This window comes from Onychomys torridus, chromosome 9 (genome assembly GCF_903995425.1).
Source record: "Onychomys torridus chromosome 9, mOncTor1.1, whole genome shotgun sequence".
NCBI lineage: Eukaryota > Metazoa > Chordata > Mammalia > Rodentia > Cricetidae > Onychomys > Onychomys torridus.
In genome coordinates, this window is record NC_050451.1 from 49,772,060 (window position 1) to 49,916,238 (window position 144,179).

At 42.6% G+C, this 144,179-nt stretch overlaps 2 protein-coding genes and 1 non-coding gene across 4 annotated transcripts; all 3 read right to left on the reverse strand.

Annotated features, from left to right (window-relative positions):
• Nucleotides 1–11,145: 11,145 nt before the first annotated feature.
• On the reverse strand, nt 11,146–36,393 carry Ebpl (EBP like). The gene is made up of 4 exons (XM_036199427.1): nt 36,175–36,393; nt 19,687–19,756; nt 12,484–12,622; nt 11,146–11,773 (listed from the first exon to the last, which is right to left on the reverse strand). The coding sequence occupies exons 1-4, from the start codon at nt 36,343–36,345 to the stop codon at nt 11,533–11,535; spliced, it is 621 nt and encodes a 206-aa protein (XP_036055320.1). The 5' UTR covers nt 36,346–36,393; the 3' UTR covers nt 11,146–11,532.
• On the reverse strand, nt 15,603–15,709 carry LOC118591651. Its single transcript, XR_004945957.1, has one exon. It is a non-coding gene; the product is annotated as a U6 spliceosomal RNA (small nuclear RNA).
• Nucleotides 36,394–43,255: 6,862 nt separating the features above from the next.
• Nucleotides 43,256–117,086, reverse strand: Kpna3 (karyopherin subunit alpha 3). 2 transcript variants are annotated; one of them, XM_036199433.1, is made up of 17 exons: nt 116,848–117,086; nt 80,463–80,507; nt 68,876–68,965; nt 68,690–68,719; nt 68,551–68,603; nt 68,330–68,425; nt 64,452–64,537; nt 62,282–62,368; nt 61,764–61,933; nt 60,779–60,823; nt 51,199–51,330; nt 49,906–50,034; nt 47,728–47,832; nt 47,560–47,631; nt 47,243–47,405; nt 44,608–44,702; nt 43,256–44,204 (listed from the first exon to the last, which is right to left on the reverse strand). In XM_036199433.1, the coding sequence occupies exons 1-17, from the start codon at nt 116,914–116,916 to the stop codon at nt 44,106–44,108; spliced, it is 1,566 nt and encodes a 521-aa protein (XP_036055326.1). In that variant the 5' UTR covers nt 116,917–117,086; the 3' UTR covers nt 43,256–44,105. The 2 variants fall into 2 exon arrangements, with proteins under 2 accessions (XP_036055326.1, XP_036055327.1); XM_036199434.1 differs by lacking the exon at nt 116,848–117,086 and adding an exon at nt 116,455–116,696.
• Between the last annotated feature and the right edge of the window lie 27,093 nt (nt 117,087–144,179).

Genomic DNA, 144,179 nt, shown 5'->3' on the forward strand with positions numbered 1-144,179 from the left:
AACTTGCCAACCTCTCCATATCACTGAAGTTTTAATCAGTCAATTGACCTTTGTAGATACAACTTCTATCCAGAAATCCTCACTCATTCCAGTAACAAGTCTGATGGGCTTCATACTCCCTAATTTGATGCACGGAAAAAGGCATGCTGCCTTGGCAGTGTCCTTACTCCAAGTCCAAAACTCACTGTAATCATGAGAAAAGCCTCAGCCAAATCCAAACTCAATGACATTCCAAAGTATGTCAAAGTTGTGAGAAACAAAGACTGAGGACCTGGCCCAGACTAGAGGACTCAGCAGATACATGCAAAACAGAATCCTGGAAAAACAGGATGACATTTTTGGAGACACTGGCAGAACCTAGCTTGTAGAGCAGGAAAGCACAGTGCATGAAAGTTAATTTCCTACTTTAGACAACTGTATTGTGGCTGTGTGAGATGTCAGCATGAAGGGGAGCTGGATAAGCCATTGGGTAGATCTCTACATAACTTGGTTGCTTCTCTGTGAGTCTAAAATCACTTAAAAATAAGAACACACACACACACACACACACACACACACACACACAAAGCCTATGGAGAATTATTTCCAGCCTACAATTTTATACCCAATCAAACTATGAATCCACTGTGATGACAGACCAATGACAGTTTTCAGACTTGAAAGGTCACATGCTCCCTTCCTCAAAAGAATAAATCAAGGTGAAGATGGTGATTCAGGTAACACTGAAATTAACACTTGTAAGACAAATTGCTAAAAGGTCTTATTAATGAAAAACCTGGAGCCAGATACTGGGGTGAAAACTGAGAAGTCAGAGGAATAGGACCAGCCACAGCCAATCTCACCTCACCAACTCCTCAGCCTCCAGAGAGAGAGAGCTACTTCCTATGTACTCACACTTATATGCCTTTCTGTGCCCTGCCTTCTTACTCCCCTCTCCCCCCAGCTACATCACTTCCTGTTTGTCTGTACAGACCTCCAGACCTCTATGGTTAAATAGTACTGGCATTAAAGGTGTGTGCCACCATGCCTGCCTCTGTTTCCAGTGTGAGCTTGAACTCACAGAGATCCAGATGAATCTCTGCCTCCTGAACAATAGTATTAAAGGCGTGTACTACCTTGACTGATCTCTATGTTTAATATAGTGGCTGGCTTTTTCCTCTAATCCTCAGATAAGCTTTATTGGGGTGCACAAATAAAATATCACCACAAACACTAAAGAAAGTCAATGTGTTTCTGGAACAATGTGATGCAGAGGCCCCAGAGCAAAGGGAAGGGAACAGGAGAACTAATGTTTCCTAGAAGGCTTCTAACCTACCAAACACCTACTTATTTAATTACACCAGTAAAATTTTTCAGTTTGATTTTTTTTTATTTTAAAATGTGTGTTTGTTTGCATGTATGATTGTTTACTGCAGGCTTATGCCTACAGAGGCTAGAAGAGGGTATCAGGACCCTTGGAACTGGAGTTACATATAGCTGTGAGCTGTCATATGGGTGCTGGGAAACGAACCTGGATCCTGAGCAAGATGAGAAGCCAGTGCTCTTAACCACTGAGCCATCTCTCTAACCCCACTTTTGAGTTTTGAGACAGGGTCTGTATCCTGAGTATCCAAAGAGCTGGGATTGTAAGTGTGATTATAAATCCACCAGTTTAGGTGACTTTTTCCCCCAATCGTGGAAATGAACCCAGGACCCTTATACATGCCTCATTGCTCAACACAAGTTTTCAGTTTTAATAGAATTTGTGGATAAGCATGTAGAAAACTAACACACACACACACACACACACACACACACACAGAGAGAGAGAGAGAGAGAGAGAGAGAGAGAGAGAGAGAGAGAGAGAGAGACCCTGAGAGGAGAGAAATACACTAAAAAGAAATATAACCCCACTACCCTAAATAGCTCACTTGTAAACAACATTTCCGTAGTCATAAGAATGTCAACACTAAGTATTCATTTAACCAAATGCCTATTTTGGGAGAAGGGAAGGAGGGAAGTTTGTGTTAGAGGAGAATGAATGTTAACTCTTGTCTTTCCTGGGAAGGAGTGAGGAGTCTGTCCCGGGGGTCTCAGCTGGAAGGTGAGCAGGGCTTCAGCGAGTAGTTCTGGGGAATGACAGTGAGGACGGGTATGAACGTGAACACCCAAGGGGTCCAGAGTCCCTGAAGCCACAGCAAACCAGTTGGGACTGAATGACAGCCAGTGTGGAGTGGGCACAGGCTGAGTAGCTGGGCCGGACTGGGCTGGCTCAGGAAGAGATGTGCTCAAGTTCCACGTCGGCCGGAGTCAGTCCAACTCCATGCCATCTGGGACAGAGTGCAGCCTCAAGACAAAGCAGCTGCCATCCTGAGGGGTTCCGTGAAACCTGGGAAGGAGTAGGGCTGATCAACGTGAAGTGAGTTAGAAAGCGGGTTCCAGCCTCCGACAAGCTTGGGAGATGCTGGGTTGGCTGACATGAAACAGAGTTTTCCAGTGCAGGATATAGCAGAGCTTTCGGTACGAGGACTGTCACAGTCACTGTAAGATGGGAAATGAGGTGGTGCTGATCGTGACCATGAGACTCCACAGAGAACAGAACACTCCAACAGAGAGAGAACAGACAACACTTTCTAGATGAGGAATGCGGCACAATGGGCTGGCGTTAGCAGGAAAAAGATGTGGCTTTTGTTTTGTTTTGTTACAATGTTCCTAAGCAAGCGCTTTGCCAGCTGTTGAGCTGCATCCCCAGATCCGGCTCCTGTGTACTTCCATACCTTCACCACCAATTACCAAGGCTCTATCCAACTGGCTGGGTCGAATTCAGGCTTCAAGGCCAACAGACAAATGATTTGAGGTTTGAGACAAGATGAGGGAAAGAACACAGAACTACAGACAGTGGCATCTGTGAAATCTGTAGCCATCCAGCAGAGAGATGGGCTCCAGGGTCCTCACAGAACTGTGGTGCTCACAGACCTGCCCCAAACCAAGATCACACCCACACTAGCCCTTCGCCAGCCTGGGAATGAGGAGGAGAGCTGCAGAAGGAACTGTGTGAAATGCAGGGCTGACTGTCTGTCTTGCATTCACTCTCCCCGGGGGCTTTCGCATCAGTTTCCAGGTTCTATGGTGTCTAGAGGGGTTTCCTGGACCGGACACTTCTCCATGCAGCTCAGGAAGTACCACTCGCCTGAAGCAAAACCACACCCCTTAAGACACTAACATGGGGGCTGGAGAGATGGCTCAGAGGTTAAGAGCACTGGCTGCTCTTCCAGAGGTCCTGAGTTCAATTCCCAGCAACCGCATGGTGGCTCACAACCATCTGTAATGAGATCCTGCACACTCTTCTGTATACATAATAAATAAATACATTTTTTTTTTTTAAAAAAAAAGACACTAACATGGGAAACTGGCAAGATAGCTCATTGAGTAAAGTGCCTGTCCCAGAAGCATGAGGACCTGAGTGTGGATCCCCAGCACACACAGCGGCCATGCTTAACTGAAGCTGCATGCGCTCTTAACAGTGGAGTGTTTCTCCAATCCTGACACACGGACTTTTCCGTTCCCATTTTGTGCTCTCCCGTGTGCCTTTCTCTGAAGTACTGGCTTTCCACCAGTGGTTCCAGCAACTTCTGTCCTTGCCCTGCAAACCCAGCTCGCTTTCAGTCCATGTTACTGAAATGCACTGCCCTACTGACCTTATCCCACACTAAAAATCTTGTCCGTATCCCCATACTTTCCCTCAATCTCAGCTTTCTAGCCCTGCACAAGACCCCAAGATCCAGGCCCATTGGCCATTTTGGATATCCATTGCATAGAGATGTAGATGCCACTCAGGTACTTTGTGGGGAACACAGAGTAAGCAAGGGAGTCACTGAGACCCTTCGGGGCATTTAATACTTGATCATGGGCCATCTCTATCTCCCTGTCACCCGAACAGGAAAAGGATACTCTTCCAGCATGAGGCCCCTGTGTTTTGGAAGCACTGCTTATACAATGTGGCATTTTGGCAAGAGGTTGTGGTCAACCAGGATAAGCTGATTGTCACCCAGGATTCCCTTGAAAGGTGCCCTCAACTTCAGGGCTGGCCTCGTCCACTTCTTCTGAGAGGAAGTAAGTGCCAAGTAAGTCTCTGAAACCTTCCAGGTCTTCTAGATTATCTTTGAGTGTCGGGTTTCAGATCTTGATGTAGGAACCTAATTTGACAAACATGCCCAGCCCATCTGTATTGTACGCTGGGCTCTGAGAAGCCAGCTTTGAATACCCGGAGGGTACCAGAATCTCCCCAGTCCTGCTGGTGTCTGTTCTTCAGGACTGCATGGCAGGAATGGGGGCCACCTGCCTGGGCACAGCTTCTGTCTCTTGGTGTCCATAGAAGTGATGATGAAGGTGACTGACTCCCTTGGGCCAGAACACTGTAAAGTCTCTGGGAGATGGGTCCCCTTCTTGGTCCCATCACTGCCAGCTTTCAAGAACAGTGTGGCCTGTGGTTCTTCAGACATGGTTATGTTGGGGGGACCTAGCTGAGGGAACTCAGAGAAGCCAGGGAAGGAGGCTCTTCCAGTTAGGGATTCTCTCCTCCAGACTTAAGGGTGTCCCCTGGTCCTCTGCTGGCTGGATCGGGGAGCCACTCACCCCTTTCCCCTTTACAGTTGTTCTAAGTCTGCCCCCCTCACAAAAAGACAGTGATGATGGAGAATAGGGCCTGTTCCTTGGGCTGACTGAAGGTCAAAGAACTGCATGAGCCAGAACAGGAGAGCCCAGTGCCGAGAGAGGCTTTGATGTGCCCCTTCTCACAGGAGCACATGCTAAGCACTGTACCAACCATTCTGGAGAAGGCGGAGAGCCAGGGAAGCACACTTCTTGCAGGGTCTCACTGGCAGAGCAACTCCAACATGGTCCCACTGAGCGCAAAGCCAGGCTCTAGCTCTGTGGCAGTGGCTGGCGCTTCAGATTCTACCTCCCGTGCCTGTGGCAGCAGGTGGGCATCTCAGCTTTCCCTGCCAAGTTCTTTGGTACATAGAATAAGATGCTCGTCCTTGGGGTTCATGGGGTTCATGAGGGCTGGACAATACGGCGAACAGAAGCACTTTGAGGAGGAATAGCTCTGTGCCTGGGCGCCAACAACAGTCCGTCTTTCTTTGGATGCCTGCCAGTGTGGCATCCCATTTCCCTCCCCCATTTACTAACTGCCTAAGACATGGAAACGGCAAATGAATAGATGGGCATGGCTTTTACAGTGGGCACCCTACACCCAGAACCCAGGAGCCCACAAGGTGTTGGGGGAAATGCCCAGTCTCTGGAGATTTTTGAACTCAGACCTTGGAAGAACCAACGTCCTTGGATGTCACTGCCCATCTACCCTCCCCCAGCCTTGCCCTAAAGACTCCAGATGCTAAAAATACCCTGGCCACCTGCTGCCCAGGGAGACAGTAAATCACTGGCCTTCTAACTCCAGAATCCCAGCCAGACCTGGTTCAATGTGGCTGAGGGCACAAACCCATGGGGTTAAGTCCACTTTTCCCCACCCAGGATGCTACCAGCAGCTTTTCCCCCACTGCCTAGGAGGAGGCTAGAGGCAGGGAGGGCAATGCCCAGAGCCAGCAAGACCAGCTTCAACTTTCTAGAGCCAAGGTGTCAAGCGGGTATGTGGCAATCTGGTAGAGGGCTACTATGGAAGAGGCTCCAGGAGAAGGCAGAGGATGAGGCCACAAGAAGCAATTAGAACAAAGTCGGCACAACCACAACCACAACCACAGCCACTCCGTGCTGTCTTGTTCACCTGCAGCCACCAGATGTCACTATTAACAAGGAATACAATTGTCTGGTGACATCCCCAGACAGGAAGTGAATTAATGGAGATAGCTCATGTTTGCCCTGGGCACTCAGTGGCACATGGGAGAAAATTGCTAACTGCTTCCAGTTCTAATTAAATCCCACTCACACAACCCTGAACCAAAACACAACCAAGAAATGTCAAATTCACTTTCATTCTTAACACAGGACCACAGACAAGAAATGAGAGGCAAAGAGGGAAATTTTTTTTTTTAATGGGCTTTTTAGTAAAAGGCTTCCTCGACTAAGACACTGGTGGGGGATATGACACAGCAAATGAAGATTATATTTGAACATGTGAGGGTCTCTGAGGCTGTTCTAGAAAACCAGCTTTACAACTAACTGCGGTCACGCCAGGCATTGCGGCACACGCCTTTGATCCCAGCACTCCAGAGGAAGAGGTAGGCAGATCCCTGAGTTTGAGGCCAGTCTGGTCTACAGGGAGAGTTCCAGGGCTACACAAAGAAAGCCTGTCTCAAACAACAACAAAAGGACAAGTAACAGTAACTACTGTCACTCAATTGCATGTCCAATTAGTGAAATATAAAAAACAGGACAGTGAATAAGCACCAAGCCAAGTGATGAAATTAAGGGCTATTCAAGTATAATGAGTAGACCTACGTGATCAGGAATTATTTAGTGTGTGGGTTTGAATGAGAACAGTTCCCATGGGCTCATAGGTTTGAATGCCTGGTCCGCTGTTAGTGAACTATTTGGGAAGGATGAGGAGGTGTGACCTTGTTGGAAATGTGCCACTCAGGGCTGGCTTTAAGCTTTCAAAAGTCCAGATCATTCCCAATATGCTCTCTCTTCTCTCTATCTTGGGTGGATCAAGACACAAGCTCTCAGCTATTGCTCCAGCACCATACCTACCTGCCTGGCTGCCGCCATGTTTCCCACCATGATGGTCACGGACCACGAGCCCCCATTTAAATGCTTCCTTTTATAAGTTGCCTTGGTCATGATGTTCTGTCATGGCAATAGAAAAGTAACTAAGACACACAGGTTAATTTATTTTAGTGCGTAATGCCTCCACTCTGAGAGATTTTCAGATCTTTTATGTTCTTGGGAGCGTGTCTATTCTGTGTAAGGCTCATTGTTAGGGTAGAAAGATCATGCTGCTGTTGTTGTTTTGGGGGGGGGGGGCGAAGTCCTGTTCTGTAGCCCAGCTGGAACCACAGCTTTTTCTGCCTCAGGCTCCTGAGGCTCTCATTACATAGAGTTCCACCACATCTTGCTGGAAAGGAGCACTTTCACGTGGACTCTGACCTAGTCCACTGGTGCTGTAACTTTTGTGTGCCTCAGTTTCCCTGTGCATAAACAGGATTTTTTTAAAAGACCCCATTTAAGCAACACAAATCTAGGGTTCCATGTGTGGCCTTAGAAGGCTCCTGTGTGGTTGAAGAAGTGAGTGTACAAACGTTACTACTGAATGCTACCCAGGGCCACTTAAGTGACCGAGACAGGGGCTGGGAGAAGTGGACAAGGTAAGGCTTCCGGGAGAGAAGGGATGAAATCAGGACCTGACTTTGCAGCATGAGGGGCATACTGGAGCCTCTCTTGCAGAGTTGAAAAGAGGTCCCCTGAATACTTTAAAGTGCAGTCCACTTGCCCCACATCTCATAAACATCTGAGGAAAACAGGCTTCACAAGTCAAGGATGATCGCCGCCAACCGGCCTCTGCTGTGCACACACATTTCTCAAAAGTGAAGGCCTTTTCCTACTATCCACCGTTACATTTCATATAACACAGAGAGCTGCAGCTTGCAAAATGGAAAGCTGACCGCAAAGGAGAGAGGATGGTAAAGTCCCAAAAGTTAATACACACCCAGGAAAATCTTCAGGAAACTAAAACCAAGTGTGTCATACTGATCCTCTCCGGTCAGAGCCATACTTCCTGTCTGCACCCTCCCCATCTGTCTCCATTGAGACAGGGTCTTACTGTGTTATCCAACTGGTCTCAAACTACTGGCCTCAAAAGATCCTTCGGCCCCAGCCTCTGGAGTAGCTGAACACAAAGATACATGTTACCAATACCCAGATTGATTTTTCCTTTTGCTCTTCCAATTTTCCATTCTCAGCATTGCATGCACATCTACCAATTCTAGTTTTGAGCTTTTGCGTTGTAGGGCTGGAACTCAGGGCGTCAGGCCCACTAGGGCAGTGCTCTACCACTACAGGCAAGCCCTTGTAATAAAGCAAGTTTTGAAGGAAATTCATCCAGGAAGAGTAATGTATCAGATTTCCTCGACTATTAACTTCTCAACTATTAACTTCTTAGGGTTAACCAAAGGATGTGATGGTTTCCTACAGGGAAGCAGAGGAAACGGATTAAATCTGGGATGGGCAGCGATGTCCAGGTGTGCTTCATGAAGAAGATGCAGTCTCCAAATAAAGAGTGGGTGAAGGAGGCTGGTGCACTTGTCTGCCTACACCTGGCAGGCGCTGACTAGTACTTCAGGGCATTTAAAGTTCAGGAAGTATGGCAGCTAACCTTCTTGTTGGAGGCTTTACCCAATTATTCTCTTTATAGACGATTTCGCCTTAGACCCAAATTAGAGCCTTTATAACAAACCCAAAAGCAGGCACATATATTTTTATGATGGTTTTTGCTGTTTTTGAAACTGTGTTTGCACACTGTAGCACAGGCTGACCCCTAAATTTCCGGAGATACTCCTGCCTGCTTCCAAAGAGCTGAGATTACAGGTGTGCACACTACACCATAGCTATAAATTATAAAGAAAAACACAGGGTTCTTTTCTAAGCCTTGTCTTAGTCAGGGCTTTCCAGAGCAAAGGACCAACAGGGTGAATCAATCAATAAATCTGTTCACCTAGCATCTATATGTATATATTACGTAATTTAACAAATCAGCTAGTGTTAAAATAGTAACAACATTTGATCCTTGAGGCTGAGTCCCTCAGCAGACCCAGTCTGGCCCTGCAAACATGAGAGATTCCTGGAGAGCCACTGGTGTTTAGTCAGTGACAGAAGCCTGGAACTACCAGTTCCAATAGTGAAGAATCAGCAGCAGCAACAGAGTAAATCAGCCAGCGCAGGCAAAAAGCCAAGCCAAAAGGCCAGGGATTGTCTCTCGGCCAGAAAATGCTGCCCACATTCAGGGGGTGGGCCTTCCCACATCAGCGAGGCAATCAGGACAGTTCTTCAGGGGTGGCTTCCTATACAGGTGATTCTAATTTGGGGCAAGTTGACATTCAACCAATCATAATAAACCTTTTGTTTGCATTTTGGTCTCTCAGCCTCTCTTTGGCAAGGCTTTATAATTTTCACACCTCAACATGTAGCCTGTTCTTAGAACTCGGGTGTCACCATTCAGGATTAGCGGGGCCAAGACAAATCACAAGGACATAGTATGCGTCACCTGGACTCTTCTCAGATGGATTATGAAGACATCAGCTCAATGCTTTTCTAGAATGAAGGGATTCACAAGAGAAATTTAGAGCACTAATAACAGCAGGTGGGGATGGACAAAACACACCGCTGCTCCCTTCTTCTGGTCTCGTGTATCCCAGGCTGCCCCTGAACTATGTGTGCAGCTGGGGATGACTTTGAACTCCTGAACTTCCTGCTTCAACCTCCCAAGAGCTGAGATTGCAGGTGTGTGCCACCACGCCCAACCATGCAGCACTGGGGATTAGATCCAGGACTTGGTACATGCTAGGCGAAACACCATGACCAAAAGCAAGTCAGGGAGGAAAAAGTTTATTTGGCTTACATTTCTATATCACAGTTCATCATTAAAGAAGTCAGGACAAGAACTCAAACAGGGCAGGAATCTGGAGGCAGGAGCTGATGCGGAGGCCATGGAAGGGAGCTGCTCACTGGCTTGTTCCTTGTGGCGCGCTCAGCCTGCTTTCTTATAGAACTCAGGACCACCAGTTTTCATGTTCCACATATTCTAATCACCCTCCTCCCTCCCCCACAACCTCAAGATTGCTCTTCCAATCCTATGTTTCCCAGTTTCTTCGGCATCCACACAACAGATATGATGAGAAGCCAAGCTCAGGGCAACCGATTCCTATGGTTCCAAGCAAAATTTAGACTTAAAATATTTTGTTAATTAATTAATTAATTAATTTTATATGTTTGAATGTTTAAAGCCTGCGTGCATGTCTATGTAACGTTGTGTGCCTGGCGTCTGAAGAGGGCATTGGGTTTTCCTGGGACTGGAGTTACAGACAGTTGTTAGCCACCGTGTGGATGCTGGGAATCAAACCCTATACAGTTCACACACATATTCCACCAGCTAGGGAACAGTTCTGTCCCTAAGCGTTTCTGGTCAGGGAAATTTGCAGACAAAATTGCACACTCTGCATTCTCCTGGCATGGTCTTTCCACCTTCTGTGACGTTGTATCAGTTCCACTCTCTTTGTTTTTAGTGCACTGTGTGTACTCATCATAGAGTGAACATCTATTTCCAAACATCTGTGGTGAAAAACACCCGCCATGTCTGGTGCCCCTATCAGACATTCTGTGAAGTCTGTGTCTGGGGTCAACTCTCTGAGTTAAAAGGTACAACTTCTGGGGATGACTTCCAAACCACAGAGGGGACTCTGCCAAGAGAGGTGCAGCATGACCAACAGGCCACCACTAGGGCTACACCCTTCCTGGTCTCTCTTTGGCTTCCCCCTCCACAGCTACTCCCCAAAGCAGGGAAGCTCACAGAGCATAAAGCCACATTTGAGGAGTCAGTGAAATGGCTCAGAGGTGAAGGTGCCTGACGACCTGGGTTCAATACCCAGAACCCAGAGGGAACTGATTCCAGCAGGCTGAGACACTACATGGCCCTGCCTCATCGTGGTACAGAACACAGACACCAAGCTTGTGCTCTACTCCTCTCTGTCACCCAGACTGTTAGGGCACAAACTGCATGAAACCTTTTAGAATTTATTTTATAGTTACATTGTTAAAATTTTACCAGCTGGCCGTGTTGGCGCACACCTTTAACCCCAGCACTCGGGAGGCAGAGGCAGGTGGATCTCTGTGAATTCAAGACCAGCCTGGTCTACAGAGTGAGTTCCAGGACAGCCAGGGCTACACAGAGAAACCATTTCTCAAACCCCATCCCCCACTTTCTTTCTTTCTTTCTTTTTTTATTGAGATAGGATATATGCTATGTCACCCAGACTGGCCTCAAACCCATGATCCTCCTCAGCTGGCCAAGTACACCACCACTCCAGGCACTGCTACTGTTTCCCACTGGGTACACAAATTTGAAAAAGTGAAAAACAGAACCATCCCTTTTACTTCTAGGTTTATACCATTAACCCAAAGAGACCACTGAGAAGAAAAACACTGAAGCAAAATGGCTCTTTTGGAATAAAAATTTATACTGCTCTTTACAACATTCTGCAATACTCATTTACTAACACGGCGTAACACTTATGCAAGTCACAAGAGCATCTAATTAAATATGGTCTCATTGCAAGTGAAAACTTACCCGCCACCCCCTTGTAGTGTTGAGAGTGCAATTGCACTTGGGGCCTTGGGAATGCGAGGCCAGCACCACACCCCACGTCCTCCTTTCTTTATATTGTCATTTAAGCAGGGGACAAAACCAACAGCCACGGTTCTCGCCCTCCCGTCCATCTATAACGGCTGTCTGGAAAGGACACTGTAAAAAAGGAAGTACTGACTGGAATTTCCAGTCAGCCCTGCCTCATACAGTGGAACGTCGGAGTGCAACGTTGCCAGACTTTACTCAAGTTTTTTCTCTACACTGGCCCCTTGGAAATGCGTCTCCCTTAGTTCCCTCCATGACTGCCACAGCAGCAGTCCTGGGATCAGAACCCACAGGCCATTAAAAAACACCAAGTAGACCCAAAAGTAGAGCCAGCTCTTGGTGTTGAGGTTGGGGCTCCCCACAAGCCACTCGGGGAAGAAGGTCATCCAGCCACCGTAGAGTTCACACACGCACAAGGTGATCTGTATGAAGTGCCTGTGGAGAGAAGACACGACATGAAGCATGCACAAGCTGGCACTCTGAACGAGGGTGTCCTTTATGTGGGGGAGCAGCAGCAGTCTTTACTACTGAAACTTGGGGGCTTCTGTGTGGTGCTCCTCTGATGAGCCAGGTCAGCCTAGATAGAGAAGACGCCATCTTTGCTTGCAGAAGCAACGCTGCCCTTCCCAGCATTGTCCTAACAGCATTTAGAGTTCTAAGGACACTTGAGTACCCTGCACTGTTCTCAGGGGGACTTAGTGAGGTCACTGCTGACCCTCCAAGAGACCTGGATATGAATCTTGACATCAGCCAGTTTCATCTGTTGTAAAAGATGACGATTATCCTTCCTCCAAAGTCAATGAAATATGTAAAGGGTTTTCATTACCTGTGACTGATACACAATCACGCAAATATTATCAATGTTTGAGACAGTACTCATGTAAATTTGTAATCTGTCTGTAAGTGTGGTCATGGAGCCAAAACAATGTTAAAAGAATTAAGAAAAATGACTGTGAGTTATCTGTAAAAGTGGTGGGAAAGGGGATTAAAAGCTGAGAGGACTCTTTCACGTCTGAGATTTCAGGATAAAGCTTTACATCTTGTCCTGAAGTATTTTGGAAAGATTTTGTCTTGTGGATAAATGTGTCACTTGGGCACTGGGCAGCTAATGTCTCTCCCTTCCCACCGGACGGGAGTGAACTTACCTGTAATATTTCTCCTTGACTATGGCGTAAATGAGAACCAATGCCAGACACCCATCCAAGACAACAGTCAGAATCTCCAGAGACACAATGGTTGGGTCAGAATACAGCCATCTTCCATCAGCCTTGCCGTATTCTTTCCCTAGGGGCAAATGCCTGCGTTTAGTCTCTAACCGGCAAACATTTTTTGTTGTTAATTTTTCAGGCATCATACAAACAAATGGGCTACATTATGACAATGTCAGACAACCACATCAGTTCATTCTATTCATGCTCACCACCTGATTACCCTCTCTGCTGATCTCCTTTCCCCCCTACAGCAACTTTCTACTTCCATGCCATATACAGCTTTTAGTTTAGATTTGCAGAAATGTGGTACTTGCCCATTAATTGATTGGATGATTTGGTTTTGCCCCTTAAATTTTTCTGCTTTTTTTTGGTTGTTGTTTGTTTTTTTTTGTTTTGTTTTGTTTGTTTTTTGTTTGGTTTGGTTTTTTGAGACAGTGTTTCTGTGTGTAGGCCTGGCTGTCCTTTTTTTAGTTTTTTTTTTTTTTTTTTTTTTTTTTTTTTCCAGAGCTGAGGACCGAACCCACCACCTTGTGCTTGCTAGGCAAGCATTCTACCACTGAGCTAAATCCCCAACCCCAGTTCTTTTAGATTATAGACATTAATATGTTTCAGAGGTATAGTTGGTAAATATTGTCTTTCCTTCTGTGGGCGCTCCTCATTCCTTTACTGAGTAGGAATTTTTAAACTTCACACAATCCCATTTGCCAATTCTTGCCGTTACCCTCTGTGTTACTGGATTTCTGTTCAGAAAATCCTTGCCCGTGCCTATGTCTTGAAGTGTTTTCCCTACATTTCTCTCCAGCAGTTTAGCATTTCAGGCCTTACGTTAAGGTCCTTGATGCGTTTGGAGTTGGTTTTTACACGAGGTCACCCAGTACTCCTCACACCACTGTTGACGAGGCTGCAATCTTTTTTCTCAATGCATGTTTTTGTCAATTTGTCCCACACCTGGGGGCTGGAGTGCTGCATGGGTTTGGTTCTGGGTCCTATATTCTTGCCTATTGATCTACAACTAGTAAGCCTTTTGATGCAAGTTAATGAAAATGGCCCCTGTCTTACAACCTTCACAATGCATGTGGAGGGCAAGGGAAGCCAGGGATCACTGTGGCCCTCACCCTTGACATAAGACAGAGGAGCTGCTCTACTTGTAAAACACAGCACATCCAAGCACATGCATGTATGTTCAGTCTACCCTGGGCCTCTTCACTACAGTTTGCAGGACCTGTAATTAACTCAACACAGTCAATTTTTGCAAACACAATATTTAATAAAGATGGTTTTAGAGCCTGGGGAGATAACTCAGTTGGTAAAGCTCTAGCCTTGCAAGTATGAGGACCTGAGTTCAATCCCCAGCACCCATGTAAAAATGTCAGGCAGGCAACTCACACTTGCAATCTCAGCCCTGGTAAGATGGAAACAGGAGGACACATGAAGCTTGCTAGACCGCTGGGCCAGCAATTAGCAATGAGCCTAATTGGTGAGCTCCAGGCCAATGAGAGACCTTGTGTGACAGGAGGTAGATGACATTCTTGAGGATACCTGAGGGTGTCCTCTAATCTACACACACACACACACACACACACACACACACACACACACACACACACACACACACGTATGCTTACACACACTACAGTAGGATGGTAGTGTTGTGGAATATTATTTTAACTGAGCAAAGATGTGTTACATTTGTTTCTTTTGCCTTTGTTAACGATGTAAAGAGGTGTTACATTTGGCTACACTGCATTTGTTTAACTATGTAAAGATGTGTGTCTGTTTCACCTTGCCTGCCTAAAGCACCTGATTGGTCTAATAAAAAGCTGAATGGCCAATAGCTAAGCAGAAGAGGGATGGGCAAGGCTGGCAAGCAGAGAGAATAGGAGAAATTTAGGCTTGAGAGGAGAGAAGAAAGAAGAGAACAAGAAGAGGGAGGCATGCCCAGGGCCAGAAGCCAGGCAGCTGCCAGAAGGACAGACAGAGAGAGCAGGAAAGTAAGATATACAGAAAGACAGAGAGAAAGGTAAAAAGCCCCAAGGCAAAAACATGGATAAAGGGAAACATTAAAATAAGAGCTAAGATAAGGCTCAACATTCATAACTATTAAGACGACTCCGTGTCATGGTTTGGGAGCTGGTTGGTGGCCCAAAAGAAAGCCTGCTGCGGTAATGTTAACTGTTACTTGACACAACCCAGGATCACATGGGAGATGGGCTTCTGGAGTGGAGGTTGGGGCTGTTGTGATATCATTAGTTGAGGTGGGAAGACATGCCCACTGTTGGTGGTCCCACTCCCTGAGCAGGGAATCCTGGACTGTATGAGTTGGGAGAGCAGGCTGAGCATTAGTACTGCCTTAAACTTGATGTAATTCAAGTTCTGAAAGCACTCAACATATCTGCTAACAGAAGACAAGTGCGTGCTGAGTGTCTAGGAGGATGCAGCCTGAACTTCAGAGTGAACCCCAAATGGACAGTGTTTAGCAGCAACAGCCACCCCACCCTTCCAGGTAATAACTGGAAAGCAGTATATTCAAGAATCTTTTCAGATCAGCACTTTAGAGGCCACATTTATTCCTGTTTTAATTGTTACTAGTATATTATTATTATTATTATTATTATTATTATTATTATTTTATTTTTTTTATTTTTTTGGTTTTGAGACAGGGTTTCTCTGTGTAGCTTTGTGCCTTTCCTAGATCTCGCTCTGTAGACCAGGCTGGCCTCGAACTCACAAAGATCCTCCTGGCTCTGCCTCCCAAGTGCTGGGATTAAAGGCATGCACTACCACCGTCTGGCTGTTACTAGTATTTTTAAAAGATTTACAGAGAGAGAGAGAGAATATGTGGAATATGTGTGTGTGTGTGTTTGTGTGCACGTGTGTACATGCCCATGTATATGGATGCCCAAAAGAGGCTGCTGGGTACCCTGGAACTGGAGTTATATAGGTGGTTGTGAACTGCCCAGTGTGAGTGCTGGGAACTGAACTCAGGTCTTCTGGAAGAGCAGCAAGTGCTCTTAACCACTGAGTCATCCCTCCAACCTCTAATTATTTTACTGACTTTTATGGACTGCTTCAGGAATTTGCATGTGATCCCTGAACAGTGGCCAGGCTAATCTTCTCTGTATGGTTTCTATTTGAGATTATGCGCTGCCAAAGTGAGCACCCTGATTATTTTTTTAACTGGTAATAGCAGTACATGCTGATCTCAAACTCTCAGATGACAGAGTCAAGAGTGGACATCTCTAGCTCACTCTCCTTTCAAACATGCTCTCATGTTACACTGAGAAGGTGTAACTGGTTAGAAATGAACTCCGATATATGACCGGACAAAGCAGTAGGGAGCTCTCCTCTCATAGTGGCCAGAGAAAGGATCCCATGGGACCATCTAGTAAGGTCTCTCAAGAAAGACCAACCTGAGAGAAGGACCACACAGGTGAAGAGTCTCCATGTAAGGCCCCACATACCATCAACACTCGACCTTGGTGGAGCATCTGCCTGTTCAGAAATAACTGTCTTAACCGGAAAGCAAGGCAGTATTGAAAAGATAAAAATTTCCCTAAATATAAACGTATAAATGAGAAGTAAAATGAACCAACTGAAGTATCCAAAATCTAGGAGAATCATTTATGTAAAATGCCAATTCTTTAGGAGGGAAGAGAATAGTGAATGCTTAGACATTAAAAACCAGAACTAACCCCAAACCCCTATTTCTATTCATTCTTTTTAAAGATTATTTATCTTATGTGGACGGGTGTTTTTTCTGCATGTATGTGTGTGCACCTTGTACATGCCTGGTGCTTGTGGAGGACAGGAGAAGGTTCAGATGCCCTAGGACTGGAGTTACAGATGGCTGTGAGCCACCATGTGGGTGCTAAGAATTGACCCAGACCAAAGCATCTCTCTAGCTGCTTAGTCAACAATATTTTCTGAGATGCGGTGGGGTGGGGGTGGGGGGTTGTCTCTGCTGGGCCTTGAGAATGTAGCCATAAGGTCTGTATGCAAGAGGCTCATGCCAGGAAGGACAAAAGTAAATGTGGTGCTTAGATTAAAAATGAGACCCAGGAAGATTCCCTAATGATCCACCTCTTCATCATGCTCTGTCAGAAAGGTGCTTGACTGAACCGGCCACTGTGACATCCGCTCACATCCCAGGAAGGAGGCCACTGCATCGGGCAGGACCCTGTGAGAGCTGCAGCTGGGAAGGCAGTGAACTTGCAGGGCCATGCTGGTAGGGCTGGTGGGAACAGGACAGGGTGAGGCCGATCCCTTAAGAGAATGTGAAGGGCTCCTCTGACAACTCTATGGCCCACTCCATAGGAACCAGCACAGAGTCTGGTCTCCACAATCAAGAGGGCTGATGGCTAGTGACTCTTAGCTATGGAAATATTGGGGTGCCTTCCAGATTTTACTGTATGTCAAGGCATATAATTTTTAAAATCACTCCTTATTTTTATCATCATGGTTGTGGTTTGATCTGGGACAAACTCACTTCTTTGTGCATGCTGGGCAAACATGTAACAAGTGAGCTATACCCCAGCCCTTTGTGTTTTTCAGATAGTATTATTATGTAGACCAGACTGGCCTCCAACTAGCAATCTTCCCCCCTTACCCACACCACCCCACCAAGTACTGTGGTTAGAGGTGTGTCCCACCCCACTTGATGGCAAACAGAATACTAAACCAAGTCCAGGCAGGCCTCACATCACAAGGAATGACTGGGTAAAGAATGGGGTGCTCCGGAGCAGAGCATGTGCAAACACCCCAGGTCTGGAAGCAGAATGTCTGTAGCTGGAGGTAAGTGGGAAAAGCTGAGGAGTGTCTGGAGATGACAGAGAAGGCAGACGGATGGGCTGATGGCGGTCCTGCTGTCTACCAGATCATATGTGAACCTGTGGTATGTCCTTTGCTGCTGAACTCTACCCACTGCCCACCTTGCTAAACCTGAACAACCAAGGGTCCAACGCCAGCGTTAAAAATCCCGATGATGTGATCAATTCCATTTATTTTGTGACTGGCAACTGCAGGAGGCAGCGGTTCAGAGGGAGAAGAGGCAAGGCCATGGCTGGAGGAGGCTTTGCACCCCACCACTGCTGTATGCTCTGCCATCCGGAGGGGATAAGAGTGACCTGCAGCCTGAAGCCATGGCCAGCCTCTGGGAGGTCTTGGCCTGGACCCTCTGGATCAGCAGCTGCTCTAGAGCGTTTGCTTTCAAAATAAAAGGGCAGTTCACCTAAAGATGGAGACGCAGAGAGACCCTGTGAAATGTTCACGTTCTGTGGACTTGAGCCACGTCTGGACTATTCACTTTCTCTGATGCTAAAACAGGGGGCAGCCAGTGTCGAAGCTGCAGCAGACCTTCCGACAATGGGGAGCAGAGGAACACACACGAGGTCGGAGTGGTGCTTCAGGCTGGGACCTCCAGCCTCATGACTTTGCAGCCAACCTCAAGCCAAGTTTAACACAGACAGGTTGAGCCCAGCCAGGGGCCACAGCAGCAGGATGGTGGAGGGGCTCAGATCCCTGCCTGAACATAGCACAGGGCCAGAGGGACCAAAGATGACACATTTTATTCTCAAAAGCACTGACTGAAATGAGACAGTTCGGTTCTTTGGACATTTCCTAACACTAATAGTGAATGGGAGTGTCCACAAAGACCTTGGTGTGAGCATGTGACTTCAGGACAGGACAGAAATACAGTAGGGCTGGGGGTGACCCAACTCACTAACACAGCATGTGCTTAGCATGAGCAAGGCCATAGCTCCATCCTCAGTACCAAAACACAAGATAAAAAAAATAAAACAATAAATTAGACTGGTGAGCTGGCTCAGCTGGTAAAGGCACCTGCCACCAAGTCTGACAACCTGAGTTTGATTATTAGGAAGCCACCTGGCAGGAGGGGAGAACCCGAAAACTTTCCAAAAAACACTTCCCAAAACTGTCCTCCACATGCGCGCGTGCACACAGACACACACAGACACACACAGACACACACACACACACACACACACACACACACACACACACACACACACACACACACACACACACGGAGAATAAATAAATAAATGAATTAAAAATAAAAATCATAAAAGAAATAAGAACGTGAAACACATATACTTACATATATCATACACACAAATGCTTAATAAATAAATGAAGATAAAAGCAGAGTAAAATAATAAAGAAAATAAGGAAAAGGAAAGCCACGCAGTAGACAGTGCGGAACTGCAGATGCCAGACCTGAAAGCAAGCACAAGAGGCAGGCACCTGGCTCGCCGACTTAGCCCCACTGGTATAGAGCATTCTGGGAAGTCAGTATCAGTGACTAAGTGTTGGCTGATTTACACTGAGTGTTAAGAAGATGGGGAAACTACTAGATAGCTCTACAGGGCAGGAGGAATTTGGAGAATTATTTAAAAGACAGGTATAGAGAGACATACAATCAAAAGCAAACTAGGGGCTGGAGAGGTGGCTCAGACGTCAAGGGTAGGTATGCTTTGCCAGAAGACCTGAGTTCAATACCAGCATCCACTTTGGGCAGCTCACAGCGGCCTGTAACTCCAACTCCCCGCCTTGAGGACACTGCTCACATACACAAACTCACACAGACACAGACAGACAGACAGACACACACAGACATGAAAATCAAGTTTTACAAAGTAAATGTATATAAAGCATATGTGGGGAAGCACCCTGTTTAAACACTGCAGGCTTTTTAGTGTCTTTTCTTTGTTTTACAGTGTTGTGTAGGGGCTCACATGTTAGGCAAGTGCTCCACCACTGAGGCACACTGCAGCTGTCTACACTCTGTTTACTATATAGCTTTGCTGAGATGTAATTCACACGGCATACAATTCCAATTTTAGTACATTCACAGATCTGAATAGACACAATCTAACTGAACATTCCAAACAAGAAAGCCGTCCCCATTAGCAGTCACCCACTTTCCCTTCCACATCCCCTCTCATCCCCAGCCCCGGCAACCACTAATTTGTATCTGTCTCTATAGATTCACCTATTCTGGACAGGACATGTAAACGGAGTCATACAATATGTGATATAGACATTCAGTTCATCGACAGCCATTCTCGCAATTAATCTCCTCAGACATTTCAAATGCAAATGTTTTTAATTACTTACATAAAGATGCAATCAAGCCTTGGGAATCTGCAACATTTCCTACTACAGACAAGTAGACAAAAGCGCCTTCCTAGAGGGAAGAAAAGGGAGACAGACTCTGTTTAGCCTCACCACCACAGGGCGGCACAGCAGACACATGGCATTCCACGGCAGCTGCTCCTCTCCCCTCTGTGAGGTGTCCACAGCTTGGCCAGCAGCCTGGAGGACCACACCATCTCTGGAGGTTAACCAGACTGGGAAATGAATGTGGCCAAACCTAATAATAAATGTTACCTTTTAATGACTGGCATTATAAAATCAGAGGCGTGTTCTTATAGAGAAAAAAAGTGAAAATTTCAAGGAGAATCCTTGACTGTGGTACAAAATAAAAATTAGCTTTAGATTATTCCAAAGATCTGAAGTCATGGGGAAGACTCTCACTTCATTTTTTTAACCTTAAAAATAAAATGCATGGGGCCAGCAAATCTCTACAGCGGAGTTGAGTCCATTCCTACACTACATAGGGCAAATTCAGGAAGGCTTTCAACACGCAGCAGCTTTCTTCTGACTTTCAGTGATGAAAATGTCCGCAGGTATCTTAGCATTCCCCCATCGCGTGTTTCTTTGCCTAAGCTTCCAAAAATCAAACAGCTAGAATTCCCTGGTAGAGCTGAGTCACATCTGTTCCCTTGACTAATTTTTAATGTGGGTCAATAGCTTTTCCTCGCCACCGCCACCACCCCTAACAGCTTCATGTGACATTAAAACTCTCTGCCTCCCCTCTACGACCTTTGATACCATGGTTTACCACTTCTGCGGGCTACCTACTTCTTTAGAGTTCACCCTGTACCATCACTCATTTACACCAGTCCCGCTCCCCCGCCTCCCAGCAGTCAATCTGGGGTTTACTCTAGTTCATATAACGACACTCTCTTCTTGTGCAGAAACGCCACTTATTTCTTTTCTATATCAGAACACACCTCTGATTTTATAATGCCAGTTATTGAAAGGAAAAAAAAAGGCCAAATGACATTCATTAAACTTAGGTATAGCATTCTTCCATTAGTTACCCAAATTTGTGACTTTAGTAACGGAGGAAGCGTCTGTCCATTCATTCCTCAGTGTAGTGTGGGCTCCCTGCTGCGAGCCTAAGACCCCTACCACCCTCCGCCGGCGCCACACACACATCATGCTTCCTCACTCTCATCCCAGCTTCCAGGGGCCGACTTGTGTCCATCTTGCTTGCTAACAGAAGACCCTGCAGACAGATTAGATCCCCATTCTGGTTCTGCAAGCATATTTATTTGCCTCCTCCATTTTATCTGTGACTGGATTCTAAAACTGGAAAAGCTACTCAGCCATTCCCACCGTGCTTATAGAGGTAGTGTTCACTGCTGTGGACCTCGGACTTTTTTGTTTTTTTTTTTTTTCTTTAATAATTCAGTATCTTGACCCGTGTTACTTAGTGATAAAGTTATAGGTGGAAGGTCCTTCCCTACCTGAATGTCTCAAAACCACTGTATTAGTTTGCTTCGTATGTGGGCTAGGACTTACTAGTGAGAGATTTCTGTCCATCCCCCATTGTCTCTGACTTTCATGCTATCTCATGAATGTCAATCAGCCTCTAACCCACCCTAATCTCTGTTAACACAGGCTTGGCAGCTGGTTTATGCTATCTTTTCCTGACACTCTTTCTGGGTCACCTAATTAGTAAATGTGCTTTGTCTGAGCCAATCCAAAATGCATTTTCTTTACAGGAGATTTAGGCCAGGCGTGGCAGCAAATACTTGTACACAAGTCCGATGCCAGTGTAGGCTGTACTGTGAGTCATGGGCTAGCCAGAGAAGAAAGAAAAGAATAGGGGGTAGGGAAGGAGAGCAAGAAAGGAAGAAAGAAATGAGGAGAGAAAGAAAAAAGAAAAGACAGAATCTAAAGTGTTTAGACTGATGCTGTAGCACGGTAGATCACTTGCCTGGCATGCACAAGGGCCTACATTCTGTCCCTTCCACCTAGCAAAACCAAGAGCAGTTGAAGGATTTTAAGGTGTATTTTTAATTGTAGGCATATGTCTGTCTGTGCCCCTATGAGTGCATTTGAGTGCAGGTGCCTATGGAGGCCAGAAGGGTGTGCTGCATCCACCTGGAGCTGAAGGTTTAGGTGGTTGCTAGAACCCTAGCTTGAGTCCTCTGTTAAGCACAGAATGCACTCTTGCATTCTTGGTTACTAGACTGGGCAACAGACCTATCACACACACACACACACACACACACACACACACGCACGCACGCACGCACGCACGCACGCACACACACACACACACGCACGCACGCACGCACGCACGCACACACACACACACACACACACACACACACACACACACACACACACACGTATGTAAAACTGAGAGACCTGGATATGATTAGTAGACTAGCTGGATACGGTAGTAAATACATTAGCACATCGGTTCTCAGCCTGTGAGTTTCAACCCCTTTGAGGGTTGAACGATCCTTTCACAGGGGTCGCCTAAGACCAACAGAAAACACAGATATTTACATTACAGTTCATAACAGCAGCAAAATTGCAGTTATGAAGTAGCAATGACAGTAATGTTATGGAGGTCACCACAGCATGAGGAACTGCATTAAAGGATCGCAGCATTAGGAAGTTCGAGAACCATTGCGTTAGGAGGTAGAGGCAAGAGGATCAGGGCAGCAAGGCTAGCTTCAGCTATGTGGTGAGTTTTAGGCTAGCCTGGGATGCATGAGAGCTTGTCTCAAACCAAAGATTAGTAGACTGCATGACCTATAACCAACTGTGATAGTACACTGTCATCTCACAAAGTTGCCACTGAGGCCAAGGGGAAAAGCATTCAACTGTTAGCAACTGTGAGATCTTTCCCTTGGAGTAATATTAAGGGCTGAGACGCCCTCTCTCTTCCCTCAAAGCAACTCTGAGGGCTGGTAAACCTTCAGTAACCACATACCTGCCCCTCGACCCATTAGCCAGCTTTTCATTACCACAGCAGCACCCCCAAGAAGGGCTAACTTCAGAGGAAAAATAGTTATTCAGCTCACCATTTCAGGAGGTGAGGATCTAGAAGGCCTGAGTATGGTGGATGGAGAATGGTGGGGTGTATGTGGAGAAGAAACCGCATCTCAAACCAGGCTTGGTCCTTTTACAGCAATCACCTTGTGTGAATTTTCAAGGGGTCCTATGAGGCTACCATATCCCTCAATTGACCTAAGATCTTCCCACTAAATGTCACCTCTTTCAAATGGTATCTCTGGAAGGTTCTATGACTTGAACCTGGCCTTTACTGACCCTGAAAGAATTTAGGAGAAATATATATAAGTAGGCACTGGCCCATGGCAGCAGCTATACTAATGTCCACATCCTCTCCCCAACAACAAACTCAGGACGAGACAGGAAGCAGAATCTGGTCACAGAATGAGACCAGTGACCCTGGTTCTAAAGATTCCTGGGTCTCTGGACTAAGTGTGCTCTAACCCCACAGGAACTACAACAGAAACCATCTAGTGTTATTTCCCTGGGGCCAACATTGTTAAAGAAGACCCACAGGGTTCCTGACATGAACTATAAATTTTGCTTTTTTTTTCCTGCCCCTTAAAGTTATCTTAGGCTCTGAGCAGGAAATTTACATGGACCTTGTCATTACCAACACAGAAAGTTATTAGCTTCAGGGGTCTTTCACCACAACATATGGTCCATATCCAACCTTCATATAGCTGGAGTATATGAAGAACTAAAAAAGAACTAAAAGATTAAACACAAGTTTAACACCAGAAGAGCAAGTCAATGAATCAATAAGCAAATGGACAGATGAACTTCTTAAATAAAGTACAAAGGGCCACAAGCATGTGGCGCGATCTTCAACGCCTTTAGCCATCAGGGACAAGTAAATCCAACAACACTGAGATTCTATCTTACATCAGTTTGGATAGCTAGCACACAAAAATAGGGGCTGGGGAGATAGTCAGAGTGGTTAAGAGCACTGCTTGCTCTTCCAGAGGTCCTGAGTTCAATTCTCAACAACCACATGGTGGCTCACAACCATCTACAATCGGATCCAATGCCTTCTTCTGGTGTGTGGACATACATGCAGAAAGAACACCCATGTACGTAAAACACATTTTCAAAAAAACTTAGCTAGGCAGGGTGGTAGCACACTTCTTTAATCTCAGAATCAAGCTGAGGCAGGAGGCTCTCCAAATCCATGCCAGCCTGAGCTATATAATGAGGCCCTATTTCAGAAATCAGGGTGACAAAATGATTTATCAGGTCAAGGCACTTCCTGTACAATCTAGGGGGCCTGTCTGACCCCTAGAGCCCACATAAAGATGGAAAGAGAACCAAGGCCACCAAGTTGTCCTAAGACTGCCATACAAACGCCATGGTACATACACATAGACACACATGGTAATAATAATAAAAAACCCAAAAGGAAACCTACTACTGTAGAAGCTTCCTAAAACACATACATACATAAAAGAAATGTAAATAGAGTCAACATGTAATGGAGAAGACAATACCCCAACCAGATAGCATATGCTACCAAGTAAAACCCCCTAGGAAATTCCTAGTAATAGGAATGGGCATCTTTTTGAGTCTCCAGTCAAAGGGGACCCATAGACCCACCAAACTCTACAGGCTATTGCCAGTGCTGTTGGTTACCATCCACAACCTTAGAGCAAGGCCTTATTGCAGGAAGACACTACATACTTTTGGCACAGGACATGGAGAAATCTAGCTGGTGCTCACCTGGAAACTTCACCCCTATTGGCGAGTGTCCATAGTACTAGAAGGTGCTATGTACACAATCAAATGAGAAAAGTAGTTATCAATATTATCCAGCTATGAAACCAGTGAGAGAGAACATGAAGTTGAGTGGATAGGGATGGGAGCTGGAGTATATGGAAAGAGCTGGAGAATAGGAAAGAATATTATAAAAATATAGCATATGATACCCACCCCAAAGGGGGAAAATTAGAAACCAAACAACCAAAACACATTACCTATGCCCACCACATCCTGCAAAGCTTGGTCCTGTTAGACCAACTGGGGTGGTGAGGGGTGGAACATCGACAGACACAGACACGCACATGCGGAGTGTAGTCAATGCCTTCTGTATGCTCTGTCAACATTCACACAGGGACCACAGGGAGGCTGTGTTAATTCCCTGAGCCTGGCCAGGGAAGGCTTTGTCATTCCCATGGGTCCGAGGCATTGGGGTCCTTGACACATGGCTGTCATGTGTGACACATGACACACAGCCATGTCACTAATACACATTCGCTCAGGGCTTCCTCTGCTCTCCACACATGCCCGTGTGGTAAGTGGTCAGGCATCAAAATGCTCATCCTGCTGTCTCAGGCTTTAGGTGGCATGTGATGGGCACTTATCCCAAGTTTGCTTATTTAAAAAAAAAGAAAGATTAACAAGTTCTGGATATCAAGATATTTGGCCTAAAGAATGGGGTATTTCCTATACAAGGTTAAGACAGGAGTGAGCTAAGGCCAGCTAGCTGGCAGCCAGGACCTCACTTTAAAAACGACCACGCACCATGGCAGACGAAGTTAACAAAGTCTCACCTCACTTTTCTCTTGAGGTATTTCCAGACTTGGAGCTTGTAACAATGTATTTTATAGATTTCTAGAAATTGGGAGTCAATGCCAAAAGGAGCCAGTGGCTTGCCTGGCTGAACAATTGTGATCTAGGATTAAATAACAATTTTACAAGAAATGGTGCACACACTCATCTTAGTCCTCAGAGAGACATTCTACAGAAGATAAAACAGCTTTACAGAAATTAAAAAACAAAAACACAAAATGAGGCTAATTTGTATGTAAATGCATTTTGGAGTGTTTTGCTTTAAAAAGTGTTTGAATGAAGACTCAGAAAGCAATGTAACACTCAGCATTAAGAGGGGCACATGAGGTGGAGAGTGGTGCCCACGTGAGCCCTGTTGACACACATTAGTACTTTCAGACCTGACCAAGGGTCTCAGCCTAATCACACTGGGGTTGTCATGGCAACAGCCTGCATCACCATTCACGGGAGGACCACCAGCTGCAGCAGCCCCTCGCCCAGGCTTTACTGACTTTAGACATGTCCATGGCCAGCTGCCATCCTCCCACTGAAATGATTGCTCTCCTTTGCTTAGTCTTTCCCAGCCCCAGCAGACGGCTGTCACCTGACATCACCGGTGGACAGTGATGGCTCCTGTGGAACCTTGGGGTCGGGCACACTAGCTCTGCTGCACCCATGATACTGGGCTTAGTATTGGATTTAGGACATGAGAACATCTGTCCTCTTGAGGGAATCCCCATTTCTGCTGAGACAGCTGTTCTCATGTTAAGGACCAGACGGGAAGCCTCGAGGCTCCCCGTGACTGGACATGGGGATTATGGCTGTCTGGCACACACGAACAGGATGAAGTGGGTGGAGGGGAGTTGCTGAGGGATGCAGGCAGAGGGAACTGTGACCTTCGTGGTGGGGGAAGTGTCTATGTTCTTGTAGCCCTGGTCCAAGAATCCCAGATCTTGGAATCATCTGCAAGTCACCAGTGCAGAATCTCAGCCAATCCCAGGGTGACTTGTGGACACAGTCAAGTATGAGAAACACTGCTTGAAATCACAATGGCATTTAATCCTTATAACAGGTTCTTTGTTTGTTTTGAGGCAGGGTCTCAGTTTGTGGCTTGAGCCAGCCTCCATCTCAAAAGCCTTTTGTCCCAGTCAAGCACTGAGATCTTAAGAGCAAGGCACACCTCCTGGGTTTACAGCAGTCCTTTGGAGAGAACATTTATTTCCATGTTTTAAGGATGTGCTAGTCAGCTTCAGTTGCCAGGATGCCAAAACCCATAGTCCTCTGAAGGACTGTCTTAATGATCGATGTGGGGAAGCCCAGCTTATCACAGAAGGCACCATCCTGCCAGGCAGGTGAGGGGATGTATAAGAAAGCTAGCTGATCACGTTCCAGCATGTGAGCTAGCAAAGCAGCCTTCCGCCATGGCTCCTACCTTGAGTTCCTGCCCGACTTCCCTCAGTGATGGACTGTGGCCTGTAGGTAGAAGGTGAACTAGACCTCCCCCACCCCCTGCTTTCAGTCAGAGTATCATGGCAACAGAAAGTAAAGGAGGATGGTGGGTAAGGAAACTGAGAAGGGGCGTTTCCGTCCTCCCTTCTCTTCCTCATTACTGGAGGAGCTTCCTGTGGGAGAGTCCTGCCTGTGCCTTCCCAGAGGGAGAAGGCCAGCACTGGACTCTGTGCACATCTGTTGTACCCCATACCTCATATTCTTCCCTCCACCCCCAGAACCTGCCCAACCAAACAGTGAAAGAGTAGTTAACAACTGACCCTGAGTTTATCTTAATTTGTTTTTCAAGACAGGGTCTCACTATATAGTCCTGGCTGTCCTGGAACCCACTTTGTAGACCAGGCTGGCCTGGAACTCACAGAGATCCGCCTGCCTCTGCCTCCTGAGTGCTGGGATTAAAGAGATGTGCCACTACACCCACCTGACCCTGCGTTGAAAGAGGAACCTGCAGCAGGTAGGAATGGGGGGAGCCACCTGTGGGCACAGGACCTTACTACCCTTGGTTATAAACACATGCTAGGCTGGACCCGGTGAAGAGAAGCATCAGAGGCCGATTTCAACTCCACATCAGAAGGACGTCTGCAAACAGGGCTGCTCCAGCTAGGGGAAGTGGTGCTCCAGCTCGGGGAGGTATGCTGACTAAAAGCTCTCAAATAAACAGAGGGGACCCTGTGCCCACATGGTGTGTCAGGGAGATCCTGGTTCTGGGGCCAATGGGACCACTAGGAACTCAAGACTATATTCTTTTTTTTTTTTTTCATCATCCCCCTGGAGCTGAGGATCAAACCCAGGGCCTCGCGCTTGCTAGGCAAGTGCTCTACCACTGAGCTAAATCCCCAACCCCTCAAGACTATATTCTTTATACCCAGCAGCTGTCACCTTCTTTCTTCATTACACTCTTTTATTACTTACAACATTTATCACATCTTATTTCTGTGTGGACTTGTGCCAAAGGGCACATGTGGAGGTCAGAGGACAATCTGTGGAAGTCCATTCTAGCATGTGGTTCTTGGTTCTTCAAGCTTGGCAGAAAGTGTCTTTACCAGCTAAGACATCTCGCCACCCCTCTGCTCTCACTGTCTGTCCCAGCACCTGGTGCTCCTGGGACACATCTATGTGGTGTGTGCTGTGCCTGACCTGGGCCCGCCCAGCTGCCATGACAAACACCGTGACCAAGGCAAGTTCTAAGAGAAACTGAATTTGAGGGCTCAGGGTTCCAGGTCCATGTCCATCATGGTGGGGAGCATGGCAGCAGGTAGGCATGGAGCAGTAGCCGAGAGATTACATCTGGATCCATAAGCATAAGGCAGATCGGAGAGCTAACTGGGACTGAGCTGGGCTCTTGAAACCTCAAAGCCTCCAGTGACACGCCTCCAACAAGGCCATATCTCTTAATCCTTCCCAAACAGTTCCACCAACACAAACCAAATATTCTAATGCCCTATGGAGGGTATTCCCATTCAAACCACCACAACAGCTATGAGAGGCCATACTCTGACTAGAGGTGACTGGACCCAAGATGAGGATAACTCTAGAGGAGGTAACCCTGACTGGCTACTGTCAGGAAACAGTCACCTATAAGGGTTAGCTAGTCAATGACATCTTCACTCTCTGCAGTACAGACTGAGAGAGGGAAGAAGTCATGGGACTCCAGGAGGATGGCTCCGTGGATACAGGCATTTGCTGCCAAGCCTAGCTTGCTCCCCAAGGTTTCCATGGTAAAAGAGGAGAACCAGTGCTTGCAAACTGTCCTCTGACTTCCACATTCACACTGTGGTACACACACACACACACACACACACACACACACACACCTCCCAATAAGTAAATATAACAACAACAAAAAATGAAGTCATAGGTAGCCAAGATCCAACCGGCATGCATACATGTACACACACAGACACACCAATGATAAAACGAAGTGAATAAAATTAATTTGGTGTAATGGTATGAGGAATCAAACAGGAACTGAGATAGTTCATCCATATCGTCTCCATTACCAAAGATATAAAAAAACCATTGTGTGGCATTAAAAGTTTTCGAAGCTGGATGTTGCGGCATGGCCTATAATCTCAGCATGTAGGCTGAGGCGGGAGGAATAAGAGTCTAAAACTAACCTGGGCTGCAGAGCTGCACTGCGGAGCTAGACCCTGTGTCTAAAAACAAAGTCACAGATAGTCTGTTGTGTTTGCTTTGCTGCTGTTTATGTATTTTTAAAAATGCTGTGAGGCTGTCTCATAGGAATGTCAGAAACTAAACCTCTAAAGTCTTACCAATATGACTGCCTGAACATGAGCTGAATAAATGTATGTATACAGATGTAACAACAGTGGAAAAAAAGAGGCCATGAATTTGAAAGAGAACAAGGGGAGATATGTGGGATGGTTTTCTGAAGGAAGGGGAGAGTGGAAATGATGTAATTATAACCCCAAAACAAAAGAAATAATGAAAAAAAAACCTTGTTAGTTTTATTTTGTCTTTCATGTGTATGGTGTTTTGCCCACACGTCTGTCTCTAAACCATGTGCCTGGTGCCCAGAGAGACCAAAGAGGGCATCAAATCCTTTGAAACTGGAGTTAAAAAATGGCTGTGAGCTGCTATGTGGCTGCTGGGAATTGAACCTGGGTCCTCTGCAAAAGTAACAAGTGGTCTTAACTGCTGAGCCATTTTTCTTGCCTGTTTGTTTTTGCAGAGACAGGGTTTCAGGTTGCCTAGAGTGGCCTCAAACTTGGTATGTAACTGAGGGTGACCTTGAACCTCTGATCCTCCTGCCTCTGCTTCCCAAGTGCTGGCTGCAACTGCAGATGTCAATGCACCTAACAGAACAAGCAGCGTTTCTGAAGAACTCAAACTTCATATATATATATATATATGGCTGGATATGGGGTGTGTGCATTTAGATCCAGCACTTGGCATGCAGATTCCTCTGAGTTCTAGGCCAGCCAGAACTACATAGTGAGACCCTATCTGAAATTAAAAGGGGGGGGGGAGAAAGAGAGAGAGAGAGAGAGAGAGAGAGAGAAGATTTTAGGTAAATGACATCAAAAACATTTAAAAGTGTTAGTTATGGGGGAGAAAACCCAGATCAGAGGTCCAAAAGAACATAGATGTGGCCAGGTGGTGGTGGCACATGCCTTTAATCCCAGCACTCAGGAGGCAGAGGCAGGTGGATCTCTGTGAGTTCGAGGCCAGCCTGGGCTACAGAGTGAGCTCCAGGACAGGCTCCAAGCTACACAGAGAAACCCTGTCTCAAAAAACCAAAAAAAAAAAAAAAAAAAAAAAGAACACAGCTGTGCAGACACCTGCTCTTGGGGAGCTTCATTGTGGTTCTGAGCTTCCAGGCAGCCAGAGTGAAAACAGAAACATTCCTGCTGTTTTTCCTATCAGAGGAAAACTCAAGCTAGTTTGGAGGGAGAGACTAAGATTCTCTTAACACTTATCTGCAAGAGATCTACCATGACTGTCACCCACTGAGTGACATGACTAAAACTGTTCAAAAACTCTGCTACTCCACAAACTCTAACAGGACAAGGGCCACGCACTGTGCCTGTGTAGGACAGCATGTGGCATCCAAAGTGCCTTTCAAATATTTGTGCACGGAAAAGGACAGCATCCTGACACTCAGCTGCAGACAGCCATTGCTCCTGCTGGCTGACACTGTCTTGTTCACAACGTTAGAGACAACTGAATTCTGGTCAGCCAAAGGGCCGCCAATCTAGACAGTAAAAATGGACTGAATCACTGAAGACTCTCCTCAGGGCCGACAACGTAGCAGCTGGGCTTTACAGCCAAAGCCCTGCACTCACCAGGCTGCCCAATCCCAGGAGGCAAGCAGAGTCATTTACTAGACCTTGGTGGCAGAACCAGAAAATGACAGGGAAGACAGAGGCCGGTGGCAGATTGAGTCAAGAGGCAATGATTTACCAACGGGTAGAGGAAGACCATTTAGTCCCAAGAATCAGAGACTACCTGACGTTCTAGCAGCAGCGGGGAACAGCGGTGGATGGTGAAGGGGCAGCTGGTGACAGTAACATCTAAACACAGACACACCAGGAGTTGAAGGAGCAAGCACACTGCAAATGACACCCAGGCTCCCTGGGACAACAGCCCTTTATTCTGAATAACAAGTGTAAACAGAGCGTTTGCAGGAACACACACACACTAATAAGAAACACCAAGGAGGCTGATCAAAGGCCAAGACATCAGATTCGAGTTAGTCCCCAGGGTGGCCTGGCACCCAGCGCCCAGCAAGATTGTTCCCACTGTGCACTTTCCCATCCCTCCCTGACTTTCCTGCTCACACCTCCCAACTTCACAAGACTCGCCTGCCTTCTGTCTGAACAGGCTTCTTGCTCGCCTCCCTCCCCTCCTCCCACACTCTGCTGCTCTTTTCCTCACCAGCCTGCTTTTGCTTCTGCTGCTTCTCACCCTCCCCCCTCAATCCCACTGTCACCCCTCAGCCCCACTTTCACCCCACAGTCCCACCTCACCCCTTGTGGTAGTTGAAAGGCAAAGGCCCCCAAAGGGAGTGGCACTATTGGGGGATGTGACCTTGCTGGAGTAGGTTGGCCTTGTTAAGAGTGTCGGAGCCCACTAGGTTTCCTAGTGGCTGTACCCAGCAGGACTGCATAAGAGGTTGATTGGACCACGGGCCTGGGTACCAGGTGACTGTAATTAGCAAAGGGGAGGTCTTTTGCTCCACCCCTTGGCATTGCTATAAATAGACTTTGGACTAAAGTTCTGGGCCAGTAGATAGGGATCCAGGCCCACCCAAGTCTATCCTGTGTTTTTTCTCTGTTTCTCTCCTATTTCTAACTAAGTCTCTTATCCCTCAATCCTCAAGAGTCCCTGGGGTAAATAAGTGTGGGGGCTGGTCTACCACATTGGAGGAAGTGTGTCACTGTGGGGGTGGGCTTGGGGTTCTCCTATACTCAAGCTACACCCAATGTTACAGTTCACTTCCTGCTGCCTGTGGATCAAGATGTAGAACTCTCAGCTCCTTCTCCAGCACCATGCCTGCCTGCATGCCACCATGTTTCCCACCATGATGATAACGGACTAAACCTCTGAAACTGTAAGTTTAAATGCTTTCCTTTATAAAAGTTGCTGTGGTCATGGCATCTCTTCACAGCAACTGAAACCCTAACTAAGACACTCCTCAATTCCACTTCATGCCTCAATTTCACCTTACCCCTTGTGGCAGTGTGAAAGAAAATGCCTTCCAAGGGAGTGACACTATTGGCAGCTATAGCTTTTGGGAATAAATGTGGCCCCGTTAGTAGTAGTGTGTCACTGTGGGGGCAGGCTTTGAGGTTTCCTATGTTCAGGATACTACCCAGTATCTCAGTCAACTTCCTGCTGCTTTCTGATTAAGATGTAGCCAGCATGACGTCTGACTGCACACTACCATGCTCCTGCCAGGATGATGATGGATTGAACCTCTGATGCTATAAGCCGCTACCTCAATCAACTGTTGTCCTTATAAGAGTTGCCATGGTCATGGTGTCTCCTCACAGCAACAGTAACCCTAATTAAGACACCCCTCAATCCTACCTCACCATTCAATCCTCCCTCAGCACTTATACAGCCCAGGTCATGCCCACAGTTAAGACCTGTCTGTCCACATCAAACTTCCTACAGCAATCTGTGCAATCAGGACAATTCCTTACATTCATGCCCAGAGGTCCCTCTCCCATGTGATTCTAGGTTTTGTGAAGGTGAACATTCACACTGACAGAATCTCTGTAGAGGTTGGGCTAGACTAGCCTAGAACTCACTATGTAGAAGAGTCTGGCCTTGAACTTGAAGCAATCATCCTGCCTCCGGCTCCCTAGTGCCAGGATTCCAGGCATACAATACCACATCTGGTTTGTATGTGGTATGGGGATGGACTCAAGGCTTCACAAATGATAGGCAAGCACTCTACGAACAGAGTCTCTGGTTCATGGGGATATCATTGCACAGGTGACAATGAAGCCCGGACACCAGTGACAGCACGGGTGGACAAGACCTGTCTGCAGGTTCCTCCTGACCGCTCTTGCTCCCTCCTCGGAGGCCAGACCTGTGCTTTACAGTCCGCTCCAAGACAGAGAGACAGACAGACAGGGCAAAGGCATGCACGCTCATTCTGCTTCTGGGACCCACCTTGGAGAATAGCATTTTCAGTTGCTACAGCCTGCCTTGGAGAGAAAAAGAAGTCTGTGAAAGGAGAGCAGAAGGTCAGAGAGAGACACTATAATAATTTCTCTGCTTTGTCATCTTTATTGCTCTGAAGCTGTTCCCAAGCTGCTCCAGGAACAAAGCAAAAGCCCACATGGACCTGACTGCTCCAGTCATTAGGAAGTAGTAAGAGCCATGAGGGTTATAAACCTGAAGGAATGGCCAAACCCCAAACACGCTGTGTTGTAATATCAGTCACCTGTGTCCTGGTTCAAATCCTTCCCACTACTTAACATCCCTGCTTATTACCTGTCATCCCAGCTCCCTTACAGAGGTGAGCTCTACTCAGCTTCAGGCACTTCTGAATCCAGCAGGTTGATGATCATGATTACTCAGTACACTCTGGTTGGACGCTTGAGGTGAACTGCCTGTGAGATGCATGGCTTGAACCTCTGTCCCAGAGGCAAGCTCTGAGTTTGGTTTGGGGAGGTTTAAAAGGTACTGAAGTCAGCGCAAGCACCAAGGGGGCGGGGCTCTCAGTTCTCAAGGCTCTACTTTGTAGTATCAACTCATCCCATACTTTTGGATACCCTTGCAGCAAACTGCTAACCAAAGCTAAGCCAGGCAAGGACATTCTGCACAGGCCTCACTGCTAATTCTGCCAATCTCCAAGGTGGGTGTTCAAAGCCACCGGTGAAAGCTCTGTTGACCACTACAGAATGTCCGTTAATGTGGGCTTATTAGACCTTGTAAGATATGTCTCACTTTCAACCAAATGGCTTGTGGTGTTTGTCAGTGGTCACTTCCCTAGGTAAAAACTAAGGCAGGGCAGTCACAAAGGAGTCTTTCACAGCAGACATCAAAGGCTCTTTAGGGGGCGTTTCCTTCCTATCTGGTGCAGGGGGAAGAGACCAATTCCACACATCAGACCAGACCTCAAGGCACCGTGAATGGAGGCATGTGCCATGTTACCCGAATCTGTGTTGAAAAGTCAACTTAAACTGAGTGGTGGACATACAAATACATTTTTTTTAAGGCTCTTTACACCTTTTTCTATTGCTGGAATGTTATAGCTATGCATTTGCCTTTAAGTGGGACCTGCTTTTTTTTTGTTAGTTTGTTTTTGAGACAGGTTCTCATGTAGTCCAAGTTGGCCTTGAACTTACTAAGGAACCAAAGAGGACTTTGAATTTCGCATCTTTCCGCCTACCCCCAAGCGCTGGGGTGACAGATGTGCACACTGGACCTATTTTACTACCCTTCTCTGGGAGATTATGTAGCTTAAAAATCAATTCTTTTAACAGAGGCTTTGCAGAAAAGAACCTACACAGAATTATTAGGAAATTGTTGGCAAAGAAGGAATTTCGCCTTTGTGCAAACACCTGGCATTGGCACATTTAACTGGCAATACTCACAGACCTAAACCATTGCCAAACACGATGTTTTCTTTTCATTTCAAGATTATATTTCAAGACTTTAGCTTCACATTAGCTTAAGGGTAGGTCAGATTTTATTCTATTTTTTAAGAGGTATTTAAGATTATATTTTTAAAACTTGGGAAGGGAGCAGACTCCAGTAGAACTGCCCATGTACAGTCCCACTGGCTATTTATAAAGTAGGGTGAGGGACCAGGGAGATGGCTCAGTAGATAAAGGCCTTCAGCCAACCTTGGGGCCCTGAGTTTGACCTTCCCCAGTAGTGGGAAGGACAGAACTGATTTTTCAAGGTGTCCACTGCTCTCTATATGCAATGCTATACCAGGTGCATGCCCTGCCCCCATCCAAGTACATACCTGAAAAAAATAAAATTATTCACTTTATTTTAGGTGAATTTTAAGGCCACATTATGGTTAATCTTGAATGTTAACTTGATGGGATCTGGAATCACCATGGAAACGAGTCCCTGTCAGGGATTATCTATACTAGGTTAAGTGAGATGACAAGACCCACTGCACATGCAGGTGGTAGCATTCGGTCAGCTGGGGCCGTGGACTGTGGACCTATGTGCCCGGCGGCCTCCTGCTCCTGCCACCATCCCGCCACAGTGGACGACAGCCCCTACCCGTGAGTCAGAGCTAACCCTCACCCCTTACAACTCTCTCGTCAGGATTTTGTTGTAGCAGTAACACAAGTAACTCATACAGAAACTTGGTCAACCTGACATGTGGTTCTCGGGCCTTTGGAACTGAACTGTAAGAAGAATGTCAACAGTTTTGCTCTAAGCAAAGTGTAACAGCAGGCCATCCCAGCGAAAGCCTGGAAGACCAGACCACAGGGAGGTAAGAGGCCAGTGGAAACCTGGCTTATGGGAGTCCAGAGGGGAATAAGGCCTCTACAGGAAACCTAGCAAGAGGTCAATCATCCTGACGGGGAATCTGAATGCTTCCTGGCTGTGTCTTGAGTACATTAGACCAGAAATGCACACACTAAAGATTAAACAACAGATTACTGAATGATGAGTACGTAGTTGAAGGAAGTCAAGAAGGAAACTTTAAAAAATGATCTCAGAATAAAATAAAAATGAAAACATAAAACACTCAAAGCTTGTGGAATGAAATAAAAGCAGTCCTAAGAAGGAAAGTTATAGTTCTTAGTGCCTACATTAAAAAAAAAAAAAAAATCTGAAAGTTCGAATAAATAACTTAATGATGCACCTCAAGAGTTTGAAAAACAGGGAAAAAAAATCAAACTCCAAGACAGTAGATTGGAAGAAATAATTAAAACCAGGGCAGAAATTAATGAAATGAAAAACAGCAACAAAAATAAAAAAAAAATCAATAAAACAGAAAGCTGATTCTTTGAAAAGATTAACAAGATTGACAAACCCTTAGGCAAACTAACCAAAAGACAGAAGACCTAAATTAATAAAATTAGGGATGAAAAGGAAGATAACCTTAACAGACATCAGAGAAATTCAGCAATTCGTATGAACATACTTTAAAAACCCGTATTCTACAAAATTAGGAAAGCTAATGTATTTCTAGATATCTCGGACCCTCAAAAGATAAACCAAGATAAGGGGTGTGGGGTGGGGGGAGAAATTTCTCTAGCAAGTCTCAGGGGGATACGTTTGATAGGAGACCAGGCAGCCCCTGGTAAGTAGGGCTCGGTTTGAACCGGGGAATCAGCCTCGGCAAAGGGGACGCCCTCCGGCTTCCCGGGAAATCCAACCCGCAAGTTCCCAGCCTTCCTTCCCGGGCGGAACTGGGGCCGGCGGCGACACAGCCACGCTTACCAGCACGAAGTGCACCAGGGCATCGTAGCAGAGCCAGGCCAGCACCCCACGCTCCACCGCGCTCCGCCCATGGCCAAGGCGCAGGCCCAGAGCGCACCCCGCGGCCAGCAACGCCGAGCACAGCAGCAAGGAGAAGCCCGCGGCCGGGTCCAGGGCCCAGTCCTCACCCATGGTCCGCAGCACTTCCTGCACGCAGGGCGCGCCGCCGAGCGGGTGAGCTAGCGCTCGTGGGCGGGGCTTTCGTGGGCGGGCTCCCGCAGGCGGAGCTTCTCGTGGACCGGCCTCCGAGGGAACCGGGCTTGCAAAGCCAGCTTGGCCGGCCTGTGCAGCCCAATTCTGTCCTGATGGTTCTTGGACCCAGGCTCATGCTTCACATGCTAAACCGCCTCCACAACACACACGAAGTCTAACGTCTAACAGGGTTCAAAAGGTTAAGTCACAAAGTGATGTCCGGAGACTGTAAATATTGAGACAAAAGGTTCTGAAGAAGCCTAGCAAGTCTTGCCAGAGGCCTGAGCAAAGATCTTTACAGTTATATATCGGCCTTTGAACCACGGTTTCGTTTGTGTTTGAGACAGTCTAGCTACGTAGCTCAGGTTAAAATGGACATCAGTATGCAGCCCAGGCTGGTGGAACTCAAGATTATCCTCCTGCCTTGACCTCATGAGAGCGGTAACCACAGGTGGGCATCACCATGCGGCCCTGCCCTCCCCACTCCCGGTGCTCCTCAGGGCTTTTAATCCTATGCAGTTAATTAACTGACCCTATTTCTAATATTTAACCCTCAAAAGTCAAATGCTGTACGCCTCCTCTGGGGACGTCCTCAGCAATATAGCACTTGCCTAGCACCCACTAGATTCCTAGATTTTGGGGGGTGGGGTAGATTCTGGGAAAGAGGGGAAGGCAGTTGTTTAATGGAATTAATCCCAACTTTGTAACAGAGGATGTTTCTGCAGGTTGCCTACACAGCTGTGTGGACAAACTGAGCACTGCTGAGCTAGAGGGTGAATTTTGTTATGTACACCTTACCACTATGGAAAAGATTGCTGGGACAAGTTCAAGAAAGCCCTCTACCCCCACCTCTAGTCACATGCTGTGACAGATAACATCTGCAGAAATTATCCCTTTGCTCCTTATTACTACTCCCTTGCACACCACCACAAACTCCGTAAGAGCAGGGGCTGTGACTCACCTGTCTGGTGTGGGATACTTACACCAGCTGTCCAACCCAAGAACTGCTGACGGAGAGAACAGAGCCAATTCTGCCAGTCCCGTAACAGAAAACGAATCATTCTTCGGTATGGTCAGTATATTTCTCAGCCACATTTCCCATCAATTTTCTCACATTCTTTTTGTGATGGTTAGTTATGAATTTGACAGGCTCTAAGATCGACTGGGAGGTTAGCCTTTGAGCACGCCTATGAAAAATTCTCTAGGTTAGGTTAGTGATGGGCAGGCACTACTCCATAGGGTGGGTTCTGGACTGAGCAAAGAGAAGCAAGGCACTGGCATACTTCACGCTGCCTCCTGACTGGGGATGCGCGTCATTAGCCACCTCTAGCTCCTGCACCATCATTTCCCTACCGTGATGGACTGTACCCACAGACAGGGGGCCAAAGGAAACCCCTTATCACTTAGATTGCTCCTGTCCGTAAATTTCTATCACAGCAGCAAGAAAAGCAATATACTTGGTAACTGACCTGTCTTCCACCAGGTGGAAATGCTTAGAGTAAAGGCTGGAAAGATGGCCCCTGCCCTTTCAGTCAGTTCCCACTTCATCAACGACCTGTAACTCCTGCTCCAGGGGATCCAACGACCTCTTCTGGCCTCTGCAGCACAGCACTCACATATGCATGTACACATAGCTTAAGAAACATGGAAATTGTAAAAGTTTGACTGGAGTCGTCAGAGTCCACGCCTGCTCTTCAATCTTAGTGGTTTCTGCCTTCACTACCACACCGCAACAGCTCCCTCTGAACGGTGACTTCCTGATCAGTCCTTGCAACGTTTCAAATCAACTTAGTTCACTTTGCATATCAAGGTCTGATTCTTTCCTGTGTCCCAAGAATCATCCTCAATACTTCCTCTACCCAGACTGCACATCTCAGGCGTCACCAACCCACTGTATACAGCTGCCAAGCTCCTTCTGACCCATGCACTTCATCTTTTGTCTGTTTCATCCTCACTAATGTGACCAATCATCTCGAAATCACTAGTCACAAGACTGTCACCAACTAGCTCTCCTCATTAAACATTAATCTTTTTTGCTTATGAAAGTAAGTTAGGGTTAGGTATCTGTGTCTGCCACTCATGGAGGCCAGAAGAGGGCACTGGACACAGGAGTTATAGACAGCTGTAAAGTGCCATGCAAGTGCTGGCAACTAAACCCGGATCTCCTGTAAGAGCAACAGGTGCTCATAACCACTGAGCCCTCTGCAGTCCCACACACCATCTTCTCCTATCCGTACCTCTTGTGCCAATTTCCCACTGCTCAATGCTGAAATCCTAGATGACCACCAGGCTGTGCTGTCTGCCCCACGCTATCAGCCTCTCCCTGGCCCTATAAATCCTTCTATTGGTCTTGAACACAATCTTTCACTCCCTCTTATGCTTCCCACATGCCTGTGTACACTTTTCCCACCTCCAGAATTTTTAGACAACCTCCCAATTAACCCTGCTTTTGCAGTACAATCAGCTTCATAGTTTGGAGAAATACCGGTGAACTGAGCTTCTTCCCCAGGTCTGCACTGAATCAAAAGCACAGCTGACCTATAGGAAACACACCAGCCACGACCTTTGGGACCTATTCCTAACATTTGTTTATCCTATGCCCTAGCATAGTACCTGGCATGGCGGAGGATGCTCAATTAATACTTTAATGTTTCTAAAGGCTTAGCCAAAACCATTCATAAAAAAAAAAAAAAAAAGAAAAAAGAAAAAACAAGGACACTGACAAGGCACAGGTTAAGAGTTAAAAGAATATTATATGAAAAATTGGACTGAGATAGTATGAAATTTAAATCTCAGACACACAGATGCCTATGTGATAGGGTAAAGAAAGTTTAGGCTGTTAATTCCAAGTCTAAGATAGAGCTGGAAAATAACTGAAACTCTCTTCCAACATTAGAATTAAGTGTCAAGAGGATGGATGCTGTCATTCCACTATAACCAGAAACTAGTCACACTACTCACTAGTGGGGTCCAGGGACTGTTTAGGTCGACAGGAACCAGGCTCAATAAGGCCTTTACAACCAGGAGGGGCCAATGCATGGGTGCTCTTGTGCGGGAGGGAGGCTCTTGTAAGAACAGCCCAGTCTCCTCTGCTCTCTGGAAAACCAAACATGCAGTTCCAATCACACTTGTAATGATGGACATTTAAGAGAAGTGAGTTTGTGCAGGGATGGAATTGAATAGAACACCAGGAGTCAGCATGCAGACTAAGCTCCTTTTGGAATGAGTCATGACTTCTCAATCCTATCTCATAAAATGGCTGCCTCAAAAATCTGATTTGATCTCTAAACCATCACATAAATCTAAGTGCATGCTCTGTAACACGCAGCAAGGTTTACATTACAGAAGACTGGTAAAACTGCTATTCTATGAAGACATTGTTATTTATCTTACAGCTTTACATAGGTCTTGTCTTTGGACACCATCACTGGAAAGGGAACCAGTCATTCAAGATGGTCATGTTTCTGCAGAAGAAATTCCCTGCAGGGACTTCTTGATACCATTTCTTAGTCATGGTATCCCTGTTTTACTTGTTTAACGGTTCTGGGATTTGTACTCAGGACCTAGAGCATGCCACTCAAGCTCTCTACTTCTCCCCTGCATTACTGAATAAACTTGTAAGCTTCCTGAGGGAACTAATTTCGTGGCACCTTAGGAAGTGATGAACCTGAAACACAGTTTTCACACTACGCTGATTTTTGGAGCCAACACTCACTACAATTGCTGACCACCACTGTTTACACAACACAGACAGCTATGCACTGTCTCAGCTGGGCCTTTTCTACAGGAGTTGACTTTGACCAACGGTGTACAAGGATGGAAGTTTGGGCCTCTGGAGACATTTAGCAATGTCTATGATCAGTCGTCTGTACTGGAAGAGGGTGAAGTGCTACTGCAACCTAGTGAGTAGAATTCACAGACTGCGATCATCTCACGGTGCACAGGAAAACGTCTTCAAAACAATTACTCAACACCTTAAAATGTACTGAAATGAGCTGAGGTATCTGTTGAGCCAAGTACCCATTTCCCTACCCGCCCCGCTTTGGTTTTTCGAGACAGGGCTTCTCTGTGTAATATAGCCCTGGCTATCCGAGAACTCCCTTTGTAGACCAGGCTGGCCTCGAACTCAGAAATCTACCTGCCTCTGCCTCCCAAGTGCTAGGATCAAAAGACACATGGCAGGCCCTGAACACCCCTTCTGGATAACTGGTCTCTGTGCACATTTCTGAGTCTTCCTGTCCCAGTCTTCTGCTCTTACATGAAAAGTTTCCTTTTAAGCTTCAAGGTGTGTCCATGAGTACTCTTTGGGTCAGCTGACTTAAGAATCAGCTTAACAAATAAAAATAAAACCCCACTAAGAGTTAATTAAGTTTTCCAGGGCATTTAAAAACCATAGGTCAAAAAGAATGTTACAAAATTATCACAGAAAAACTATCTGAAAGCCAAGTGTTGTTAGTTTACCAGTAATAATGAATGCCCTAAAAAAGATGCACCTCTGAAGGAAATGATGGAAAGATCGTAGTATCACACTGATTTACTTAAACAGACTTCTTTTAAAAGTAGTTCCAAGTGGCAGTATACTGAAGAATATTTTTATATTTTCAAAAGTCTGGCTGCTCCTTTGTTCTTGTAAGATTCCATTCAGAGCTACACTTCTACCTCGAAAGGGAACACTTTCAGGGTTATTTCAATTACTACTCTGTTACAATTAATGCCTTCAGAGGTTAGGCAGACTTAGTCTGAATGGTTGGTTTGTTTCACCAAAATCACAACCACACCATCTTTTCAAATAACTAGCCCCCCCTCCCCAAATTACAGTGTTTCCATACACACAGATTGGTGGCAAATGGAGTGATGAACCTATGATCCAAGGATCGCCAGTTACCACCAAAAGCCAGGACGGAACTCTTTGCAGGCTCAGAGTGGAAGAGAGCCCGGCACAGACAGCACCTAGACTTGACTTCTCGACGCCAGAACTGCACCACTTTCTGTGGTTTGAAGCCCCTCCTGGTTCACTGGTCCTGTGTTTTCACAGCTTAGGAAATTACACACATGTTGATACTTCTGATGTGTCACAGAATATTCCCTAGAGTAGCTACTGATCGGTCACTGTTAGGGTAGAAAGGAGACAGCGATATGACAGTTACTCACGCTTCACCATCACTGTGGCTAGCACTTGAAGATAATTCCAAATTTAAACTTAACCACACAGAAAACAAAGCTAAACAATTATTTTCAGTAATAAATCTTTCAATGTTTATCATATTTGATAGCAGCTTTTTTATTGGTTACAAAACCTAAGCCCATATACAAAATTAGGAACACGTTTAGATGCCTCTTTTGAAAGAACATTTTAGTCGTTTTTAAACTGAGTTTAAAAAAAAAAAATAAAAACAATGCAATTTTAAAACACTGTTTTGAAAACTTAAAAGTGCAGCAATACACTCAGTTTCCTTTATCTACGAAATGGTGTGATTCCAATTCAAAACTGGTATGGTCACAGCAAACTGAATCAAGCAGAGCACACAAGTCTGCACTACTTGATGCTAATGTTACTTAAAGGTTAGTTTGCACTTAAGACGCGAGAGGAAATAGGAATCATCACAGTAGAGGCCCGATTTTAATTCATCTCAATGTGTGCAAATCTGAAAAGGTAACTGTCAGTTCAGTAGGGAGAGTCCAGAAGAAACTCAACTGGTAGGGACAACTCACAATATCAAGAAGATTTGGACTTTAACGGTTTCACCAAAGTTTGTGACCTTAATTCATTCTGACTTTGTTATTCCTACTTTTAGTGAACACTATACAGTTTCAAAATTTAGACAAGTGTTTGAACAGGATGCAGTTACCATATGAAGCTTTAACTCAAAATTTGGGTAAAGAAAAAAGGCACAATGAACTTCAACTCAATTTTATGTGCACAAGAGTTGAAAAATCTGAGCCACCTTAAAGAGAAATTGATTCTAAAATTTATAAAACCTATAAATAATCAGAGGCCAAACCACTATATTAAAACAGATTCTCTAGCAAGTAAAAATCTTGCAGTTTAAACATACGCTTGTATCCATTTTAGATACAAGACAAAACTCTTTAAAGTGGCTCCACCTTGGCAGATACATATATTTGTAATGAAGCACACCTGCTATGTGTTGTTTATCAGTGAAAACACCCCAGCTGATTCACAAAGCTCTGATGGCATCCGTCTCCTCTTCATCACAGTAAACACACCCCCCCATCTGAAAACTAACTTAGTTTAGATTTCTATCCCTTCACATCAATGCATTGGGAAATTATACCCAGTGAACAAGAGCAACAAAACCATTTCTGTGACAGCACAAATTATTTAGTTTAAAAAATTTCAAATCCATATTCATTCATTAATAACTGGGTCAGACAATTTACCAAAAGCAATGACTTTACATAGTAATACCAGACTTTGCAGAGTTAAAGATCACTGCAAATCAGGCTGAGTTAAATAACTGCAGATCATTCCTCTACACAGATCCTTCGTTTCTCTTTAACATGTGCGGATGCTTTGAGTGGGATCGGAATGAGCTCCCCAATACTCAAGAATGAAGTCTTGTAACACTTCTAAATAGTTGCTGGTTTGTTGCCACCACATTATCAAAAGTACTGGTTACTAAGTAAAAAATGTTTTAAGACTAAATTACAGTAAACATGAAAGCTCCACAGTTTAAACCCAATATAAATCAACCATATCCAATTATCAAATTAAAACAACAAAAAAAATTAACTCCTGGAAGCTGAAAGCAAGACTATCTTAAAACATCACCAATGAGTATTTTAGACCTTTTCCATTCTTGTTTTGACTTATTTATTTATTTACGTATTTTTTTTTTTTTTTTTGTAGTCAGGGACTCTTGCTTTCAACTTAACAGAAGTTCAAGTCTGTAACAGGTTGCAGCTCAGGTAGAGACCATGCACAGCATTTGATTATTCAAAACAGCAGGAACACACAGGCTGAAGTGAGTGGTCAAATAGGATTTGCTGTTCTCAACAATTAGGTATAATGGCGAAAGCATTACCACTGATATCTAAAGCTCTTGCTCCAACCCTGGCTTCTGAGGCAGATAATAAACACATCAATTAATGGTAGGTGAAGTACAGTTTTAAAAAACTTATCTTTTTAATCAATAACCAAGTTTCTTGTTTTGAAGTTATTACTTTTTTATGTGTCCACCAATGAAAATCATTTGGCTTGTACTTTAATTCTTCACATAAGAATATGAAAATATGTTTGTGGAGGACAATGATGGAGGCTCAGATCACTGCACCTCTGTAGTCTTCCAACATGAATATGCATCATACCAAAGTGTCTTGATCCACAGTGCACCTTTTTCCAAAGGAGCATCAGCCAGCAGCTGATACACCACCACTATGGAATATTCTAACTGGAGACCGCAGTTGTCAGCATGTGGCACCAGGGGACATGGAAAAACAGGGTAGTTGAGATTGTTAGGGAGAATTCTAAAACAGTTTAGGAAATCATGCATATGCATTTACAGTCCATGTGAGAGTGACTTTTGGCAACTGCAAAGTGACTGAGACATGGCTTGCTTTAGAAGCATCAAAACGAAGAGGCAAGAGTGCTGGGAGCCTTCTGCTGCTTGCTGTCTTATCGCTTGGTGGCCATCTGGTGGTGTTTTGTATTGAATGAAAGATGCTGCACTTAATTGACCTTAGAAATTAAATTCTTTTGTTTGGAGGTTGGCTGTTGGGTCAAAGTTGTAAGTACCTCCTTGTGTTGCTTCAGGAATGAGGCTAGGATCTTCATCAATCTATAAAAATAAAGCGGAAATTCCAAATGAATATTTTAACTGCCTAAAGATATCCAGGTAAATTAGTAATAATTTTATTAAGAAATTAAACAAACATAATTGAATATGCATTTTTCAAAAATGCCTGGCTTAAGTTCCTGCATCTGTAGATGTACTTCACTTATTTGAATGTCATTTCTAGAATTATTTCCAGTTAATAGATAAACTGTAACAAGAAATGCTTTATAATGCTACCTTATAGTGAAGTTTTAGATAAAGTATTTAAGTGATTAACAGAGTATCTAACAGAAAACATTACAAATTTCATGTACATTAATAATAAGAGAAAAATTCTAAGTAAATGGCCATTATATATAAAAATTTCAATCTACATGCACACATCTGTATTTTAATATATACTTACATCATCACCAGAGAAATATTGATCTATGATTTCAAATGCTAATTTATATATGTCTTCATTTTCATGTTGCTGCAAAACTTCAATTTTCTCCAAACCTGGAAAAGAATATAAAAATAATTAAGGTGATGCTAATCCTCACACTCTAATATATAGAAAAACTCTATGAACCTCAGAATATGCCTTATCACCACTCAAAGATGACAGTCTAGGGGCTGGAGAGATGGCGCAGCAGTTAAGAGTGCTCGCTAGCTGCTCTTCTAAAGGACCTAGATTCAATTCCCAGCAACCACATGGTGGTGCACAACCATCTATAGTGGGATCTGATGACCTCTTCTGGAATAAAGGTGTGCATGCAGATACATAAAATAAATCTTAAACAGTCTAAAATAACAAACAAAAAACTAACCATCAGCCCATTAATCCTTTCTCCAAAAAATATTTGAGATTCCCTGGTCTCGGAGGCACCAGTTTGAAAAAAACAAAAAACAAAAACAACCACCAAAACATTCCATCTGACACAGATGCGATGGAGTTTGTTTTTGGTTGCATGGCAAGTTAATGCTAATACAAGATCTGAAAATCTCCCAAAATGTTTCAGTATAATCATGATATCTCCTATAATATCTTTTGTCTTCTACTGTTTTCTGAATGTAAGTTTTAGAACTTAATTGGTGGAAGTTTTACATCAAAAACACTGCATTTTAAAAAGTGACTAAGAGTGGTGATGGCGCACGCCTTTAATCCCAGCACTCGAGGTCAGTCTGGTCTACAGAGTGATTTCTAGGACAGAGCCAGGGCTATATGGAGAAACCTTGTCTCAGGAAAAAAAAAAAAAAAAAAAAAAAAGAGGGAATAGGTTATGTTCTACAAGTATAAGGAACAGAAAAAGGTTTTCAGAACACTAAGCACTGATCTCCTTTTCAGGTTTTATGAATAGTCAAGTCTGGACTTGAACTTGAGATCCTCTGGATCTATCAAGTGCTGCATACAGGTGTGCACACCTACTTAACTGAGAATATCTTTTGTATTTCCAATGTACCATGGACTTCATGTACCAGATGCACAAGTTTATAAAATATATATTTTTTTTTTTGGTGGAGCTGAGGATCGAACCCAGGGCCTTGTGCTTGCTAGGCAAGCACTCTACCACTGAGCTAAATCCCCAACCCCGTTTATAAATTTAAAACCTTAATATTCATCCTGGAGATCCTTTGTTTTTAATACATTGAAATAGCTTACTTTTAAAACATAATATACAAATCAGAAAAATGGAGGAAGGGGTGTCAACACTAGTAAATGAAAAAGGCTTTATAAGACTATATTCCATATTGTGATTAATAGTCAAATAAAAACAAATACAACTTTAACACTAAATAGAATTCTCTAAGTTATTCAAACTTTCTGGGTTATGAAATTGACTATGAAGGTAATTTTTATCTTAAAAATAAAACATTTTACGATAAGCATGAGCATGACTAGTTAGATGACCTCCACATCAATACTATTTATATGAGCTGGGATAAAACTCTCACATACCCTTTTGTTTTCACTGATCTATGATGCTATTTTATTTATTTTTTCTAGATCATAAGCTGGGTATACTATCCATTATAGTTAACAAAAATATAAACAAACAAATCATTAAACTACAGTAAAGAAACTTTTTAATGTCTAGATACTTTAGTACATAATGAACAGGCACCTTTCAAGAACAGAATTTTTAAATACATGTTTCATTATGTCCTTACCAGAAATGACAATACTTAATGACTTCAGTCCTATTAATAACTTCAATACACTTTTGTAACAATCCTAAAAGCCTCTCTAACTTATAGAATTCGAACAAGACACACAATTGGGCAATCATTTCCCAAAGAAGGGTCCACCCAGACACATGGTAATATGTATAACATAAAAGTGTGTTTGCTTTGTCTAGAGTTTGAGAAATGGATTAAACAAAGCTTTTCCCTACTTGAGTGGTCCACCAGGTTTTTAACATGCTTCTATACACTGTGACTTCAAGAAGAATGCTGTGGTTTGGTCCTCAGTATTGAGTTGTTGGGAGGGCTTTAAGAACCATTAAGAGATGGGGCCTACTGAAGGTTCAGTGCCGGGGATCTGACCCTTACAAGAGTTAGTAAAGCTTTTGCAAAACCATCCTTAGTTTCATCTTACAATAGTAAATTATTGCAAAACACTGAATCTGTCCCCGGATTTCTTTTATTCTCTCCCACGTGTTCTGTCCTGTGGCTCCCAGACATGAGGACTTCGCTAGAGGCATGAGCAATCATACATTATACACAAATTGGAACAACCATTCTGTCTTACACTTTCACTTTCCAAAGTTCCAAGCTAAATAATTTTTTTTTTAAATAAACACTCAGCCTCAGCTATCTTTGATATGGCAGTGGAAAACAAACCAGTATAATATTGCCTAAAATCCATCAATCTCCAGGAAAGGTGACTTCCCAACCAGAATTTTTAACTATTTTTGTGAAAATCCTCTAGTAATGCTAATATGGTGAATAAGACTAGCAACATAGTGCTCACTTAGTAACAATGTGCTTTCAGGAGTTTTCAATACACTAAGCTTAGAGGAACTAGTATTCTGGACCTCCGATGTTCACCTGCTTACCTCCACACTCTTCTATGATTTCGGCTATTGTGCTTGCTTCATCACCAGCCATTATCAGGATGTTCTTTAGACCATCCAGAACCACCTGAACGACTTGAGAGTCTTTTACTGACAGTAAGTTACAGAATGGTGGTATTACATTCTGCTGTACAAGGTACTCAACCTAGATAATACAAAACAAAGATTTTTATGAATATAATTCTCTTTTCCCTCTAAAAACTGCAGTACAGAGAAAACATGCAATAACTTCTAAAACTAGGAAAGACAGGCCTTGCTGGAATAAGAAACAGTGACCAGTTAGATTTTTTCAGACTCACTTGATCTTTTCTGCCACTTATCGTTAAGTTGCTAATTGCCCAAGCAGCTTCCTTTTGTGTTCCGAAGTCCCCCTTAAGAGTAAAAACAGATTCACAAAGTAAATTCTTTATCCAAAAGTCTTGGTTGTAACAAATGAAGATAAGTAATGAATTCATGATATGACTGACCTTAGCAAGCTGATGAATAATCATGGGGATTAACCCAGCATCTATCACAGCTTGAACTTGCTGCTGATTGCCTGCTGTTATATTGGAAAGGAACCATACTGCTTCCTGCAATGAGCAAAATATGGGCCACTTTATTGGAAAAACTACCTTTAATGTTTTCTTCTCTTTAACGTTTTAAATACCTGATAACAAAAATCTCTTGAGTAGTGTTAAAGTAACTGTGTCTAAAACGTGACAAGTTGTGTTAAGACCTCCCTTTTTTTTAACTTATCATTTTATGTGGCTCTGGTGTTTGTACACAAGTAAACAAATGTGCACATGCATGCCATGGTGCGCATGTGCAGGTCAGAAAACGTCAAACTTTGGAGACTTGTTTCTCTCCCTCCATCATAGGGTTCCAGAGATCCAATTCAGGTTGTCAGGTTCACGTGGCAAGAATTTTTACCTGTGATTTAGCCAGTTCAAACCTCACATTTAAAGAGAAGGGAAGCTTCCATCCCTGATACTGTGTGTCCACTTAACCCAGTTTTTATTTAATATCTGTGAGCCTACTATAAGCTACTATAGCAGTGGTGATACTGCAGCAAATGAAACAGACTCAAGCCTTTACCCATGGGGGTACATTAGTTCCTTTTGAAAGGCAGGCCTGAAGAATGGAATTTCCAAATATTTGTCAAAACTACTTCTACTAAAGAGTTTTAGTTTATTTAAAGCATGAAGTTGGGAAGAAAGCTCAGTGGGTAGGATGCCTTCTACGTAAGCATGAGGACCTAGGTTCTGGTGCTCAGTACCTATGGTGAGATGCATGGTAACGAGCATCGGTACACACAGCTGCAGCGAAGCAAAACTCTACTATACTGTCAAGTACAGCCATAGTGCAAATAGTTTGAAGGTTCCTCAAAAAGCTACCATGACTCAGCAACTTCCAGCTATGTCAGAAAGGAAATTAAATCCAAGACTTAAAGAGTCACTGACGTGTCAGTGTTTCTTTCCTGCAGCATTCTTCATAAGAGCCACAAGGTGAAGACCACCTCAGTGTCAATCAACAGGCAAATGAGAAAAATGTGGTATATACATACAAGAAAATGACTTATTCAGCCGTGAAAGCAAATCAAGTCAGGGCTTGGGAGGTGGCTCAGTTGGTAAAATGCTTGCCATGCAAGCACAAGCACCTGACTAGCTCTCCAGCATCCAGGAAAAGCTAGGCTCAGTGGCACGTGGCATCTCTCTGTACCAGAAGCACTGGTGAGGCAGAGACAAAAGGGTTTTCAGGGCTCAGGTCCGACGAGAGACTGTGCTTCAAAATACAAGGTGGGAGAGTTGGAGGGCGAGCTCCATGTAAAGAGCACGGACTGCTCTCCAGAAGCAGAGCTCAGCTCCTAGTAACCATACTGGGTGCCTGCAGCTCAGGCAGAGCTGATGCCTCTGGCCTCCACTGGCCCCTGACCTCACGCACATGACCATCCACCCACATACAAGAGAAAGACACAGAAATAAAAATAATAAAAGTCATTTTTAAAACTACATGTAGAAAGCAACTGAGGAAGACAACTGATGTTGACTTTGGACACACACACACAGTTCTAATGTATTCTATTAAGTGAACTTAAAGAACATGCTATGTGAAACAAGCCAAAAAACTACTTAAATACTTAATTATCTACTATACAATTAAAAATAAATTTGTAAATAAATTCGAAGCTCTTAAGAACAAATTTTTATGATCTATGAAAGAAGGTATGACACCCTAAAGTCTATTCCAATGTTGTAAGGGAGTAAGTAAGTAAGATTCATTTTTCTCATTTGCCTGTTGATTGACACTGAGGTGGTCTTCACCTCGTGGCTCTTATGAAGAATGCTGCAGGACACACTGACACGTCAGTGACTGTTATCTGGGTGTAGTTTTTTTTTAATGCCAGTTAATTTAGTTGGAGATTCTATGGGTTTTTTTGCATACTGGTTACTAATTTAATGATACTGCTCAATCTATAAAACACATAAACAGTCCCAAATATTTTTTATTCTGTGATGATAGTAAGACTAAAAAGGAAACAGAATCTAAAACAATTATAAAAGATTAAGATTCACTTACAACCTTTCTTTCTCAATGAGAAAACACACGGTAACAGCAACAAAGACACTGTCACAGAGAGCAGGAAGAACAGTGTGTGCCTTTACCTTATTGATCTTCTCTTTTGGGTGTGACAAGAGGTTTGGGAAGTGGGACAGGACATCGCAGTTGAGAACCACCTGGGTCTGCTCATCAGTTCCAGTCACTATGTTCCCAACTGCTCTGAGTGCTGCAGTCTAGAGTAGGGATAAAATGTTTTAAGTGCAGTTATAATGAAATTGTCATTTCTGTATTTCCCTAACTGAGGAATGTGAGAAGCAAATGATTAACATTTATTTCATTCCTACAACAAAGCCATAACCAAACTAAGCAATGACTTTTAACAACCATCTCTTGTGTAAATAGGAACTCCCCAGAAAAGTTATGTGAAAATTTGTTAGAAAAAAGCTTTTTAGGCCTGGCAGTAGTGGTGCACGCCTTTAATCCCAGCACTTGGGAGGCAGAGACAGCTGATCTCTGTGAGTTCGAGACAAGCCTGGGCTACAGAGTGAGTTCAAAAACAGCCAGGACTAACTACACAGAGGAAACTCTTTCTCAAAAAACAAAACAACAACAAAAAACCCAACCCCCTTCTCCCCCCAACACACAAAAATAAAATAATAAAAAATTTTAAAAGTGGAAACTAAAAATCATAAAGTCCTATTTTTTAAAAGTTTTTCTTATCAAACTAACTGGCACCACAGATTTTGATATGGTCTTGAATCAGCACACATTTGTGTTTATCACTTAATATAATCAGTCCTGTTTTTCCTATATTTAATGTTACCCTAGGTCAGTATGTATTTGTATTTAGAAAATCACTTTGGCAGAGCAGCAGATGAGCAGACTTAACAACACCTTCCCCTAATCAGAGCAGAGTCAGAGGGTATGCAGTTGGAAGGTTACTGAAACGATCTCAGAGAGAGTTAAGGAGAGGCAGACTGAAAGCTTAAGTGAGAAGAACAAGGTCCTGTGACAGAAATGGATGAAGGAGGAGCCTAAGCACCCAACAGAAGGAAATGAGAACCCAGGAATTCAACACAGGGGATGAAGGAGAATGTAGGTATCAGACAAGCACCATGCTGTCTCCTAACAGGACATTATAAGAAAAGCAATTTGTGGAGACCAGCAGTTTCATTTCTATCTGGTGGAAATGACAATGGAATGCATTCAGGTCTATGTTTAATGGCTTATATAACTGAAAACCTGAAAAATTAAGCAAATGAACAAATTTGGGTTCAGAAAATGAGCTAGGGCAATCCTGAGGTGCATGCTGTTGGACTTAACTGAAGGTTGGTTGTAGAAAGGTTGGTCATAAAAAGAAAAATCTTATATGAGGAAAAAAAAATGAAAATACTTACTTGAACTTTCACTTCCTGGTGGCTCAGAAGGGGCACAAGGAAGGGTACAACCCCTGAATCAATAACCATCTGTATCTGCTCATTTCCTCCATCTGTCAAGTATGACAGAGCCCAAACAGTGTCTACAAGGATCTACAAGAAGTACAAACAGGAAAAAGGGATTCCAGGAGTTGTAATAGAAAAATAAAGACTTTTCTGTTTTATCTTGGTGGCAAAGGCATCCTTATATATGACAGGTACAAATTTGATCTTTTTCTCAGGGCTTACCTGTGATCACACTTCATAAACACAAGACAGAAGTCTAGGTTGCTTGTTTTCCAGTTTCTGACTTTATGTATCAGATAGATAAAAATAGAAATAATGGGTTGGCAAGCAAACTTAGCAAGCAAAGAGCTTGCAAGCTAGCCTGGTGACCTGCATTCAATCCCTCAAAGCCACATAAAGGTGGAAGGAGAGAACCAAGTAGACAAAGTTAACCTCTGACCTCCACACAGGTGCAGTGCTCATATATATATATATATATATATATATATATATATATATATATATATATATATACATAACACACAGACATAAAATACATAAAAGTTGTTAAGAGTAGAAAATTCTCCCTGGGTCCAAAAATAATTGTGATCTATTATGCGCGTACAAGCATAAGGCCAAAACACAGTGCTACTTCAAGTCTAGAAGAACCTCAAAATAATCATATATCCATTTTACTGGTTTTTAAGTATGCTCAGCAATACCATTTTTCAGACTAAAGTGAATAGGTTAAGCACTTGAACCTTGACACAGTTCCTCAAATTTTCATTGTGCTTGAAGCACAATCACATTGTGCTGACTGTAATGGCACACATCTGTCATGGCAATATTTGAGAGCCGCCCTCAGCTATACAGTGAGTGAGAGCAGCCTAGGCTGCACAAGACCCCAAAACTCCAATGAAGCCACATCCTCATCCATCTGAAGTTTTCAACTATGAGAACAAAACCAAACAAGGTAACAGCCTCCGAGAGAGATCTGGTGAACTGACTCAGGACAAAAGCATCGCTCTTCCAGAGGTCTTCCTACTAAGGGCCGCAATTAAAGACATTGTTGCCTGAAGTTTTTCAAAGCAGCTACCTGAATTCACATATCCTTCAAGAAGGCATGCATACAAGTCAGAGGAGCATATAAAACGACACATAATCTATACCTTTAACACTACTAAGAATCATGAGAACACAATTTCAAATGGCCTATAAGAAGAAAACACTTCAATACTAATTTGGATCTGGACTTATTCCAAGCCTGTATGAGATGAAAAGAGCAAAGAGTGAGAGGGGAGCTATTATGAACATGTTTGAAACAGAAACAATCAGGGAAGGCATTACAGAGATGAAAATCAGAAGGAACTCAAGAGCTATATCAAAAGAATCCATACAATCTAAGTGTGGTTATTTGAATAGAATGGCCCCTGTTGGCTCATATATTTGAACGTTTAGTCATCAGGGAGTGGCACTACTTTCGAAAGATTAGGGGGTATGGCTTTGTTGGAGTAGGTGTGACCTTGCTGGAAGAAATGTGTCTTTGGAGGTATGTGCTGAAGTTTCAAAAGCCCAAGTCAGGCCCAGTGTCTCTCTCTTCTCTTTGTCTCATGTCTGTGGATCAAGACACAAGCTCTCAGCTACTTCTCCAGCACCACGCCTGCCTGCATGCCACCATGCTCGCCACCATATTGACAATGGACTAAACCATAAAACTGTAAGCAAGCCCCAATTAAATACTTTCTTTTATAAGAGTTGCTGTGCTCGTGGTATCTCTTCACAGCAATGGAACAGTGATTAACATAGAAACTAATACCAGGAACTGGGGTATTGCTGTGACAGGCCAGACCATGCATCTTGTTGGCAGAATGTGGACTTTGGATTAGGAAAGCAACTGAATACTTTAAGCGGGGCTTAATGGGCCAAACTAGTAAGAGCATGGAAGACAGTGGTACTGAGAGCAGTGTAGATTATGACGGCCTGGCTCAAGAGGTTTCAGAGGAGGAGAATGTAGTAAGTGGCCTTGAGACCATTCTTGTGATATTTTGGCAAAGACTGTGACTGTTTCCTGCCTTTGCCAACCATCCCCCTCCCCCAATCTGCCTGACACTGAACTGATGAGTTTTCCCATTAATGGCATTAGCAGAGGTGTTTTCAAGACAGGCTAGTATTGATTGTGTTGTGTGGTTATTAGTGATTATTCTTATGCAGATCTATGATGAACAAGCAAGCTTAATAAGGAGAAATATAAAAGGTGCAGTTTGAAGAGAAAAGAGACGCCAGGAAATGTCATGGAGCTAAGTCTAGTAAGGAGATAAAAAGTTTAAAGTCTGATGCTACATGACATAAAGAGAATGGTGACCTTGGGGCAAGACCCAACCCAGCTAATCTTCCAAACTTGTACAAGGAATTAAAGAAAACCTTAAAAAGGGAAGGAAACCACTGAAAACAGAAAGCTGATGCAAATGTAATTGGACAAGGGGGCCAAGCTCTAGCCGCAACAAGCAGCAGAACTTGGCAGCTTTGGCCATGTGGTTCTGGCTTTAGTATCAAGGATGCAAAAGATGGGTTGTGGAATCTTCCTCCCTGACTAAGGAAAGCTGCTGAAGCCAAGAGTGTGTCAAAGGTATTCCTGAATGGAGGCCTTTTGTGAAGCTATGAAGGTGAAGCCTGGTTTACCTTGGAGATCTCAAGATGTTGGAGATGTCAGAGCCATGGGATACATGCCAAGGAAAGCTGCAGACTGGGTGTGGAACCAGCCCAAGGGAAAGAAAGAATGTTATAGTCAACAAAGCTGGAAGGAGTTGGAGATGTGAAGAACACTTTGACATCAGACACAGAAATGCAGAATTTAGAGTTTGCTCTGATGGTTTTCATTCTTATTTTGGTACAGTATTTCTTCACTGTGCTCCCTTTCCTCCCTTTTGGAAAAGTAATATATATTCTGTGCCAATGCATGCTATAAGTACAGGATCTGCCCCCCCCCCCCCCCCCACCACCACTACCACTTTTTGTTTTTTAAGACAGGTTTTTTTCTGTGTTGTGTTGCCCTGGCTGTCCTGGAACTAGCTCTGTAGATCAAGCTAGCTTTGAACTCAGAGCTCCACCTGCCTTTGCCTCCTGAGTCCTGGGATTAAAGGCGTGCATCACCACTGCATACCTGAACTTTTGACTTTTAAACAGTGTTGAGACTGTTATAAACTATGGGACTTTTGAAGCTGGACTGAATGCATTTTCACATTATGATATGGCTACAAGCCTATGGGAGCCAGAGAGTGGACTGTGATGGTTTAAATAAAAATGCCCTCCACTCCAATAAGCTCATATATTTGAATGTTTAGTCATCAGGGAGTGGCAAGAGTTTCAAAGGCGGTATGGCCTTGTTAGAGTGTGTGTGGCCTTATTGGAGGAACCATGTCACTGAGGATGGGCTTTGAGGTTTCAAAAGCCTAAGCTAGGCTCAGTATCTCTTGCTGCTACTGAGGATTCGAATGTAGAACTCTCAGCTACTTCTCCAGCACCATGTCTGCCTACATGCCCCCCACCAGGCTGACAATGGACTAAACCTCGAAACTGTAAGTAACCCCAATTAAATGCTTTCCTTTATAAGAGTTGCTGTGGTTGTGGTGTCTCTTCACAGCAGTAGAACACTGACTAAGACACTTAATAATAACAAAAAGACTGAAAGGAACAAAGCCAAGGCAGTTGCAGCAGAACACAGCTGACACCTGTGTCATCAAGAGTCCCAGGAAAGTAAAGCTGAAAACAGCTGTGCGGCATGGTGATGGGTCTTCCAAAGAAAAGTACCTAGAGCAGCAGTTTAGTAAAGAATGCCCTCAGTGGCACTCAACACGTGGAGTTTACTAAAGCACAGCTCTGTGAGAAGAGTGTGTGTACAAGTGTGTCTGTGTATGAAGTTATTATTGTATTGCGCAAAACTTTTTGATCTTGGGGAGTCTGAATGCGAATTTGATGCACAACTATTACAGTGAGAAACATTTTCTTGGTCTACAGAAGATCATTAATGTTTGATGACCATGTATGTAAGTTGTAACAGTAGACTGTTTTACGTGTAGATATTATTGTTAAATACAGGGATTGTTTCTAGACACAGAAATTGCATCATAAGTTAGGATGGACAGTAGACATGATTATGAGGATGTAGGGAAGGTCTGCAGTCCTGAATCTGCAAATACGTGGTGAGAGATTAGAACAAACTGGAGACAGGCCATCAACACACAGATTCTGCCTAGCTGTGCTAAAAAATATAGCCTTAAAACAGCCTGTGGAGTCTGTGCTCACCTCATTCACAGTCATGGAGCTCCCTAGACAGTGAACTTCTACAGGGAAAAGTCCCCCCGGAACGGAACTGAACATCAGGGTGAACACAGGGAGAGCAGGGCTGGGCCAGGCCTTGCAGCACTGTTCCTTGGGAGGAACCACTTTACTTTTTCATCCATTCCAACGAAGAATCTGGATCCTTTGACCAAGTTCCCCCAAACTATCCTAAGGTGATCGTGTTCAACTGTGAGAGCCTGGTTTTGGCACCACCCTGTCTGGTGTTAGTGGCTGTTGTTTGCCCTGGTCCCGAGGCTGTAAGCAGAGAGCAGTCTCTGTGTTGAGGAGGTGGGAGTTAAGTAGACATTTATTTTTACTGTGACTTGTTCAGCACCACATTTACAAAATGCCTTGTTTCCTTTACTATTGTTTTGAAAAGGCAAGTTTATTAAAATTGTTTTAGTTTGACTATAGAATAGTTTTATTAATTATGACTTTATTTTGGAAAACTCGAGTTTTAATTCAAATGTTTGCCAAACCTTCCAAAGTAAAGTGATATTCAGAGACAGTTATTGAGACCAGATGGCTTACGGACATTTCTGGGGTATTCACATTTGAAGATTCCTTATTAATGAATGTCTGACTTAAATCTAACCAAAAACTGCAACACTATTCTTTGCATATTTTCATTAATAACGGGTTAACAAGCTTAGTTGCAGACAAATAAAATACTTAAGCTACTTATTAAAAAAAAAAAGTAGAGTTGAAGAAAAATGTGCATAATGGTGGAAAATACCCCCAAATGTGCAATTGACTGAAGTCTACAGATGCAAAAACAGAGATGAAGCAAAAAGAATAAGCCCAACAATCACTGCACAGGTAAAGGAGAACAAAGCAAAGGTATTTAAAAAGAAGCGCCGAGTGGTAGTGGCGCACGCCTTTAATCCCAGCACTCGGGAGGCAGAGCCAGGTGGATCTCTGTGAGTTTGAGGCCAGCCTGGGCTACCAAGTGAGTACAGTACCAGGAAAAAGGCTCAAAGCTACAGAGAAACCCTGTCTCGAAGCCCCCTCCTCCCCAAAAAAGAAGCAAGTACACAGATGGATACTAGAACAAAGCATGAATTATATAAAATGACCACAGAATTAAAATTAAATTCTTCTTTGTTGTGTTAGGGGTTAAACAGAGCCTTGTATATACAAAGCAAGCGCTTTTCCACTATGCAACAACATCCTGTGTAGAGCCCTCAATTAGCTTTTTAAATGAAAACTAACTACAATCTATACAAGATGTATCTAAAATAAAGTTTTTAAACCACCGAATAAACAAGAAAAAGAAAGTAGAGGTTGCAATTCTCTTAAGAGAACAGTAGAATTTAGCTGAAAACAAGACACTTTATGACATTAAATTAATGAAGATGCAATAGTTACAAACATCTATTCCCCAAATAACATTGCAATTGCCATTATAAATAGATAATATGCAAGAAAAATATCTCAAAAAACTAACAGCAGGAGAGGTTGTTCTGTTACTGCTTTATTTGTTTTCTTTTTTTGGTTTCTAAAGACAGGGTTTTCTGTCTAACCACTGTGGATGTCCTAGAATTCTCTCTGTAATCCGGGCTGGCCTCAAAGTCAGAGATCCACCTGCTTTTGCCTGGGATGAAAGGCTGGCCTTTTATATTCCTGATCCACTTCCCTTCACCTTCCAAGGTTGATAGTACAGGCAATCAGCACCAACGCCCACAATTAGGAACTTCTACCACACTACTTTCAGTAACCAGGAGATCAAACCAACAAAAAGCAACAGCAGCAACAGCAGCTATAGATCTGTAATGTACACTAAATTTTCTGTCCTGGTGATTTCTAACCTGTATCCTGTTGATGTAATGACAAGCATGAGTGTAAACAACTTTCTGAGTCATGAGTCATTCTACTAAATCATCCAATGGGAAGTGGTCTTTGGGACCCCCCCAAGTAACCTGTCACTAAATACTAAGTCTTGGCACATAAATGGTCTGCTAAAATTGATAACTTTCCTTTATATTACTAGTAAAAGAGGTTAGGTTGGTGTCAGATGCTAATGTGACATTTAAAACAGGCAAGAAAGCTGGACACTGTAGAACTGCAATTGCAAATCAACTTTCAGCAACACAACAGGTAAGAAGCAAACATAGGAACTGGCCCTCTAGGTTCCCCTGTGACCCTCAACAGCAGGTGCAGTTGGATTTCTTATGCCTACAACCGTCTACTAAAGGTACAAAGCCACCTAACTGTTTCCATGACCCCCGTCTGCCCTCCCTCCCTCTCATTAGCTGTCACTCATCAATCTTTAGTCCGGTGACCTCAAGCTTCTCTTGCGGATGTTTGTGTTGTCATAGCCATCCTAAAATCCAAGTTAGAAAGCTGGTACTCCCGACTTCTCTCCCTCACCATACATATCAAATCCAGCAAACTTTCAACCTAAGCATATCTAAAGTCGTCCACACTTTCTTATTTCCTAATCCTTAGCTCTAACACTGGCTAATTTTCTCCTGTGTCTACCAAAAATGTACTTCCAATCTGCCTTCTTAACTCTATCATCCCTCCTAAAATCTACTTTCCTTACAAAGTATTAGTTATGAATACAGAATATAATTTCGACCACTAATTCCTAACTTTGCTATCACCAATATAAAAAGGTTTTGTGAGCTTTATTATTCTATCCAAGGCCCTGTATGATCTACAATCTGTTTGATCACTGCCTTATCCAATTCAAATCTTATGTATCTATTGCTCTGACTTAAAAGAAAAAAAAAAGAAATAGTGGGTTCATGACAGGAGCCAACATAAGACTACCCTTCAGAATGAGTTTCACTAATTAGGAAAGAATAAGAAAGCCTCACAACCACAAATTGGGGTGGGGTGTGTGCATGCCTGGGCCTTGAAGTAGGAATATATTAGAAGAGACAGAGCATGGGCAATCATGATGGGACCTTGAACAAAGACAGCTTTCCCTTCAATTCCCAGAGGAGTCTCAGCAGGAGAGTTAAAGGACATAAAGTGTATGACAAGGGTTCCAAAGCAAAGAGCCTTAAAAAATCCTCAGAACAAAGGGAGTTTCTGATTCTTACAGGTTGCCAGAGGGGCAGGCAGACTTCCTATCATATGACCCAGTTTGATGGGGCCTGTGCACAGAGGCAGGCACTAGGCAGGACCATAAGCTTCTCTTGCAGCCGCTAGTGAGAGGTACTGCTAAGGTCACAGAAGATTGCTTTCTTACCAACTTTCCACTGGGGTGGTGGTTGGGAGATGGGGGGGTAGAGGACTTGCTTTCCTGCCTAGCCTGAGACACAGCAGGTGTCTGTCAGTCCTTTGTTCTAAGGGGTGGACAGCAGAGGAGTGTGACCCCATTTCTGGGAGGGTGGGGGGAGAGGGAGAGAGTGCCACAGGGTCTGTAATCTAACATCCGTTACACTTATACTGCTTTGTCAGTTCTCTGTTCCTTGCTTCAAAACTTCAAACACAAGGAACTCCTTGGGGCTGAATTTTAGCACTTTCTAAAATACAGCCTTGCCTATGAAATCTTCTTCAATGCCCATGTTTTCATCAGTCCCTCACAACCTGCAATCTTCAATCTATGCTGGAAAATACTCTCATGGAAAAAGTTCCATAATTCTGGTCACTTTCCTTAGCTGTGCCTATTACTATTGTTCACGCTTTCACCAACTTCAAGTTATTATAAGTAAATAACTTTGTCTTCGAAAAATTTCCCTTCTACAAGTTACACATTTTCTCAGCTGGCTGTTACACATATAAATGTTTCACTTATCTATCAGAAAGCCTTCTATAGGCCTCACTCATTACAAGGCAAAGCCCAAAGTTTTTAAACACAGGACTCCAGATTGCAGATGAACCCCACTTCAAGCTTGAGTCACTCCCTGTCTACTGTACTCTCTAAAGCCTCAATGTATTCAAGTTCTCAATACACTCACTTCCTGTGTCCTGAAATGAGGCCCAAACACAACAACAGACAGACAAACAACAACTACTCAAGTTAACTCTATGACTTCAGACAGAAATATCGTGTCATAGAAAGACTTTTTTAAAACCAAAGATAGATGGTATTGTGACCATTCTTGCCACAATGTACTTGTACTTATAATGGTATACGTACTTTGTTTTATGGTGGGTTTTGTTTTCTTTTGACAAGATCTCATGTAACTCAGGCAAGCTTTGAACTCCTGATCCTTCTCCTCTGCCTCCCAAGTGCTAGGATTATAGATATATATACCACTACACCTGGCTCTTATAATGTTCATTTCAAATGTTACTTCCTTGGTGTTATTTTTAAAATTGCCAAATAAAATTAAATGGACTTCCACAGTCAGCACTTTGGTTATTTCTCTATTATACTTTCTTGTTTGTTTTTACACCATGTTGTATGTTTGAGAGATCACAGTATAGGCCATGGACCTGGCTTTACTTCTGTCATGGCAATTTGTTTTATATGACCATAGTGGTTCATAAAATTTTACCATTTTATAAATATTTGTATTTTAAAAAACACTATAGCAGCCCCCCCCCCATTTGTGGGGACAAGTTATAATACCCCACATGGATGCCTGAGAAAGCACAGCATATCTGTACATATACATAGATAGATGTGTTTTCTTATACATACATATCAGATAGTTTAATTAGCAAATGAGGCAGATAAAGAAACTAACAATTAATGATAAAATAGAGCAACGATAGCCATATACCATAAAATTATTTTAAAATATATTAATAATTCATTCTGAGGTTTTTCATTTAACATTTTAAGACTGAAACTTTGGAAAGTGAAAGCACAGAAAGGAAGACCTCTGTCCTTAATCACTTCACAGATCAACAAATCAGCACATTTGCTGACAGAAAGATTAAAAACAAAAATTGGGGCGGTGGTGGCACACGCCTTTAATCCCAGCATTCGGGAGGCAGAGCCAGGCAAGATCTGTGTGAGTTCGAGGCCAGCCTGGGCTACCAAGTGAGTTCCAGGAAAGGCGCAAAGCTACACAGAGAAACCCTGTCTCGAAAAATAAATAAATAAATAAAAACAAAAATGGCATCAATCTTATTTAAACTTACTCTCATTCTCCAAAACCACAGAAAGAGAAAGACGCACGCACGCACGCACGCACGCACGCACGGATGGACAGATGGACAGATGGACAGACAGACAGACTATACTCTAGCACTCATTTAAATACCGCTCCTGGTCCCATCAAGAGACAAATCCCACTGACACCACTTTACTCACATTTATGTCCGTATGGTATATGAGGACACACAAAGCTGGCAAAATCTGAGGAAAGAAGATAAACAGTAACACTAGTTGATGGACATGTCTTTATAAAAACAAACTGTGACACAAAAGCAGTAACTACTTAAAACACAATGTGAAACTTGTTGGAATATCTATTTAATAAATTCAATCTGAAAAATAAGAAAGCATATTTCAAATGTCTAATTAAAAGATCCAAATAAACCTGACAAAGAGTCACACTCCTTGAAAAGAAGGTCTATTACTCCAGAGACCTTATTTATGACAGAAAATGTCAGGTGAGAAGAACGGAGACGTCAGCATACGAGCATACATTAATAGTCAAGAGAAATTACTTTTCAGTTATCGTCTAAATTTTTATTCAATAAGCTGCTTGAGTAGAACAATAGACTTCATCAAGAAAATGGCCCTGAGCCTATCAGCTCTTTTACAAGTCTAGAGCAACTGAAATGGCTGCCGGGGACTGGCACTAAGAACAGTGTCTTAACGAATGGTTCAGATACTGAATACAGACCCAGGCTATAAAGAGACAGTCACCAGCGCTCTACACAGTCGGGCTAGATTAAAGGTTTATAGGATTTTTACAATTTAAAGTAGACCACGGTTCTAAGAACATCAATTTTGTCAGAAATCAAAGACTGAATACAAATTCACTCAAATTATTTACATATTTCTTAGCATTAAATCCATAAGGCAATACAGCAAAACTGGCTTTCCCCCTCCCCCACTAAATTAATGTTTTCTCTTCATGGAAATAGTTATGAAAAATTATGCATTAAAATGGACTGAGATTCTCTTTGCTTTTGTGCAACACTCAACTTGACATACAGTATGTTATATTTAAAAACAAAAGAACCTTCATACTTTCAATGAAATCAGCATATGCTCATTATATTCCCTGTGTATGAATAAAGCTTAAACAGGGAAATAAACCATCTCGCCTTTACAATTCTGCATTTACCTCCTGAACTGTCTCCATAGGCGGTGGGGGGTCCTTATTCCTGCAGAGATTGACAATGACCCATGTGACGTTCCGAAGGAAGGTGATGGGAATGGAGGGGTTGATGAAGGACAGAAGAGGTTTGACAACTCCCAGTGATATGACATAATCTCTACATTGAGGACCATCACCTACAGAAATGAAAATTGTATTTAAAAAAAAATTACAGTCAGGATGAGAAAGTCTGAAATGTGTGCAATGGCTCATGTTGGGACACTGATGCTCTATGTTTCCTCACCATTAGTCAGACATCAAGCGTTGCTTTCCACAACTTTGATTTGAGGAACACAAATTTAACCACCACTGACACAAATTACATATTCCTTTTACACTTAAGAACCACCTTACAAATGTTTATGAATACAGTCAACTCACATGAAATTCAGAGGAAACATAGTGTATAATGGCTATGCCAATGTAGGAAAAAAGTTAATTTAAGATTCTCAAGTAAAGTCTATTCAAACCTAAATTCAGCTTACCTATAATGTTTCCCAAAGCCCACACCGCTTGTTCACAAACATTCTGATGTGGGGAATGGAGGAGTCGCAGAAAAAGTGGCACTGCATCTGTGTGTAATAAAAACTGGGTTATCTACTGTGTCCACAGATTTCAACCCAAGTAGCTTAATAAAATATTCACAAGTCAGATACACACTATAGTTGCCCAACTACAGTTCATTGCACAAATGTGACAAGGATACATAAAAATAACTAATTTCAGTACTTTTAACCTGCTAATACTTGAGCAATAAAGCACCCAACAGAGCCCAAAGCATGAAAAAGGCATGAAATCTTTTAATTTTTAAAAGATCCCATCCCAAACATGTATCCAGAAACCTTAATACTTATTTTCAATACAATTCTAATGCCTAATAATGATTAACCAAAACCTATTAGCCATATTTACCAAATAATTTAAAATAATCACATTTCTTATTCTTTCTATCTTTATTTTTTATATGTATGGGTGTCTGGCCTACATGTATATCTGAGCATTACAAGTGTCTGTGGAGGCCTCTAGAACTGGAGTTACAGATGGCTGTGAGCTGGTGTGTGTGCGTGTGTGCGTGCGTGCGTGCGCTCGGAATGGAACCTGGATCCCCTGGGAAAGTAGTCAGTGCTCTTAATTGTGGAGAAATCTCTCTACTCCCTAAATTTCTTACTCTATTATACCCTACATATTATCATTATAATCAACCTAAAAATAAGTTCACTTTTTCTTAACTTTCTACTCTTGTGCTAGCTCCAGGGTATTTAGCTCTAACTCTACACTACTTAGATAATGTACTTGGCCTTTTTATTAAAAATAACTTATACTTTAAAAGAATGTATCACTGTAAGTATCTGCTAATTATTAGCACTTCTGCAGAACTACATGTCCGTCACTCCTCAAAGAGCTCTCCTATCTCCAGCAGTCACTAACTACTTACTCTTCTAGTATTCAGCACCCAGAACCAGGCACTCATTAAACAGTGGCCTTTTCTATTTACACAGCTGTTGATTCTGGACAGTCAAAGAGATCACACTGAATGTGATCTTATGTCTGATTTCTCTTACTTCGTGACTTTGTAGTTCACCTATGATGTCACAGGCACCAATGCTTTGTTCTTCTAGACTGTTAAATAATATCCTGTTACACACATTTTATCAATCCATTAATAGTGGACTTCTGAGTAACTATGACTGATGCTGCTGTGAACTTATGTGTACAAGTCACTATATGCACGCTTTCTCTCCCCATTTCATCTAGGTGAAGAACTAGGAACACATGGCAAACTCCATGAGTAGCTTTTTTTTTTTAAGAAAAAAAAAAACAACTAATATTCAAAGCATTTATATTTCCACCACTGATAAATTCAGTTTATAATGAAAGTAAAATTCTGTAGTTAACCATACCTCCTTAAAAACTTGCTCACTATTACAACTAGCACCAAATTAGAAAAGTTTCTATGCTATGCTAATTTCAGCCACAAAATCATAGTAGTTTATCTTAAAATAAGCAAGTTTACCAATGTACCATGTACGGTGGCACACACCTCTAGTCCCAGGAGTTAGGAGGCAGAGGGAGGCTGATTTTTGTAAGTTTAAGGCCAGCCTGGTTTATATAACAAGTTTCAGGTCAGCCAGGGATACACAGTGAAGACCTATCTCACAATTAAAAAAAAAAAAAAAAAATTAACCAGGGTATGTGAGCCAGGTGTGACGCCTGCAATTCCAGCACTCAGAATGCTGAAGCAGGAGTATCCTGAATTTAAGATCAGGTGGGGACTGCACAAAAGCTCAAAGACAGACCTGGCTACACACCAAGACCCTGCCCTGCCCTGCCCTGCCCTGCCCTGCCCTGCCCTGCCCTGCTCCATACCCCAAAACAAGTATATGCTGTAACACATAAGGCCTAAGCTAGTCAGAATACTTAGAAGATATTAAAAACAAGACATTTCAATCCTGTTATTAGGGGATGGTCTCTACCCTGAAAGGTATTCTCTTTCTCGGTCCAAAATAACAATTATTTTATGACAGTTTAATAATACTTATGGAAAAGATAAAAAAAAATCATTACATTAAAAACTTACACTGTAACTTTATAATATGAAGTTCATTCTTTAATATAAAACCCACTGTCACCATGAAAAAGAAAGGTTTGACTTACTAGACTGTACAACAGCTTGAGTCTGTGCAGAAGTTCCTGATGCTATATTAGTTAGTGCCCAAGCAGCTTCAAACTGCAATGAAGGACTGTTAAAAATAAAATAATCCTTTTAGACATGGAACTACCACCTTAACTTACAAGTCTCAAATCTACACAACCATCTTATGTGGTCTTTCAATTTTACCTTGTTGTATTCATCGCCAGTTGCCCACCTGACCACCTGCCTGCTTCTCAAACAGTCACTACAAACCTGCCTTCTTTATGTCCACCAGTGGTTGCAGCACTTAGCCAATTATGTCTCTTGACTCCTCCTTACTCAAAAACATCTATGAATGGGTCATGACAATTTTACCCCTCCAACATTCCTTGTATATACAGAGAAACCCATGATCACTGTATTAGCCAAAGTTCTCAATCACTTCATTACAGCTGCAGCCTCCAGACTAGTCTTAAATCTGGGACCCCCACCTGAGCACACTACACCATTTGGGTTACATTACTAACTATAGCTAGTTATAAGCCTGCATAATTCTGCAGTTAAAGTATTATAACTGAGACAGTCATGGAAGACCCAACAAAGAAAGTAAAATTCAAATTCACTCTTCTAAATTGGATATTAAACAGTAGGCACTGACAATCTACACTAAAAAGGATACCATAGGTAGGGTGATAATATGTATGGACAATAAGAAACAGATCAAGAAAGCTAAAGTCAAGGATGCACAAAAATGAAATTGTGTGCCTGTGAATGTTGGGAGGAAGAAGTATGGTCTGTACCTCAAATTCTAGGCTTCAGAACTTGGAATTTATTCTACTGAGAAAAGGAGTAAAGCCAGGCACAGTCACACACACCTTTAATCCCAGCATTTGGGAGGCAAGTGCATCTTTGTGAATTGGAGGCTAGCCTGGTCTACATAGTGAGCTCCAAGCTAGCCAGGGCTACACAGTGAGGACCCTGTCTCAAAAAGGGGGGGGGGGGGAGATAGACAGAAGAAAGAGAAGGGTAATGGGAAAAGAAGGGTGGGGTGGGGTAAAGCCAGGTGCAGGCCTGCAATTTTAGACACGAAGCAAGTGGCGGGAAGAGAACGATGGTAAATTCACAGATTGCCTGGCCTACAGAGCAAATTCAAAGTGGCCCACCCAGGTCAATGAACAAAAAGCTAAAACAGAAACAACGGCCGGATATAAAGTCCAATGGTGGAGTACTGCTGGCCCTGTAGGAGGATCCAGTATTGGAGTGGGAGGGTGGGGGTTAGAGTCAGAGTCAACAGCATGTAAAATGGATAAAAGAGGTTAAAGACTGGTATAGGAGAGATCTATTAAAAAGAAATAACATAGAAGGAGAGAAGACTATAATGTCAGAAAAGAAAACACTGGAGTGGGCAGGCATATAGCCCCCCCCCCAAAAAAAAACCACCCAAAATGAGCCAAAAACTAGGGAATGAAAAGAAAAGTCTCTATACAAACACTGAAGAAGTAAGGAAAAGAAATGATCAACTATAGCAGCAGTGCAGGTGGAAAATACTTACTCCCTGTCAGAAAGAGCAAACAGACAATGGAACGGACAAGTGCTGACATGATCAATTCTGGCAGAAGGAGGGGATGAGAACGTGTGGAAGGTAGACTGAGTTAGGACGCTCACAGGACCATGAGACAGGAAGCTTCTCCAAACTGGAAGTGGAAAGAGTTAGCAGGCTGTTAAGGACTCCTAAGAAAACACTGGAAATGAGGACCATGAATGGGAAGATGGGAAGATACAAGAAATAAAACCGCAAGGCCAAGGAAAGACTTCTAAAGGGTCTGTGGGAAAAAGAGACAATGATATAGAACAGCTGAATGAAGCAAGTAAACAATGCAGGATAGTTTGTATAAATTATGTACACTTCCTCACAACCACCTAATATTTACAGATGGGATGCCTGAAGTTCTGGTTGAGTTCAACACCAAGTCTAGATTTAGACCAGGGTCTATATGACTCTGAAGTCTACCATGATCTTTTACACTGTAACACAGCTTTCCATGATAAACCATAAAGTCATTACCTAAAGCACTGGCAATTTTCTATTCACGCCTTAGGTGATGGCTCTGCAATTATTCATTAGGTTATTTATATTTTGTCCTATTTTTCTGTTTGTTTCCTAGACATACTCTCACAAACCTATGCCAAAGGCTGGACCTAACAGACATGAGTGGGAAGTCCAGGCTGGGAACCAAGAACAAAAAGGAGTCAAGTAGTAGATGTAAGATGGAATTTCATTTTTTAAACAGCTAAAATAAAATTAATCTTTGTCAAACTCTGCTCTGGAAAATACATAGCAGTTTTTTAAGGTGATAAGTACAGGACACATCTTAATCAAAGTATCCCTTGATCCCAAAGAGACTGAAACTTTCCAGACCTCACAGCTCCCCTGATAATTCCCCTTGAGATCACTTAAGACAGTGTACTTAGCCTGCTAGCCCCTAGGAGTTTTACCTCTTTAAATTTAATTTGCCTTTAAGAGAATGATGTAACCAACCTTATTATGCACTGGATTGTTCATGCAATCAGCTTTTACAACCTAAGCTAATGCAAAGCTTTAATCTTACGTTATGTACTCTTCCACACTCCTGACCCAGAACTGTGGGGGTGGTGGTGTGTGTGTGTGTGTGTGTGTGTGTGTGTGTGTGTGTGTGTGGTGGTAATCACTTGCTGGAAATATTTACCAGGTTAGAAGCAACCTTACACACACAAATATTCACCATAAATGTTGAAAACAACCTGTGAATACAGCTTGATCATGTGTTTGCAGTACTGTTTGCCTGAGTCAGTTGAATTTCTCATCCCTTTCCCAATGCCATGTTTACTGTGCTGACCAATACAGAGTAAAAGCCCTTTGTTAGGGACAGGCACAAGGACAGGGGCAGATTCAGACCCATACAACAGGCAGATTTCAGTTAGGCCAGTACATACAGATGGAAGACACAAGGAGAATAATGGAAATTCAAATTTGGGCTTACTCTTTGTCAAATTCATCTAAAGGGAAGTGGCTTTGTTTTCACTCCTTATTGCACCATCAATTCATTTCAGTGTTTACCAAGGTTATCTCAAATGCATTAGCAGACACAGTTAAGGCCCTAGAGGTAGAGGGAGTGGGGCAGCTACTGTGGAAACACAAGGTGTTCTTATGTACAAAAAGCCCTTAGTGGCAGCACTTATACACCACTATTTTTATTGAATCAACTAAAAATTTTTGGGACATTTAGCAAAATATCTTTGTTTCAGGCCATATGTTCTAGAGGCAAAAATAGTATTCGTTTTAAAGAATTCTGGAGTTCAAACCAAGTTAATTCAAACCGATGGCGTTTAATGAACATCCCTGAGAGATGTCTACACACGAATGGAAATGGCGACAGAAGTTCCTAAGATGCCAAGGATTACCCTCCCTTCTCTTCTGGGTAAGCAGAGTGCCCTCCCATGGTACAGGACAACTAACCATGGCTGGAGTGGTATTAAAGACTACCCAGAGGATCAGTGATAAGTGGGACTGTTCCCAGGGTAAAGAACAGCCACATGGTTCTGGAAACCATTCATGCTGACTAGTCATGAGGCTAATCTATATATAGACTCATAAGCAAACGGTGACTCAAATACTATTTATGATGTTTAAATACCATCAGAGAGTAAAAAATTACATGGAAATGTATGACAATTTAAAACACATAGGGCTAGGGATACAGCTCAGTGAAAATTACCTGCTTTAAATGTTCAAGGCCTTAGTTTTGTCTACAGTACCTCAAAACAAAAATAAATCCAAGCTTAGTGGAAACAAATGACCACTGAACCCTTCGGTAAAGTTTTAAGTTAACTGAAAAAAGTGAATAGACGGATTCAGACTTACTTATCATCCCTTTCTAGACACTTGACTAGAATCGGTAAAATCCCAGATTTTATTAGGTCATCAATTGGTGGATTTCTGTCACTGGATAACAGCTTCCTATAAAAATAAACGTAAGAAATTAACTGCTGTGGCTCTCAAACTGTGAACATAAATATATTATACCACCCACTTGTGCACCGTCAGTGACAACCCCGAGGGAGGAGGTACGGACCAGCTCTTACCTTGCTGCCTGGACAGCACTCAGCTGGACTACAGGGTTATCACTGGTGGCGTTCTGCAACAACAAGTGTGTAGTTCAGAGATTAAAAAAAAAACTATTTTAAATCATTTCAGGACGGTAGTATTAAATTAATAACATACCTGCAATATAGCTTCTAGTGTTACATTTTGCTTAAAAAGAAAGAAAGATAGTTCAGCAGAGAATATTAACAAAACTATTTATTAGTCTATCTGGTTATGAATTAATATACCTTCTTAAATTTAAAATGTTCCCCTGGCTATGACAAAAATACTTACAAGCACATTATAAGAACAAGGGTAACTTACTGCTTTAAAATCAGCATCAACATCTGAATCTTCTAAGCTTTCTTCTTGGGGAACATTTCTCTTTTTCAGTAAGTGCTCGTCTCTTTTGTTCTGAAAGGTAATAAAAAATGTTTAAGAGTCCATGAAGGCTGTTGTGAATGAAATTGTCTTTGGTGCCAGAATTAACAATGAACTGGTTTAATTCCACTGCTTGTGTATCAGCCCCAAACCCAGTTCATTAAGCATCAAGTGTTCTTCTGATCAACACTGTGAAGGGACTTGGGGTACATACAGTACTACATATCAGTTTTCCTCTACCTACTTCTAACAGCTGCCTGAAGCAATTTATTAAGAAGACAAGATCTTAAAGATAAATATTAAAAGGAATAGGAATTTATTAAATGTCACATGAAGTAGCACCAGTTCAGACTAAACTTTTACTATCTATTATTACTTCTACTATCATTAGAATCATTATTACTAGGGGCATGAGCCACAGTGCATGTGTTGAAGAAATCAGAGAAACACTTTTACGATTCAGTTCTCTCTTCTCTTATGGAGTCCAAGAATTGAATGAAGGTGATCAGGCTTGTGCCGCCAATACTTCTACTGACTGGCCATCTTGCCAACCCAGATTAAACTCTTGCTACCTGAATTTCACAAACAAGAATTCTTCCCATCCTACATTTTATGGCACGTAAATTTTTTTTTTTTTTTTTTTTTTTTTTTTGGTTTTATGAGACAGGGTTTCTCTGTGTAGCTTTGGTGCCTTTCCTGGAACTCACTCTGTGGCCTCAAACTCACAGAGATTCGCCTACCTCTGCCTCCCGATAGCTGGGATTAAAGGTGTGCGCCACCACTGCCTGGCTAATTGCTTAGAATGTTAACTACATCATTTCAAGAATTAATTTAACAGTGACAAATTTTTCAACTTAAAATTTGAATATACTTCAGGTGCCTTATATTTTTGGATGTATTTGATTACAACAGAAAGTTATTTAAAAAGCCTTAATATTCATGGCAAAATTCAGATCGAACAGAAAATGAAAACTACATACACATGTGCATAATACCAACTTTTGTTCTGTGTACAAGCCAGCACATTTAAACACAATATCTATATAGTCACTAGCTCATTCCCACTTTTATAACATCATTCTTCCTTAATAACTACACAAATAACCAATATCAATTATCTCTTAAGCTACAGTACCTCACAGATGGCAAAACCACTGATATTTATACATCTCAAGTGGCTTCACACAATATATATTAACATTTAGTGAAAATATAGTAGATGGCGCTCTTTGGTTTTTGTTTTGTTTTGTTTTATGTGAAACGGTTACTAGGGACTGAACCCACGGGCTTTGCACATGTTAGCCAAGCACTCTCCACCACTAAGCCATACATGTAGCCCTAGATGGCATTCCTGGCCAAGTGACAAAATGTGCTACCAGCCGTAAAGGACAAATTAACTCTTGTGTGCTCCCTGGTCTGGTGCAGAGAAAAGAAACAATATCCCTTTGGCATTATTCTTGATCAAACTAAACAATTTGTGAAAAATCAGACAAACCCTATTCTATCATTGAATAAAAAAATGCCTGTATGCTTCAAAGATTCAGTCACTAAAGATGACAGACTGGGGACCAGTCCCACAACAAAATGATGTGCCTGATCCTGAATAGGCTTTTTGACTTACAATTTGCAAATTCTGAGTTGACTCTATTGATTAGATAATGTAATCCTATGTTAATCTGATAAATGTACTGTCACATAGAAAAGTCTCTCTCTATGGGATATGAGCTGATATACTAAAGGTAATAGGGAATCTTGCTATTATTTGCAACTGGTTCAAAGAAAAAATGCATGTGTCTAATATATAAATAAAAATAAATAAAAGCAAATATGGAAAAGTGCTAATACTCCAAGGAAGCTAGGTGCCACAAGGGTGTAGAGTGGGTTTTTTTTTTTATTATTATTCTTGCGATTTTAAGTTTCAAACTACAAATCTGAAATTTGTTTTCCACGAGGTAACAACTAAAATTAATTCCATTTAAAAGTTTAAACAAATTAATTTTCAGCACAATTATCACCCTGACTAGTTTTTTGTCCACTTGACACAATCTAGAAGGACTTTCAGTTAAGAAAATACTCCCATTAAATTTATCTGGAGGCAAGTCTGTGGGGCATTTTCTTGACTGATGGTTGATTTAGGAGAGTCCAGATCACCACTAGCAATTGCTACCCCTGGGCTGGTGGTCCTGGGTGCTCTAAGAAAACAGGATGAATGAGCCATGAGGGGCAAGCCAGTAAGTAAGCAGCACTCCTCCATGGCCTCTGTGTCAGTTCCTGCCTACTTCCCTACATGACCCTCTATAAACTAGAAGCTGAAATGAACCCTCTTTCCTTAAAGTTGCTTTGGTCATGGTGTTTAGAAACATTAAGAAACACCTATTCCCTAAACTATTCCAACTCTGATCCCTTCTATTTCCATCCTGGTTACTCCAGCTTCTCATTACCTGAAAAGTTTAGCTCCTAAAGCCTTTTGGGAATCCATCCATCACTCCTACACTGGCCTGGAACTTGCTATCCCTATCAAACTGGCCTCAGACTAAGAGAGATGTGACTTCTGCCTTCCGAATGCTAGAATAAAGGTGTGCGCCACCACATTGGTCAGAAAGAATCTTTCTATATCTAAAGTGTTACTTTTCTTTTCAATTATGAATGGATATTTAATTTCATTAAATCATGTTTCCTTTTGTATCAACTTACCATTTTGCTCTGTGAAATAGTCCATTTTTCAATGTTAAACTATCCTTTTAAATCTAGGACTCAGTTTATTAAGATTTTATTTAGGATTACCCTTCCTCTCCCAAGTGGAACTGGCTAACAAGCATATTTTCTGGAATTCTCTCATTTGTGCTCAGGTGATAGTTTTTCTTGTTTCATACAAGCATCTGGGAGTCCTCTTTCTTAATCTGAAACCATTTAACAAACTGGAATTACCTGCTTCTTTGAATGTCTGCTCACCTGTAATACTACTTTTGTCTTGGAAAAAAATAAAAGATGGGAAAAATTAGTTTTTAGCTACTGATTAATGTGTTTTTAGACCTTATCAGATTTTTCCTATTTTCCTGAATCAGAAGGGGTAATCCACACTCAAACTGCCTGTTTCACTGAAGTGTAAGCAGTTAGTTGCTAAACTACATAATCTCCCTTCCCATTCCCATGCCTGTGTTTGGGCTGATGAGGCCAAGCTGTGCAACTTGCCTTAGCAATGGAACATTAAACAAGAAAGCTAGAAAATACTTAGATGTTGGAGACTGTCCTCTCCTGCTGTTCTCTCTGAAACCACCATATGAGCACCCAACAGTGGAGGACGAGGCTATGTGGAGAACATGGTCTCGGCCAACATCCATACTTACACAGATGATGCTAGATCATTAATTACTAACCCAAGAGAAAGGGAGCTCAGAGGCAACCAACCACTCTCAAGCCACACAATGGATAAAATGACTACTGTTTTGTCATGTAGGTTTGGTCTGTTTATCATGTCCCAGACTTCTTGGAGGTTTTTAGAATTAACACTTCTTTCAACTGAGGTAGTCATTTCTTTTATCTTCAATGCCTAAGGTTCTCTATTCCATGTCTTCCACTCTATTGGTGGGACTTACCTCTGAGGTTTTTGTTTGCTTCCTAAGTTTTTCATTTCCAGTTTTACCTTACTTTTCTTTATTGTTTCCATTTCTATTTTCATGTCTCAAATGGTTTTCACTATTTCATCCCAGTCTGTGCTTTCACAGAGCTCACTGATAATTTATTCACATCCTCTTTAACGTCCATGAACATGTTCCTAATTGTTATTTTCAAGTCCTTGTGTTGTGCTTCAGTTACACTGCATTTCTCAAGGCCTACTGTAATCGAGTTACTGGGTTCTGGTGGAGGCATATTTTCTTGGTGCTAATGTCTGAGTTTCTGCACTGGTGTCTAGGCATCTGAGTTCAGGATGACTGTGATTCCAGGTGTTTATAATTGTTCTTGTCTTTGTTGGGTGGGTGTTCCACTATTGGTTTCCTCTCTAGATCTTAGAACCATGTGGTGGCCTAATAAAGAGTATAGAAGTCCCTGCCAGGGGTGGCCACTGGGGGTCCTGGGTAGAACTTGCTTCTAGGAATCAGGAGCTGAAATGAAGGAATGAGGATGGGACAGGAGGGAGGAGGGCTGATGGGTCCACCTGGAGGAGGAAGGCTGGGTTTGCCACGAGGTTTGGTAGAGTCCTGTAGGAGTGGAGTCAGGGAGGGAGAAATCACCCTTGCAAGCCATCTACTATAGGGCTAGGGGATAAGACTGAAAATTTTTCAATGGATAGAAGGAGAGTGCATATCACCCAATCTACAGGTCAGTATAGCAAGCTTCTCTGTCGATGGCCAGCTCATAAATAATGACAGAGACTTAATAAGTCTTAGTCTTAGCTCAGGCTTGTTTGAACTAGCTCTTATAACAAATCAACCCATTTATATTAATCTACATTCTGTCATGTGGTGTTACCTCTCTTCCATCTTGTACCTCCTGCTTCTTCTCCTTGTCTGGCTGGTGACTCCAACTTTCTTATTCCCAGAGTTGTTCTCTCTCTGCCTGGAACTCCAGTCTATACCTCTTCCTGCCTAGCTATTGGCCATTCAGCTCTTTATTAAACCAATCACAGCATTATACCTTCACAAAGTATACAAATTCCAACACCAGGCCAACATAGCCATCGTGTTCCCAGGTAGAGAGTGCCTCTGGCTAGTGGTGACTGGCACAGAGGAACAGGGTGAGGGAAGAAGGCTGAGTCTCCTGTTGAGTTCTACAGAGTCCCCAGGGAATGGAGTCAGGGAGAACACAAGACCCTGCAAATGGTCGTGCTACAAGCCTGAGGATAAGACTGGCGAGTTGGAAAGTGGAGAGAGGAGAATGAAGATTGCATACCTGATTCCTAGGCCAATATGACCAGAGGATTCCCAGATAAAGAATGCCTCTGGGGCAGGGTAGTGGTCAGCACACCTTTAGTCCCAGCACTCAGGAGGCAGAGACAGGCAGATCTCTGTGAGTTCGAGGACAGTCTGGTCTAGAGAGTCCCAGCACAGCCAGGGCAACACAGAGAAATCCTGTCGTCCCCCCCCACAAAAAAAAACAAAACAAAAATGCCTCTGGGTACTGGAGGTTGACACAAAGGGATGAAGTAATGGAGAGCTGGGAATGAGTATCTGAGGAGTACCCAGGGAATGGAATGGGAAAGCTGAGTTCAGCATTTTTGAACCTATGATGACCAGGGACATTGGCCTGTAGTTTTCTTTTCTTGCTGTGCCTTTACATGGTTTGAGCATTAGAGTGATATTGGCTTCTGAGGAGTTTGGGAATGGCTCCTTTTGTTTCTATTCTTTTGAATAGCTTAAGATTGGCTGGAGATATTCTTTGCAAGACTGATATTAAGTTAGCTGTGAATCCATCTGTCCCTGGACTTTTTTTTTTTTTTTTTTTTTAAACTGGAAGATTTTTTTTTATTATTTTGATCTCATTTGTTTTGGGTCTGTTTAGATTGCTGACTTCTTGGTTTAATTTTGGTTGTTTGGCTGAATCTAGAAATTGAAATTTAACCATGTCTTTTAGGTTTTCAAGCTTAATGAAATACAGGTATTTCACTATAATATTCTGAATTTCTTTGGTGTCTGTTGTATTTCCTTGTTCCTTTCTGATTCTGTTAATCTGGGCCAGTTAACAGAATTCTTTTGGTTAATTGAGCTAAGGGCCTATCAATCTTGTTATCTTCTCAAAGAATAACTCTTAGATTTGTTGACTGTTTTGTTTTGTTCCTATTACATATATTAATTTCGGCTGATTTTCAGACTAGTTTTGGATTTGATTTGTTCTTGTATCATTAAGTCATTTATTTGTACTTTTTCTGATTTTTAAATGTAGAAACTTAGAGCTATTCACTATCTTTATAGGACTGCTTTCAATGTATCCCAGAGGTTTTTATGTTGTGTTTTCATTTTTATCTAGTTACAAAAAATTAGTTCTTTCTTGATTCCTTCTTTGATTCATTCATCATCCAATAGTGAGTTGTTTAATCTCTGTAAGTCTGTGCATTTACCAGAGATCTGTTTGCTAGGTATTTCAAGTTTTATTGCATTGTGGTCAGATAGTTTCAATCTTTTTGAATTTGTAAAATTTGTTGCTTGTTCCATGATGTGGTCTACTCTAAAAAAACCATCTGTGCACTGCTGAATAAAATGTATAATCTTGTTGTTTGTGTGAATTATTCTGTAGATACCTGTTAAGTCCATTTAATGTGTGTTGTCAATTAATTCTGATGCTTCTGTTTATTTTTGTCCATATGACTTGTCTATGGGGGATAATAGGGTCTCAAAATCACCTATTAATGAACTGATACTAAACTGTGCCTATAAATACAGCAATAGTTTTGTTTTGTTTTGTTTTGTTTTTTTAATGAAATAAGATGCACCAGAGTTTGGCACATATGTTAAGAATAATGTCTTCTCAGTTAACTGTTTAATTATAATTAAGTATCCCTGATCTCATTAGTTTTAACTTGAAGTCTATTTTGTCAGATATTAGGATACATCTGCCTGCTTACTGGTCATATCTAATTAGAGTACTTTTGTCCATCCTTTTAATCTGCAGTGATACCTATCTTTAAGGCTATGATGTATAACAAAGATGGATGGATTCTGTTTCTTTATCCAGTCAGCCCATGTCTTTTGATGGGACACTTGAGGCCATTAATATGTAAACTTATTATTAATATGTGTATGTTAATTGTGGTCATCGTGTTGCTGACTTTTGATAACTTGTTTCTGTTCTCAGTAGTACTTTGTGTTTTAATAATATGGTTTTGTATCTTTCCAAGTCTCTTTAGCCTCAAATACTGTTCCCTGTATTTTCTTGGTTTTGTTTGGTTGGATAGAATGTTTAGGGGATTATATCATGGAAAAAATTTTTGCCTTCAACTATGGCAGATAGTTTTGCTGCCTATAATAGTCTGGGATGGTCAACATAGTCTTTTAGGACTTGAAATACACTGCTCCAGGCTCTTCTGATTTTCCAAGTTCCACTGAGAGACCAGCTGTTATTCTGATGGGTTTTTCACTGTGTATGATTTGTGTGTTTTTCTCTTTCAGCTTTCAATATACTTTCTTTGTTCTGCATACTTAGTGTTTTAACTATAATAGTGATTTTCATTGCTGATCTTATCTATTCGGGGTGCTGTGTGCTTTTGGTGTCTGTATGGGCATGTCCTTCCTTAGTTTGGAGAAGTTTTCTTCCATGATTTTGTTGAAGTTCTGTTCTATGTCACTGACTTTGAATTGATTCTTCTCCTTCATCTATGACTCTAATTCAAAGATTTAATGTTTTCCACAGTGTCCTACATTTCCTTTGTTCTTTTAAATTTCTTTTCAAATTCCTTGCTTATTTGATCTATACCCTCTACTTTATCTTCCATTCCTGATACTCTATCTTCTATAAGTCCTGATATTCTTTCTTCTACTTGATTCATTTTACTTAAAAGGCTTTCCTTGAGTTATCTAGTAGAGTTATTACGTTGTTCAATTCCATCATCATCGCAGCTTAACAACCTTTAATATTTCTATCTCCTTGCTGAATTCTATTTTCCAGTCCTGGATTGTTTTTGCTGAATTCTATTTTCCAGTCCTGGATTGTTTTTATCATTTCCACCAGCTTTGAATTTGTGTTTTCTTGGGCACTAGTCATTTATTTTCCTTAAGTTCTTTCTCCTTAATTTCATTGAGCTGTTTCTTTGAATATCTTTTAAACTCCTCAAATTTTTAAATAAATTTTGATTGTCCCTTTTAAAGTCTGTGTTCTGGTTCATCTAGGTAATTCTCATTGGCAAACATTTCTATGAGACTAGTTTAGTTTTGGAGAGACGATATTGGATTGATCTGTCATACTGGTATTTTTGCAATGAGATATGGGCATGTGGACCTTTTTTGTTAGTTCTGAGTCTAACGTGGAAAAGAGCAGGTTGGGGCAGAAAAGAGGATGTGTGTGTAGGTTTGGCTTTGAGGCTAGAAATGGTTTGGGTAGAAATGAAGTTAAATGGACAGAGGGGATTGCGTTGGTGTACAGGATGTGCTTCCTGGTCCATGTCTAGAGTGTGGGTGGAAAGGTTGGGTGTGGTAAGGAAAGGGCCGAATTGGGTTGGGGAACAGTTAGGGAGAGTCCAGGAAGAAGCCTAGAGTTCAGTGTGGCTCAGGCACGTGAGGTCAGAGAGACTCACCTGGCTAGACCCTAGAAAAGGAAATAAGAGTTCTGGCTGGGTAAAGTGGTTGAATTTGGTGCAGAAGGGTCTTGAGGGTGGTAGCAGGCAGGACATTGTTCAGTTGGAAGCCTAGAAAGTGCTTCAGGCACAGTTGGGGTGGCCAGGCTAGGCTAGGGTCCTGGATGTGGGAAATGGGCTAGACTTGTTGGGTTGGGGGGAAGGTGTGGATGGAAAAGGCCAGAGAGACTCACCCACAGCTTATCTCTTTAAGAATTATGTTTTCTGTACCCTATTCTTAAATCTGGCCCTAGATTCTTAACATTTCCTTCATGTTTTTTTCTAGAAGTTTTATACTTTTGTTTCATATTTAAATGTATTATCTGAGTCTGAATTTTTGCATATAGTGTGATGTCTGGATTGAGGTATATTTTTTGTTTTTAAAATTTTATTATTACTATGTATTTAGATGTTTTTCTTGCATGTATGTTTGTGCACCATGTATGTGCCTGATTCCCAGAGGCCATCTGATGCCCTGGGGCTGGAGTTACAGATGGCTGTGATCCACCATGTGGGTGCTGAGACTCAAGATCCTCTAGAAGAGCAGCCAGTGCTCTTAACTACTGAACCATTTCTCCAACTTCCTGCGGTACTGTATGGCTGTTCATGGTACCCCTTGATGAGAAGGGTATTCTTCTTCCACTGAAATGGTTTTGTACTGTTACCAAAAATCAGCTGGGGACTAAGGCTATAGCTTGGTGGTAGACACTTAACATGTGCTACCTAGGTTTAATTCATAGAACCATTAAATACATAAAAAAAGCAGGCAAGCAATCTATTGGGGACCTGCTAATAGATTTGGATCTATTTCAGAGTTTCACCTCTATTCCATGGATCTGTGTACCTGTCCTGATAGCAGTAAAGTATTGGTTACTATTCATTATATACTATAAGCTTCCATACTGAGCAAACCAATTCCTTGTTTCCTTTTCTTTTCCATGTTTTGTTTGTTTGTTTGTTTGTTTGTTTTGGCCAAGACTGTGTTAGCTATCCAGGAGTATATTTAAATTAAGCTTTCCTATGTCTATAAGAATTCTTAGCCGGGCGGTGGTGGCGCACGCCTTTAATCACAGCACTCGGGAAGCAGAGGCAGGCGGATCTCTGTGAGTTCAAGGCCAGCCTGGTCTAGCAAGTGAGTTCCAGGAAAGGCGCAAAGCTACACAGGGAAACCCTGTCTCGAAAAACCAAAAAAGAATTCTTGCTAAGATTTTTTTAACAGATAATATATTAAACCAATAGATCAATATGGGATGGCATCTTTACTATGATGAGGTTTCCAATCTATTAATACAATATGTTTAACTGTTTACATAACTCTTCCTTCCTTTCATTAGAATGTCATAATTTTCAGTAAAAAGAACTTACACATGTTTTTATTATGTATTTATGTGTGTATGTGTCAGGTGTGGAGGTCAGAGGATAATTCACAGGAGTTATTTCTCTCCTTTCACCATGTGTGTCCTGAAAAATCAAACTTGGGTCCTCAGACTTGCCAACAAATGCCTTGCCAACTTCCATATTTTCAGTATTTTCTTTTCTCTGGAGTAACTATAAATGGTATTTTTAAAATCCTGCTTCTGCATGTTGTTAGTATATATGATTGATTTTTATTTTTATGAACTGAACTTTATGCATCAAATTCATTTACAGTCTAGATCTTCTAGTATCTTTTTTTTTTTTTTTTTTTTTTTTTTGAGATAGGTGTTGGCATAATCTTTTTGTTCAGTGTTAAAATGTGTCTCTGTTTAACCTCACCTGCCTAAGGCACCTTTTGACTGGTTTAATAAAGAGCTGAATGACCAACAGCTTTGCAGGAGAGGATAGGCGGGACATCCAAGAAGAGACAGGAATCTGAGAGGCGGAGATTCACCAGTGAGATTCAGAGGAAGTGGGATGCACAGTGCTGATGAAAGTTACTAGCCACATGGCAAGACATAAACTAATATAAATGGGTTAATTTAAATTTTAAGAGATAGTTGAGAACTAGCCTAAGCTAAGGACAAACTTTCAAAAGTCTCTGTGTCATTATTCAGGAGCTGTCAGTACAAAGAAAGACCAGTTACAGATAGAGTCTCATATATTCCCAGGCTGACCCTTAAACTTGCTATGTAGCTGAAGATGGCTTTGAATTCCTGATCCTCTTGTCTACAAGTGCTAGGATTACTGTATGCACTATGACTGGTTTATGTAGTGCTGAGATAGAACGTGGGGCTTCTTACATGCTAGTAAGCACTCTACCTACCAACTCACTTACATTCTCAGTCCCAGAAGCCTTAAAGTGAATATTACACAGACAGTCTTGTCATGTACAAAGCTATCTTTTCCTTCCTTCTCTTCTGGCACTGGAGAACTCCCAACAGTATAATAATTAACAACAGTGAGAGTGGATCCTCTTGACTTGTCTCTAAATCTTAGGGGAAAGCTTTCAGTCTTTTATCATTAAGTACAAAGTTTGTGGTTGTTCTTCGTCAAATGTGGTAACTCCTCTCATTCCTGATGTGTCTGGTCATTTAACCAGGAATGAGCATTAGATTCTGTAAAATGCTTTGCCCAAACTAATATAACCTTATGGTTTTTCTTGTATATAAGCTAATATAGAGAAAGGTCAGGGTAAGGTTGTTGAGGTGGTTTAAATAAAAATGTCCCCCATAGGCTCATATATTTTAATGCTTATGGAGTGGCACTACTTGAAAAGATTAGGAGATACAGCCTTGTTAGAGTAGGTGTGGTCTTAGTGAAGGAAATGTGTCACTGGGAGTGGGCTTCCATCTTACCTAGGTTCTCGGGATCAAACACAAGTTGCAAAGCTTGTACAGAAGAGTGCCTTTACAGATAAGCCATCTTGGTAACCCTGGTGTGGTGTATGCTGGGTGGTTTTAGGGATAACTGGTTGGCCACTGTCTCTTCATAATTCAAGTCACACACAATTTTAACACAGAAAAAACAAACAAACAAAAACAAACAAACAAACGGGTTGGGGATTTAGCTCAGTGGTAGAGAGCGCTTGCCTAGCAAGCACAAGGCCCTGGGTTCGATCCTCAGCTCCAAAAAACAAACAAACAAAAACACCCCTTGCTTTGTGCACCAGTTTTTTGAGACAGGGTCTCATGTAGCCTAGCCTGGCCTTAAATCTGATATGTAGTAGATGACCCTTGCCCTCAATCTTCCTGTCTCTACCTCCCAAGTGCTGAGATCACAGGAGCAGTGTCATATCCCCAGCCAGAACAGTCTCTTAACTGATTTTCTTTAGATGCACATTCCCCTTACCTTCCGGAGTTCCACTGTCACTTCATTTCTGTGTCTTCGCATTGTCTAAAAAATAAATAAAGATTACATTAGTACCAAAATATTAGTACTGCTAATACGCAAATTGGTGTCTCTTTTTAGAACCAACTTAAGCTTCTTTAAACAATTTTTTTGAGGGTTTATTTATTTTATATGAATGTATGTAGTACCCATACAGGCACAAAGAAAGCCCTGATCTCCTAGGACTACAGAAGGGTGTGAGCCACCATGTGGGTGCCAGGAATTAAACCTGGATCCTCTGGAAGAGCAGTTAATGCTCTTACCTTAGCCATCTCTTCAGCCCCCCAATTTAATCTTAAAAATTAAAAACTAATTCATGTATTTACTTATTTAATCTGTTTGTTTATTCATATGGGGTCTCACACTACATAGCCCAGGCTGGTCTTGAATTCAAACTCCTTCGCCTTCCGTCCAAGCTCAAGACCGTAAGCATGTGCCACTGCACCTACCTGACCAATTCTTTTTGAACACAAATTGTAATTAGCTAAAAAACTGACTTTGTGCCAGGCAGTGGTGGCGCACACCTTTAATTCCATCACTCAAGAGGCAGAGATAGGTGGTTATCTGTGAGTTCAAGGCCAGCCTAGTCTACAAAATGAGTTCCAGGATAGCCAGGGCTGCACAGAGAAACCATTCTTTTAGGAGCCTGGGAAATTAGAAATACAGACAGTAAACACTGTCTTCCTGAAGTTCCATAAGGGAGCAAAGGTTCTACAGGAACTGGGCCAAAGGTTATTTGTATTACATTCTGAGGGGAAAAAAATCTGGCTCCATCTGCCTGTGTCCTGGGAATTTCAGTGAGGGTGAATTCAAAAGTAATGAACTAATTTGTTTGAAGACTGAAACTTCAAGACATCTTAGCATTCAGGCTATTGCATGGTTGGTGCTCAATGCTTTTAGCCTAGTTTATATCAAGAATTCAGAGCAGAAAAATATAAAAATGTGCAATTTGATGAGGAGTGTTAACCTTAAAAGCGGCAACAGAGCTGATATGACAGAGCTGCCATAAGCGCTCAGGAGGTTAGGGCAGTAGAGGAGACTGCACACTGTACTCACACACTAAGAATGGGTTTTGTCAGGCTTACCACCGGGCTCACGGATTAAGAGTGTTTGTTGATCTTCGAGAGGATGAAAATTTGGTTCCTAGCACACATACTGGGCAGTTCATAACCACCTGTAACTCCAGCTCCAAGAAATACAATACCCTTTTCTGGTTTCTGAAGACATTACACATCTATGGTGCCTTATCCCTTGCATCAAAGGCTCAGCACTGTAAAACTGAAAATCTTTTTGAAAAACTTTTCATCTGACAGTGGAATGCCTGAAAAACAAGATACCTCTTAAGAGTTCTTTGCTCAAAAAAATGGCTGCCTAGAGAAGTAGATTGCCTGGGTTAAACTATGAAGACATGCAGCCACTATAGCCATAGCAGAACTTGGTGTCCAATTTTGCAGGCATGAAAAGTAAGAGTTCAAGGGTCATGAAGACTTATGTCAATGTTTCAGAAGAGGTCAGGGAATGTGTGGCAGGGTCAGATTCACTGCATGGAGAACCTGTGAGGCTACTTCGTAAAGCTAAGGTAAAGCCTAAATTGCAATGATGACCTCAGCATGCTGGACGTGTCAGGAATACAGGATATCTACAGAGGGAAACTGGAAAAACTGAGTGAAACTGGTCCAAAAAAGAGGCCATGTGTGCTGCAAAAAGTAGAGCTGCAGAGTGAGGCAACCCAAAGCCCCCGCAGTGGGTCTCATATACCAGACACAGGCTCAGATGCCAGACACGGGCTACTGGGCCTGGCATTCACCCTCTGGATTCAGGTCTTTTGGTCTTTCCATTCTAGCTCTCCATTCCTCCCTTTGGAATAGGAGTGTTTAGTCTGTGTCACTGTAGATTGAAAATTAATTTCTTTTTAATTCTACTGGGACTCACAGTTAAGAGACGGATTACCTTGAGTCTCACAAAAGGCTGGATTTTTGAACAAAGTTTAAACTGCAGTCTATAGGGGCTTCAAAGTTGGGCTGAATGCATTTGACCATAAGTCTATGAGAAGCCAGTATGAAATGTCCCCTAAATCTCATGTGGCTCTAAATTCGGTTTGTCACTATTTAACTTTCTAAACAAGTCAGAAATTGGCGGAATGAACTTTAAAAATGATCCAACTATATATCTCAAATGACTCCTTCGGATTTAAAGATAAAGATGAGTTTTAAAATACTTTATTTTTTTATTTTAAAACAAGAGCTGCTAGACTAGGGGTTGGGGACCAGACAAAAAAGAGGAAGTAACAAAGCAAAGAAATTGATAAGGGCTGGAGATATGGCTCAGTGGTGAGGAGTACTTGTTGCTCTTGCAAAGGACCCAGATTGATTCCCAGCACCCATATGGGGGGCTCACAACTGTCTGTAACTCCAGTCCCAGTGGATCTAATGCCCTCTTCTGGCATCTGTTGGCGCTGTACACATGTGGAACACAGACAGACATGCAGGCAAAACACTCACACATAGAATGAAAAACAATTTCAAAAAAATAAAAATTGATAAAACTGGGAAAAAAAGGAAAAAGTAGAACAATGAAGCGAACCTCTCATTCTCTCTGAAAGCAATATCAGCAGAACTGACAAAATACAGGAAAAAAAAATAATAAACCCAGAGAAGTAAAAAGAAAGGAGTACACAAACTACTTATCCTGGGAATCAAAATAGCAGTGATACAGTCTGTACATCACAAGAATAAGGAATAACTGAAAACACGCAAATGTTAATTTAGATGAACTAGATGAGCTTCTGAAAGACAAACTACTACATCTTAACCAACAGAAGAAGTTGACAATAATGAAATTCATAATTTAAATGTTTTCCCATCAAGGCTCAGAAGATTTAAATGGAGAAATTTTCTAATGTCTGGAGGAAAAAAATTATAATATCACCTCTTTCCAAAAATATGACAAGGCAGTAACAAGAATACTGCAAGCCAATATTCCCTATGGGTACAGATGTGAAAACTTTCAAGCAAAAAATTGCCAAATAATATTCAATATATAGTAGTTTTTCCATACCAGGAGTTTTACTTTCCAAGTTTTTACCTACTGTCAACTGCAGTCTAAAAATATTAAATGGGGGCTGGGGTGATGGGTCAGTGGATAATGAGTGTTGGTTGAGCAAGTATGAGGACTTGAAATTAAAACACCAGATCTCACTCCTGACACACAGACACACACACACACCCTAGGCACGGCCATGAATGCCTGTACTGTAGCCCTAGCATTAGGAGGTGTAGACAGACTGGCCCCAGCAACTCCATAGCCAGCCTAGCTGAAATGAGCAGTTGCAGGTTCGGTAAGAGACTCTGTTTCAATGGAATAAAGCAGGCAGTGACAGAGTAGAACATGTTAAGTCCTCCTCTGGCTCTTGCTCATAGGCCAATAAGCATGCACATATGTACATAAATGCATATAATAATGCACATAAATTCAATGGAAAAAAATCACAAAAATAAACTATTCTGTACATTCTGAGTTGCATGATAAAAAGTCACCTTCTTGCCCATCATACAAATCATCCCTTTGTTCTGTCTGACAATTACTTAACAACATGTTAGCTATCGCATTAACTGTGTGGCACTGTACTGTGTTCAGATAACGCTCACGTGGTATTCCAATGCTATATCAAAATGCCCAATTGCCTTCCTTCACCTCACCTCACCTCACTTCATCTAATCTCATCCTGTAGGCAGTGAAGCACCTCAAATCATCATCACAGGAGTAAACACAATCTGATACAGTATGCTGGGTGAGAGATAAGCCATGTAAATGGTATCACAATACATTGCTGTTTAACTACTGTTAATCTCTTATTGTCCTAAGTTGTTCATTTAAACTCAGATCAGCAGTATTTTTATAGATGGGACAAAGTAAGTTATACACAAGGTATAATACTATCCCTACCATAGTTTCAGGCACCAGTAAAGGTCTTAGAACATAGTTCTTAAGGATACTGGGGGGGGGGGGGGGCCACATAATGTATACTGCACAAAAAGAATATACACCATAACAAAGTGCACTTTATTCCAGAATCCAAGACTGGTTCTGTATTTGAAATCTAATCAGTGAGAAACATATTAACAAACAAAAAAGATAAAGTATTTGACAAAATTCTATGCCCAGCTGGGCACAGTGGCACACACCTTCAATCCCAGCACTCAGAGGTGTCAGAGGCAGGCTGCTCTCTGTGAGTTCCAGGCCAGCCAGGACTACACACCCAAACTCTGCCTAAAAAACAAACAAAACAAAACAACAAAAAGCAAACCCATTCACAATAAAATCTTCAGAAAAATAGCAAAAGAGAAAATTCAAATCAAACTAAAGAACTACAAAAAACCTATAAACGATTATTAACATACCTAAAAGCACAAGTCTGAATATTTTCTTCCAAAGAATGAGAACAAGACAAAGATTTTACTTTCACAGTTCTTATTCAATACTATAATGCCAGGAGTTCTTGGCAGTAAAATAAGGTAAGAGAAGGAAGTAAACATACGTAGATCAGAATGCAACAACAAAACAAAAAACAAACACAACAGTCCTTATTTGCAACCAGCACGATTGTCAATATAGGAACCTCAAAGAACTTACCAAAAATTTCTGGATCTAACTAGTAAGTTCAATGAGGTCATAAAACAAAAAATTAAACCTCTACATTAGCAAAGAAAACATAGCGAAATTTAAAATACAGTTTTAACCTTTGAAAAATTTACATATCCAATACTATACAAGCTATAATTTACTGAAGACTCACAGATAGAAGCACATTTTAAGTGGCAATAAAAAACAGATTTCTGCATCCAAAGGTAGATGTTTATATGCTAAGCCTGAAAAAGTTGAGCCATAGACACTAGGCATGCACCTTTCTCAAAAAAAAAAAACCAAACAACTACTAACATGTGCAATGTTAGTTAAGAAAAACTAAAGAGATGCTGAGGAGATTCCTGAGTGGATACAAGTGTGTGCTGTGTAAGCAGGAAACACCCACATATAAAGCCAGGAATGGCTCCCTCCAGCTGTAACCTCAGCATTGGGGGGTTGGGTGGTAGAGACACAAAGATCCTTGGCACCTGCTGGCTAGCAGCCTAGCTGAAAATCAGCATCTAGCCGGGCAGTGGTGGCGCATACCTTTAATCCCAGCACTAGGGAGGCAGAGGCAGGTGGAACTCTGTGAGTTCGAGGCCAGCCTGGGCTATCAAGTGAGTTCCAGGAAAGGTGCAAAGCTACACAGAGAAACCCTATCTCAGAAAGAAAAAAAAAAAAATCTACCAGGTTCAGTGACAGACCATCAGGGGATATAGCAAATAACTACAGAAGAGAATCATTCCTCCTCCATTAGAACAGTTATCCACATGCACACAAACACATACAAACCCTACATGCACACCAAATGAACCATCTCCCAAGCACCTCAGATTATCTTCCCTTTGTTCCATCCAGTGGGGTACAGGACCACAAGGTGGGGAAGAGGGCAGTTAGCAAGATGGTTGTAGTCAAATCAAGCTGGATTTCTATAATCTAAGAGCATACAAACAAGACTTGTGTGAAGAAATTACACAACACTGATAAAAGAAGTCAATGGAGCTGGGGAGATGGCTTGGTGGAGAGTGTTTACCATGCTAGCAGGCATACCTGAGTTCAGGACCTTTGAATCTACATAAAGCCTAGGTACCTAAGGTATACATCTATAATCCTAGCACTCCTATGCAAAACAGAAGGCAGAGACAGGAGAATGCCCAGAATTCTGAACATGTATCAGGAAGAAAAAGGGACTGTCTCAAACAAGGTAGAAGGTGAGGATCAATACCCAAGGTTGTCCTCTGACCTCCAAACCTGTGCACAAATCCCTTCCCCCTCCCCTGCTCTTTCACACACACACACACATACACACACACACACACACACACACACACTCTCACACCACACATACACACCTTTTTAATATTAAAATGAATCCAATGATTATATAAATAAATGGAGAAGCACATAATGTTCATGTATTAGTAGATGCAACTTGGTGAAACAGTCAGTTCTTCCCATACTCATACAAGTTTATAAAACCATAAGCTAAATAACCCTTTCCTCCGGGAAGTTGATATCTAAAGTACTTTGTCATGGTATAGGAAAGCTGATGAACAATTTAAAAACAGACTTTAAACCCTTATCAATTGGTTTCATGTACAATCCTTGTGATGCGAAATCTGGCTGTCAATTTATTGGATTAAGGTATGGCCTGGGAGCTGGTAAAAATCCCTGAGATTATGCTATGGCCGGACAGACAGAAAAGCTTGTGATGACATCAGAAACTGGCAAGATAAAGTAGTTTCGTACATTGTTGGGGAATATAAAACAGAATGATAATTCAAAATCAATTTGACATTCTTAAACTCAACATGCAACTACCATAGGACCCAGACACTGAACTTCTAAGCATTTATTCCAGTAGAAAGAAGCTTATTTTCCTAAGAAACCTATACCCTATGTTTACAACAGCTTTACTCCTAGTAGCCAAACCAACAAAGCAACAAGAAACCAAGAATTTTCCAAGCTTCAACTGTGACATTTATATACCATGGAACACTGTTCTAAGTCAGTAACAAGCACATAAGAAAGTGAGATGATGAGATTAAAGGGCTTCAGGCTAACGGTATGATTTGGGTAAGTATCCTCCAAAGGACCCTCGCCTACGGTATTACTGGGAAGTTAAAAGTCTTTAAGAAGCAGAATCTAGTGGGAGAAAAATGGGCCATTAGAGGTGTAGCCTCTCCCTAACAACTCTTTGCTTATCTGCTACCAAGAACAAACAGACCTTCCTCCAACATACACTCCCAACATAATGTACTGTGTGGCCACAGACCCAACTGACCATGAATTCCAACTCTGAAACCATAAGCTAAATAACCCTTTTCTCCTGGAAATTGATTGTCTGATATACTTTGTCATGGTATAGGAAAGCTGATTAACAATTTAAAAACAGACTTCAAACTCTTATCAATTAATCTCATGTACAATCCTTGTGATGTGAAACTTGGCTGTCAAATTTACTAGATTAAGGTATGGCCAGGGAGCTGGTAAAGCACTAATTATTCTCAGTGCTCAGTAGCCACTGAGTTCATTCTTAGCATTTATACTTCAACTCAACTGTCTAGAGTATGTCTGTAAGGATGTCAAAGGACAGTGGTATCTATGTTGGTAAGCTTAGTTAAAAAGTCTGTCATCAACATAGGTGGACACCAGCCAATAAAGTGGGTATCTACATAGAAAGGATGGGCAAGTTTTAGCCTAGGTCTGGGGTGTCTTTGTTTCTGCCTTTGAGCACATTCCCTATCCTCTGGACTCACAGTAGTATGCCTGCCTTACCCTTGCTGCCTCGCAGGGCTACAGCTTCAGTCTTCCCTGGTTCTCTACCCTGCAAACAGCCACTGTGGAACTGTTCGGCCTCCAAAATGAAGCTAATGAGCTTAGTGTATCTGCTCCCAGTTGTATTCACCTTTATCTGTCAGTTCTGCCTCCAGAGACACTACAATATACCTCATTTGGAAACTCTCCAAACTTAGAAAACATGGCATTTTAGACAGGTAAAACCTGAGCACACACTGGCTAGATGAGAGTCTAGAGAAACGACTGTTAGGGTTTAGGGGGTTGTGTGGAGAAAAGGAAGTGTGGCACTGCCACTGCAGAGAGTTTTAAGAAACCTTATAGTTTAAGTAAAACCATCTTCTTAATACTTTGTGTGTGTGTGTGTGTGTGTGTGTGTGTGTGAGTGTGAGAGAGAGAGAGAGAGAGAGAGAGAGAGAGAGAGAGATTGATGTAGTGAAGCCTGCCTGTAATCCAAGGACTCTGATAGCTGTATTAGGAGGATCCTAAATTCAAGTGCAATGTGGGTTATATACTGAGGTTCTGTGAAGGGAGTAGGAGAGGAAAAAAAAGAGAAGGGAGATTAGAGAGAATGAATAAAGAGAAAGAAAGGAGGGAGTGTGGGAGGCCTACCAATTTCTCTGTGGGTGGTCCACTCCCACTTTTTCACCAGGGTACCCTTGAGGGAGGAGGGAGGAAATATTTAGATAGAAAGACAGAGAGGAGAGAAAGAGAAACACAGGATAGCCTCAGGAGGGCCTGGATCCTTATCCACTGGCCACTTCTAGCTCTTCTAAAGGGCCTTTAATAGGAACACCAAGGGGTGGAGCAAAAGACCTCCCACTAGCACAGCCAAGTGAAAACCCTTCCAATCACCGGTAAACAACCACACATGTGGTCTGGCAATCCTCTAATGTAGCCCTGATGGGTAAGGCAAGCTCGGATCTCACCAGGAAACCTTTGTGGGCCTCCACAACTTCTGTGAGGCTTTACAAGGGAGCAACAACTAGTAAATAGAAAAGAAATAATGATAAATATAGAAAAGAAACAGCAGGTCCAATAAGTTACAATATCCCCTTTACTCAAGATCCAAAGAGATAAAGGCAATGAACAAAATCAACATTTAAAGAGACAACAACTAAGAATTTACAACTGAAGAAAAAAAAAGAAAGCCATATTCAAGAAGTCAATGTCCTACCTCTCAGGAGGGAGATGCAGGTAGGTAGATCTCTATGAGTTCAAGGCCAGCCTGGTCTACAGATTGAGTTATAGAACAGCCAGAGCTACACAGAGAAACTCTGTCTCAAAAAATCAAAAAGGAGCCAGGGTGAAACAAACTATATCCAAAAAAGCAATCATTTTATTTGCCTGTAAGTGGGCTTTATAAATTTTGTATTTTATTGGTCAATTTTATTAACAATTTTGCCTTTTAAAAAACAATGGCCCTTAATAGAAAATGGTTAAAAAAGAAAAAAAGAGTATCAACTTAAAAACATACTGTTAGCACAGACTCTCAGATGACAAATACAGCCTAAAAATCTACACTGACAATAAATCAACCAGTACAGAAAAGTACAGATCAGAACAGGAGTAAGGCAAAACATATTTGTTTTTACAAAACAAATTTTGTAAGCAAAACAAAATTAGGCCCTACATACTACAATCCATGAGTTGTATGAATAAAACTTGTACCTTAATAAACATAATCAGCCACATTATACTTATTCCTTGGCCTATCAACTGTTTCCCAAGCACTGTAACTGGAGTGGAGTGTTTAAATTCTACTTGAGGAAAGGAAGGTGAAAGACAAAATAATTTCCAGATTCAATTTGGTTTTGTAGACTGTGTAAGGATACAAAACTACCCTCTCCAGGAGTGACACGCAGAAAATGATTGCTCTGTGTTATCTTGTACTGATGCCCTTTAAGGACTGCCACCTAGTAAGCATTCTTGTTTCATGGTATTCGTGACAAAGCTACTTCTGTAAAGCAATAAAAGCCACAGAGCAATGAGACATCAACCTCCTAAAAGAACATGTTACCTTCAAACTCATAATTGTGAAGGAATGACAGAATTCAGATGTCATCACAATTAAGTAAATTCATGGGTCCAGGCAATGAAGGTCGGTGATTTCTAACATCACCAACAGAATCTGACACAATATACCTCACAACAGAAGTGCATCTCACACCCCTAGATTGTATAAATTTAATAGAAGAACAATGGATCTTTACAGCTAACACTTAATAATATAATAAAAAGACAAGTGATACTATTAAAGCACAGCAGATTTGCTAACTAGTCCTTTCTCCAAAGAAGGGAGACAATGACCAGTAAACATATCAGAGAAACGCACATGAAAATCACTTGAGATGCTGCCTACACAATGGGTAAATTTTTAAAAGGAGGTCCAGTGTTGCAGCTCAGTGGTAGAATACTTGCCCAACATGTGCAGAGCCCTGTGCTTGTATCTAGTACAAAAAGAAAAAAAGCAGGTATATATTAAAAGGACTAGGAGAAAGTAAAACTGATCAACAAATACAATGTGTTGTATTCATTACCTACATAGCAACAAAAAGGAATACAATACACACTAGTTAACCTATAAGAACTTTGAGCCACATACTATAATCCCATCTCTATAAATATCCAGAACTGGCAATCTACAGGCAGAAAAATGAGTATTTCTTAGATATAGGGAGTGGGGGGATGAGGGAGGACAGACAGAAAACAGCAGGTAAGGGCTAAAGGATTTCACCATCTGCCGTGGTGAAAATATTTTAACTTCAGTTGTGACATTTTTACAACTCTTGGAATACATCAAAAGCCACTGAACAGTAGACAATCAATGAGTGAACTGAACAGTATGTGAATTAAACCTCTATAAACTAATACAGTGTGAATTAGACATCAACAAGTACCTATAGTATAGAATCTCCAAGTATTCACGAAGATGTGGAGCAACTGATAAATGTGTCTGTACAACCACTTTCCAGCAACAATCTGATAAAATTTGGTAACACTAAAAATCAGCCTAAGACAGTCTACTCTATTTAAACTCTTGCTACATGTGCCACAAAACATATATAAACAGTTTGAGGGCGTCACAGGTATGTAATAGAAAAACATAAAAACAGAATTTAATTAACTGTGATATAATTATTTAACAAGAATTAATGAACCTTTTCTTCATATTAGCTTATGAAAAAATTAATATTATATTTCAGTATAGAAGTATATATGATAAGTCTAGAGACACAACTTAATAATTAGTAGCCATAGTAATAGAAAAACAGAGCTAGCTCACTCGTTCTAGATCTGAAATTAAGTGTTGGATTCATGGAAATCTATCTTATTATTGCTTCAAGAATTATTGTCTATGAGATTTTTGTGTATTACTATTATAGTACCCATTATAATTCAATTCAGAGTGTAGGTTTAAATAACCAAACAACAACAAAAATAATAATAATAATAACAAACCCCACTGATAATACTAATACGTCTCTGGCATCATCTTCCTAAGATATACCTGGCTTGGATTAAGTAATTCTCAAACTTTAGTATCCCAGAATCCTATAATAAAATAATCCTGCTTATTAAAAGACTATTGGCTCCAATCCAGAGTGTTTCTCAAGCACCAAGTCTGGGGTAGTATAAAAACATTGTTTTAAAAAGATCTCAGTACCAACACCAAACCAAAACAAGTAGATAAGTACATAAAATATATTCAACACTGAAATTATAAAATTTAATGAGATGCTCCACAGTTTCCATTGAAAATAAATACCTTTTCTAACTGTTCACTGAGTTGTATATACTTTGGTCTGGTTAATTTCCAAGTGATGTTTTTATTTATCTGCAAGGTTTTTTATTTTTAATCAAAAAGTTCATGAAATTTTAAAGTAATAAAAATTGAAAAACAAAAAAAACTATCTCAATTAAAGATGCTGACATTGCTAACTAAGGAGTGTTGTTTGAATCTTAGATGGTCTTTTAATAAAATAAAAATAAATAAATAAATAAAAACCCAGAGCCAGATATCAGGGTGAAAGCTAAAAGATCAGAGAAGCAGAACAGCCAGCCACTAGCTCTTACCTCTTTGAAATCCTCAGTCTAAAGAGACTGAGTTCCTGTTTCCTCACACCTTATATACCTTTCTCTGCCCTGCCATATTACTTCCTGGGATTGAAGACAGGTGTGCCTCCCAAGCAAAGGCATGAGAAGTCAAGTGTGTGATTAAAGGTGTGTGCCACCACTGGCTAGCTGTTTCTCTCCTAGACTGGATCAATCTCATGTAGCCTGGTATGGCCTTGAACTCAGAGATCCAGATGGATCTCTGCCTCCCGAGTGATAAGATTAAAGGTGTGTGCCACCACGGCCTGACCTCTATGTCTAATCTAGTGGCTGGCTCTGTCCTCTGATCCTCAGGCAAGTTTATTAGGGTACACAATATATCACTACAAAGGAGCCACACATTTACCTGTGGTTCTAGGTTAACACACAAAATACTTAATACAATCATCACCAAGTTACAGAGCATCAAAATCCTACTATTATATAGTTACAGTTAAAGATTAGATAGTTATAGTTTTACTTGTTAAGAATTTCAGAAAAGAAACTCACGAAAGAGGTGTTAAGTGTATAAATTTGAAAAACATTATAAGATAGTTCTGTTAGTAATATAAGTTAGGGTAGAAAGTGAATCAGGTACATTTTGGACTTACCAAAATAGGATAGATAATGGAATATTTTCTCTGAGTTTGTCAAATGCAAATGGACTAGACATTAAGTATTTATTGCTTGTACATATAGTATATTGTTATTGTACTTATATATAGTTTTTCTTATATTAGTTATAACTTTTTTCCTTTTTCCTTTTTTATTAGAATAGAAGGGAGAAATATGGTGATATTTTATTTGTGCTGAAATGTGATTTTATTTATATGTTAATAAAGTTGCCTGGGGATCAGAGCTAAAAGCAAGCCATTTAGCAGAAGTCCAGTAGTGGTGGCATACGCCCTTAATCTGATCACATGGCAGGCAGAGTCTCTGTGTGTTCAAGGACACAGACAAATGGTGACCTAAAACTTTAATTCCAGTACCAACCATAGAGACCTGGAGGTCTGTATAGATGGTGATGAGGAAATCATGTGGCTGGGTTTAGAGCCAATGAGAAGGTATAACAGAAAGGCAAAATAAAAAGACGGTTCACACAGGAGAAGGTCTCTCTCTCAGGGGAAGAGATGGCAGTGACTGGTAAGCTAAAGGTAGTCTTGGGCTTCCCAAGTGCTCTGATCTCTTAGGCTTTAACTCTGTATTTGGCTCTGTGTTTCTTATTTTACTAAGGCCATTTAGAATTTCATCTACACCTACTGAACAATTTTTCTCTAAGATAATTATAAACCAAATTAATTATTCAACACAGACTAAGTGCGTATGTACAAAACAAACACATTAGTGCACTGCCCTATGATGACATATCTGCTCTGGAGTCAGTCTGGAGCTGTATCATTGATCCCCACATGTACAAGCTTTGATATTTGGGGAATGCTACTGGGGTGTCTCTGTCTGTCTATCTATCTGTCTGTCTCTCTCTCTCTCTCTCTCTCTCTTTCTCTCTCTCTCTCTGTGTGTGTGTGTGTGTGTGTGTGTGTGTGTGTGTGTCCATCTATTTCTCTCTCCCCTCCCTGTTTCTTTTCTTTATGCGAGTACCTCATAAGGTTCCTAAGACCAATCAAGTAAGTTATAGCAAATGTTTCTAAATAGGAGCCGTGCCTGTGGCATGCTGAAAGCTCCCAATAAATATTAACCATAATCATCACTGTAGTGGCCACAACTCAGGCTCCCAGCATTCCAACTGTGATGGTCAATGTCTCATCTATCTCCATACACTTCAACACTATCTATACCAACATCTTGTGTTCATTCTCATTTCTGATACCATCTCCCTTATATTCACTAAGGACTGGCAAGTGGCTCAGCTTAGTTTTCCTTTCCAATCAAAATCTTGATTGTATTACTGGTATCTTCAACAACTATTCAAACAGCCTGTTCAAAAGGCTGGCCAGACACAGACTTCCACTATTCTCACCTTGAAGTTTTAATTTCTCCATAACTTGAGAGTCTGTGGCAACTTTTTTCCTCAAGAACCAGCTACAGACTGGGCATGGTGGTGCATGCTTTTAACCCCAGCACTTGGGAAGTAGAGGCAGGAAGATTTCTGAGAGTTCAAGGCCAGCCAGGGCTACACAGAGAAATCCTGTCTCAACCCACTCTCACCCAGAAAAAAACAAAACCAGCTACAGCATAGCAATGGTGGCTTATACCTGAAACCTAGCACTTGGGAGGCCAAGGCAGAAGAATCACAAGTTCAAGAGACTGAACTACGGAGTGAGATCTTGTCTCAAAACCCAAACAACCACCTGTAATCCCAAGCAGAGCCAAGGCAGAAGGACTGCTGCAAGTTTGAGGCCACAGTGAGATGCTGTTTAAAACTACAACAACAAAAAACCATCTACAGATGGGTCATTCCAACGACAACAAATTTTGCATGCTTTGTATGTCACTGACCAACTGTGATGTGTGCCATTGTTGACACAAAATGGATAATTTTCTAATAAACACTGCTGACACTGTTTTATACTTTGGTGAGTCCCTGTCCTTAGAAGCAGCACTGAACTTCTCTAAACACAACTTAAGGTGTTGGACAATTTCCTGCTAATTACCCATTTGGCAAATTGGCCTACAAGGGTAAAGACTATCTGATGCCCTTTTCTCCTTGAGTTCCTCCCAGTCTGTTGAGTGTGTCCTGTCTGCCTCCTTTACAGTTTCCATATAGCAATATCTCTGCATCACTAATTCTATCTTGTTGCTATGGCAAAAAAGTTAGCCCTGGATTGCTTCTATTATCATTCCAAAAGCTGGACTGCTAAAGTACCTCAATAGAAAAGAAATTATTCAATTTCCATTAAGTATTACAAATTCTAGATCGTTAGCCTCAGTTAAACTGAAGTTCACTGTTGGGAAATTTTTGCAGTCTTTGATGCCAAATGCCTCAAGTTCCCATTCCTATACCCCCCTCCTTCATAGCAGAAGACTAGGCTCCCTATGATTCTTTTAAGATTTATTTTTAGTTGTATATATATATGTGCTATGTCTTTGGGAGGTGTGTTCATGAGGAGTGCAGGTGCCTAAAGAGGTCAAAGGCATCTGATCTCCCCAAAACTAAAGTTACAACCAGCTCTGAGCCACACAATATGGGTGCTGGGCACTAAACTAGGGTCTTCTGTAAGAGCAGCAAGAGCTCTTAAACACTGGGCCTTTGCTTCAGCCCCCAAATTTCCTTCTGAGAAAGCAGAAATTGCCATATAGTAGCAACTACTTCAACTTCCTATCAAGCACCTCAAACATCCTGTCTCCTTTCCTCCTACCAAAAACAGAGTAAGAGATGGTTAACTGTACCCCAATTCTAATGCCCTCTTGTCTCCTCACTTCTGAATTATCCCTTCTCCTTTGGCATCCTTATCCACCATCACCATAAGTATAGCCAAGCCCTTTTCATTAAAAACATAATTATTCTCCAATTTTCTACTGGTCACTGTCCTCGTTAGTCAAAATTCTTTATAAAGCCATCTACACTATCTTCATTTTCACGCTATCCAAAACTCCATTAACACTATTCTTGCCAAGATCATCAGCAATCTTGCAAATGAGGATCTCAATCCTTACTTGGGTTGCATGTCTGCAGTGCTCCATTCAAATCATTCACTCATTAATTTTCATTTCCCTAACTTCCATAACACCATGCACCTGACTTTCCTCCCATTTGGTCACCCTCCTCCATCCATCCAGGTTGCTCTTCCCTAAGCTGTATCACAAGCCCATAGGCCCTAAAAATCCATTCCAGGTTATCATATATGCCTTCCATCCCAATAACCACGGACATTCTGGGTGTTTCCTCATGAATTCTGAATTGTGCAGTTATATCTACACTTTCTAGGTAATAAATATGGACAGAAGATTTCAGATCTTCTGAAACCCAGCCCTGAATCACCCCTTCAAGTGCAACTTCCTTTAAGTAAATTGCTATATTTATGTTGATTTGGGAGTATTCCACAAGTCCAACAACCTTAAAGAATTTAGGCCAATAGTTCTCACCTGAGCCAAAGTATCTCCTGGCTTACCACCCAGAAATGACCACAAATCCCATGATATTCCAAACCAAACTCAACATTTTTCTCTCACCTCATCTATTTTGTCCTATCTTCACAAAAGTGGGATGCTAAACTACCTAAAAAGTGTTTCTGAGAAATGATAAACATTAATAAGAGCTCCTGTCACTTTTACAAAGTAGATAATTACCAATGCCTATTACCCCTTTTTGTTCTTCACAGACTGCAACTTGGATTTCCAATTTTAGACCCCATTTCTTCTACTCATTAAGCTTTTAATCTTAGTGGTTTTATTTTTAATTTTTAGCAAACCTGCCTGGTCTATTTCAGTTTCAGTGTCTGAATACTACTTATATTTATTTCCTTGTGTGTTGCACAAACCCTAATTGGTCTTATAATAAAAACCCAGAACCAGATACCAGGGTGAAAGCAGAAAGATCATAGAAGCAGAGTAAGCCACAGGCACCACCTCTTACCTCACCAACTCCTCACCAGATGGGAGGAGAGAGGAACTGGCTCTTGCAGGCTGAGGAGTTGGTGAGGTAAGAGGTGGTGGCTATGGTTTGCTATGCTTCTGAGCTTTCCGCTTTCACCCTGATAACTAGCTCCAGGTTTTTATTATAAGACCATTGGGGGTGGGGGGAGAAAGAAGGAAATATATGACCCCTCTCTCTCCTGAGAGAAGAGAGATGGCTCAGAGGTTAAGGGTACTGACTGATGTTCCAGAGCGACCCAGGTTCAATTCCCAGGCTGTCCAGTGTCTGATCATGCCAGGAAAAAAAAAAATTAGGACTCATGTAACACTTGAGCTTGGAATAGTCTGTGTTCTCTGCTTGTGCTAGTGAGACTATACAAAATTTGAAACATTTAACCTCTAATAGTAATTAGAGCAAAAGGCAAATGATGTGGAACCTAAATACCAAAATATATTAATAATCTGGATATATAATCATACACCATACAACAACACATCACATAGCTGGTGCTCACTCCATAACATAAGGGAAACAAAAAAAATCCTATCATCTACTGCCACGGTAGCTACTATAATGCTGATGTCACAGTGTGTGCTGGCTAGTTTTTATTTCACCTTAACACAAGCTAGAGTCATGTGAGAGGAGGAAATCTCAATTGAAAAAATGTCTCCACTAAGATCTGGCTGTAGGCAAGCAAAAGAACAAGTACAAAGTGTGATTATTAGAGGTGTAGAGATGACTCAGTGGTAAAAGCACCTGCTGTTCTCACAGAGGACCTGAGTTCAAGTCTCAGCACCCACATTAGGTAGCTCACAATTGCCTGTACCTCACATGAGGGGTGAAATCTAACTCCCATTTCTGGCCTCCCTCTACCCACACTTCTCCCTGCCACACACCAAAATTAAGGAATTATGATTATTCTTGTCATCTTGATTTGGTGACAGTTTCATGATGTACACATGACAAAACATGCAGTTCATCAACATGCACTTTATCCTTACATGCAGTTTATCATTACGTTAATTATCCTTCAATAAAGCTACTTGAAAATGAAGCTTAGTGAAATACTGTGCAGGCTAATTTTATGTCAACTTGACATAAGCAAGAGCTGTCTGAAAGGAGGGAACCTCAGTTAAGAAAAATGCCTCCCTCCTTAAGATCCTGCTGTAGGGTATTTTCTTAATTAGTGATTGATGGGTGAGGGCCCAGCCCATAGTGGGTGGTGCTACCCCTAGGCTAGTGGTCTTGGGTTCTATAAGAAAGCAGGCTGAGCAAGCCGTGAGAAACAAGCCAGTAAGTAACACTTCTCCACGGCCTATGGATCATCTCTTGCCTCCAGGTTCCTGCCCTGTTTGATTTCCTATCTTGACTTCCTTCAATGACAGACTATGATGTGGAAGTTTAAGCCAAATAAACCCTTCCTCCCCAACTTTGCTTTTAGTGATGTTGTTTCATCACAGCAATAGAAACTCTAACTAGGATATCTATGTTGTGTGATATTTTGTTATGTTCTGACAAATGAAGCGTACCTAGAGATCAGAGGTTGGAGTTAGCCACTACTTAACCATAGAGATCAGGCGGTGGTGGCTCACACCTTTAATCACAGCCAGCACTTGGGAGGCTCATGCCTTTGATCCCAGTACTCGGGAGGCTCACACAGTTAATCCAAGCACAATCGGGAGGTGAAGACAGGTGTGTAAAGCGGGTAGAGACAGGATCTCGGGCTCATTCAGTCTCAGGATTCATACAAGTAAGAAGTCTCTAGTGGCTGCTGCTCTGCTTCTCTGATCTTTCAGCCTTACCCCGGTATCTGACTCTGGATTTTTATTAAGACTAATTAGGATTATGTTTCATATATATCTACATACTTTCTTATGAATCAAAGTCTTGACAGTAGACAGTTGCCATAGCTGAGCAGCAAGGAGATGGTGACAGTCAGGTGACCGGTGTGAGGAGCGTAAGTGGTGCAAATTCTCACTAAAATAGGCCACAAAGGCCTTCTGTACCCATAGTAGACTTCTGGAGACTTCCTGACTTAATCAATTCTTTGTGACATCATTCTTTAGCTGGGTTTTCAAGGAATGAATGAATTTACTAACTGTACCTTTAAAACCCAAAGCTCTCAGGAAATCATGAGAGCTGTCTGCTGTGATGTTTGAATCCATAGACTTTTATAGACTCCTGATGATTGTCAAGTTGAGCCTTTTGTAAAAAATTTGAGAATGTATCAAGAAGAAAGCACTTTCTTTTGGGGTCTGAGTAGAGTTTTTGAGGCAAGGTCTCACTATATAGCCTGGGCTGGCCTCAAATGCTGTGACCCTCCCTGTCTCAGCCTCTCAAACTTGGATTACAGGTGTTCAATACCAGGTTCAGCAAAGAGTAATGCCTTTGCTCCAGTCTGTCTGAAAACTGTTGCTGGCTCAGTATCTGTTGCTTCCAGTGCAATAATCTGGTAGTGTTTAGGACTAATTCTAGACTTACGTGTAGATGTAACTGTCTTGTTTAATAAGAAACACAGAACCAATTGCAGAGTTAAAAACCTGAGGTCAGAGCAAGAGTGGAAAACCTTACCCTTCACTGCTTCTGCTGTCCTTCCTCTCCGCAAGAGACCTACTTCTGTGCATCCTGTCTATTTAAAGACTTTCTGTTCTATTTTCTCATTGGTTGTAAACCCAGCCACATGACCTCCTCGTCACTGCCTGTTTGTACAGACCTCCAGGTCTTCTATGGTTGGTATTGAGATTAAAGGTGTGTGTCTGCCATGCTGGCTGTGTCCTTGAACACACAGAGATCTACCTAGCTCTGCCTCCCAAGTGCTGGGATTAAAGGCATGCACCACTACCGCCCAGCATCTGCTCTGGCTTGCTCTGACCTCAAGGCAACTTTATTAATATACAAATAAAGTCACATTTCAATACAAATAAAATATCACTATACTTATGTTGCAGTCATTGTTTGGGGGTGGTGGTGAATCTGAAATGTGACAAATGTCTTCACAGTCAGACCTAGCTCAACCTCTACTGTGGACCACATACGGCTCTAAGTACTAACATATTTAATGTGGTTAATATCAAGGGTGATCAATGCAATGTGAAAAGACGTGAGTAGGTCTACCACTCTCTAGCTATGTGACCTTAGATCATAATACTCAGTTAAGAAACAAGGATACTACAATCATTATCTTTGAGCCAGTAAAGTACTTGTCCTAATAGCTCTTCTTATTAGCATTTATTGTATATGTATGTGTATAATGTGTGTGCAGAAGCCTGCAGAGCCCAAAAAAGGGCACTGAATTCCCTGAAACTAGAATTATAGGCAGTTGTGAGCCACCATGTGGGTATCAGGAACCAAGGTCTGGTCTTCTCTAAGAGTAGTTAAGTACTCTGTTAACTGTTGAGCCATCTCTCCAGCTTCCCAATAGCTCTTTAATAAATAAACATCTTGTAAAAAATTGTTACTTACTGTACAGTTAGGTGTATCTATACAGACCATTCAACTTGTGCCTTATCCTTCTACTCAATTACAGCATGAATACCAAAATCAAATATATGTATCTTACATACAAAAACCTGAAGTAAGGTCCAGAATGTGCATGCCACAATTAACTTGTTTCAACTTTCAGACCTCTTTCATCTTATATCGAAAATGCTAAGGGCCTGGTATGGTGGTACATGCCTTTAATCCCAGCATTCAGGAGGTATAGGCAGGTGAATCTCTAAAAATTCGAAACTAGCCTGGTCTACAAAGTGACTTCCAGGTCAGCCAGAGCTCTTAAGAGGCAAAGAAATAGAAAACAAAGAAAATGCTGATTTTGGCTGGAGATAGAGCTTAATTGTTAGTGGTCTGCCCTGCATGCATGAGGCCCTAGGTTCAGACCCCAGCACTAATAAGTGCTGCTCTTATTTGCTTCTGATAGTCTGACAACCTGTCTTAGTTATATGAAAAGTAATTACAGCCCAAACAGACATTCTACTGTACTTTTTTGTTCTATTGTTTGTCTTCTTTTAGGGTAATCAAATATATCAAATATCTGAAGTAGTCACCAAGTGCCTATGCTAGCTTTTCATATTAGGTTTCCTCATTAAAGATTGCCATCTGCAACTCAATCTACTTGGAATATTCTACCACTAAAGGCCCTGTGTACACATACGCTTTCCCAATACCATTGCAAGCACAGTACTACAGAGTGACAGGATTTGTCAGATTTTATACATAAATGTTTGGACTTGCACCCTTTCCAGCACCTCTTTTCCAGGATTTCCACTGTTCTATCTCTAGAACTCTACTTTTACAGTTCAAGCCAGTAGTAATACTAAGTACTCTGCCCCAAGAGAAGGATTATAAGGAACCCCTAGACAAAACCCCACCAACTTATAATTTCACCAAATAGCTGTTTATTTTTTAAGAATAGGACCCACTCAAGGTTAAACATGCTTTTTAATGCTCCAGTGCTTTAAAATGTTTTAAATAAATATATTTTATCCAAGTCTTACTATATGAGGGATGGAAACTTTAGGCACTATATAATCACTGACTCAGAACTCCACATGCTACTTTGACTACAGAAACTGAAATGTCTTCATTATCTGATGTTATAGTTAGGGTTACTTCTGATGTGACACCATGAACAAAAAGCAAGTTGGAGAGGAAACGGTTTATTTGTCTTACACCTCTGCATTGTATTCCATCATTGAAGGAAATCAGGACAATATCTTACACAGGGCAGGAACCTAGAGGCAGGAGCTGATGCAGAGGCCATGGAGGGGAGCTGCATTACTAGCTTGCTTGTCATGGCTTGCCCAGCCACCTTATTACAGAACTCAGAACCACAGCCCAGGGATGGCAAACACCCACAATGGGCTGGGCCCTCCCCCTCAATCATTAATTAAGAAAATGCTCTATAGGCTTGCCTACAGCCCCAACTTGTGGAGGCATTTTCTCAGTTGAGGCTCCCCCATCTCTGATGATTCTAACTAGTGTCAAGTTGACATAAAACCAGCCAGCACATCTGTGTTGTCCAGGCTGGTCTTGAATTCCCCACCTTCCTGCTTCCCCCGAGCACTGAGGTCCCAGGTATGCACAACTAGGCCTAACTATCTTTTTCCTTCTCATAATAACTGCTTTTATTCACATGTAATACATAACATAAAATTCAACCTTTTAAAGAACAGTAAGGTAACAAACTCAGTACTTTTTAACATTTGTTAGTGTTGTGTGTGCATGTATGTATCATGAGGGGACACATATACCACAGCATGTATGTGGAGGTCAGAGGACAACTCTGTGGAGTAGGTTCTCTCCACTCACCTGAACATGGGTTTCAGGCTGCCCACACTTGCAATGGCAAGCGCTGTATCCATTGAGTCAACTCACTAACCTCTGCATTTGCTGTATGAGACAAGGTCTTTCACTCAAACTCTAGTTTACCAACTTGGCTAGGTTACAATTCTGTAAGCCTAGATTTTCACATGAGTTCTGGGGATCCAAACTCAGGCATTCACACCTGCACAGCCATCTCCTCAGCCCTAGCCTGGTAACTGGAATTCCTCTACGTTGCAACAGCACTTGACATGCACTGCTCCACCACACAGGTCACTACTCTCTAGTTACTCATTCTTCAGGGGCACTTTGAATTGTGATACTGCTACTATTTATGCATGCTTTCCTATCTTTTAGATATACACAGGAATAGAGGCTAAAAGTACTCCAGAAACACCCAGGGAGATGTGTATGAGGTAGGATAGTTATAAATAAGACAATTTATAAACTATAATTGTTTTTAAATGTACATAGAAGCTCAACTTTGTATTTCTCTTTATGTTATATTTCTTTGAAAGTTCAAAACCAAAACTGACTTCTGCTTTTCTGCAACCAGAAACAGTACTGCCAACTGTGAGGGGGTGACAACTTAATATCTCAGAACTGTTTCCACCTCTGTGACAAAAGGAAGAGGTTGGAATCATTAAACTACCAATGTTCTGCTAGAATCATTAAAAAAAATTCAATTCTAATTATATGCTAGAAATATATTTTAGCTAAATCTGATACAACTAAATGAAATAAACTATAACTGTCATAACTAACAATATAGCAAAATAACACAGCAGTACAAATGCTCCTCAAACTACCACAGCTACCTGGGCAAAGCCATCATATGTGACAGTAGCTCAGTACAAGTATATATTAAGTACAGCTAATCCAGGGCAGTACATATGGCAGGGCAGCCATATATCAGTCGGTAAGATTAACTTTAAAATTTGAACTATGTATCATTTTCAAATCATGGGAAAGTTGAAAGCCTATAAATCAGAAAACTGAAATATCCAAGTCAAGGAACATCTTCTGTGTTTCCTTCAGCTAACCCCTCCTTCCTGGAAAGGTCCTATGCTGTATTCCCCAAAGCACCTTTTTTTCAAATATCACCTCCTTTAAAACATTCTCTACATGCAGCCTAGCTTCTTAAACTGTGTGCTAGGACCCTATATGAGGTCTTGTAGCTGAATTTCTCTGAGGTAACAAGAAATAACAGCAATAATAAAAGATTGTCAAATGTCCAACAATTATTTTATTGTAAAAAAAAATTAACCAAAACTGTTTTACTAAGCCCAGGGTGTTTCTAGGCTTACTCAGCCATGTCAAATCATGAGTTTGCTACAGCCTCAGTTCTGATCACGTGTGCACTTTGCATTGCACTCCATTAAATCCCTGAAACACCTCTGGCTCAGATCCTGGACTATTACATGTTATAAACTTAGAGCTTCATACATGTCTTCTGCTCTTCTAGACAAACAATGCGGGGCTGAGGGAATGGATCAGTGGTTAAGAGCACTTATTGCTCTTGCAGAGGACTCAGTACCCACAGGGCAGCTCACAATCATATATTACTCCAGTCTCAGGCGTCCAATGCCCTCTTTCTGACCTCTACACACATGGTGCACAAACATACATGCAGGCAAAACATTCATACCCATAAAATTTTTTTTAATTAAAAATTAAATCAAGGCTAGAGAGCATCCCTTTCTCAAGATAGGAATGGACTTAATTCTACTTTCCACAAAGATGGGGTTGTCACCTCAAACCTATTGAATGGTTTTATACTTAAATTTATATAACTGGGAATATGAATATATTTAAACACTAGGAAAATTCTATCGCCATCTCAGGAAAGAGAAGACTCACCTGTGATTCAGTCTGTGTTCACTGGTCTATTACAGGCAATGGCTACACATCAGGAAGCAACTGTCTACTCTTGACTTAATGATGTCATTTTAATTAGAATTCCTTAAGTCAAAGAAAGCTGCCTTTTACCACTGAAAGGTACTTTTTGTAGTCTATGTATAATATCAAATAAAGAATATTTAGCACTTAAAAAAATTAAATCCAAAAGAAAAACTATTTGTGTTTAAGGGCCAGTAAGACAGCTCACTAGGTAAAGGCATTTACTGCCACACCTGAGCACCGAGTACAATCCCAGGACCCACACGATGGAAAGATAGGACTGACTTCTGTAAGCTGTCCTCTGACCTACCTACACACACACACACACACACACACACAAACACACACAAAATAAATGTAAACTTTTTAAATTAAATTGCAGAATGAACCACTGGTCTGAGTTTCATAAAAAGCCATCAAATGATTTGGGGCTTGGGATTAATACAGAATTTCCAATAGTTTCTGAATAGCTTTAAATATACTTCCACTGGGTTCGGGATTTAGCTCAGTGGTAGAGCACTTGCCTAGCAAGCGCAAGGCCCTGGGTTTGATCCTCAGCTCAAAAAAAAAGAAAAAAAGAAAAAAATATATATACTTCCACCATTTTATGCTACATATTTATGTGAAGTATCATTCTCAGCACTGATGATCCACCTCATTACTATGCAAAATTGCTTTGTCTTTAACATATGGTAAAATTACATGTATAACAAAGAACTGATTTAAAAAAAATTTCTTTATGACTATCGGTAAATGTTTTATTTGTACACCTATTTTATATACCTATACATCCAGTGTGGGAAAAGTTTACAAGCCCTGCTCCAGAAATAACTCTGTCAAAGAAAGAAACTAAAAGCAAGCCGTCAGATTCAGTAGCCTGTTAGCTCCCCTGCTGCAGAGCATGTTCAAGTCTTTATTTGTCCAGATCCTTTCCACCCAAGGCCCCTTTAGGATCCGAGCCCTTCAAGTCCTGCTCACAACTGCTCCTGACTACAGGATTCTTTCCTTCCTTTTCTAGCCAGGTCCTTGCTTCTTTCTGTGCCTGCCATTTTGAACAAACGAGAAGAAAACTCTCCATCTCTCTTGACTGTAACTGTTCCTTTCCATTACTACCAATTATTTAGATCAAGGTCAAACTGAACTAGCTCAGCTTCCTCAACTCTAGCTCACTCTACCTAGCATGGCAGCATCAGCCACTGTCAACTCTCTCAGCTCTCCATTTCTCCCTGGTCTGTAAATGCCAAACAAATGGCCCCTATTTCTTATGACCATCAGACTTCTCCAAGGCAGTGAGTGGCCTTCCAACTACTCCCTTCCAGGGTATCTTTCCACTAATGTTCTGAATCTCTGAATTACAGCTAAGTTTCCAAGAGACCCATTCTTCAGCTACATTTTCCCTTAGTCCTTCAGTTGGTATATCCTAAGGATTCTTTCCTTTCCTGGCTCCTTTTCCTTCATTATTACTAAAAGCTTCATCAACACTATCATCTTTTTAAAAAATTACATCCATTTATTTACCATAGAGGCCCTGGTAACTGAACTCAGGTCTTCAGGGTTAGCAATAAGGCTTTTAGCTGTTAAGCCAGTGGTTCTCAACCTTCCCAATACAGTTCCTCCTGTTGCAGTGACTCCCAACCTTAAAATTATTTTGTTGCTACTTCATAACTTAATTTTGCTACTGTTATGAATTGTTAATATAAATATCCAATACACAATATATCTGATATGTGGCCCACAAAGGGGTCACAACCCACAGATTGAGAACCACTGTACATCTTAATCATTTTCCTCATTGCTTTAACTACTTTTGAAGTTTCACTACTGACCACAGAGCTTGTAAGCCAAATCTAATAACCACCTTTTATAAGCATGGCTACTGTTCCTTTTGTGCTAAAGGCAGAGATTAGTAGCCACAATGGATGAAATATAGCTCTCCAAAATGTAAATTATCTGGGCTTCAAAGATTATGTCTGTTTACAGAAAAAGCTTGTCAACCTGTTCTATAATGTAAAATACACCAAATAAATAGCTGTGATAACTTTTCCTGCTTATAAGTCCCAATGCCAATGCTATTTCAGACCATCTATGAGATTTCTAAGTATATTACTCCCAACTTGTTTTTTTTTTTGCTCTCCCCAACACACCTCTTACATTGCAACCAAAGAACAAAGAGCAGTTCTCTATGCACAAATCACCCCACTGATCGCCTGAGAAGAGGAGAAGACCTCCACAATCACCTAGCTATCCTACTCAACTTTCCAACCACTCCACATGTAAGAAACTCTCCATTATTTTCGTTCCCTAAATACTCCATGTGGCCTCTTCCAGGCCCACCCATCACTACCACCAACTGACACACCTACATGTTTACCTATCTTGAACTTAAGCAAAATCATCTTCACAAAGCCTTCCCTGACTCACCTAGGCCACTTCCTAAGGGACCTACTGTACTAAGAACACATTTCCATTAAAGTATTTCTTTGCTCTCCATGAATCCTGCACTAATCTCATTCTTCAAGGAAGACCGCTGAGGCAGAGCGGGTGGAGCTGCAAAGTTGGAAATCTGGGTCTTGCCCCTTCCTAGTTGCATGTTTTTAAGCCCATGTCACAACACTTGTGACAATTAAGAGTATTCTTAAACAGCTGAGTGCCCACAGTTACTGGTTATTGCTATCTCCATGTCTTACCCTCAAACTCAGTTCAGAATTCAAATAGCTAACTGCTAAGTGGAAGTACTACTAGAAGCTTCTTCAGCACACATTCTTTTCAGCTGTATACTTGAGACTTCTATATGAACATTTAGATTCCAGAACTCAGTGTCTTTATACTCGAGCTGTTTCAGCTCAAATGACTTGTTAAGGTTTGCCTAAAACCCTCCTAAACAGTCAGTCCTGTGCCCTAGGAAGTCCTTCAAATCCACACAAGCCAAGGCAGTTATCACCTAAGAATTATGTTACCAATATCACTGACTTGAGGAAGGACTGGAGGCAGAGAATATGCTGGAAAGACAGAGCAACCGACAGAACTAAGATACTCTGAAGACTCCTACTAAAACACAGGGATGAAAGCAATTGCCACAAATGTAGACAGCAGGAACTAAAGAACAGCTTCCTTAAGGAGACCTCCAAGGGAGGTCCCACTCAAGATTAAATGCCTACAGCCAGCCAGGTGGCTCAGTGGGTAAAAACACTTGCCACCAAGCCTGGCAACCTAAGATCAATCCCAGGACCCTCGATGGTGAAAAGAGAATCCTACAAACTGTCTTTCCATGTGCCTTACTGCTACCCAGTGGTATTCACTAGGTCAGGTGTACACAATGCATTAATTACACTGCAGTATTTTCAACATATGATGTGCAAATAAATACAAACACACTATCCCAAATAAAGCTTTTCAATTTTCTTAAAAAGAAATAAACACCAGGAACAGAATGTTATTGGTCTAATCTGTGTTAGCCAGAAAAACATGAGGCACTTCAAGCAAAAGAGATGGGCACACTCAGATTGAAAAAAATCCTACCGCAAAAACTGGTCATGGTGGTAAACACATATAATCCCAGCATGTGGGAGGTGCAGGCAAGAGGATGAGAAGTTCAAGATTAGCCAAAGCTACCTAAGACCCTCTTCTCAAAACACAAAACAGAAATCCAAGGTATCCAATGACAGGAAAGTAGCCTCCGAAGGACAAATCAAAGCACTGTTACCAAAATGGTACAATAGATATAACATCACTGTTTGCAAATGACAGGCCTGAAAGCTGTCCTTCCAGAGCTGCTTCAAGTACAATCTTCCTGTACCCACTCCACTTCCTCAGGTATGGTCAAGCACAGCCTTTGTCTATACTCCACCAGCATGCTACAAATTACAGGTAATTTAGCACATGACACTGAATTTGTTTGTTTTTGAGACAGGGTTTCTCTGTGTAGTTTTGGTGCCTGTCCTGGATCTCTCTCTGTAGAGCAGGCTGGCCTCAAACTCAGAGATCCGCCTGGCTCTGCTGGGATTAAAGGCGTGCGCCACCACTGCCTGGCATGACACTGAATTATTATACATAAGCGTAGGGAAGAGTCTCCCCCTAAAACTCCCTACATCAGAAAAAAATATTTCATGGGATCTTTCTTAAAAACACTTTTTTATTTTATGTGTATGAGTGTTTTGCCTACATGTATGTCTGAGCACCACATGCATGCAGTACCTGCAGAGACCAGAAGAGGGCACTGAATTCCCTAGAACGGAAGTTACAAATGCAAGGCTGTGAGCAGTCCCACGGGTGCAGAGAATCATGCCCCAGTCCTCTGGAAGGGCAGCCAGTGCTCCTTACTACTGGCCATCTCTCCAGTCCCTCATATTTATAAACTTTATGACCAAACTCTGCTTGGAACACAGGAAAATATCAAATGCTATTGAATCTGTCTTAGAATCACAAGGGTCTGTAAATGAAATAAAATGGGAAGAGAAGGCTACTACAGGAAAACACGCTGACAATATCAGAAATAGTAGTTCAGCCCCTCAAATGTGATAAAGAACAAAAACTTCACAGGTGTAAGAATAAAAACATTCTATTTTAACTTATCTAAGAAGCTGAAGGCATCATCTATAAAAAGGAAAGCCACTTTAGGAATGGTACCACTGACTCAGAAGCCAGGCTTTCTAGAATACACTTTGTAACCTCTTCACTTGATAGCAAAAGTTCATGTTACTTGTCTCTCCTTCAAGTGTTGTCCAGTACGTAACAACTCACCAAAATAATGAAAATTTTCATTTCAGCAAATACAGTAACTTTCATATTTGTGACATTATTCTTTATAATAAAAATCCTCTGATCAAATATTATCAGCATATACTCTAAAACATAGATAGCATCAATTAAATTTTTTAACTAAAAAAATGCTAAAAAACACCTTCAATCCCACACTCAGGAAAGCACAGGAGGATCAGAAGTTCAAGGCCAACCTTAGCTACATACACAGTGTTACAAACCATCTGAAGGGGACCAATCCTATAATTTGCAGCTTACAAAAAATCCTGAGGACAGTGCAGACTGAGAAACAGATGGAACTACATGAGAAAAAGAAAAACCTTCTGCTAGGCTCAGCCACATAAAATTGCTGATATTTGGTTTTTCTGAACTGCAAAAATGATAATTTCCCATGGTGCAACACAACCTAAGAACACTTGACCTTGTTTTTTTTCAACAAATTAATGACACTTTTAAATGGTAGAAAACAAGGGTGCACACACCTGTAATACCACCACCAGGAGGCAGGAGCATCAATAAAAGTTCTAGGCCAGCCTGGGCTACGCAGTAAAGCTTTGTCTCAAAAAGGAACAACAAAAAAAAGTAAGGCTGAGGATGTAGCAGTCAGTAGACTACTTGCCCAGCACGCTGGAAGCCCTGAGTTTGATCCCCAGCACTAAATAAACTGGACAGAGCAGTACATGCAGGAGTATCAGGAGTTAAGGTCATCCTTGGGTATACATGTTTAAGGCCAGCCTGGGTAGATACAGGAGGACCCTATCTAAAACAAAAAAGGCCAAAATAAACAAAATGGTGAGCAGACAAGAGCCAAAATGTACGAAGTAACCCAAGTATTCACTGATAGACTGAACAGACCAATGGGTCTCAACTTTCCTAATGCTGAGAAAGAACTCTTTGACTACTGGGGTTGGATGTAAAATGGAAAAAAATTAATAAATATGTTTTTTTAAAAAATGAACTCTTTGACCCCCTCAATCATAAAATTTATTTTCATTGCTACCTCATAACTGTAATTTTGCTACTCTTATGAATTATAATGTAAATATCTACATTTTCTGATGGCCTTAGGTAATGCCTGTGAAAGGGCTGTTCAATCCCCAGGATGAGAACCACTAGGATAGGCAAAAATGCAGTATATACATACAATGGAATGATAAAGGGAGGAAATTTTTATATATGCTACAATATGGATGAACCCTGAAAACATTGTGTAAAGTGAAAATAAGCCAGTATCCAAAGGCTTGTGTCTGAATCCTTAATTTAATAAGTACATGCCTTAATCTCCTAACACTTTATCTGTCATACTAAAATGTTTAAATTTTATTTTCAAAGTAGAAGGGAAAGATGGTATAGGATTAAAAGTCTCAGTTCACAAACATACTGCATCTTTTCCCTTGTTGGCAGTCTGAAGGCAAGATGGTCACTGGCAGCTCTAGAGTCACCCGTGTGTCACATTATGTAGTAGACAATGAAGATCTAGAATGGGTATCCTCAACAACCTCACAATCCAATTGGGAGGACAGACAAACATAACTCAATACATTACTACTACTATAATAACAAAGATACATGCAAACTCTCTCAGGAGCAAAGAAAAGTACCTTGATCTAAAGTATTTAAGAGGTAGGAATTAGCCAATCAGCAAGGAGACAGAGAAGGATATTTTAGTCAGGAAAACAGCCCTGAGAATAGAAACAGCCCTGGTAAAGAGGGGAGGATGGGATTCCAGATTATGTATAAGCGTATAAGAAGTTCAGTGTTGTAGAGCTTAAAAGGGTGGGGGAGTGGAGGGGCAGTGGGGGGAAAAAAGCATCAGGCTTGCTGAAAGATCCCAGTGAACTAGAGGAAGGGCACCACTTTGGGAAATGTTGACACTGCCAGGTGTTAGGCCAAGGTCCTGTACAGGGAAACAGAGTCAGAATAAACAGGCAAGGCTAAAATCCAGACACCAGAGAGACTGAAGCTACACTGACTGGCATCCGACTGAAGGTGAAGTTGAGGAAGGAGTCCAAGAAGACTCTAAGGTTTCAAATTTAGTCACAGCTAGGGCAATGAGAACACAAAGGCAGAACATAGATTTACACTCGTTGAGCATGAGAAGAAGCTGCCAAGGTGTTTGTGTGAACCCCTCCAACAAATGGCTAAAATAGATTTCCCTCCTGCTCTTGCATCCCCCCCCACCCCACCCTAGAGAAGTGATGGTTAACGCTAAATGCACTGCTGGTGTGAACAAGAAAACTTGTTCAGAGAGGAAGACTCACAGGCAGACCCCAGCACATGCCTACACTCAATGGATAGGCATCGAGGCTGGCAAAGTCAGAACAGATCCAAGAGTGAGGGACTAGGAGAAGCATACTCCCCATGAGGAAATTCAAGAAATTTGGTTCCTGACATATGAAAGATTCCTGAAAAACATCACATGCTGCAAATTTAGTAAAGGAGAAAGAAATATCAGAAAGGCTGGAGCAATTAAGCACCTCCAAGGCATTGAGGAGAATGAGTGAATACCAAAACACTCTGTTCAATTGCTATTACTTAGGAAAGCTAAATATTAATGTGGCAGTGGAAATAAATATGAACTAGTATGAATATTGTACTAATCTTTCTTCTAGTTCACATTCAAGTATGACTGTGCACCTTTCAAAAGTAAATTACAGCAGAACAGATAGAAGTTTGATCCAAAAGAAAGTATTAGTATCCTACAGTAAGAGTCTGCTTCCTGTAATAGCACTTACTGTTCTGGCAGAGGCTGAGAATTCAGTTTCCAGCACCCATGGGAGGCAGCTACAAGTACCTGTAACTCTTAACTCCAGGGCATCCAATGCCCTCTTATGGATTCTGAGGGTATCTGCACTTATGTGCACATAGCCATAGACATACACACACATGCATATATACCATCTTTTTAATTTTTTTAAAACTCTTGTAATAACAGATCTTACAATAATATTGTATCTTTCATCCCTAAATACAAAGTTTTTAAAAGTATACACACTATCTAGTCCCTTTTCTTGAACAGTGTGTATGACACTTTACCCACCAAACACTAAATGACCAGCGGCACTGCAAGGTCTCTACCCCCACTAGGCATCTTGATAGCGCTCACATACTTTCAAACTGTGTACACTTAGACGGGATTGTTGAACATCATGGCACTCTATCCCAAACAAGTGAAAAGAAATTTACTTAGGAAAGCACTAGAAAATAGCAAAATAGTACAGATACATGTCAGTAAACAAAAGACTTTATGGGGACCTTCTGAAGGGTCTGTTCAATCTTATTGATTCTAGAGGTAGATGAAGGAGTCTAAGTGAAGAGTTTACAAGAGCAAGTCCAACTCAAAAGACAGCCAGTAGTAGTATATAATAGAACTACATGCACCAAGTCATAGAGAATTACTTACCAATAGAATGTCTACAGAGAAACAAACAATCTTGGAATTGCTAATTGAATTTGCAAATTAAAAATGTGTTTTATCCTTGGTACCAAATCTAAAGTATAAATGTTCAAGTGTTTGTTAACCCAAGAATCTGGGTTATCATTTCCTTAGTAAAACAAACTCCCTGCTAATAAGAATGAAACCTTGCAAAAGTGAAGGAAAAAAAAACAAACAAATTCCATGACAAACTGTATATGATTTATTAGCAAGGTTTAAAACATTAAAATATGGATTTTATGATATAGTCAACACTTCTTCACTGCTTTCCTGGCTTAATAACCTTCGAGCATTCTTCACTCATGTCAAGCCATAGTTCCCATCAACAGAGGAGAGCAGAGTGAGCACAACTTCTTTCCGATTTAGAGTCACTATGCTCCGACACAGCCCAGGCTCAGTCCCTTACCATGCTTCGACTTAGGGCTGCTGAAAAGTCGCAGGCCTCAAGTTTTCTCCATAGCAAATAGGAATTGTAATACTGCCTACTTCTTAGGATGGCCATGACCAAATACGTGATTCATGTGAATTACTTAACATCATAAACACTCATCAAGTATTAAGGTTTCTGTCTTAGTTACTGATCTATTGCTGTGAGGAAATAGCATGAGCAAAGCAATTTATAAAAGAAAGCTTTTGCTGGGTGGCGGCGGCGGCGGCGGCGGCGGCGGCGGCGGCGGCGGCGCACGCCTTTAATCCCAGCACTCGGGAGGCAGAGGCAGGCGGATCCCTGTGAGTTCGAGGCCAGCCAGGACTACACAGAGAAACCCTGTCTCGAAGAAAAAAAACCAAAAAAAAAAAAAAAAAAAAAAACCAAAGCTTTTAATTGGGGGCTTGCTTAGTTTCTGAGGGTTAAACCATATGATCACTATGGCCCAGAGTGCAGAGGCAGGCAGGACACTGTAACAATAGCCAGAGCTCACATTCGATTCCCAAGTTGCAGGCAGAAAGAACAAAGTACAGCTAGGTCTGGTGTGGGCTTTAGAAACCCCAAAGCTCCCCTCCAGTAGCACTCCTCCAACAAGCCACACCTCCTAATCCTTCCTAAACAGTTCCACCAACTGGGGACCAACCATTCAAACATGAGCCTCATTCAAACCACCAGTTCCTTAATTTGTTATTATTACTGACAAAAATGTCATATCCATGCCATCCAAACAGCTCAGTGGGTAAAGACACTTGCCACCAAGCCTGGCAACCTAATTCTGATCCCTACCCATGGAAGAAAAGAACCAACTACTTCAAGCTGTCCTCTGACTTCCACAAGTATGCTGTGGCACATGCACCAAAAAAAAAAGTCATATCCATGAGGGGTGTGCATTAACAAGACAAGGTTAACTTGAGTTGCCTGCATGTCTGTTTTAGAAACATTCACTAAGCAGAATATTTTTGTTTTGCACACCTTTCTATATTTGAAAAGGAAAAACAAAAATAAAATAAAAACTTAAGGGTCAATGCCATATATGAAAATGTTTAGTACTGAGAAACAAATTCAGACCCATTTCCTCTTCACTGCCTTTCTAGGTTGGCTATGAAAATGTGACTCCCTTACCCAAGCTTCAAGTCACTAAAAAAACAATAATTAGCCCCTCCCCTACCTCCACCTGTACACTCAGGCTCACTCATCCTCTTCTCTGAACTGTCTATGAAAAAGGGATGAGGAAGAGAAGGAAGATTAAGAAGGAGAGAAAAAAAATGAGGAGGATCATCAAGATCTTATTTCAGGTATAGCCAACCATATGTCCAGTCTCAATTTTTGGAAAATCTCTTCTTACAGACAAGATTACACACTATTCCACCAGACTAATTCTACATAGTGTTGTCATACCTTTCTCCATTGCTCTCTTGGTGGACACCATCTCTTTTTGCGCTGAATAAACTTCTTAAATCTCCCTACTAAGCAAAGCCTTCCAAGGGACACACACACCTGGCAGATATATTCACAGACCAACAGAGGCCATACAGAATTCTCAGGTTCACGCCCTAATGTAATCACACCTCTTTTTCACCTGTGATTTTATTCACTAATTTCTCATCTGCCCCATCTCAAGTTTGATACATATTTCCTTTCAGATCCACCACTTCATTTTCTCTTTCCAAATCACTTACGAAGTCACTCTTGATGGAGTGTCTGCAATATGGTTTCTCTCTACAGCCCTGTCCACTCACTCATAATCCCTCACATAATGCTGCCTTATTTTCCTTGTTTACCAGTAGACTGCATAAACTGGGACTTTTCAATTAGTACTTCTAAAATTCCAAATGCCTCCCACTTTCTCCTGCCCTTCCCCTTCCATAGTAAACCCCTTTCACTTCATTTATTCACTTATTTTTTGAGGTAGGGTGTCATGTAGCCCAGGATGACCTTGAACTCCTAACTTCCAGCCTCCCAGTCCCAAGTGTAGGATTACTGCATGTGCACCTAGACTTCTCTGACTCTTCAGGGTCAGTTCATTCCCATTTACCAGTTAGGAAATCAACCAGATCTCACTGCTGTTTGGAAGCATACTCCCCTGACCCAGTGTAGGTTTTCTCATGCACTAACTGTGAGCTCAAGGCACAGGCTGAACCTCAGGTCTTTTGTGTGAGCAAGGCCTAGCGTTACAGGCACCTCACAGTCATTTAGCAAATGAATGCTCAGACATGACCAGCACATTACACAAATGCTGATATTCTGTGTCAAAGTACTTCTTTCTCTAGTAAAGTAAGGACAATGCCACACCTAACTTATAAGGATTAAATGAGGTATCAAGCTCTTGGTATAGCACAGTGTCTAACACAAAAGTACCATTTGAATGTCTGCTATTTCATGTCTTAGTTATACTAACATATCCTTGGAAATGTACTATTGTAAACAAAATCAGACAGAATGGCTAGGCAACTATACTGTCTTTTTCAGGCATCCACAAGCCACTGGTTACCTTCTGATGAGCAGCAAGTATCTACTGTGGATCTATTCCATGCAAAAGTCCTTACTAGGTATCATTAAACAAACAGGACACCATACTAGAAATGAATGGTGACAAAAACTTCCACCAACATCCAGAAGAGAAAAGAATGTTCAAGCAATACGAGCATCCACACAACCTATGCAAGTTTTGCTTACAGTAATAAGACAGCCTCAAGAAAAATTACTGGTGGGACTGGGTGTGGTGGCCCATGCCTACAATCCCAGCCTTGGGAGCCTGAGGCAGGAGGATTATTTTGTGTGCTTGACCAGCTTGTCCTGCAATGAGGCCCTGTCTCAAAAAGAAAACAAACAACAAAGCAAGAGAAAACACTGGTGGAACACCACACACACACACACACACACACACACACACACACACACACACACAGAAAAATTACTGGAAGAAAAATATCAAAACTAAGTCTCATTGAAAAATTGAGACTGGCCAGGCAGTGGTGGCACATGCCCTTAATCCCAGCACTCAGGAGGCAGAGACAGGTGGATGGATCTCTGTGAGTTCGAGACCAGCCTGGTCTACAGAGTGAGATCCAGGACAGGTTCCAAAGGGGACGAATAGCTGTTCCAGTTGCTAGGTTTCACTTTTGTTTGGAACCAGGTCTCAAAAAGGAAACTTAAATGTGATCAGGGCAGAGATAGAGAACCTGCAGCCTTCCTCACTCGAATGGGAATTCCACAGATATTCCCCCAGGTTTTTCCCAATTCATACTTAATTTTGTAGCTCTGAGAAATTCTCGCCCCAGCTTCATTTGCTTCTCTACTAAACCAAACCCTGTATTTACTAGCCTCACGCCAAAAATTACAGGACTATACAAATCATATTACCTACTATTAGAATGGAGAAGAGGGTATGGGCTTAAAACTATTTCCCCATCAAACCCAGAGGTCGAGTCCCAGTGAAGTTTGTACTATTACACTTCACTGGTTTTAGTAGGAGCAGAGAGACCTCTAGCGCTACCTCAATAAGCGGAGTTTGCAAATAGTAGCTGCTAATGTCACCTTAATGAGACAATGGCAACATGCTGAGTAGCAGCGAACTGAGTGACCACAATGAATGTTTACAGTTTTGCAACCACTTGGAAAATCTACCAGCCTGGTGGCATGTGGTATACACAAGGACGTAGGAATCTATGTATCCAATTTATTTGGGCAAAACAGGTCAAAGAAATTATTTTCTTACTATTCACGCTCCCACTCCAAGATAAGCTTTAAAAAAAAAAAAAAGAAAAGAAAGAAAAAAAAAAAAGAACCCAGGATCAGAGGTCTACATAACCTCCTTCCCAAAGCTTTCAACACAATGGATGGTAAACTATTGTCCACCTTTAGCTCGCTCCAAATGCCAGCAGTCACAGAGGCATGAGCTGCAACAGCTCGGGAAGACGGGTCCAAAAGACAGCACTGGAATATAAGAAAATGGTCTTGGCGCATCCTACCCTCCCCCATCCACCACCCTCAAACAAGTCAGTTACCCGGCTGGTCCCCACCCCCCTCTGAGGGCTGCCACCGCCCGCCTGGGCCCGGCTCGCACAAGGTAGGCGCGGGGACGAAGGCTCCATGTGCGGCAGCGCGGGAGGCTGCACCGGCTGCGGACGCGAACGGCGGCCGGGCCCCGGCGGTGTGGTCGGCACGCGGGGCGGCAGCATCCCGGTCCGTCCTCCCGCGCGGCCCGCGGACCCCGCCTCGGCTCCACATCCCTTTTCCCTCCGACAGCAGGCCGCGCCCGCGCGGCGGGGCCGAGCGCCCAGCGGTCCCCGGTGCCCGCGCTGGCCGCTCAGAAGGCGGCTGCAGCCCGGGCCGCGGCGCCCCGAGGCGGCGGCCAACTCCGACTGACCGCCAGCCGGCGAGAGCCAGCGGCCACGGGCCCCCGCCCCTCCCCTCCCCTCCCGGCCGCCCGGCCCGTCCAGACGCGGAGCACACTCGCCTCCACATCGCGGCCCTTGTTCTTGAAGCTCTTGATGCGGTGGTTCTCCAAGCCCGGGTTCTCGGCCATGGCTGCGCGCGGCTCCGGCGGCGGCGGCGGCTGCTCCTGCGGCGGCGGCGGCGGCGGCGGCGGCGGCGGCGAGTCGAGCGGGAGGGGACGGAGGGGGAGGAGCGCGCGCTCCGTGACGCCCGGAGCGCGAGGTGGCCGCGGCGCGGGGGCGGCGCTGAGGAGCGGCGCGCGCCGGGAGAGGCCGGGGCGCTGGTCCGCTGGCTGTCGCAGTGACCCTGCCTTCACCCCACCGTCGGGCCTCCCCACCGCCGCTAGTCATGTGCTAGAAATGGAGCCCGACCTAGCAGCTTTTACCGCCAGCCCTGACGCGGGGCGGCGGGCCGGAAACTACAGTTCCCAGCATGCCAGGCGCTAGCCTGAGCCACGCCGTGAGAGGACGAGAAGCATGCCGGGAGGGCTGTGCGCGCGCTTTCGGCGCGGCGCTTTCCGAGCGCGGGCTCGAAGCCCCACCTCTGGGCGGGGCGGTGGGCGGGGCTTCTCCGGAGATGGCACCTTGCGGCCTATCGGGAACGAGGGGCGGGGCTCCTGGGGGGCGCACCTTGCTCCCTACAGCTTGGAAAATTAGAAAAAGAACGGCTGGGTACGCGTGCTCTGCGCTTTTGGCTTCTTTGGGGGTCTCCTCAAATAGCAGCCACCCTCAAACCCTGTTCTCTTGCTCTGCCTCGGTTTTATAAATAGCATGCTTGTTTCCACTCCACAGATACATGTGAGTATGATATGTGTGTTTATGCTTGTGATACCTTGCTTCCCTTCCTGCACCGTTATTAAGCTCAGTGAGAGGAGAGACTTTATTGGTCTCAAGAATCTGTCTGATCGAAACAGTACCTAGCAAGTTCTTATCAGAAAAAAAAAAAAAGAAAATAATCAGTGTTCTAGCATCCCGTGATCTCTCCCAAGCATGCTTGTGCAACCTTCACTTTGGCAGCCTGTGCACCTAGCCTCTTCCTCCTCCTTCACACACAATCTAGCCTTTAGGCTGTTATCAGGCCCTGGGGCGGCAGACTCCAGCCTGCCTTCTCTCTTTAGCATCATGGAAGAAATAACAAAGAGAAATTTGGAACAATAACAGCTTTTTTTTTTTCAGCAGGTGGACTTTCTTTATATATGAGAATATTATGTTTCAGAGTTTTCCACAGACATAATCTCGTATGCAGTGTTATACTACATATGATCAAAATGAGCCAGGTCAGTATGTAGAAATATACCATAAAGAATTCAGTTAAGACAATCTTCAAAAGAAAAGGAACCTGAAAGAACATGAGGTCTAAGAGTTAGGAATTGAAAGGCCTTTGGTGGCCAAGCTGTCAACCTGCATTTGTTCTGTGAGTGGCTGGTTGTGGGCAGTTGATAACTACAACCCCATGTAAAGGTCTTACACCATCTCTGCCCTATCTGAGTATGATCTACTGATGCCGAAAGTGCTTTCTCAGGGAAAACAAAAAGCTGCACCTTTTTTCTCTATTTTTGGGGTTTTTTTTAAAACTATTTTAATTGTACCCCCACCCCCTTCTTCCCCACCCTCTTTTTCTCTCTCTTTTTTAAAAGAAATTAATTCACATTTTTCACTGGACTTCAAGCCCTCAATGTGTCGCCTTTGGTCCTGGTCAGACCATTCATTTGAAAGAGACAAACAAAACAAAACAAAGAAAGGGGGAAAAAAAACTTACCTATCACTTAGCATAAAGATAATGGCTCAGCCAGGCATGGTGGAGCATGCCTTTAATCCCAGCACTTGGGAGGCAGAGCCAGGTGAGTCTCTGAGTTACAAGCCAGCCTGGTCTGCAAAGTGAGTTCCAGGACAGGTTCCACAGAGAAACCCTGCCTCTGGGAGAAAAAATAATAATAATGGCTCAATCTTCAGTAGTAAAACTTTTGTTTGCCGCTCTTAGTTGACTGGGAGAAAACTGTTCACTGTAGCTCGGTTTCCTTTATAATTTTCCGGGTATTCCTTTGTGAGGTCGCTCTGTCCTCTCTGCCACCTCTCTTACCTAGTGTCACACAACTAGGACACGCTTAGTGCACGCTTTCTACGTGCCAGACGTTGCACTAACGCTAGAATCCCCAGGTAAATAGCATGTTTACTGCCTCCAGCCCACTTCGGCTTTGCCAGAGAAGACAGATGCTAAACCAAGTGGTGACATCGGAGGGGTGGCAGGCATTGAGAAAGGAGCTCAAGGCTCCCAGAGAGTGGCCTTCCTAATACTCTAATTCCTCAGGCTCTTCCTGTGTGTGGGTCTCCAAGCAAGTTAGCAAGTGGCAGCCGTGTTTACATGCTTCAAAGCTATGAAGCAAGCTCACAAACTTAAATAAAAATATAACTCCAGAAACTGACAAATGTACCTCCTTATAATGATCTGAGAATCTGAGTTTAAATTTAAGTTTCCCGACTTCTTGACATTCTGTTTCAGAATGCCACTGCAGTAGATCTGGATGCTGACCCAGTCAGCAGCTCGAAAATAGTGTTTCCTGTGGGCGTTTTATCTTGTCAACTAGCCTGGAGTTAGAGTCACCTAGGAAATTGGTGAGGTACACCTCTGAGTGTGTCTGTGAGGGCTTGTCCAGAGAGACTAAGAACCAAGAACAGGGTTGACTATTTGAGCATGGAATCCTAGGGCCCTGGTTAGCCAAAGAGTGATGTAGTGCCATATAATTCCTTTGCCTGTGAGGAGAGCTGCTACCAAATGTCACAGAAAAGCAGATTCCAAAGCAGAGTCCCTTCTTGCTCAAGTTCAACTTGTTCATTTTCACTCTTTGTCATTATCCTTGGTGACTTCAGCATCCACACGTTATGTACCCTGGTTTCAGTATCCCACATCATCCTAACTTCATCAGATTTTTACTTCATCTAGCCTCTAACAGGTCTGGAGTCCTTCAACTCTGGAAAATACCCACTTCCATGGCCTCAGTTGTGAGGCATCTCGCTGTTAACGATCCCTTTGCTCTCCTGCCTCACTTCCCTGAAACTGCTCCTGATGACATTTCCATTACGTGCAAATCATGGAGACCCTCAATAGACCACCACAGAGACCAAATGCCGTGTGTAGAAGCAAAGAACCTTTATTCAAGCCCAAGCTTGGTCTCTCCCTCTGTCTGATACAGTGGTAAGAGGTGAGAGCAGAGAGTCCCTAGCCAGGCAGGGTGGGGTTTTTATCATAGTAGAGGTTGGGGGTGAGGGGATTTCTAGGGTTCAGGACCTTAATTGGCTAGGGGTAAAAGGGAAATGGTGTGTACTCGGCTAAAGGACACCTGGTGATGTCTTATAATGGTTGGAACAAAATGTTTGGAATGTTGGGTATTTCCCCTTAGATGCTGGGGGGGGGGGGGGGCTCAGCTTATGGCTTTTCCTGGGGACAGAGTGGTACCTGCCTATTGGTGAAATTATTAAGGCCACTCCACGTAGTTAAAAGGGAGGTTTATTTTGTAGGGTAACTTACAAATGAAGGGGTAGGTTGCAGGGTCTGGCAAAGGTATAGCGCAGTCCGGCAGTGTTCTCTGGAGAACTCTGCTCGGTCTACCTCCAGCGTCCAGGGTCCTGGAACCAAGAGAGCGACCTCCTCTTGATCCTCCGTCTTCCGCTCCTTCCTCAGCCCCGCCTTGTGGGCGTGATCATTACCGAAGCCTCAATGGGGGTTGGAACTTCCAGGCCAAGGCTGGGATGGCTACCCACTACACCTGCCAGTAAATCTGTCATGGCAGTTGTGTGGTCAAGCTATTTTGGACCCCCACAGTTTCTTTACCCTGTATTTGTTTTCTTAGCTTATTTTAAATATGAAAATAAGAAAGGATGCTCGACCAGCTTCATTATATACATGTTCTTTTCCTTTATACTATTTGAGGGAACTGACAATCCCCCAGGTGGGAGGCCTCCTAAAGACTAAAAGAATGGTGCCAGCAGTGAGGTCTGCACACACTTCGCTTTGTTATTCCAAACACTGTCCTCTGCCTCTGCAGTCAATATCACCAACATACTGGTCATCTCCAAGTGACATGGACAATCAAGGTTTTTCTGAAGAGGTTTTGCCAACCTGACATCTTTGAGGTCTCTCTCCCTTTAAATTATGCAGTTTAAGTGACTTTGACATGGATGAAATGTTACTTTTTCCCCTAGCTGCTCTTCGCTACCCTCCCTCTTTGCTCAGAAGATGTGCCTCAAGTAAGATCTCCATAGTCAGATCACTTACAACCCCGGCAGTGGCATGTTCTGTGTGGTTTGCCATGGCAGCTAGTACCCGCCTATGGCTAGTTACATTTAGATTAATTTAAATTAAATTAGCTTCTCAGAGATATGAGTTTGATTTCAAGTGCTCAGTAGCCTCCATAGTATGTCTGCCATATTGGGTAGCAGAGATGTTGAACATTCTCACAGAAGCTCTGTGGTTGCCCTAGAAAGAATACAGGTATAAGGACAAAAAGAACTTCATCTCTTCAGTACCCCCTTCATATTTTCTTAGACTTTCAACAATGGACACTTTTGCAAAGTTTCAATCAAACTATAAAAAAGAAATACAAATATTCATGAAGTGTTTGGCATAATTGCCCAACACATTTTTAATTGCTTAATAAAGTATTAATGAATAGTAGTCAGAAATTCAAACTTTTCCAAGGGCCCTCAAAACAACACAGGCTATTTCCATTGCTCACAGTTGCCCCCAGAATTAAATGATTAGACCCTATTGCTGAAGGCACAGCACACTGTTTATAGGACATGGAAAAATCAAGCTGGAACTGTCCTGAACACTTCATCCCCACTGGCTAGCCAGAAGGTGCTACACAGGAAAATGGGAGAGAGAAAACATCAGTAGTCTTACCCAGTGGTGAGCCCTGCATGGTACAATACCAAGCTGCCAGGAAAGGGGTGTTCACTGGGGCAGTAGCGGCCTGGCTGTTATATATTAGGGGTGGCTAACCAACCACCTTGGAATTGGATTTGAGGTCTGCTCCACAGGAAAGGGTTTGTGCCTGGTGCTGTAAGTCTGGTCAAAGGCTTTCCTAGAGGGAAGCTGACTACTGTTGTCTCTCCAAATGGACATGTTGTCAAACTGCCTTCTAAATATGTATGTGTATACACATAGATTAGTGGTTGCTCTCAGCCTTGGCCAGAGAAGCTGCTAGTGCTCAGCAAGTAATACGAAGACTCGTAACTAGTCAAAGGGCGTAAGAAGAGGCTGTTGAGTGTTCCTACCTAAATAGGACACTGATGATACAGGAGCAGAAATGAGTGACTAGAAGTTGAGAAAGGCTGTGCAGTGTGTCTGCTGGATGTGACGAGGCCATCACTCCCATGAACTCACTGCAGCTGTGGTGACCTGCACAAGATCAAGCCGCCATTCCAAAGGGAAGCACTCATAGGCTTAAATGGGCTTTTAAAGGAGAGGGAAGAAAGGAGAGAGACAGAGAATACATGAAACAGGATTAGGGACATGTTGGAGGGGTCTGCAGGGACTACAAGGGGAGAGTTGGAGGTTGCTACAATAAAGATACATTGTTTATATGTTTGAAGTTGTTAAAGAATAAATAAAAGGGATGCTATTTAAAACTTTGGAGATCAAATTATACCTGAACTTTACCTTCAGACCCTCAGTGCTCAGCAACCCCTGCTGGACATACACACACTAAACTACATTTAAAATGTCATACAAATTGAGAATGGTGGTACATGCCTGCAATCCTAGCACTCTGGGGGGTCGTGGGAGGAGGAGGGTAGGATCGTGGGTTTGGAGCCAGGCTACACCAAGACTGCTTTTAAAACAATAAGTTGACTAATTGAATGAGAATAGAATATCTGCATGTTTTTGTTTCTTCCTTCTATTGGGGAAAAATGAATTGTCTCGGAGAAACTAGCTCTCAAGCTTAAGCCCATTAATTGACCCAGAAGATTCTTGATTCCCAAATCATTCCTGACATTTAATTCCAGAACATGTTTATCAAATGTCTGTACTCACACAAGAGGAAATCTGTTAGCTGTCTAGGTTTGATTTTTCAGAGCGCTGAAGCAAAACTGATGCCACCGTCCCCCAGTTTCTCTTGGAAATAAAACCTATAGAAGTTACACTTCAGCTTATCCATTCCTTTAAATCAGCATCCAAAGCTGAGAGGGAGGAGTGAGAGCCCAAGTGCTCAGACAGCAGCCCCCGACCAAGGGCACACTCTAGTCAGGAATGCCAGCCGCCAGCACTCAAAGACGTCCAGATGCTCTCATCAGCCCTCAGGATAGCCCCCACCCTCCAACAAACAAACAGGGAAAGTGCCTACAGCTATAATATGAAGCTCGTGGAACCACTAAAGTCACACTTAGGCAGTCTGCCATCCCCCACGTGAGGAGTGAGGCTCTGTGTGTCTTCATATTCAAGGCGGCTACAAGAGGATTTCCTCCCCAAGTCCGGGACACAAAACCCTTATGGTAGAAAGATCAAAAGAGTAGCAAGTGGACACATAAGATCCAGGTGAGTTTTTATTGCCAACCTGCCACAACCCAAAGTCACCTGAGAAGAAGATACCTCAGCTGAAGGGATGCCTCCCTAGCGCTGGGATTAAAGTTGTGGGCCACCATGCTGAGCTTCAAGGATTTTCTTACAGCAACAAAGACCGGACCAAGACATGCACACATAAAGAGAATGTCTTAGTTAGGGTCACTATTGCTGTGATGAAACACCAGGACCAACACAAGTTGGGGTGGAGAGGTTTTATTTGTCTTGCATCTCTGCATTATATTGCATCATTGAAGGAAACTAAGACAGGAATTCCAACAGGGCAGGAACCTAGAGGCAGGACCGAATGCAGAAGCCATGGAGGAGTGCTGTTTACTGGCTTGCTTATGGCTTGCTCAGCCTTCTTTCTTATTGAACCCAGGACCACCAGCCCAGGACTGGCACAACCAGAAATGGGCTGGGCCCTCCCCCATCAATTACTAATAAGAAAACACCAGATCTCATGGAGGCATTTTCTCAATTGAGGTTCCCTCCTTTCAGATAATTCTAGCTTGTGTCAAGTTGACATAAAACTAGCCAGCATGGAAAGAAAGTTAGAAGCAGAGGCAAAAAGAACTTACTATGTAGGTACACATCACTCTCGCACATGAATATACCATTTTAGCACAACTTCCTTCTGATCAAGGTTGATAATCAGCTCCAGCCTGGGATCTGGGCCCATTCCTTTTCTAGTCATCCACTCCACCACTCAGAGTTCTGTTGAGCCTATTCTAGTTCTAGATGTACCCTGCATTCTAGTGGTAGAGACCCCCCCTCATGTCCTGTCCCCGGAGACACCAACCACTCATCTGCTAAGGCTGCTATCAGTGTCTGATTATTCCCACCTCTTTAAGTCTGGATCACAGTCTTCTCTTCGAAGCCAGCTACTGGATCTGGCTCATGATGTTCAGTCCCACCATGAACATTCCGCCTCTTTTCCAGCTATGAATCAGAAGCTATGGTCATGGTGATGAGACAGCACCGTCATGACTTCCCTGCCTATAACTCCCATCTTTATATACCTAATGGACAGCCGTTCCCAGGTACTCTCTTCCCATCAGGCATCAGGCTTGGTTAATGTCATACTTTCCAGTCCCCAAACAATTCATGAGCCCCCAAAACTTTCTCATCACTGTGGCCAAAATATCTGACTCCGACGAAGAATTATTTGGCTCAGAGTGTCAGAGGACTCAGCTCATGATCACTTGGCCCCATGTTCTTGGGTATAACATCATGGCATTGGTGTGTGGTAGCAAGGGTTCTCACTTAGTGACAGAAAATAGAAAGAAAGAAAGAAGGGAAGGAGGGAGGGAGGGAGGGAGGAAGGAAAGGAAGGAAGGAAGAAAGAAAGAAAAAAGGGAGGGGGGAAAGAGAGAGGGAGGGGAAAGAGGAAAGAGAAAGGAAGGAAGGGACGGAGGGAGGGAGGGAAGAAGGAAGGAAGAAGGAAGGAAGAAGGAAGGAAGAAAGGAAGGAAGGCTAAAAGAAGGTAACAGGGCAAAGTACAGCCCCTGGGGTCGTGCTTCCTCTGACCCCTATAATCTCTTACTTGTCACTACCTCTCAATAATGCCATCACACTCCAAACTCATCAAAGGATAAATTCATTCATTAGGTCAGAACTTTCATTCAGCCATTAGGTCAAAACTAATCAGCTCTGGAAACACACACTCACATTGACATATACAATCACACACACTCCTATACACATTCACAGACACACACACTAACACACTCATACATATTCACATACTCACACACTCATGTACATATTTACACTCATACACATACTCAATACACTCACACACACTCATATGCACACTCACATATAATCAGTCACACTCACGCTCATGCATTCACATACTTATATACACTCAAAAACTTGGGAGGAAAGGGTTTATTTCAGCATAGATAGGTCCTAATCTATCATGAAAGGAAGTCAGGGCAGGAACTCAAGGTGGGAATCGGTGGGCTATGTCTACTACATCAATCTTAAGCAAATGCCTCAGACTTGCCTATGGGCCAGTTGATGGAGTTGATTCCTCAGTTGAGATTCCTTCTTCCCAGATGACTGTAGCTTGTGCTGAGTTGATGGGGGGGGGGGGGAGTACATCTCCAGCCAGTTGGTTCTTATCCTTAGAGTTGTCCCTCATAGTCACAAGAAGATTGCCATAGCTGTGAGAATTACATCCACATATACCTACATCTAATGGTAGGAAAAGGAACATGTCTCCTTATTCCCCCTCCCAACATCAGACAGAACAACTTTTCCCAGAAACATTGTAAAAGTTGTGCATATAAATTCATCAGCTGGGGTTGAGTGGGGTTGAGTTGCATGCTCATACCATAATAATACTAAAGGCATTTTTCAGTTCAGGAGTTCTGGGTCCTGGCCACAAGGATGAAAGTTGAAGAGAGGATGACCACTGGAAAGGGAATAATATTAGAACCTTTTGATCGCTGTGACCAAATGCATGATAGAAGACTGATTTGGGATCACAGTTTCACAAGTTTTAGTTGATCTCAGCAGAGAAGGCATGGTGATGAGAAGGCATGGTGACACAGCCTAGATCCTATATAGCAGAGGGAGCCTGTGGCAGAAGCTCTTCACATATCTGTACATCGGGAAGCAGAGAGCAAGGTAACATCCAGGGGCTAAGTATAACCTTCAAAAGCCTTCCCTGCTGTGGGATATTAGCTTAAGATGTGTTACACTTGTTTATGCTCTGGAACATTTGTTTAATGATGCAAAGATGTGTTGAATTCTTTTATGTTGCATTTGTTTAGCTCTGTAAAGCTGTGTTTCTGTGCCTGTCTAAAATGCCTGGTTGTTCTAATGAATGGCCAATAGCTAGGCAGGAGAGAGAAATAGGCAGGGCTGGCAGGCAGAGAGAATAAATAGGAGGAGAAATCTGGGAAGGAGAGATAGAGGAGCAAGAGAAGGAGAGGAGTATGTCAGGGAACAGCCACCCAGCTACACAGCAAGCCATGGATTAAGAACTAAAGAAAAGTAGAAGTCCAGAGGCAAAAGGTAGATGGGATCATTCAAATTAAGAAAAGCTGGTTAGAAACAAGCCAAGCTAAGGCCAGGCATTCATAAGAAAGAATAAGACTCTGTGTGATTTTTTGGGAGCTGGGTGGCAGGCCCCCAAAAGACCAAAGAATAAAAAATAACCAACTACACTTCACCTTGTGGGGGAAATATCTGCCAGCTAGGAACCACGCCTAGAGTTTTCATAACTCCCCCCAAATAGTACCTCCATCTTGGTGCCCACATTCAAAACACAAAAATGAACTGCCAGTCTCTACCACATGGAGCAGCTACACACTTCTATACTCTGCAAAGAAAAAGTTTATATGTCACTCAGACATGCTCTTTGGGGTTAGGTCAATAGCAACCAAAAGTATTATTCAGGAAGGCACTCCCTGAGAGATCAAGCAGGTTCCCCCCCCGCAAACTTTGTTTTTTTTTTTTCGAGACAGGGTTTCTCTATATTGTTTCAGTGCCTGTCCTGGACCTCGCCCTGTAGAGCAGGCTAGCCTCGAACTCACAGAGATCTGCCAGGCTCTGCTTCCCGTGTGCTGGGATTAAAGGCTTGTGCCACCGCTGCCCATCCTGTGAGATCAAAGCAGAGGATACCAGCATTCCTTCCTAAGAGATGCCCCTACTGCCATTTCCACACACATACAGCCTGTGTGCTGCTGAGTTCTGTCAACTTGACACAACCTAGAATCACCTGTGAAGAGAATCTTAATAAGGACTTGTCTAGATCAGGTTAGCCCATGGGCATGTCTAGGGGGAGATTGTCTTGATTAATAATTGATGTTGGGAGGCCCAACCCATTGTGGGTAGTACCATTCCATAGACAGAGGTCCCAAACCATATAGAAATGATAAAGACAACTGAGAGCAAGCAAGAAAAGATGCATTTATTATTCTGGTTTTGCTGTTGACTATGAATATGATGTGACTGGGGGTTTAAGTTCCTGCCTTAACACCTCCAAAATAAAGACATTATTTTGAGCCATATAAGCCCTCTGGAGTGGTTTGTGTGAGGTTGGCCTCCATAGGCTCCCATATTTGTATGCTTGGTCTCCAGTTTCTGGGAAGGCTTAAGAACTGTGGCTTTGTGTTCAAAGGCCTAGCCAGGCCTTCTCTCTCTCTCTCTCTCTCTCTCTCTCTCTCTCTCTCTCTCTCTGTGTGTGTGTGTGTGTGTGTGTGTGTGTGTGTGTGTGCGCGCGCGCGCGCGCACACACACACGTGCGCGCCTGCCTGCTGCCAGTGCATTGGGATCTAGCTCTCAGCTACTTCTCCAGTACCACACCAGCCTGTGTATCACCATGTTCCCTACCATGATGATCATGTGCTCCCTGATATGATGATTGTGAACTCACCCTCTGAAAGTAAGCAGGCTCCCAATTAAATACTTCCTTTTGTAAGAGTGGCTGTGGTCATGATGTCTCTTCACAACAATGGAACAATGACCAAGGCAACCTTCCTCCTTTATGTGGTTTCTTAACAATAATTTTTTTTTTGCATAGCAACAGAGATGAACTAGAATATTCTATCAGGTGGAGAATTATCCCAGTACAGACACAAGACTCATGTGGCAGAAGTACTTGAAATGCCTTTCCCAGTGTTAGAATACTGAGGAGGCCTGGCTATGGTGGTGCATGACTTTAATCCCAGCACTCAGGAAGAAAAGGAAAGTGGATCTCTGTGAGGTGAGGCCAGCCTGATCTACATAGAGAGTTCCAGGCCAGCCAAAGCTACATAGACCCTGTCTTTAAAAAATAGAAACAAAAACAAACAAAAGAAATGAACAAACTCTGAGCAGCTGGACCCAAATTTGATCCCCCCAAATCCACATTAAGCAGTTTAAAAAAAAAAGCCTGGCACAGTGAGGTACCTCGAATCCCAGAGCTGAGTGGGTGGAAAGGGGAGCCTGGGGCTTGATGGACAGCTAGTCTAGTAGTATCGACAAGCTCCAAGTTCAGTAAGAGAACTGTCTCAAAAACTAAAGTGGAGAGTGATTTAGGAAGACACGGTGTGTCAACACCTGGCCTCCACATGTTTGTGCAAACACACACACACACACACACACACACACACACACATACACACACATACTACAACTAAGTTGTAGATAAGTACTTGTACACAGGCTGCCTGGCCTCAACAACTCTGCTATCACAGCAAACTGGACAGAACAGTCCTATCAATGGCCAAGAGAGAAGAGAATGGGTTGAAACTACATCAGGAAGGGGATCCATTCCTGACCTTGCAGTAACTAAAACTCATCCTCGGGTCTAAGGAGGAATGCAGTTTCTGTCCTTGGCTGTCTTGGAAAGCTAAAATAGATCAGCACTTTTAGCACTCAGCTGGGGACACATGCCCGTGTCTGTCTGAATGAATAAGCATAAAATGCCAAGGGCTGGTTACACAGCCACCATGTAGGACCCAGACAGTGTCACTCTGCAGCAGATACTCGGGAACCTGGTCCTGGTCCTGCCAGGCAAAGGGGGCCAGGTAAAGAAGCTTGATAAATATCTTTGCTTCAGTGTGTTAAGTGCTATTGTGGGCATGTGACCAGAGGTTGTGGGTATGCTGGTGGGCAGAGGGACAAGAGGCTAGATGTCAGGAAAGCCCCGCATTAGGTCATCCTGGGTTCATGGACAGTGCAGTCACTCAGGTTCCAAACAAGAACCTGAGTCAGGAGGAAGGAAGTAGGAGGAATTCAGATGCCCCATCAGATAAGGCAGCTTCAGGGAGAGGGTAAGGGCTTTGGAAGGCCTCTCAGGATGGTTTGCAGGGGAAAAAAATTGACAGTTTAAAATGTCAGTTTCAGTATTTTTTTTAAAATTTTGAGACTGCTTTGTGAAGCAATGGTTGTATATGGCTTTATGTACATTATCTCAGATAATATAGTAGTTTACACACATTATCAAATTTAAAGCTTACATTAACCATGAGAGCTAGAGGGGTCATTTTTTGCTATTTTAATTCTCCTTCTTCTCATTATTATTAAATTGTGTGTGAGTGTGCCACCACATACCTACTGGAACATGTACAGAGGCCAGAAGTATATATCAGGCATCTTCTTCCATTGTTCTCCAACTTATTTTGTTTTACTGTTTTCTAAACAGGGTCTCTCTACAAAACCCTGGCTGTCCCAGAACTCACTGCATAGATCAGGCTTGAACTCATAGAGATCCACCTGCCTCTGCCTCCAGAATACATGGTACCATCATGCCCAGCCACTGCCTCATTTTTGGAAACAAGGTATTTGACTGAACTTGAAGATCTATATTTGAACTAGACTGCTTGATTAGCAAGCCTCAGGGACTCTCCTGTCTCTGTTCCCCAGTGCTGGGGTTACAAGCACTCATGACCATGGCCTTTTTGTGTGGGTGTTGGGGATTTTAACTCAGGTTCTCAGGCTTTCACAGGGAGTGCTCCTATCCACTGAGCCACCTCTCCACTCTAATTTTATTATTTTTAATTTGACTTACTGTGTGTGTGGGCATTTGTGTGCCACACTGCCGGTGCTCTTGTGGAACCAGCACTGAGCTCCCGAGAATCAGTTCTTTCTGGGGATCAAACCCAGGTGACCAGGTATGGCAGCGCCTTTGCCCACTGAACCATCTTCCCAGCCCTCATTATCTTTTAGATCAGATCTCAGACAGCCCAGGCTGTTCTCAAGTGTGCTGTGTATCAGAGGATGACCTGGAGCTGCTGGTCCTTCTGCCACTGCCTCCTAAGTACTGAGATCACAGGGCTGGCTGCACCATCACACACAATGGACACAATGCTGCAGATAGAATTCAGGCATTAGTACAGGATAAGCAAACACTCTACCAACTGAGATACAGTCTCAGCACCTTCTTTTTACTTTTAAGTCTTCCTCCACACATACATTTGTGCATATGTGTGTGGCATATGTTGTGTGGTATGTGAATATATATGTATGTATGTATGTATGTATGTATGTATGTATGTATGTATATGTCAGAAGTTGACATCAAGTAACTTCCTTATTTTCTCTCCATCATCATCATCATCATTTTTAGTTTAACATTTTGTAGTTATTCTTTAAGAATTTCATGTGTATACAAAGTATTTGATCATGTTCACCACCAATTCATCCTCCACCTTCCCTTAACCCTCCCCCAACTTCATGTTCCAAATTTACGTCCTCTTTTTTCTTTTTCTTTCTGTAACCCAGTGTTCAATTTGTACAGTTCATATGCACTTGGGTGTGGGGCCATCCACGGGAGCACGGACATCTCCATAGGAGGACTGGTCTTGATAGTTAATTGTTCTGGGAAGACCCAGTCCACTTGCAGGTAGTATCACTTTCTGGGCAGGAGATCCTGAACTACACAGGATGGGAGGAAGCCAGAGTAGAATGGCCACAGTCTAAAAGAAAATGACTCTTCCTCCTACGATGGCAGTCACCTGCCAATAGCTCCTCAGCTAGGAGAGGAGCCCCGTGAGATCCTCCCCCACCCCACCGCTGCCACCCATGGTTGGATTTTGACTGGTTGGTCATCTTTAGCTAACCACAGTTGCAGTGAGTTCATGAGCACGACAGTCAAATCACATCCAGAAGACAGCCCTGCACAGCACCCTCCCCACTTGACAGCTCATCTGTCCTCCCTGTCCCTCTTCTTTGATGTTCCCTAAACCTTTGGAGGAGGGAAGGTCGATATAAATATCTTATTTAGGCATGAGGACTCGTAGTCATTTATTTTTAGCACTCTGACCAGTTATGAGTTTCTGAATTAACTGTGCTACTACAAAAAGAAGCTCCTCTGATGTAACTTAAGAGCTGCACTCATCTACGTCTATAAACACAAACATTTAGAAAATAGCTTAGTGCTATGACCATGATAACAGAACAACAGTAGATTCCCCCACCCTTCAGGGCTAGGACCACCCCAGCCATGGGCTTTTCACTAAATTCAAGGCATGAATTTCATCCTGTAAAGCAGGCCTCAAATGCAAGCAGAAAGTGGTTGGTTACTCCTATAATAGTAATGCCATTATTGCCCCAGTAGGTTAGTATTGTAGTGTGTAGGGTCCACTGTGGGTAAGACATTGATAGCTTTTCTCCCCCAGCAGACTGTGTAACACCTTCTGGCACCATGGAAGCTAGCCAGCAGACAAAAAGTTTTCAGGGAAGTTCCAGGTTGAGTTCTTTATGTCCAAGAACCAAAATGTGGCTTTAGCAATAGGGCCTTACTATCTGGTAATGTCCACCCTATTATCCTTTTAGACAGAATCTCTTCCATGAACCTTGAACTTGTTGATTCAGCTAGGCTGGACAGCCAATGATCTCTGGCAGTTCTTCTGTTTCTTCCTCTCAAGTACTGAAGATGCAAATGTGTACCGCCATGCCTTGCTTTGAAGTGGGTGCTGGGGATCGAACTCGGGCTCACAAACTTAAGCAGCAAGCGCTTTAATGACTGGACATGTCCAAGGCCCCATTACGTGAGTCTATCAGGTATACATATAAAGATCTGAGAGGAGCCAGGCAGTGGTGGCACATGCCTTTAATCCCAGCACTCGGGAGGCAGAGCCAGGCAGGATCTTTGTGAGTTCGAGGCCAGCCTGGTCTACAGAGCAAGATCCAGCTACACAGAGAAACCCTGTCCTGAAAAACAAACAAATGAAAAAACAAGAAAGAAGGGAAGAAAAAAAAAGATCTGAGAGGTTCAACAACTTGTCTGGGGTTTCTCACCTCCTAACTGGCAAAGTCAGAATACAGTTTTCCCTATCACAAGACCATGGTAACTTTTGGGAAATTCACTCTCAAGAAACACATGGTCTTCTAGGAAAGGTGCTTCAAGATTATACCCAGGGTCCAAGAGAAAACTGGTCCTTGTAAGAAACAACAGCCAAAGCAGAGAGCATCCACAGCACTTACCCGGCATGGCATGAGCCTTGCACTAGATGCCCAGCAAAACAGTGAAAAACAAATCAAATTTTACAATCAATGAAAGCTAGCAGGAGAAAGAAAAGAAACTTCCCTACAAATCCAGACCAGCTAGAGAGATGTCTCAGTGGTTTAGGACATTCGTTGCTCTTGCAGAGGAGGCTCAATTTCCAGCACCCAGGCAGCATTTCTGGATAGAAACTCCTGTTCTTAGAGTCCTGCTCACAGTTACAGAAGAGAAATCTCCTTGGCGTGGGATCCCCTGGGAAACGGATGCACAGCTCTCTTGAGGCTCCTGCTGCTCAGTCCAACCCTTTCCCTGGCATGTTCCCTTCCTCCACAGAGAAAGTTCCAGGGTACCCTGGAACTCAAACACCAGAAGGACACGGCTATGGTCAGGGAAAGAGTAATTTGAGATGGAAGCAATCTGTCTATTTTTTTAACAGGCTTTAATTTAATCTACTAATTTCTTTTCTTAAATTAACTTTATTCATCTTTTAATTATTTCCTTTACTTTTTGAAATTATAATTTAATTACATCATTTCCCCCTTCCTTTTCATCCCTCCAAATCTTCCCGTAACCCTCTTTGTTCTCTTCCAAATTCATGACCTCCTTTTCATTAATTGTTGTTTTATATATATATATATATACATACATACATACATATGTGTATAGATATACATATATATGTGTATATATATGTATATGTACAGACATATATATTCCCAAATACAGAAGAGTGACCTGCTCACTCTGTATAGTGTTACTTGTATATATGTTTGAAGGGCTGACCACTGGGTATTGGATAACCAATTGATGTGCTCCCTCCTGGGGAAGACTGACTTCTCCCACTCTCAGCCTTCCTTAGTTGCCTGTAGTTCTTTGTGTGTGTATTAGCCTCTCTACTGTTGTCCTTGTTCAGCTCATGTTTAGGCTGTCACACTGGTAAGACTGTGTGGGGGTAGCTTCTGACATTACTAGGGGACACAGACTCATAGCAATCCCCCTCATCTTCTGACTCTTTCATCCTTCTGTCCCCTCTTCCACAATGTTCCTGGAGCCTTAGGTACAGGAGTGTTTCATAGATATTATCGGTTAAGACTGGGCTCCACAACTCTACATTTTGGTTGTCTGTGGCTTTCTACAGTGGTCTCTCTCGTTCTGTTGCAAAGAGAAGTTTCCTTGATGAGAGATAAGGACGACAGTAATCCATGGGTATAAGGACAAATGTTTGTAGATTGTTGTTAGGGATTGCGCTGGTTTAGTAAAGTGGTAGTTGTAGGGTCTCTCCAAGATCCACGACTTCACTAGCTCCAGGTAATTGGCTAGGTTGCCAGTACCACACATGGTTTCCCTCTCGTTGAGCAGGCCTTAAGTCCAATCAGAGAGCTGTTGGTTACCCCCAAGGGGTGAGTGCCACTATTGCACCCTTAGGATGTTGTGCCATGCTGGTCATTGATGTGGTTCCTAGGCACCATAGCTGGGTAGGACTGTTGGTTGCTTCTCTCATTTGGAAGCTTGCATGGCATCTCTGGTACCATGAAAGCTAGTCCTTGGGGAGGAGACTTCAAGTCAGTTCCAGCTTAAGGGCCTCTGAGTCTGAAGTCCATGGTCTTCAGCTACGGAGACTTACCTCCCACCTCTGGGTTCAGCCAAGGGAAACAGCAGTAGCTTGTAATTTAGGGGAGTCTCTTGAATAACCCCAACTAACGCCTCAAAAGAAGGCTTCTCATGCCTGGTGTTGGGGGTTTTGTTAGCTGGTCTATACATGGCTCTTAGAGGGAGCATTAGCAGATCAGATGAGAAAAGTTCATTTAAACTATATGTATATTTATGCATAGAATTCTTTTTAAAGATAGTTACTAGTATGATTCTTTATGACTTTTTTTTGGAGACAGGGTGTAGTTTTGGTGCCTGTTCTGGATCTCAGTCTATAGCCCAGGCTGGCCTTGAGGTCTGCCTGGCTCTGCCCCTCAGTGCTGGGATTAAAGGCGTGCGCCACTGCCTGCCGCCTGGCTAGATTCCTTATGACTTTTTCAGACATCCTTAGAGTTATTTTACCCTCTTCCCTCCTGTATTTGTCCCACTCCCCATCCCAATAGAGCCCCCCCTCTTTGTCCCATAATGATCAGGCCACTTGTTCCCTGCTAGCCTCCTCTCTATTGCTCCCCAGTCCCACTGCCCCGACAATGGTCCTCTGTTACTTTCCTAGCTCTGGCAGTTTCTCCAGAACATGTATTCACATCTGAAGATCTGAAGCTAGGAGCCTCAGGTGAGGAAGAACATGCAGTGTTGTCTTTCTGGGTCTGGGTCACCTCACTCAATACGATCTTTTCTTGTTCCATCCATTTACCTACAAAGTTCATAATTTAATTTTTCTTTAGAGCTCAATATAAATCTACTAATTTCTTTTGCATGACATTTAGGAAAGTTTGCGGCCAGACAAGAAAGCAGTTGCTAGTAACAGCAATATCACATTCCTCCCAAGCTCAGGGCTCAGGTAGGTGTGAGGCCCAGGGCCTGAGGAACAGTTGCTGTTTGGACATTCCAGTACCGTTTCAGGGATACTACTGAAAGCAGTGGCCACAACCTGTAAATAATCTCACTTTATATTAGCACGGCATTGCTGGCCCATTGGGATATTTCCAAATGACACAACTGAACAACAGCCTCTCTTTCTGAAGCAGTGCAGCATGGGAAATGGGCAGGGAGCGCTGCAGAATGATGGGCAGGAAACCTTTTCCAAGGCAGGAAAATCAGAAGGAGGGAGGGAAGAGTTCCAGCACCATCAGCCTTCATGTATGTGAAGTAAAGGAAAATGGAGACAAACCCAGGAAAGAGCCAGGGCACAGGAGGAGTCAAGACAAACAGAGGCAGGCTTCAGAATACCAGGAAGAAGCTGTTGTCCCTGGGCTGCCTCTGACTCTCTACAGTGCTCTCTGTGAAAGGGGCGCTAGGGGACAGTCCTGACAGGGAAGCTGTGCTGTGCTGACGCCAGGCTGAGCACTGCTTTAACATGAGTGGATGGCAGCAGAGCCCTGTGCTCACACCATTAGCTAATGAGGCCTGAGCCTGTAGCAGTTGCCTCACTGCAGACAGTTGGAAGCAGGGAGGTGAAAGCTGTGAGGTCAGCAGTTCATCTGCTGGGGAACTTCTCCGAGATGAACATTAGGAACAGACCCTTAAGATGAGCACACGACAATAGCACTTCGCCGATCACACTATTTGTTCAAGGCGGGTAAAGAGTAAGCAGCATTACTGAACTATTTGTACGTTTCTAAAATTTCCCAGAGACATATAATGCTTTAACATTAACGTTTACTAAAGCTGGCCCAATTCTTTCAGTGTGGACTATATGAACGTTGCAGGAAGAAAGTGATTTAATTTAATCTACATGTCACAAGGCTAAGCAAGCTGGGAGAGGATGTGGCTCAGAGCCCCTGAAAGCAGAGAAGGTGGACTGGGGACACGGGAGTGGTGAACTTTGCTTAGACTGGTAGTTTCTAACCTCTACCTGTTGGCTTGAGTGACCCTAAGACATGTTTTATGCCAGCTTAGCTGGACTATGCAAATGCCTGGCCAGCCATTAACTCTGGATGTCTCTGTGCAGGTGTCTGGATGGGACTAATGTTGAAATTGGTGGACTAGAATAAGCATGTATTTGGTTCTCCCTAATGAGGGTGCCTTGCTCAGTGAGGCTTGGGGAAAACTCAGAATGACCTTCCCAGAGGTAAAGGGAGTTTCCAGCCTGGATTTGAACAGCAGCATCGGCTCTTCCTGGGTCTCCAGCTTGCTGGCACACCCTGAAAACTGTGGACTTGCAAATCTCCCTAACCATCTGAGCCAGTACCTCCTCCAACCTGCCTTTCTCTGTACACATACTGCCAGCTTGCTTCTCTGAAAAACCCTGACGACTGCAGACTTCATTGTGAGTTTTTAGAAAGAATGTTTCCTGGATTCTTTAAATGTGCCAAACTGTGGACCCTCTTCCTAGAAAATTGCACACAAACAAACAAACAAACAAAATTTATGGATGGCTTCCATGGACTCACCAAAATTTGGAGCATATTCTAGGATCTCCCCAGCCCCACCACCACCAGATTAAAATCCCCTGGACCTTTAGTTAGTGAAAAGGCTAACCCACCCCCTCTCCAGACAGCCTTACCCTGAGAACAGCTCCTCTCGTGGTGGGAGAGGAAGGACTCTAACTTCACACAGTTGTTGAGGTCCCAGACAGGCCTCCTATCCATGACAAAACACCCGAAAGAAACACTCAAGGGGAGAAGGGCTTGTATACAAGTTTCAGAGGTGGTAGCTTGTGGCTGCTTAGCTCCTTGGCCCTCACAACTGGGAAGACTGGGGTAAAACAGACTGTTCACGTTTTGGTGAACAGAAAGCAGGGTGAGGGAGGGTAGACGATATCCCCAAGGATCCTCACAGACTGACCTGCTTCCTCTGTCTACATCTCCCTAAAGCTCCCCCAACCTCCCCAAATAGCACCACATGTCCTCAATATATGAGCCTTTGTAGGGCACACTTCATATCAAAACCACAGCTCCTTGCTTCTCTGAGAGGCCAGGGGTGCCTACTGTTGGTGCTGAGGCTTCGAGGCAGAGCTCTGTTGCCTCCCGTGGAATAAGGCATTGTTCCCATACTTGGAGGCAGCTGAGGCCTGCTGGCAGCTGGTCAACATCATAGCGCTTGCTCCTTTCCTTGCCCTCACTGATGGACTGTGGCAGCAGGTGATGTCTGTCACCTCTGGTCAGAGGTCACTCAGGTGATGACACTTCTCAGTTCTGTCTTCCACTGCACCCGGCGATTGGCTTCAAGTGATGATAGAGTCGCTAGATGGAAGAAACTCAGAAGCACCAGGGACCAAAGGCCCGTTCTTCCCAAGCCCCATACTAGACCAGAAACTCTTCACTTTGCTAAATTCTGCAAGTGGTTTGTCAGCATATTCTAATATAGAAACTCTGCTGTTAAAGAATGGCAGTGTTAGAAATACTAGACAAATATCAATTTGAAAACCTAATGTTTGAAAGCCATTATTTTCCACTAACCTTAGCAGGGACTAAAGCCAGGGTCTCCCCTTGATGAGGAAAGAGGGGTCTAAAGACCGAGATGGCACAAAAAACCCAGCTCCTATTGGGTGCTGCTATCCTGCAGGAATCCAGGAGGTGCCATCCTACAGTCCTCTGGAGATGTATGGCGCACAGTTTACCTGTCTGTGCAAGTGGCTGCTCCTGGGAGGGACATCCAGCAAGAAGAACTAGGAAAGGGGAGAGAAGAATGACATAGAAACCCTGTAGGCCTGTTTCATGGTCCCATCCAGTATCTTGGCCTTATGTAACAGCTACCTCTGCGATTACAGGGCAGTTATGTAAGCATGGAGGTAAAGGACTCAAAATAGCTGCAGGAAGTCCCTGAAACCAACCAGATTCACTAGGCTCCTTCCTCCCTGAGTAAACCATAAGGCTACCGAGAGTCATTCTCAGACAAGCCAAGCTGCAAAGACATCAGACCAGCTGCCTGGAAGAGGTTGAGACCAGCGGAGTCACTTAGAAGGGCTGACTGCCTACAGGCTGTTCAGTGTCCTCCAGGTTCCCGGCGTTCATGAGCTGTCACCTGGCTGAGGTGGACTTTGGTGCTGTAGCTGTCTCTGAGTCCTTTCTGCTCTTGTAATTGACCCCTCGCACATACTTCTGTAAGTAACCCCAATAAAACTCATCAAAACTGGACTTAGGTGATACCCTACTTCAGTCCGTTGTGGACTCCCTATCTGGGGTGAGTAGGCATGTGTGTAGTGCTTCCCCAGGAAAAATATTGTCACACAACACTTGGTCATTGCCAAGAGACCTGGAGAGCCTACCTACACTTCAACCGATCAGATTCCAAGACAAATTCAGTGTTTCAGCTGTCTGCCTATGGAAAGAAACACTACCTTTCCTGAAAGGAAAGTGCATAGGGAGGTGTGGCTTTGTTAGAGTGGCTGTGGCCTCTTTAGAGGAAGTGTGTCACTGTGGGGGCGGGCTTTGGAGTTCTCCTATGCTCAAGCTACTCCCAGTGTCACCGTTGGCTTCCTATTGCCTTCTGATCAAGATGTAGTAGCCGGCACTATGTCTGCCTGCCTGCACACCGCCATGCTCCCTCCCATGGTGATAATGGACTAAACCTCTGGAACTGTAAGTGAGCCACCCCAATGAAATGTTCTCCTATGCGAGTTGCCATGGTCATGGTGTCTCTTCACAGCAATAGAAACTCAAAGACATTCAGTTTTGAGACACAGTCTTTCAGTGAGCCTGGAGCTTGGTGATTGGCTGGCTAGCCTAGCAGACCATCACTCCCCCAGACTGCCTCCTCCTTCCCAGCGCTGCACTCCACCTTTTCTGTGGCTGCTGGGGATAGATTTCAGGTCTTTGTGTTTGTGAGCCACATTTTTTTTCTTTACTGTACCATCTCCCTTGCCCTGTCAATTTTTTTTTTTTTAGTTTGTTTATATTAATATCCACACATGAGCCACACGCTGCAGGTGGCTAATCATGTCCCCCGGGTCTCTTTTCATTACAAGCTTCCCTGCCTCCTTTTCTTTTTCTTTCTAATTTATTTGTTGGAGAAACTGGGTCATTTGTCCTGTTGAGTTTCCACAGTCTAGATTTGGCTGATTGCACCCCCATGGTGTCATGCAACACAATTCCTTAAGCCCCCATACTGCCTGAAATGTTCAATAGGTCTAGAACTTTGATCTATTAGGTTTAATTTTCCTGGTCATATTTCACAGGTGGTAGTGATCTGAACTGTAGATGCATCACATCCGAAACAAATGGTATTTGTTTGTCTTGCCTTGGCACTGTTAGTGGGATCAGGTCTTGCCAGCTTGATCCACCCAGCCTGGAGCCACCGTCAGCCTCTAGTCATTTGGCCTGTGATTGACATCTCTTGTATCCATTGCTACTATGACGGCAGAATCGAGGCCTCCTGGTCCCCATCCCATTCCTCCTTCGTCTGCTAGCTGCACTGTTTCTAAAAGGAGACCTTTCCCTCAACAGTTTAGCTACCCCAAAATACCGCTCATATAGAAAAGACAAATGCTTATTTCTTTCCCTTTTTAAGCTAGTTTTCAGAGAAATGAGTTGGTTCCCTAGCAACCTGTAAAGGTGACCTATGAGAGGGTTTTTCCCCCGATATAATTATAAACTCATGGATTTTAACATATTTGATTTATTTCAATCCATTGCAGATGCTCAAATTATTCCATCTTTGAACAGTGGGAGTCTCTTTCCATTGGCTCCTAACTTAGGGCTTTTGGATACAGCCCAGAGCTGTGAAGCATCCTTGCTTTCCAGTAGGACAAAAGTGTCCATTTCTTGCTGCAGTACCAGACTCCCTGATTACTCAAGGAAGCCCTGTTTCCCGAGTGATGGATGGCACTTTGAGCACAGGCTGGTGCTGGGGTATCTATTGCTCCCGGGAAGAGCTGGCTTCTCTGGTCTCATCTCCTGTTGCTCTTCTTCTAGTGTGCCCTGGGTGCTGGCCCTGCTTGTTCTGCCCCTACAAAGAACAAAGAAGGCAACCCTTTCATTGATGTCCTCTGTCCCTAGACACAGCTGGCTCAGGCTTCAGGTCTTTGTCTGAATGCCATCTGTCTAGTGAGGTACCCTAGCCAATGATGTCAACAGAGCCCCAGCCCTCCAATATCCTCTGTCCACCTTCCCTACCTAGCTTCCCTGTGGAAGTTATCTTTCATGATGGTCTAACCATTGTTATCTCACCTGGCTGGATTTGGAGTCACTGTAGAACCGTACCTCTGGGCACATCTGGGAGAGTGTTTTCCAGAAAACTTTATCTAGGCATAGAAAACCCACTTTGAATATAGATGGGCACCATTGTGTGCTCTGGAGTCCTGGAATGAATAAAAATGAGAATATAAATCAAGCAACAACATTTCTGTTTAATTTTTCCAGCCTCATGACACCGAATGCAATGTGACCAGCTGCCTCAGGCTCCTCCGCCATGCCTTCCCCACAATGATGGACAGTATCCCTTCTTCAGCTGTGAGCCAGAGTAAACCCTCCTCCCTTACATGCACACAGAAAATTACCCAGGATATGGAGAACACTCTGATTCTGTGCAGCTCGCCTGTTACTTGCTGATGTTTCCTTTGTGTTCAGTTACCACCCTAGGAGAGCAGAGATTTTTGTCAGTTTTACTCAGAGACACATCATTAGTGCCCTCAACAGAGTATAAGCACAGAGTGAATAGGGAATGAATAATATGACTGTGATGACCTAAGTCCACTGGTCTTTCAATTGGCAAATAGCCATATCCTAAGAAAGAAAAAAAAAAAAAAAAAAACCTCTAAGTCCAGAAAAAGGACTAAATTTAAATACTCAAAGGTCAAGAAGGGAGGAGGCTGGAAGATGGCTCAGTCTGGCGAAGTGTGAACCATGCCACCACCATGAGAATCTGAGTGCCTATCTCCAGCACCTAATAAGAAGCTACACATGGCCACATATATCTGTAACCCTGGAGCTGGGAGGGTCTGGGAGGATAGGAAGGTCTCTGAGGCTTGCTGGCCACAGGCAGGCTAGATGAATTAGTGAGCTCTAAGTTCAGTGAGAGACCCTGTCTCAAAACAGAAGGTAGAGAGTAATTGCACATACAAGTGCCCCTCAACTAGGTTAAGGAGGTGTGCCAGTTAAGGAGGACAAGGAAAGGACCAGCAGCAGGAACCTTCACCCACCTGCCTCACATGCTGCTGACCAGGCCGCATACAGGCCCCTGAATTAAAGGCTGTAAGTTTTTCTATTATTATCAAAGCAAACTCCCATCTTCATGTCAATTTATTTTAAAGCAAACCACAAAAAACATAACAAAAGACCAAGGACAACGTTTTCTGTGGGGATTTTGCTGGGGGGGCAGGCAGCTGTCCTGACTTGGGCTGGGCCGAACAGAGTATATCCCAGTCTCTCAGGTCTTCAAGGAACTATCACGCCATGGCAGAGATTCCCATCCTTGGGAGTCAGAGACATGCCCTTCAGTCTGGGGAGCCACTTCTCCCGTGCCTCTGACCTTGGGAGCTGAAGACAGGTGACACAGAACAGGCTGTATTAGAGGAACACTGTTTGGGTTGGGCCTATCCCCTCAGGGACCCCTGGCCCCTCATGGCCAGGTCTACCCTTTGCCCACATCTTGTCCCCACCCCCTTCTGGCAGTGGGCACCCTTCCTTCCTTAAGCCTGACACCTCACATTCATGTTAGATCCTGTTATCCCCAACCCTTGATCGTCCTAGCCTATCCACAACAGAACCAAAGGGGCATAGCTTAAAGGAAATGTAGAATGCCAAGCAGTTAACACCTGGATATGGGTGGATTCAGACAAATTGCTCTTGTAGTCTGTTCCCTTCTCCTTGGGTATAAGGGCCGCAAAACTATAGGGACCCAAACTAAGGGGTGAGAAGTGGGAGACCCTGACCCTTTGCCAGCATGTGGAACCTTGATCCATAGCAAATTCAAAGATGGCATGCTCCTTTGTTAGAACTACTTCCTAGGGTGCTCGAGCATCAGATAATCGAACAACTACTGGACTATACAGCTTCTTTTATTATATTGGTTGGTTGGTTGGTCGGTTGTTTGGTTGGATTATTGAGACAGTGTCTCCTGTAACCTGAGTGGGTCTCAAACTTTCTACACAGCCAAGGATGACATAGAATTTCTGACCCTCTTGCATCCATGTTGGAATTCCAGATGTTCATTACCACACCTGGCTGACTATATGGCTTCTCACTGAGTGTGTTTGCCTTTTGAATTGTACTCACCCAGTTAGTGCAAGACAGATGGATGTGTTTTATGAAGTCATGGTTGGGAAGAGCCTCTGGTTATTACAGAATGCCTGAATAGAAGGGGCCCTTTTGCAGATACAGTAGATAGAAAGTACAGTATTTGTTATGCTGCCTGCCACAATAAAGAAACACAGAACCTTCCTGAATCTGTAACAGATGGTATGAATGTACAAGGAAGGTTGACATTTCACTATGTGTCTTTCTGTTATTGTTTTAATATCATCAATGTACACAAGGCAGTTAGTTTTGATTGTCAACTTGATTGGATTAAGAAATGCCTGTAAGATTAGTAAAGCATACCTCTGGGTGTGAGAAAGAGAGAGGGCATCTCCAGAGATGGTCAGGTCTTAAGTACTCTGATGTAATCAATGGGTTAATCGCTTGATCAATTCATAATATCATGCTGTTATTGAGAAGTGGTAGTAAAGAGGAGATGAAGCCTAATGAAGGAAGCAGGACCCTGGGGTCTTATCCTTGGGAATTCTGTCTCACCCTGGCCCCTTCTCACATGCCCTTCCTGTGCTTCCTAACCACCATTGTGGGAGCTGTCACACTACCTTCTTGAGCATGACAATCTGAAGTCACAAGCCAACAGACATTCCTCCCTTCAGTTCTTTTGGTTATATAACAAATAGTTAACTAACAACAACATATAGATTATCTATTTGAAACCAGACACACTTACAGTGAAGAAGCAATGTCAACCGGTTGGTTGACTTCACTTTGCAGGGAAGAACTGTGGATTGATTAAAGGTGTGCCCTTCCAGAGACTCATCTGTTTTCCAGGAGACGTCAGCAGAGATGGTTGTGTCACTAGACTGTGATGTGCTTAAGCTGATACTCAGAAAGCAGCACCACCATTAGAAGAGGTGAGAATGGGCTTGTTGAGAAAGCCTGAGGAACTTGGCTTTGGCTATAGAAGTGGGCAAAGGCATCCCTCCAGCCTTGATTCAACTCCCCCCCACACACACACAGTGACAATAGTGGATGGAGAGGCACTTCTCTGAGTACACAGAGAAGCCCTGTTTTGAAATCCTCCCCCGAAAAAGACTTCTTCATTAGTGTCAGATCAATTATTTATCCTGAGGACATTAATATTCATAATATGTTTGGATTATTGTTATGTGCACTCATTTATTCATGATGTATTAGAATAATGATAATATATAGTGTTCATAAGGATTTGTTTCTGTGTTGAATCATTTTTATTTTTCTCATTCTATGTTGGTTACTGATCTTAGGTAATTTTGTGGTAGGTTCCTCAGGTTTTCTGAGTCTTATGAGCCAAAGCTGCCGACTTGAAGTTGTTCTAAATAGCAACAGTGAGAATTTATGGAACTCATTACATAGCCCAGGCTGGCCTTGAACTCTAGGCAGTCTCTTGCCTCACCTCCCAAGTGTTGGCAGTTCAGACATGTACCATTATGTCAATGTCCTGTATTTTATTTGTTTTTTGAAATGAGGTCTCACTATGTATCCTTGGCTTGCCTGGAACTCACTATGAAGACCAGGCTGGCCTTGAACTCAAAGAGTTCTGTCTGTCTCTGCCTCCCTAGTGCTGGGATTCAAAGCATGTGCCATGACACCCTGTATTTTTTTTTTTCAAGACAGGGTTTCTCTGTGTAGCTTTGCACCTTTCCTGGAACTCACTTTGGAGACCAGGCTGGCCTTGAACTCACAAAGATCTGCCTGACTCTGCCTCCTGAGTACTGGGATTAAAGGCATACGACACCACCGCCCATCCACACTACATTTTTAATACCTAACATTGGCATGGTATATTCGGCACAGTAAGTAAATTGATATTTTTATATTATTTTCATTGGCATCCATATTGTAGAAACTCTTCTTGTTTATGAGAGTTTTTTTGGACTGTTTTTATACTTAATGATGCTGATATTTTTAAAGCATTTATTTTATGCTTTATTTCTTCTTAAAAATGTTTAAATGTATGTATGCATGTATGCAAATAAGTGTGTGAATGTGACATATGTGTGCAGTAAACATGCGAAATGGATGCAC

Bases quoted from the DNA above. Each gene is read 5' to 3' on its own strand.
- Ebpl (XM_036199427.1), bottom strand. From the start codon at position 36,345: ATGGGTGAGGACTGGGCCCTGGACCCGGCCGCGGGCTTCTCCTTGCTG. The intron at 19,757-36,174 runs GTAAGCGTGGCT...TCTTCCCTCTAG, and splicing joins CCCTGGTGCACTTCGTGCTG to GAAGGCGCTTTTGTCTACTT. The intron at 11,774-12,483 runs GTAAGTTCACTC...TTCTCTCCACAG, and splicing joins GTCAAGGAGAAATATTACAG to GCACTTCATACAGATCACCT.
- Kpna3 (XM_036199433.1), bottom strand. From the start codon at position 116,916: ATGGCCGAGAACCCGGGCTTGGAGAACCACCGCATCAAGAGCTTCAAG. The intron at 50,035-51,198 runs GTAAGTATTTTC...TCCCTACTCTAG, and splicing joins ACCAGGAAGTGAAAGTTCAA to ACTGCAGCACTCAGAGCAGT. The intron at 47,406-47,559 runs GTGAGTCTGAAA...TGTATTATCTAG, and splicing joins TAAGTGGCAGAAAAGATCAA to GTTGAGTACCTTGTACAGCA.